The sequence below is a fragment of the Lathyrus oleraceus genome, chromosome 4 (assembly GCF_024323335.1).
Source record: "Lathyrus oleraceus cultivar Zhongwan6 chromosome 4, CAAS_Psat_ZW6_1.0, whole genome shotgun sequence".
Classification (NCBI taxonomy): domain Eukaryota; kingdom Viridiplantae; phylum Streptophyta; class Magnoliopsida; order Fabales; family Fabaceae; genus Lathyrus; species Lathyrus oleraceus.
Window position 1 is genome coordinate 124,642,672 of NC_066582.1, and position 144,179 is coordinate 124,786,850.

A 144,179-nucleotide genomic window follows, 5' to 3' on the forward strand; every position below is an offset into this window, starting at 1 on the left:
CTCTTTCAAGTCAATGTGGAGATTGTTGAAGTATATCTTAAAGCTTTCAGTGATCAATGAAGAGAAAGGAAGCATGTTTCGAAAATGCAAAAAACATAAATCAATCTTAAAGTTGATGGAGGCCAACGTCTGGTCAGGCCAGTATCACCGAGAGATTTGAGACTGTCTGATATCGAATCTAATCTAGATAGTTTTCGTGTGTAGAACTTGGTTATTTCAATTTGAAGATCAATTTATTAGTGGGTTATATTTTGGGTCCAATAAATACTCGTTGAGTTTGCGTATATTACATTTCAAGTGCACCATTAAAGTACACTAAAACAAATATTGAATTGCTCTCTTTTATATATATATATATATATATATATATATATATATTATTATATATATATATATATATATATATATATATATATATATATATATATATATATATATAAAGCAAAATAATTTCGATGTATATAATCTTCAATGGTAGATTCTAAATAATTAAAAGACATAGTTTCAACCACAAATTGAAGGAAAGCAAGGGTCAGCATAGAGTGATGACATATCCAATGAATTGCAAATATTGACAAATAAAAGTACAGCAAACAATTTGCAAGCAATAGCAATTCGACAAAAATAATCTCCTTCTTCACTTATTTTGAGGCTTCGATATCAACGAACTCTTCATATAGTTCCAATTTAGAATCAAAACTAATTCATTGAATTTTATTTTTTGGACTAAATTCATTGAAATTTAAACAAGGCACAGACATGGAAAATAAAGATGGCACCCCAAAAGAAGCAAAAGATTACTATTCTAGATCAATATGGTGGTCAGAAACATCACAAGCATTTGAGGATTACAAAAATTACAACAGAAATGGAACATATAGCTTCCAAGAAATTATGACACCAGAAATCTCTGAAACATTTGGTGACCTCAAAAGCTTAACAAGTAACAGAAACATAGCTAATGAAATAGTATCATACACGGGTAGCGATGAAAACGGTGAATTTGTTGTTCCTTATTCTATACAAATATTGTCAACAGAGATTGTCGAAATAGTTGAGGATGGGAAGAGTATAACAATCAGCAAAGATAGAAGAGTTGATGATCTTTATGTTGCTGTTGGAGAAGATGACTTAGATGTTGTGAAATGGGCTCTTGATCATGCTGTTTCTCCTGGTGCAAGGATTTTTCTTGTTCACGTCTCTCCTCCAATCACATTGATTCCTACGCCAGGTAACACTTGCCAATTTCCACCTTCCTTTTCAATCTTTTTTTATAGGAAGAGTGTTCCAAAAGTTTTGATCAGGATCGTCTTAAGTTTTGAGAGGCTATATATATAAGTTTCCTATAGTTTAAATGTGCCAAATCAAATACGTGCCCTAATTTTTCATGGCTTAACCGTGTCAATTATTTTATGAGACCCTTTTAAACATAGTTTAAACGTGTCATATGATTGTTGACAATGATAAATGTGATAGTTGGGATGTTTGAAAGAAACCAACTGACTCCACAACAAGTAAGACGTTACCTGAATGAAGTAAACAACAAGAGGAAAGATCTTTTGCAGACGTATATCCAGCTTAGTAATGAAGCCAAGGTAATTAATGGTTATCATGACATTGATATATATCTCATGTTTAGACCATAAAAAACCGTAGTCCAAAAATAAACCATATATTATTTTTCTCTTCTCACAGGTAACTGCAGAAACATTGATTCTTGAGAGCAAATACAAAGGAAAAGCCATTCTGGATCTCATCTCTATTCTTAACATAACCAACCTTGTATTAGGAATCAAAAAGCTACCCTGCAAACGGTATATATATCGACTATGATCAATGAATCACTAACACTAACACCGACACGTCTGACACCCGACATAATATGAGAAAAATGAACTTAATCACATATGTCAGTGGCAAATATTGCAAATGGCGTTGTTAGTTACTGATGTTAAATTATGTTTATGAATTAACAGGCGCAATGATAAGTTAAGTGAAGGAGAGTTTGTAAAGAAAAATGCACCAAAGACATGTGATGTTACGTTAATTTACAACAGCAACGTGTTTGTGTCCGACGCTTGTTTGGGTGAATTTCCATCCTACGATTTATTATCACAAAATAAAGATCACTCAAAACGGAGCTTCTTTCATCAGTGCATCTGCTTTTCAGGCAAGTCAAGTTATCTTCATTTTTTCATTATTAAAAAATCTTATGGGTGTGCTTTTTAATGTGATAATCTCTTATTACTCCACCCTTGTTCACAGGATGCGTGGGAGTAGACAAGGATAACTAGTTAACTATAGTTGTAGGTGTGCATTGAATTGTCAGATGTTCATGGATCCGGCTGATTGTAGTTTTACGACATGTTTGAAGCTTTTGGTTTTTAGTTCTTATAATTTGTTTTTTAAATTTATTTTAAAAAACTGTTTTTGAATAGAGAACGGTTGGAAAAAGAAAATGTTATAACGAGATTTTGTGAGGAGTTAAAAGGAGAGACTATTTAATAGAATGAAATTTATATTGCATGATAGGATATTTACCAGCTTGTTTGCTTACTTATAGTTGCGTGGTTTATTGGCTTTTACCAGTTTGGCTTACAAATAATAAAGGTCTATTTGAATTGATTTCTAAAAACGGTATATTTTAGTTATCAAAAATTATAAAACAAAAAATTTTGTTTGATAAGACTTTTATTTCACAGAGTTTTCATAATTAATTTTAGTAATCTGTTTAATTAAAAAGTGGAAATATTTTTTTGATGTTTTTCTTTTTTATTTGGTGTGTTGAAAATATATGAAAAATAATGATTTTTCAATAATGGCATTACTGTAAATATGTTTTTTTTTGCAAGTTTCTGAATTTTTTTAATATAACATCACGATAATAATGTTCCGTGTTTTTTAAATTTTATTTTAACATATTTATGAGTTTTTTTTCTGTATCATATTTTTTATCTATTTTTAATCGTATAAAAAAATTCACTTTAATATAGAACTCTCTCAATTAATTATTTTTAATCAAAAGTAAATTTATAAAAATATATTTAAATTGGTGAAGTTTATTTTTTAATATAGTCTATATTTGATGACTCATTAAAATTATTATATCTTTTATTTGGCATTATTTATTTAAACTCTTAATTATATTTAAATTTTATTTTAGATCCCTTAATTTTTATTGGTTCTATGTTGCTCCCTTATATTACAATACCAAATACTTTAGTACTTTAATTTTTATTTTGATATTTTATTTATTTTAAAAATTACTGTAGATCCTAAAATAAATAAAATAACATTGATTTGAATGTTATAAAAAAATTAAATTATAATAATAAATATATTATATATGAGTTTTGCTAAGATAGAGCCATTTAATTTTTCACGAGTATATATATATATATATATATATATATAATATATATATCTATATATATATTATATATATATATATATATATATATATATATATAGATATATATATATATATCTATATATCTATATATATATATATATATCTATATATATATATATTATATATATATAGATATATATATATCGTGTATAAATATATATTTTACACCGTCAATCAATGAGACCCGTGTATCCCGTCACATCACACTTTTATTTTTAAAATACTATTATGATTTGTATTAGAGTTATTTTACACGAAAATATTAATATATATATTCAAATGATTAATAAAATATTAAAATAGAAAATCTTAAATATTCATATTGTTTATTAACTTATCTTATCCTTGATAAAATTATAGATAACTTTGATTTGTATTAGATAAATTTACTATAAAACTTAAAAGATTAGATTTTAGGATCTTTAAAATATTCATTTTAAAAAAAAGTTAAAAATGATAACATGAAATAATATCACATTTTTGGACTTGATTTAAATAAATTATATTGTCATTTGATTCGATTTATTTTATATTATTCAATATTACTTGGTATTCTATTATTATTTATTTCAGGTGTCATTATTTAAAGCATGGGTGAAAAGGAAAGAAAAGGGGTGCAAAAAGAGGATTCTGTAGGAAAGCATCTCACTAAAGCCCAGCCCACGCCAACTACAAGGAAAATGGCTGTGACGAGCGTCACGCCCATCTACTTAGTGTCACGACCGTAACGCAAGGTGTCACGGACGTCACACACCCCACTCCTATTTTTTGGCTTTGACGTGCGTAACAGAAGGCAGTTCTCTCCTATTTTTCCTCTTGACTCGTTGACGCTTGAAAAACCCTACGGAAGATGCTTTTGAGGAAACAGTTACTTTATGGAGGCATATAAATAGACCTCAAAGGATCCAATTGACAACGTCGGACGCCGTGCAATATTTTTACAGCAATATATTTTCTTCAGCATTCTATTCTTTTAGCATTTTTATTTTCTTTTCTTCTCTAGTTAATTTCTAAGCATTCAATTTATTTTCTCAGAATAGTTTCTACACCGGAAACTATTGTGTAATTTTTACTGGATCTAACCTTACGTTAGATCATAGTATTTTATTTCCTTGTTTTTATTTACCTGTCTGCTCAAGAATTGTGAAGAACAAATCCAACCGACTTGTGGTGGAGTGTTCGAGCATCGAAGCTAGGAACAAAACCAAGATTTCTAGTAATTTTTAAGGTTCATTAATTAATTGATTTATTGTTTTAATTTACATATGCTATGTACTACCGTTTATATATATTATCTGTTTGATATGACCGTATTTATGCATGATTATTGTTTAGGCATGTTTAGCATGTCCGGCTAATCGATTTAGATATCGGTATGTAAAGTAAGCGGAATAAAGGAATCAAAACTGAGTTGGTTTAAATTTATTTCAAAATATAGTCACTCTTTTTCTGGTCTCAATTTACAGAGTTAATACCAAAGTTTTTGTACGAGAGTAAAAGACATAAAGAAGTTAAAATCAATAGAACGACGGTTTAAGCTTTTAACTGGACAGTGTAAATTGGACATTAACTTTAAATCAGGGCGAAAGCAATTTTTAAAGTTAATTAAATTCTAATCATTTTCAAAAATTATTTTTAAAGGTTAAATGTGAGGACGAGAGTTAAGCATTTAAGTTTAATCATATAGTCTAAGTCAACAGAGCGAGAGTTTGAGACGGGGGCGTTTAAACGGTTAGTATTTTCTTAAAAAGAGTTTCTATAGATTCTATTATTTTTAAAAAGTGATTTTAGATTTAACGAAATAGTGAGAGCGTACGTTGATATAAAGTCATAGTCTGATTCAACAGAGCGAGAGTTTGAGGAAATGACTTTTAATTAATAGTGTCTACTGAAAAGACTTATTTTAAAACTAAGAAAAAGGCCAACGAAGATTTGATTCACTAATTACGACGAACTACATACCGATATCCGTGTTATTTGATATTTAATCTAGATCCAATTTTAGTTTTACTTTTCCCCCTAATCATCAAAGTATCATCCGCCTTAGCTTTACGAAGTAACCCTAGAAAAACGGTATATCGATTCATTAAGTCCCTGTGGGATCGATATCTTTTAAAACTACGCGATTAGACTGTGCACTTGCAGTTAATACCCCAATAGACTCATAAAGTCGCGATCAAGTTTTTGGCGCCGCTGTCGGGGACTTTTATTTAGTCTATATCGTAACTCTTCTGTTACGCTGTAGAGACTAAGGCAATTTTTATTTCTCCCTTGTCTTTCATTGATTTGTATGCCACACACTCGCTCACAAGGCGAACCGTATTACTTACGAATCAACGATGTTGAACGATATCTCCGAGTCTTACGATGAATTCGAGAGTATCGTGCTACAAACAATCTTCCTCCAATCGAAATTCCTGATCTCAAAAATCTTCTTCCCTCGACGATACCAGAGATGGCAGAACCAGCTCGTGCTCTTCGAGATTACGCTGCTCCATCGCAAGATGAGCCGCATTCGAGTAGTGCTCCACCCGCAATCGAAGCGAACAACTTCGAACTTAAACCTTCGCTGTTGCAGGCAGTGCAACAGAACCAATTTTCTTGAAATCCTACCGAGGATCCAAACCTTCATTTATCCGTATTTGTCCAATACGCTAATACTGTTAAAGCTAATGGTGTCACTTCAGAGGAAATTCGACTTCGTCTCTTTCCTTTCTCGTTAAGAGATAAAGCGAGAAGATGGCTTCAGTCTCTTCCTTCCAACTCAGTCACCACATGGAATGAGTTGAAGAAAGTCTTTCTTGCCCGATATTTTCCTCCAAGCAAAACAGCTATGTTAAGAGCCCAGATAAATGGATTTAAGCAGAAAGATAACGAGTCTCTTTTCGAAGCATGGGAAAGATACAAAGACATGATGAGACTTTGTCCACACCATGGTTTAGAGGACTGGTTAGTAATTCATACCTTTTATAATGGTATCTTGTACAACACAAGGTTAACAATAGACGCCGCCGCAGGTGGTGCGCTTATGGATAAACCTTACACTGACGCTTATCAACTTATCGAAAGCATGGCCCAAAACCATTATCAGTGGGGAAGCGACCGGACAACGGTAGAAAAACCTCAAACGAAAACTGGCATGTACGAGATAAGTAGCCTTGATCATGTCAATGCAAAAGTGGATGCTCTTGCCCAGAAAATTGAAAGTTTAAATGTATCACCTCCAGCCACCGTGGTTGCCGTAACTCAAAATTGCGAAGTCTGTGGAATTCAAGGTCACACTCCTACAGATTGTCAACTCCTAACAGGCATCCAAGCAGAGCAGGTTAACTATGCTCAATGAAATCCTTACTCGCATACCTATAACTCAAACTGGAAGAACCATCCCAATTTTTCATATAAAAGTAACAACGCTTTATACGCACCAGGACAAGCTCCCAGTCAAGCCCCAGCTATACCTCCTGGATATCAAAAGCCGACCCCATCTACACCTAACAATAACGTTCCTAGAAAGTCCAATTTGGAAATCATGATGGAGAACTTCATAGCTTCTCAATAACAAACCAATAAAGAGTTCTTAAACCAGAATGTACACACTAACAAACAAATTAAACAACTAGCAAGTAAAGTAGATGCCCTGGCTACCCATAACAAAATGCTGGAAACACAAATCTCGCAAGTAGCTCAACAACAAGCGCCTACTGCTGCCCCAACTGGTACCTTTCCTGGACAGCCCCAGCCTAATCCGAAAGGCCACACTCATGCAATTATATTAAGAAGTGGAACAAAGGTAGAAGGACCGTCTGACCCAAGGATTGAGAACCAAAACTCTAAAAAGTCAACTGAGGAAGAAGGTAGACCTAAGGAAAAGGAAGAGTGTAATAAAGAAACCGTAGAAAACAAAGAACCTTATGTACCTTCGCCACCTTACAAACCACTTATCCCTTACCCTCAGAGGCTAATTAAAACCAAAGACGCGGGCCAATTTAAAAAATTTGTTGACCTACTGAAACAATTAAACGTCACCATTCCTTTTACAGAAGCTATTACACAGATGCCTTCATATGCTAAGTTCTTAAAAGAAATTCTATCTAATAAAAGGAAACTTGAAGATAGCGAAACCGTTACACTCACTGCTGAGTGTAGCGCAATAATTCAAAATATGCCTCCTAAACTTAAAGATCCTGGTAGTTTCTCTATACCCTGTCATATAGGAAAATTTGTCATAGATAAAGCTCTATGCGATTTAGGAGCCGGTATCAGTGTTATGCCCTTGTCCATATTCAAGAGACTTGAAATGGGAGAATTAAGACCAACTAAAATGTCTGTGCAATTAGCAGATCGTTCCGTTAGATATCCCGTAGGAATTCTTGAAAACGTTCCCGTGCGCATAGGTCAATTCTACATTCCCACCGATTTTATAATTATGGACATAAGAGAAGATGAAGTTACCCCCATTATATTGGGAAGACCCTTCTTAGCAACCGCCGGTGCTATCATAGACGTAAAACGAGGACGACTCACTTTCGAAGTAGGAGAAGAGAAAATTGAGTTTATTCTTTCCAAATTTTTGAAAGCACCTGCAATAGAAGACACATGTTACTTCATGGATATCATCGATGAATGTATAAAAGAAACAGAATTCGAAAATGACGATTTATCCAACTATCGTGTAGAAGACAAACTGAACCAATGTTTAGCAATAACATCAGACCCTACGCAATGCCTTAAGAAACCAACCCTCGACCTGAAAACACTTCCCAAAAATCTGAGATATGAATTCCTAGACCTAGAACTTGAACGACCAGTAATAGTCAATGCAGACCTAGGAAAACTCGAAACCGAAAAACTCCTACATATCTTAAGAAAATATCCAACCGCACTAGGATACAACATCACCGATCTTAAAGGGATAAGTCCTTCTATTTGTATGCACCGCATCATGCTAGAAGAAGACTGTAAAACTTCTAGGGAACATCAGAGGAGACTAAACCCGATCCTGAGTGAGGTAGTGAAGAAGGAAGTAACAAAGTTATTAGAGGCAGGTATCATATATCCTATATCCGATAGCAAATGGGTTAGTCCTGTACACGTAGTACCAAAGAAAGGAGGTATAACAGTGATCGAAAATGAAAAAGGAGAAACTATAACCAAACGAATTGAATCGGGATGGAGAATGTGCATTGATTATAGAAAGCTAAACAAAGCAACCCGAAAAGATCATTTTCCTTTACCATTCATAGACCAGATGTTAGAACGATTAGCCAAGCATTCTCATTTCTACTATCTAGACGATTACTCAGGCTTCTTTCAAATACCAATTCATCCTGATGACCAAGAAAAAACAACGTTCACATGTCCTTTTGGTACCTTCGCTTATCGACGAATGTCGTTTGGCTTGTGCAATGCTCCTGCAACCTTCCAAAGGTGCATGATGGCAATATTCGCCGATTTTCTCGAAAACATCATGGAAGTCTTTATGGATGACTTTTCCGTATGCGGACAAAATTTCAAGAATGTCTTGAAAACCTAGAAAGAGTTCTAGAACGATGTGTAAAAGTAAACCTAATACTTAATTGGGAAAAATGTCACTTTATGGTACAAGAAGGAATTGTTTTAGGACACATCATATCAAATAGAGGAATTGAAGTACACAAAGCCAAAATAGAAGTAATCGAAAACCTTCAACCTCCGAAAACTGTGAGAGAAATACGAAGCTTCTTAGGACATGTCGATTTTTACCGACGATTCATTAAAGATTTCTCTAAAATAACTAAACCTTTAACCGGATTATTAATGAAAGATGCTGAATTCATCTTCGACAATAAATGCTTAGTAGCATTTCAAACACTTAAACAAGCATTGATCTCCGCACCCATAATGCAGACCCCGGATTAGAATGAACCATTCGAAATAATGTGTGACGCAAGTGACTACGCCGTAGGCGCTGTTTTAGGACAACGAAAGGATAAAAAACTTCACGTCATATATTATGCGAGTAGAACTCTAGATGAAGCACAAATGAATTATGCCACGACCGAGAAAGAACTTTTAGCAGTAGTATTTGCAGTAGATAAATTTCGTTCCTACTTGGTCGGAGCTAAAATAATCGTTTACACTGATCACGCTGCCATTAAGTACCTCTTAACAAAAAAGGACGCTAAACCTAGACTCCTAAGGTGGATTTTGTTGCTACAAGAATTTGATTTGGAAATCATAGAGAAAAAAGGAACTGAAAACATAGTAGCAGATCACCTCTCTAGACTTGAAAGCCTGGAACCGGAAAGAACATCGATCAACGATGATTTCTCGTACGATAAACTTGTAGCTAATTTGGAAGAAAATAGAGCTGATGAACAGGTAGAGACCACCTTGGCTATATGCGTTACACCATGGTACGCTGATTTTGTCAATTATTTAGCCGCCGGAGTGGTTCCACTTGATTTATCATACCAACAAAAGAAACGATTCTTCCATGACATAAAACATTATTACTGGGACGACCCTTTACTTTTCAAAAAGAGGCCCCGATGGTATTTTCTGTCGCTGTATACCTGAAGAAGAGGTAGAAAGTATAGTCCAACATTGTCATTCCGCTCCTTATGGTGGACATGCAAGTACATCCAAAACCTGCTCTAAAATCCTACGAGCCGGTCTTTATTGGAAAAACATATGGAAGGATGTGCATGCTGCTGTCAAGAAATGTGATAGGTGTCAACGCACAGGAAACATATCTAGACGTGACGAGATGCCACAAAAAGGCATTTTGGAAGTAGAAATTTTCGATGTGTGGGGAATAGATTTCATGGGACCTTTCCCACCTTCTTTTGGTAACAAGTACATACTCGTAGCAGTTGACTACGTATCTAAATGGATTGAGGCTATAGCTTCTCCAACAAACGACACACGAGTAGTAATTAAACTCTTTAAGAATATAATCTTTCCAAGATTTGGTGTCCCAAGAATAGTAGTCAGTGACGGTGGATCGCATTTCATATCTAGGATACTCGAAAAATTATTGTTTAAGTATGGTGTAAAACATCGAGTAGCAACACCTTACCATCCTCAAACTAGAGGACAAGTGGAAGTGTCTAATAGAGAAATTAAACAGATATTGGAAAAAACTGTCGCTACATCAAGGAAAGACTGGTCATCAAAATTACCTGAAGCTTTATGGGCTTATCGAACCGCTTACAAAACTCCCATAGGAACAACCCCATTTAGGCTTATTTATGGTAAATCTTGCCACCTCCAGGTGGAGTTAGAACATAAGTCCTATTGGGCTATTAAAAATTTAAATTTAAACTATAAGGCCGCCGGTGAAAAGCGAATTCTTGATATAAACGAATTAGAGGAACTTAGACAAGACGCCTACGAAAATGCCAGAATCTACAAGGAAAGAACGAAAAAATGGCATGATAAACGTATATCAAGAAAAACTTTCAAACAAGACGATGTAGTCCTATTGTTTAACTCTAGACTTAAGTTATTCCCAGGAAAGCTACGATCTAGATGGTCGGGCCCTTTCCAAGTCACCAATGTCTTTCCCAGTGGAGCTGTAGAAATTAAAGGAAAATCTATTGAATCATTTATCGTAAACGGGCACCGTCTAAAACATTATCACTATGATGAAAACAATGAAGACTCGCAAGTTCTGCACTTAGACGTAATGTCTCCAAAATTAATAGATTAACATTTAATAGTTTTATGTCGAGCTTGCGACATTAAACAAAGCGCTTCGTGGGAGACAACCCACAAATTTTTATTATTTTTTTATTTGATTATTCTTTTTGATTTTATTCAGTTTTCATTCTTCGTATTCTCCATTTTCTTTTCCTTTTCTTTTGTTTTTTTTGAAACATTAGGGACAATGTTCCATTTAAGTGTAGGGGGAAAACTTTGTTTCAGTTATATTTATTTTCCTTTCAATATTTCACTTTCAAGTATGTTATTTCCCTTTCATATAAATTTTTTTATTTATTTTAAGTCAAGTCCCTAGTGTGAAAATTTTGTATTATCTATTCCCCTCAATTTTCTTGAGCCATAACAAAAATTTAACACACTCGATAAGTATAAAGGTTGCTCATTTTATAAAACTTGAGTAAAATCAAGACAACATTATTACCGCCCCAACGCTCTAAAAACCTCAACATGTTAGATCAGGATAAGTACCTATTATACCAATTCCTTGCAGTTTTAGTCTTATAGTAACCCCGAGTAGTTTATACGAGAAGTCGGCACCATCTTAATAGCAAACTACGTGGAGAGCCGATGAATATAAGTGAATGATTCCCAAAACAACATATTAAAAAGCAGGAAATGCACTAATTAAGTTAGGTGATCCTTACCCGATCATTTAATCCAAAGGTTGCGTACCCTACAAAAGCATAGTATGAACGATCCATTATGAGTTGGTTCAGCGGTTTCTGGTGCTGAACTTGGTAGGGCGAACTACGATCCGATCCCCCGCAATTTGCAATGGACTAAATAACAAAGTTATCCAACTTATGTACCAGAACTTCTAGCTAAAAAGGGATCAGAATCGCTAACCGGTTACTCCACTATGTGCGCGAAAAGATAAAGGGCTTAATGTGATTTCGCTAGAATGAAAACGGGTGAAATAAGAGTAAAGGAACTAGGCTAGTTATAATAGCATGACTCGAACTGGTTTGCATAAGGTGGGGTTATCTGATGTTGTGACGGTAATTGTTGATGTTAAGACTAAACTCAGGTTATTTCTAAACGAGATTTACTTGCAACCTAGTACGAATTGATGTGTGTTTGGAAATTTCATCTGGCTAATATTTTAAATCGATTTATACATTGTATCTTGCTTGAGGACAAGCAAAAGTCTAAGTATGGGGGAGTTTGATAACATGAAATAATATCACATTTTTGGACTTGATTTAATTAAATTATATTGTCATTTGATTCGATTTATTTTATATTATTCGATATTACTTGGTATTCTATTATTATTTATTTCAGGTGTCATTATTTAAAGCATGGGTGAAAAGGAAAGAAAAGGGGTGCAAAAAGAGGATTCTGTAGGAAAGCATCTCACTAAAGCCCAGCCCACGCCAACTACAAGGAAAATGGCTGTGACGACTGCCACACTCATGTGACGAGCGTCACGCTCCTCTACTTAGTGTCACGACCGTAACGCAAGGTGTCACGGACGTCACACACCCCACTCCTATTTTTTGGCTTTGACGTGCGTAATAGAAGGCGGTTCTCTCCTATTTTTCCTCTTGACTCGTTGACGCTTGAAAAACCCTACGGAAGATGCTTTTGAGGAAACAGTTACTTTATGGAGGCATATAAATAGACCTCAAATGATCCAATTGACAACGTCGGACGCCGTGCAATATTTTTACAGCAATATATTTTCTTCAGCATTCTATTCTTTTAGCATTTTTATTTTCTTTTCTTCTCTAGTTAATTTCTAAGCATTCAATTTATTTTCTCACAATAGTTTCTACACCGGAAACTATTGTGTAATTTTTACTGGATCTAACCTTACGTTAGATTATAGTATTTTATTTCCTTGTTTTTATTTACCTGTCTGCTCAAGAATTGAAAAGAACAAATCCAACCGACTTGTGGTGGAGTGTTCGAGCATCGAAGCTAGGAACAAAACCAAGATTTCTAGTAATTTTCCAGGTTCATTAATTAATTGATTTATTGTTTTAATTTACATATGCTCTGTACTACTGTTTATATATATTATCTGTTTGATATGACCGTATTTATGCATGATTATTGTTTAGGCATGTTTAGCATGTCCGGCTAATCGATTTAGATATCGGTATGTAAAGTAAGCGGAATAAAGGAATCAAAACTGAGTTGGTTTAAATTTATTTCAAAATATAGTCACTCTTTTTCTGGTCTCAATTTACAGAGTTAATACCAAAGTTTTTGTACGAGAGTAAAAGACATAAAGAAGTTAAAATCAATAGAACGACGGTTTGAGCTTTTAACTGGACAGTGTAAATTGGACATTAACTTTAAATTAGAGCGAAAGCAATTTTTAAAGTTAATTAAATTCTAATCATTTTCAAAAATTATTTTTAAAGGTTAAATGTGAGGACGAGAGTTAAGCATTTAAGTTTAATCATATAGTCTAAGTCAACAGAGCGAGAGTTTGAGACGAGGGCGTTTAAACGGTTAGTATTTTCTTAAAAAGAGTTTCTATAGATTTTATTGTTTTCAAAAAGTGATTTTAGATTTAACGAAATAGTGAGAGCGTACGTTAATATAAAGTCATAGTCTGATTCAACAAAGCGAGAGTTTGAGGAAAGGACTTTTAATTAATAGTGTCTACTGAAAAGACTTATTTTAAAACTAAGAAAAAGGCCAACGAAGATTTGATTCCCTAATAACGACGAACTACATACCGATATCCGTGTTATTTGATATTTAATCTAGATCCAATTTTAGTTTTACTTTTCCCCCTAATCATCAAAGTATCATCCGCCTTAGCTTTACGAAGTAACCCTAGAAAAACGGTATATCGATTCATTAAGCCCCTGTGGGATCGATATCGTTTAAAACTACGCGATTAGACTGTGCACTTGCAGTTAATAGCCCAATAGACTCATAAAGTCGCGATCAAAAAACCAAAAACAATTTCTCTAAACAAGTTTTTAAATTTTTTATTTTTAAAACGGTTTTTAAAAACAGAGCTACCAAACAGATTTTATTCCATTAGTTTTTTCAAAAACTATTCTTTAAAACTGATTTATAAAATATTTTTAAAAATAGAAAATCAAAACTCAATTAAAGGAGTCCTAAGTTATCCCTACTTATATGATTTAAGCGAGAGCTCTAGGAATATCTATAAATTATTTTAGATATTTTATGAGATAGAGTTCTATACATTTCTCTTTACTTCATAAATTTATTATTATGTTTCTTTCTCTCTCTTAATCTTATTCTCTTTCTAAATTGTATTTTTGTTTTTTTAAAAACGATGATTAAGATTGAAATTAAGAAAAAGATAGAGAGTGAGGAGAAGGGAGGAAAGAATATATATATATATATTAATATATATAATATTATATATATATATATATATATATATATATATATATATATATATATAATATATATATATATATATTATATATATATATATATATATAAAATGTTCAGGAACCAGAAATAAGAAGGTGAATGGCGGTGATAGTAGATTGATACTTCTAACACGGTGGAGTGGGAGGATATGTAAGGTGAACACTCAACATTCAAGTCAGTATGTGAGTAAGAAGATTTAATTTGAATTGTGTGTGAAACTTGTTAGCTGATGGCCTCATTTCTATATATAATAGAGAGGGAATAACTAATTTGCTATTAGATAGGAGTGACTTGCGAAGAGTCATTAAATGTTTTCTAGTTGTGATCTTTGATATCACTAGCATAATAATCTCAATGTATTAGGAAGATTCTGAAAGAAGCGATGCCTTTATCTAGTTGTTGGTCGGGATCATTAAGGCAGAAAGAAATCCATTCAGGATCAGTCTAACCAACCCAAAATAGTTTTCCTCCAAGCCATTACCATTGTGTAGGAATGTAGGAACTTGATATTTACAACCCCAAATATCTGTCAACCCTTGATTATTTATTAATTAGAAGACTAAGAATCATTTCAGTTCTTTGAAGGAACCCTTGATATTACAACCCCAAATATTTGTCAACCCTGCTTCAAAATATATTTTCATAGATATCATCATTACGGTTTTTTGGAACCGAAACTTCTATGAGTATTCCATGTGAGTATTGAGATGTGTTTGGTGACTCCTTTCTATCTTGCTTTCCTTCTTTGACATATTCGTATAGTCGGGCCCGTTTATTAGCTCTTCGATGACATCTTTCAACTAGATGGATTCATCAGTATTGTGGATGTGACTTCTATAAAAGCGAAAATATTTTGATTTATCCATTTAAAATATCTCTTTGACATGGTATAAGGGTCAGATTTCTACTTTCCGAAATTCAGTATTTTTGCAGTATTGATAAATCTTCTCACAAGAGAGCGTTAGAGGAGTATGTGGATCTATGTGCTTGCAGACAATGAATTAGATCACCACTGAAGGTTTTGATGAAAACATTGCATGACAATAACTTTTTAATACCAATGAGAACCAAAGCATCTTATGAATCATCAACAAAGGACTCAAGATCAAGTGCATATACAATCAGATACTATCTAGCAAAATTCTTGAAGCTTCTTTGAAGAAAGATATGAAAGCTCGCCTAGTCTTGTTAGTCTGTCTGTCAAAGTGAACAAAGTATTGTAAAAGTAAGGCAATAACTTAAGATTACTATCACACATACACACACACACACACACACACACACATACACACACACACACACACACACACACACACACACACACACACACACAACCTCTCTCTCTCTCTCACACACACACAATTATTTTCTAGCAATACCTTTAAGAGATTGAGTTTGGTTCTTGAGATTAACTTTTATAAAATATTTGTTCTTTGTTTATTAAGCTTTACAATAACAAACTTTGTTTTGGTTATAGAGATCAATCATATATCTCTAAAAGGTTCAATAGCTTATCCTGGGTTAAAAGTTGTCATTTGGTTGGGTATAAGCCTGTTAAAAAATCAAGATCAGGTTGTATTGAGGTTCATGGGCATAACCTTCAAAAGCTAAAATTTTATATTGAAACTCTTAAGAAGATCTCTTGGGGACAAAACTAGGCTAACGTTCGACCAAACCAGTATAAATCTCTTATAAAATATTTCTAACCATATCCTTTTAATTTTTGCAATTTACTTTCAGTATTCAATTTTTGCTGCAATTACTCACCTAAAAATTTCTAATACGATCTTAAACAAGAAAATGTTAAAATTAATCACGAATTTTGAATACCACTATTCACCTTCCCTTTTGTGCTTGAAGTCATTTGTCCAATAGAGTATACTTGTTTTACGTTCCTAGCATTCCCCCGGTAAGGATCGTCTCGACGTCAGTGGGGCTCTTTCCCAACCGGACGAATGGAGTGAGACTCGACACTGGTCGGATTATCAAAATGCATAGATAGCTTCTCTTCCAAGATCATGTAAGACTAGGCCATGGTTAATATTTATTGAACGAATTTTACCTTCCTCTTTCCTAACTTCTACCTGAAACGTTGGTTCATCAGAAGTCCATTCTCGAAGGTTCGACACTAAATACCTTCTTGAGATCCTTCTACCTCAAAAAAGATTCGGGTAAATCAGTTTATATATGATCGTAAACTTTCTCTCTTCACATGCATGATCATGCTTAAGGCAACTTCAATTATATGTCATTGCTTACATGCAGTGAATTACGCCAAAAATATTTTACCAAATTCCATCTAAGAATCAATACACCCGTTGGATAGGAAATTGAACCATAATCGATTTTTCCCTATCAGTGTTAGTGCAAACAACTTTCACTTGGATGCATCATCAGCGTTAAAGTAACTCAGTCAATCATCCACAAGTTGCATATGCTCGTTTAGAACCCATTTCTTGTCGTAATCGCTCAATTTCGGCAGTTTCTACATTGACTTTTGGATCTTGATCCTTAGTATCGTTACGGATAGTGGGTTCTTCAATTGCACCTTTCCTGAATGAGTATTTGCCTAGAACCAGAGAAGGAGCATGACTTCTCTAATCTCCATCTTTGTTGGGAGTAGGAGTTTGTTCCTCCTTACTCTTATTCTGGTCTTTTAGCCGAGAAGCCTCGTTTGTCTTTGTTCCACTAGTTCTGGGACATCGACACACGTTTTTCTTGAAGCTACTTCTTGAATTATATTTTCTCGGGAATTAGCGTTATGAAGAATTTCTTCTAAGAATTGAAGCCTTAATTCAATGGTGCTTGAATTTTACTGTCGAATGATGCTAACCATTTTGTTTAAGAGTTTGTTAGAACCTTGCACTCTGAGGTTCGTCTAGAGAGTTTGCAAGCTAGAAAAGTATACAAGTTACGTAATTGGAAGTGTAACAACAGACTCTATTGGATTTTCAAGAACAGATCTAGCTAATTGCAAAGCATGCATCAAATTTGGATGAAACTAGACGACAGTTATAGGTTCTATGAAGTTTTGTAATTGTAGAAGTTGAGGTTGGTTTCTTGCTGCTAGAGTAGCAATGCTTGCTTCTCGCATAATGGCGGATCCAATAGCCTTTGATCCAGCCATCACCGATGAAAATAAGAACTTCAAATTTAGAGATATGAGGAAAGGAGATTGAGATAGTGCTGAATCAAAACCAAACAAGATAGATTCTTGCGTTTGGATGCAAGTACTTTCTTTGTGGAAATTGTAAGAATCAGTAGTCAATTCTCATGTACGACACCACTGTTATGTTTAGGAACTAGAAATGAGAAGGTGAATGAAGGTAATGGCATATCGCTGCTTCTAACACGGTGGATTGGGGGGGGGGGGGGTCTACAAGGTTATCACTCAAACACTCTAGTTAGTATATGAGTAAGAAGAGTGAATTCAAATTTTGTTTGAAACTTGTTACTTGATTTTAGAACCTTCTCTATATATAGTAGAAAGGGAATAACTAACTTACTATTCGTTAGGAGTGAACCGTAGAGAGCCTTTGGATGCTTTCTAGTTGATATCATTGATGTCACTTGCAAAATAATCTCAGTGTATTAGGAAGATTCTAAAAGGAGCGAGACCTTTTTCTAGTTGTTGGTCAGGATTGGTAAGGCCAATAGAAATCCATCCAGGGTTGGTCTGACCAGCTTAGAATAGTTTCCATTCAATCCCTTTCCATCACGTAGGAAGGTGGAGGCTTGATATTTACAACCCTATGTGTCATCCAACCCTTGATTATTTATTAGGTAGAAGATTGATAACCAGTTCAATTCTTCCAGGGAACCATGCATTTATTTCAACCTTCTTCAAAATGTCTTTTCATAGATATCATCATTATAGATTTTGGAAACCGAAACTTTTTTGAGTGTTGCTTGTGAGAGATTAGACGTGTTTGGTTACTCCTTTCTTTTATCGCTTTTCTCTTTACACGTTTTCAACTAGCTGACCCTTCTTTATCAGCACTTCGATGGCATTTCTCACTGAACGCAATCATTAATATTATGGTTGTAGCTTCTATGGAAGTGACAAAATTTTGATTTATCTTTTAGAAATGTCTCTCTGACAGGATATGTGGGTCATATTCCTGCTTTTCGAAATTCAGTATTTATGCAGTCTTGAAAAATATTCTCATTGTATAGCATTAGAGGACTGTACTGGTTGTATTTTCCTAGCACTCCTCAGACAGGATCGTCTCGACATCAAAGGGAATCCTTCCCAACCAAATGGATGGAATGAGAATTGAAGGTGTTGGTTCTATGTGTTGGCATCAATTTTGGTAAAACTTAGAGTTTTCACAAGTTGTCACAAGTGTTGTCTTGACATGAGATAACAGGTTCCTGCAGGGTGTTTAAAATATGGTTGTGCAGGATTTAGCTGAGATGTCAGACCCGATGTCAAGACATCTGTTTACAGAACATTCAGTATGAATGTTATGTATTTTGTGATTGTGCTTTTTATGCTAATCTATGTGTGATTGATGTGAAGATTGAACGCACCATTCAATCAGTAATTAAAACCAGGTTGATTTATTTTCCAACAAGATATGATCAGCTGTCATAAAAAGATACGAATGGAAAATAGTTTTAGGGTTTTATGATGTCCAAGCGCAGTCAAACACTTCTATATAAAGGGCATGGAAAACTTGGTTTTATACACAAGTAATAACGAACGAAATAGTGAGAGAGAATAAGGGTTCCAGTCTTATGTGAGCGTGTGTATTGTGAGCCATTCATTCATCCATTGATGATTGAATTGGACTGACTTTTGAGTTGTAATTTGTCCACTCTAAGCTTTGAAGCATGAGTGTAAGTTTACTTGGTTGAAGCTTTTAAGCAAGATCAAGTATGTGTTCTTGAAGAGTGTCTTCTTTCATTGTAATATTTGTTTTTACATCACTGCTGTGATTGAGGGGGAGTGAGTAGGATATCTTATCTAAGAGTTCTTAGATAGAAGTCACACGGGTAGAGATTAGGTGAAAAGACTGTAACTTAAAGTTGTTTACTGAGAGTCATTGAACTAATTTTTTTTAATGGATTTCCTTCCTAGCTTGGTAGCCCCCAGACGTAGGTGAGTTTGCACCGAACTGGGTTAACAATTGCTTGTATCACTTGTACTACTGTTCTTTATCTTTTATCCTATTTATATTGTTCAGATATTAATGTCGTGACATTACCTTCGACATCTCATATCTGATACCAGAATTTCAATTGGTATCAGAGCAGGCATCCTGCTCTGGTTCTGGGTGAGATCTTGGGACGTTACTTTCTGGTACTATGGATAGAGACGGAGGATCTGTTCATAGACCACCAATTCTGGATGGATCTAACTATGACTACTGGAAACCTCGAATGGTAGCCTTCCTGAAATATTTGGATAATAAGGCTTGGAAGGTTGTTCTAACAGGCTGGGAACATCCAATTATAACTAAGGAAGGAGAAGTTACAACTGATAAGAAGGCTGAGGAACAGTGGACCAAGGAGGAGGATGAACTAGCCCATGGAAACTCTAAAGCATTGAATGCTATATTCAATGGGGTTGATAAGAACATCTTCAGACTGGTGAACAACTGTGAGGTGGCTAAAGATGCTTGGAATATTCTCAAAACCACTCATGAAGGTACCTCTAGAGTAAAGATGTCTAGATTGCAGCTGCTTACTACCAAGTTTGAAAATTTGAGGATGAAATAAGATGAAAATATTCATGACTTTCATATGAATATCCTTGAAATTGCTAATGCCTCAGGAGCCCTGGGTGAGAAGATGTCAGATGAAAAACTAGTGAGGAAAATTCTCAGGTCACTTTCCAAGAGATTTTCCATGAAAGTGACAACCATAGAAGAATTTCAAGACATCTGCAATATGAGAGTGGATGAGCTAATTGGATCCCTCCAAACATTTGAGTTGGGAATGAGTGATGGATCTGAAAAGAAAGTCAAAAGCATAGCCTTCATGTCAAACACTGAAGAGAAAGAGGAAGAAAGTGGTCAAGATACTGATGAAGATCTGGCAAATGATGTAGCATTGCTGGGGAGACAGTTCAACAAACTCCTAAAAAAGATGGATGTAAGGTCTAAGTCTAATGTCAAGAACAACTCATTTGACATTAGTAGCTCCAATGATGCTGGAAGAAGAACAAGATCTGATGAAAAGTTCAAATAAGGAAAAGGAGTTCAGTGCCATGAATGTGATGGGTATGGACACATTAAAGCTAAATGTGGGACCTACCTCAAGAAACAGAAGAAGAGTCTTGCTGCTACTTGGTCTGATGAAAGTGAAACAAAAGGAGAGTCTACCAATCTGGTGATTGCCTTGACTGGAAGATGGGGTTCTGATGAAGATTCAAGTGATGATGAAGTAACCTTTGATGAGTTAGCCACTACCTATAGAAAGTTGTGTTACAGAAGTGAAGAAGTGTGTCAACAAGTGGAAAATCAGAAGAAATTGATAACACAACTGGAGGATGAGAAGACATAACACTTGGAAACCATCTCTAAGTTGAAGATTGAAGCAGTGTTCTTGAACTCCAAACTGGATGAGATGATAAAGTATGTCAGAATGCTAAACAATGGATCTGACACCTTATACAAAATCCTCCGGACTGGAAAAATGGCAGGAGACAAGTCTGGCATTGGGTTCAATGAATCCAAACCTGAGTGTAGTCACACTGGTAGCAAACCAAAGATGTCACATCATGTGTCACAACATCATAAGGAAAGACAACATAAAGGAAAACACCAAAGATGGAGATGTCATTACTGTGGAAAATTTGGCCACAAAAAACCATTCTGCTTTAAGTTGTATGGCTATCCTAGTCCTTCTCATCATCAACCTAGACCCAAACACCACATCCCTGTCAACAGAAAATAATGGGTTCCTAGGACTGGTGCTACTAACTTGATAGCTCACACTTCCTTCAGAGTTTCAGCCAAAGAAGACTGGTATTTTGATAGTGGATGCTCCAGACACATGACTGGAAGCAAAAACCTACTAATTGACCTTCATCCTCATGCCACCAGCTATGTAACCTTTGGTGATGGAGAAAAGGGTGAAATCAAGGGGATTGGAAAGCTAAACTACCCTGGAGTCCCTAACCTTAACAATGTGCTACTTGTTAAAGGACTGACTGCTAACCTAATCAACATCAGTCAACTGTGTGACCAAGGTCTAAATGTAAACTTCACAAAAACTGAATGTCTGATTACTAATAAAGAAAATGAAGTGATCATGAAAGAAGTTAGGTCTAAGGACAACTGCTATATGTGGAGTTCTCAAGAAACTGGTTATTCATCAATCTGTACTCTAGCCAAAGAAGAAGAAGTGAAGTTATGGCATCAAAAATTAGGCCATCTGCATCTTAAAGGAATGAAGAGGATTATATCTGTTGAAGCTGTCAGAGGAATCCCAAACTTAAAGATTGATGAAGGAAGAGTTTGTAGGGAGTGTCAGATTGGAAAACAGACAAAGATGTCACATCAGAAGCTCATACATAACACTACTTCCAGAGTGCTGGAACTTCTCCACATGGACTTGATGAGACCTATGCAGGTGGAAAGTCTTGGTGGGAAAAAGTATGCTTATGTGGTGGTGGATGACTTCTTCAGATACACCTGGGTCAATTTTATAAGGGAAAAATCTGATGTATTTGAGGTATTCAAAGATCTTTGTCTAAGACTTCAAAGAGAAAAAGAAAGTCAGGTTATCAGAATCAGAAGTGATCATGGGAAAGAATTTTAGAACAGTAAATTTGCTGGATTTTGTTCATCTGAAGGAATTAGTCATGAGTTCTCATCTCCCATTACCCCTCAGCAAAATGGTGTGGTAGAAAGGAAAAATAGAACTCTCCAAGAATCTGCCAGAGCTATGATTCATGCTAAGAAATTGCCCTACCACTTATGGGCTGAAGCTATGAACACAACCTTCTATGTTCACAACATAGTAACCTTGAAGAAAGGAACTCCTACTACTTTATATGAAGTCTGGAAAGGAAGAAGACCTATTGTCAAATACTTCCATGTGTTTGGTAGTAAATGTTATATCCTGACTGATCGTGAACAAAAAAGGAAGATGGATCCCAAGAGTGACGAAGGAATATTTCTGGGGTACTCAACAAACAGTAGAGCATTTAGAGTCTTTAATTCCAGAATAAAAGTAATGATGGAATCTATCAATGTTGTGGTTGATGATCAACAGACTGATGTCACAGACGATGTTGAGACATCTCTAAATGATGCCCCAACTGATTTCCCAGACAAAAGTAATGAGAGTGAACTCACTAAAGTTGAACTTGAAGCTGACAAAATTAATAAGGGGCCCTCTATCATAATTCAGAAGGACCATCCTAAAGATATCATTATAGGAGACCCAAATAAAAGGGTCACAACTAGATCAAGGGAAGTGATCTCGCATGGCTGTTTTGTGTCAAAGGTTGAGCCCATGAATGTCAAAGAAGCCTTAACTGATTAATTCTGGATCAATGCCATGCAGGAAGAGTTAGGCCAATTCAAGAGAAATGAAGTATGGGAACTGGTTCCAAGACCTGAAGGAATAAATGTTACTGGAACAAAGTGGGTTTACAAGAATAAATCTGATGAACAAGGGGTGGCTACTAAAAATAAAGCAAGATTGGTAGCACAAGGATACACTAAAGTTGAAGGAGTTGACTTTGATGAAACATTTGCCCCTGTAGCTCGCCTTGAGTCCATTAGACTATTGCTTGGAGTGACATGTATTCTGAAGTTTAAACTGTTCCAAATGGATGTAAAAAGTGCCTTCTTGAATGGTTACTTAAATGAGGAAGTGTATGTTGAACAACCTACAGGGTTTACAGATCCATATCTTGCAAAGCATGTGTATAAGTTGAGGAAAGCCCTCTATGGTATGATAGACTCACAGTGTTTCTCATTGATAATGGATACAGGAAGGGAGGCATTGATAAGACCTTATTTGTTAAAAATGAAGGAGGAAAACTCATGGTGGCTCAGATATATGTGGATGATATTGTGTTTGGGTGGATGTCAAATAAGATGGTTGAACATTTTGTTAAACAAATGCAGTCTGAATTTGAAATGAGCCTTGTTGGAGAGCTAACCTATTTTCTTGGGCTACAAGTCAAGCAGATGGAAGATTCTATCTTTCTATCTCAAAGAAAATATTCTAAAAACATTGTTAAGAAGTTTGGCATGGAGAATGCAAGTCATAAAAGGACACCTGCTCCTACTCATCTGAAAGTATCTAAAGATGAAAATGGTGTTAGTGTAGATCAAAGTCTCTACAAAAGCATGATAGGGAGTCTGCTATATCTCACAGCAAGCAGACCTGACATTGCTTTTGCTGTAGGTGTTTGTGCTAGATATCAAGCTGAACCAAAAGTCAGTCACATAAACCAAGTGAAAAGGATACTGAAATATGTCAATGACTCCAGTGACTATGGGATGCTGTACACTCATGGATCTGGATCTGTGCTGACTGGATACTGTGATGCTGATTGGGTTGGAAGTGCTGATGATAGGAAAAGCACATCAGGAGGATGCTTCTTCTTAGGGAACAACTTAATATCATGGTTTAGTAAGAAAAAAAATTGTGTGTCTCTGTCCACTGCTGAAGCTGAATACATAGAAGCTGGAAGTAGTTGTTCTCAACTGGTTTGGATGAAACAGATGCTGACTGAATACAATGTCATGCAAGATGTCATGACATTGTACTGTGATAACCTGAGTGCTATAAATATTTCTAAGAATCCTATTCATCACAGCAGGACAAAACATATTGATATTCTTCATCATTTTATTAGAGAACTAGTGGAAGATAAAATCATAGTCCTAGAGCATGTTGTTACTAAAATGAAGTTAGATGATATCTTTACAAAAGCCTTGGATGCAAATCAATTTGAATTTCTAAGAGGGAAATTAGGGATTTGTATTTATGAGAATTTGTAGCAATTAATTTGGAGTGGAAAAGGTAATAAAATTATTGTCTGCCTACTTAAAATAAAGTGCCCCATTTATGGTAAATCATCACCTAGTATTGGAAATTCCATCTATTACCTTTTCACACGCAACCTCTACTCAAACATTTCCAACTTCCTACATCTTCATCAAACTTCTCTGCTAGGGCAACTAAAACCTTTCCACAAAAACAACAAGATGTCACAACATCCAACACCATCTGGTTCTAAAACTACCAAACCTACACACAAGGATAGAACACCTTCTATGGACTTTCTTGATGAAGATATTTTAGACGTGATTCCCCTGTCTGTCATTCCAGGCGAAGCTCCTGACTCCAACCATCCCATGGATGTTTCAGCCACTGCATGTCCTACTCAAGGTAACAGTTCTAATATCCCTTCCAACTCTACTCATACCCCTAGTTCTAAGAATGACATGCATCACACTGATCGTGTCATAAGAAACCTAGTCACTAGGATTATCAATGAAGGACATTTTGTAAAGGGAGTTTCTACTCCTATATCAATAAGGGGCCCCTATCCTGAGGTTGGACCTCATAATGAGAAGGACGATGATTCCTCTAGGTCTGAAAAGGATATGGCTGCTGAAGGTTTATGCTCTTTAGGGCAAACTATGTCTAGTAAGAAGTCTGTGGCATCACCTACTGCCAATGCTTCACAATCTAAGAAGCATGATTCTGCAAAGAAGGTGATTGACCTAGAAGTTGATAGTTTGGATGATCAAGATGATAGCTTGCTTCATCACTTGAAGCCTAGTGTGGCTAAGAGGATGAAAACTAGAAAGGGTAGGTTTGTGGCTGAAATAATGTCAGCCAAAACTGCTAAGAAGACTACTGGTGTAGGCCCCTCAAAATCTTGGAGAAAAGTTGAGGTGAAGAAGAGGAAAGTGAGAGAAATTTCTGAGTCAGATGAAGATGTTGAAGAAGATGTCCCTGACATCTCCCCTGTCAAGAGGACAACTGTTAGGAAGTCCCCTATAAAAGTTGTTGTTGTACATATGGACAATATTTCTTTCCATCTTGAAGATGGAGCAGCAAAATAGAAGTTTGTAATCCAAAGAAGGGTGGCGGTGGAGAGAGAATTAGGCAAGGATGCTGTGGAGGTCAAAGAGGTCACGGACCTAATTAAAACTATTGGATTAATGAAAACTGTTGCTGGGTTATCTCAATGTTATGAAGGACTGGTTACAGAATTTATGGTCAACACTCTTGAAGACATTACTGATAAAAACAACAAGGAATTTTGTAAAGTGTTTATAAGAGGGAAATGTATCACATTTTCTCCAACTGTGATTAACAAGTTTCTAGGGAGAGGAATTGCGGGTGCATGTGAACTAGAAGCCACATACAATGAGGTCTGTAGGGAAATCACAGCTAGACAGGTGAAGGAATGGCCTAGTAAGAAGCATCTCCCTACTGGGAAGTTGACTGTGAAATATGCTATATTGCACAAGATAGGGTCAGCAAATTGGGTGCCTACCAACCACATCTCTACAATTTCAAATGCCCTTAGAAGGTTCATCTTTGCTGTTGGAACCAAGCTGAAATTTGATTATGACAGATTTATGTTTGAACAAATTGTCAAACATGCTTCTACAAATGCAGTAAAACTGCCCATAGCTTTTCCCTTAATGATTTGTGGGATTATCCTGAGCCAGCACCCTGGAATTCTGAGCACAAATGATCTTCCTAGTAGAAGAAAACCTCCTCTATCAGTTCACTACAAATTGTTTGAAGGCAGTCATGTCGAAGACATTGTCATGACATCTGCTGTGAAAAAGTCAACCTCAAAATATGGCCTTATTTCTGAGCTGAAAGAAACCTGTAAAGAATTGGATACTGGGATAAGGGTAGCAACAACCAGGAAAGAAGCTTTGGAGGCTCTGATTGAAAGCTTGGAGCAAGCTGATAGAGACAATGTTGGACAGGCCAAGGAAGCAGAAGCCCAAACCTCTAGTGAGAGGTTTGAAACTAAAGATGAAACAAGTGGCAGTTCTGGTTCTGATGAAGATGCAAGCTCATCTGACTAGTTTTGTTGACGTTGTTCCCCACTCTTTTGATGGTGTGTTGTGATGGATGTTCTGGTGTTTCTTTTGGTAGTCATGTTCTGCTACCTTGATGTATTTTTTTCTGGGTTCTTTTTGGATTTTCTGGATTTCATCTCAGCTTGTATAAAGTTGTGTTTGTTCCTGGATCTGTAACACGTAACAATCTGCTTTGACATTTTGTTTGACTAATAGACATTTATTTTGTCTCTTTGGTATCTTTTGGCTAAAAAGGGGGAGAAGTAGCTAAAGTAGCTATGCTATATACAGATGATGTTACATATGTATGTTTACTACAAGTGATGTTGAAGGTGATGTTAGATGGGGAGGTGTATGTTAAAGGTGATGTTAGAGAGGAGAAGTGTTTTGTCTGTGTTGAGCAGACTAGTGCTAGCTAGAGGGGGAGGTGGAGCACAAGTGTATGTGTGTTTAATATGTGTTTACTAGTTGCTATCATAGCTAGTAATGTATGTATTATTACTTCTGTTTCTAAACTGATACTGTGATTATTCTCTTGTGAAACAAATGATCTGATGTATGTTTTAGCCAAAATTTACCAAAGGGGGAGTTTGTTGGTTCTATGTGTTGGCATCAATTTTGGTAAAACCTAGAATTTTTACAAGTTGTCACAAGTGTTATCTTGACATGAGATAACAGGTTCTTGCAGGGTGTTCAAAATATGGTTGTGCAGGATTTAGTTGAGATGTCAGACCCGATGTCAAGACATTTGTTTACAGAACATTCAGTCTGAAGGATATGTATTTTTTGATTGCGCTTTTTATGCTAATCTATGTGTGATTGATGTGAAGATTGGACACGCCATTCAATCAGTAATTAAAACCAAATTGATTTATTTTCCAACAAGATATGATCAGCTGTCATAAGAAGATACAAATGGAAAATAGTTTTAGGGTTTTATGATGTCCAAGCCCAGTCAAACACTTCTATATAAAGGGCATGGAAAACCTGGTTTTATACACAAGTAATAACAAACGAAATAGTGAGAGAGAATAAGGGTTTCAGTCTTGTGTGAGCGTATCTATTGTGAGCCATTCATTCATCCATTGATGATTGAATTGGACTGACTTTTGAGTTGTAATTTGTCCACTCTAAGATTTGAAGCATGAGTCTGTGTTTACTTGGTTGAAGCTTTTAAGCAAGATCAAGTATGTGTTCTTGAAGAGTGTCTTCTTTCATTGTAATATTTGTTTTTACATCACTATTGTGATTGAGGGGGAGTGAGTAGGATCTCTTATCTAAGAGTTTTTAGATAGAAGTCAAACGGGTAGAGATTAGGTGAAAAGACTGTAACTTGAAGTTGTTTACTGAGAGTCTTTGAACTAATTCTGTTTAGTGGATTTCCTTCCTGGCTTGGTAGCCCCTAGACGTAGGTGAGTTTGCACCGAACTGGGTTAACAATTGCTTGTGTCACTTGTACTACTGTTCTTTATCTTTTATCCTATTTATATTGTTTAGATATTAGTGTCGTGAGATTACCTTCGACATCTCATATCTGATACCAGAATTTCAAACGGAGACAGGATTATAAAAACACATAGATAACTTTACTTCTAAGATCTTGTAAGGCTCGACCATAGTTAACATTTCTTGAACGAATTTTAACTTCCTCTTTCTTAACTATTGCCTTAAAGGATTGTCTATCAGAAGTCCGTTCTCGAAGATCCTACATTGAATACCTTTCTAAACTCCTTCTTCCTAAATAGAGATTTGTGTGAATCGATCTATATATGACCGCAAACATTCTCTTTTCACCCGCATGATTACACTTAGGGCAACTTCAGTTACATGTCATTGCTTCCATGTAGTGAATTAGTTTATGAAATTTCGTCCAAGAATCAATACACTCGTTGGGTAGGATATTGAACCATAATCGAGTTAGACCTACCAATATTAGTGCAAACAGCTTACACTTAGATGCGTCATTAGCGCTAAAGTAACTCATTCGCTCATCCATAAGTTGCATATGCCTGTAAGGATCCCCTTTCCCATTGTAATTGCTTAATTAAGGTGGTTTCTCCATAGACCTTGGGATTTTGTTGTCTAGTATCCTTACCATCAGAGGGTGCTTCAGTTGCACCTTTCATCGATGACTCTATTTACCAATGTTTTTGGTAAACAATCACTAGTTTGAAAGTTTGTGAGATTAACTAGAAAAATGTCCAAAGCAATTTGTGCAAATAATTCGTGTGAACACACGTGCATGTGAGTTGAATGAAACATAAAAAAAAGAATTTAAATGAAGTCAGGTTGTGATGAATGATAAGGTAAAATGCATTAAATGACATTAAACAAAACAAAGGTAAAAGTACATGTTCTATTTAAGGAAGCAAAAAGACTAAAAAAGAATGGACGTGGACATATACATGTTTCTCGCTCAACTATGTCGCTCTTTGACTTGGGTACTCCAGTGGTATGGAGAGTATGTATGAAATTTTTAAACTATGATACCATGCATGAGTTTGCTATTTATTCTATTTACAAACAACTGCCGATGATGATTATGATCACTGCGGAACTACTGCGTTACTCCACGTTCAAATTCCCACTAGTGTGCTTACATGTCTTCCAAGACAATCCCTGTTCAAAACCCATGTTAAGTGGTAACTACTTCCCATTTCTTCATCAACCCTATATGGTAACCGCTCCAATTTGATGTCAACGCTACCTATCAAGGACCGAAGACTTATAAATTTACTTCTATTATATCACATGGTTTAGTTGATTGGCCCTCTTGAAGGAATAAAGGCATATGTCAACTAAATTTTTCGAGCAATCTAGATCACGGGGATTTATCTTTGAGAGTCCTCAAACCACGTCTCACTGTTTCGAAAGCTTGGTCAACCCTTCATCGATGTCTGTCGATAACTTATCATTAATGCTATTTTAAATATATTTCATTAATTCTTTCTCATAGTAATTTTTTTTCATTGACATTCTTTGTTGACTTTCTAGTAGCTGAAAATCAGAGTGTAATAGATTCCCCCCCCCCCCAAAAAAAGATGTCACTGTTGACCCATATCTCAAGGGAGAAAGGTGGAATTGCTTGTAACTACTTTGTCACTGCTCACATATTGGGCCACGTCACCTCAATCATGTTTGTTGTCAGTTATTATGGCTAACGTTTCTACCAAACATTATGTCTTTAAACATGCCAACATCAGTCCATCATTACCACGAATTCCAAGGCCATTAAATAGACACAAACCCAATATTTAAGATTTTAATTTTAAACTTATTAATCATAGTTTTTCCTGGCTTTGAGACTGCTCATTGGCTCCAGAAAACTCCATTTGTCCATGTTCCTTGGAGAAACGCTTCGCCACTTTTCTATTTAAACCTGTTTTCTTCCTCACTCCTTCTTTCTCACGGATATACTAGAAGACACAAAAGGCAAGCATTATCTCTAGTATTTCTATTACCATTTCAACTTTCCTTGCTTTACACAATCAATGGCACCTAACCGCTATGGCTCAAGCCACACTCGTCTTTCCGCTCAAATTGACGGGCCTATCCTGGTTGGCCATCAAACTTACGCCCCATAGCTTCCTCTGACAGAAACCACTAGGAGGTTGTGGTATTCTACTTCCTTTATCCCTTACTCAAACTCAGACAATATCTTTTGCTTTATGGGTCCCCTTCCTAGGCTCACAAAGAAACCCGACTTCTTGGAAAAGATCTCCCCCGGCTATCATGGGTGGGCCGTGGTTTATAGTGACCAATGTTTTTATTTTCATTTTCTAGAAAACCATGTATATTTTCCTCCCCCACTTGAGGCACATGACTCATCCTATATAAACGAGTTAAATAGGGCATAAAGGAGGAGAAAAGCTCTATGGAATTACTTGGGTATTTTTGACCTCAGTAAGATTTAAAGGGTGCACCTCAAATATAACTCGACCATGTTACTTGCCGCTACGTGCTTTTAGGAGTCGCCTACCAACACTTTTCACCTCCCTTGAGGGATGCTGAACCTTACTCTTTTCGACCTTGCTGCCATAGCTGGTCTTTGACCAACTAGGGACGCTTACCCTAACCAATCCAACCTTCGATTTCTTCAACGGGAGTTTCGATGCTTTTATCAGGGCTTATTGTGGTTCGACTTGATATGTCGACGCGTACAAGCATATAATTTTCTTAACTTATTGGTTAAACCACTATGTTTTCCCCCCTGGGGTCAAATTCTAAAGATGTTTGTGCCTTTTTCCATTCAACTCCACGAACAACGCAAGGTTGGCCTTAGTAAACTGATAGTATGTGGCCTTTGCGAGTCACTTGGGACTCTTCTTGTCAGATTATCGAGAGACCTTACTTTAATAGTATACCAATAACAGGTCTCATTTGGTTATTACAAATGTGGCTCAACTCCACTTTCGTGCCTACCTCGCGCTCCGACACTCCCTCTGGTATGGAAGTGGGTGCTGAAGGCGTCCGACTTGCGTGTATCACTCATGAGGATGTCGAGTTTATTTTGCAAGAAACGCTTTAGAAGTACGTCTCTATGTTTTACAAAAGTAAAACATTTGTCTCCACCATGGCGGTCTGACGTGGTTTCGTGAACCTTTCCCTAGTCATACTATTGAGGGGAAAAATATATCCATGGTGTCCTGATGGAGTGTTTTCGTCCTACTCCTCTATGGACGAGGCTCACCATTGGACCAAGAAGTATAAGAATAGATGCATACCAACATAACCTGGTAGCCATACAATTTGGTCTAAGTCTCTTATTCCCTCGAAAGACTGTATGGTTATCTCCATGGATGACGCTTCTAAGGAAAGCTTGGCCAAATGCCTCAAATTTCTCAGGAACAAATTGTTCTATCTGCCCTCTTATAGTTTTTCTCTCTCTTTCTATTGTATGAAAGAGTTGGAGGACTTATGGCGATCTTACTACCTGTCAGCGGTGGAACCTAACCTTATGGCACAATGCATCTCCGACGCATTTGCTTTTTCTAGGGAAGCAGGTATATGGCTTACAAGTGTATATTGTTGGCATCCTTTCCAGTATTAATAAGTTTCTAAACACTACATTATTGTTTGTCGTAGGTTAGTCCGACCAGGGGGAATCTGATATTTTTCATGAATATGAAGTCTCTGGCCCTCCCCGACCTTTCCATCCTAAGTGAGGGATCCCTAGGGAAATACATTCGGCACTGCCTAAAGTGGGGGAATGTTCAACAACTCTCGAGGTCGTGCCACCCGATAACTCTAGGTATCTGGAGGAAAAGAGTATGGTGAGGTTCAGGGTTGATCATATCCTTACCTTCGATGCAGATGACATGGTAGAAGTTGAAGGTACCTCCTTACAGAGGAAAAAAAAAAGCTTGAATAACTCTACTCCTGGGCATGGGCTTGTCTCTTTTGGTCGAAGTCTGAATGCTACAGATGTAATTCTAACTGCATTTGTTTCTTATATATTCTGGTTCTTAACCCCTATCACACCTTTGTTGTGCAGATTCCTCCTAACCCACCAGTGTCCCCAACTCTTGAAGATGGGCCAAAACATGCTCTTTCAACACTTGATCCTAGTCCACAACCTGGGATCCTGGAGAAATTAGTAGGCGAAACGACTACTCCTATTTGAACATCATCTCCCAACTCATATGGCTTGAAGAGGAAGCAACATTAGGCGTCAATAACACTTTTTAGCAATCTTGTCGACCTTTTATGATGTTTTCTTGGATCCTAGTCTTGAAGATCTATTTGGGAAGTTGAATTCGAAAGTAGATGGATTGCACCTCTTAGGAGTTGTTAACAATGATCTTCTTGTCCTTGCTAAACCTAGAGGACTAGTGTCTATACTTGTGCGTCCAGAGACTCCAGCTGCTATTTCTACTTTTGCACTTGATTTTGAGCTCCTCCTAGATCAAGCAGTCTTAGTCACTGATAACACTGAAATCTATAACATTTTTTGACTCGATACACATGCATTTCTATCCATTTTTACATTCATTTTATGTTTGTATGTAGTGTTATGTTGTTGTTTTGATTGTGTTATAGATATTTCCCATTTGGAGTTGGCATGAGATAAAGTGGAGTAAAATTGGCCCAAAAGTGGAGAAAAGAGCACATAAGCATGAATCATTTCAAGAGGTGGCGTTTTCAGCGTGTATCATTCTCCACAGGGGCATGGCGCTCATGGCTCTCTCACTTGCCACGTCACCCACATTGAACTCATGGTGAACACCATGGACTTCATGCCCAGATTTTTAGCAGCTGCATGACTGAGTTTTTCCCACTCATCCTATTTTCCTCAACATATTTCTACATGAATTCTTCATCACTTAAGCATTTACAACACTATATATAAGTTTAGTTTTTATCTTTTTGACATCCAAGTTTCCTAGTTTTAAGTAGGTAGATAAATTCAGTTTGTAAAAGTGCTTAATTGTTCATTTCGGACAGTTAGTACATCATAGTTTTCAGAGTTTTGAGCTTGTACTTGGATCAATTATTATTTAAGCATTTCCGTCAATTCAATTTCAGCAGATTTTTATTCAAGTTTTCCCGCTTTAATTTCCCCCATTATATTTATTTCCCGTAAATATTTTCTTCTTAAATTTTCTGCACTTATTTACTTCAAGTTTTAATATTGTTTTTCTGTCTTTAATTGTTTAATCCTTTCTAATTGTTACAGTTTTTGTCTCTAGGTTTTACCTATCATCATAACTTGTTAGTATCACTTTATATATATATATATATATATATATATAATATATATATATATATATATATATATATATATATAATATATTATATATATATATATATATATATATATATATATTATATTATGATAGTTTGTAGTACTACCTTGAATAAATATCAATTTATCTAATTTGCATGCATAATAATAATAATAGTAATAGTTTTGTTTCAATTATGTTCGGTTAAGATTCCTAGAGTCCGGATTTGAGGACCTTCATTCCGACGGGACTCATTAAATCAATTTGGCGAATAATTTCAATATTAATTTATTTTTCTGGTTCTGATTTTTAGTTTTTTAAAGTCAAAAAAGTTTTGGGCGAAAGCGAAAACACTCAAGTACTGGTCAACAACACGACATCGTGAGACTGGTCACCCGAAAGTAAAAATTGGATTTAATTTCTAAAAACAGCGACAACGCTTTAGTCTTTAATTAGAATTTATTAGTTTTCAAAAATCGTTTCGAAATTTTAATTTGTGGAGCAACAACATGTCTTTTACGGTTTCAAAACATAACGAGGCTTGCGCGAAAGTGAGTAATGTTTTTAAGTTAATAATTTCTTCCAAAAGAATATTTTAAAAACTAAACTAAATGTCTAAGATTTATTGAATCCTAGAGGAGTGATTGGAAATTACATGCCTGTCTCGATTTTAATTGTTTTCAGAAACAAGCTTTAATTTTATTCCCCTTCTCAAACAAAAATCCATCAGCCTTAAAAGGCTTTGTGAGTTCAACATCTTTTATATTACTTTGATAAAGTCAGTGCACTTACGAATAAGCTACCACACGAGCGAGCACATCATGTTTTTGGCGCCATTGTCGAGGATTTTTATTAGTCAACATCGTAACTCAATTGTTGTGTCGTATAGATTAATGCATTCTATTTTATTTTTTAACCGATTGTATACCCAACACTCGCTCTAATGTAGAGGAGTTAGAATAACCGATCCATGAAGTCGAACATTATATTTATATTAAGTGATGAATACGTGAACTTATAGCCATATTTGAACCCATTGCTGAAGCTGATAATCGTCCACTCAAGGGCTATACGGTTCCCTCTCCAGACAAACCGCACGTAAGCATTGTTCCACCTGCAATCCAGGCGAGCACTTTTGAACTGAAATCGTCTCTAGTGCAAATTGTGCAATAGAACTAGTTCTCTAGAAATCCCACCGAGGACCCAAATCTTCATTTATCAGTGTTTCTACAGTATGCAGACACATTATAAAGTAGTAGTGCAAATCTAGAAGCCATTAGACTACATTTATTTCCATTTTCCTTGAGATAAATCCAGAGCATGCTTTTCATATCCTAATTTTTAACCCTAAGATCCCACATACCATTAGCATCCTTGCACACAAACAAGGTCACATCTTGATCCCCCCTTATTCATCTTTGGGTTTTGTTTTTGCAGGGATCACCAAGTACCTTTTTATTGGTTTGTTTTATCTTTGTGTTTATATAATGAATTTCTTATATAACAACTAATAAAAATAGAAAAAATATGTCTTGTTTCCCTTAAGTTTATTATACAAGGTAAGGGCTTTTCAATCAAGAGTATCTCAAAAATTTGTTGATTACGTCTCAAAGAAAGTCAAAGGTTCATGTGTCCATTTCCATGTCTTCTTCAACAAGAAACTTCAAGCCTTGAGAAATTTAATCAAGAGGCAATCAAAGATACCTTATTTTGAGTTAATACGATCACCCATGTGCTTTTAAATGCAAGGAAAGTTCAAGTACACAAGCTTGTTCCAAGTGGTTTGACCAAAAGTCAACATTTTGAAGTCAAAGTTCCAAGGATCACAACTCCTTCAATTCTTAACATTTTTAATGCTTCTTTTTGCATATGACTCTTCTCAACATTCTCTATAAATTCTCTTCACATGATAAGAGCTAATTATGCTTGGAGGATCATCAAAAGTTTGAAGACATTATAGGTTATTTGTGGACTTTGTGAAATTTGACTTATTTTGAAGTGACTTTTTCTCAACTTTCAAAGATCATAACTTCTTCAATTTTCAATATTTGAGCCTGGTTCCTTTTTCACAAGGTCATTTTTAATACCCTCTACAAGATTTCTTCAATGATCAAGGCGAAAAAAATGCTTGGAAGGCCATGGAATTCATTGAGACATTACAGGTCCTTTTCAGTCATGGAGCACTCAAATTTTTCTAAGTTATGTGATCAGTTTTTCATTCCAACTTTAACATGACATAAATTTATGCTCAAACATAAAAATGTAACCTTTATTGGCACATTTTAATCTTTTCCATAATGTCAAAACATTGCAAAAATAATGGGATCAAAAAGCCTCATAAGTAGGATGTCCCATTGGGTTGAACATGGTGACTTGTAACTGAAGAAATTGCCATTGCCCGAATTATGAATTTCACTAATATCAATTCTAATCCAAATTTGCATGTGTTTTGGACCTAAACATGTTTAGCCAACTCTCCAGAAGTTAATTGATCCTTGAAACACATGATTTGGATGAGTTTTGATGGATTGCAAGTCAAAATTTTCTCACATTCTGATCAAATTCGTTTTACACGAATTCAACATCATTCCACATGTATTTGGATCCAAACACATTCCCTATAAATAAAGGAAGCTACTTCATTCATTTTCAGGCTTTTGAGAGCCAAGAAATCCCCGCAACAACATGGAATTTTCTAAAAAAATTCAACTATCGTGTTTTGAGTTTCAGCCTGTTTCAATCCAATTTCTTGATTCCATTAGCATCTTCGGCATCCTCTGAAACTTTTGCAACAATTCCCAAGCTCTGAGACCTTCTGAAGTTCTCTAACCAGATCGAGTGTCATCAACTTCTGATCACCATCTGGACAAGGTAGTTCCGAGTATCATTTGAATTCAAATAAGTTAGCATAATTTAGTCGTTCATTCTCTAAGGCTTTCCCCTAACTTATCTGGTGTTGATTGATCATGTTCATCATTTAATTTAATTTTTCGCGGCTTGCTTGCTTCTGAAATTTCTTTGAAATTCCTTTTTCTCAATTTAGATAAATGAATTTAGAGCACAAGGTTAAATTCGGGATGAGAAGAGGATCACAATGGTGGTGGTCTCGTGTTCTGAATTACCAAACGATGAAACTCCGGTGAGAGCTCACAGGAGAAGATGGCCAGAGTGTTTCAGGTCGTGTGAGTTTGGCCAGACATGTTGGATATTTGAAATATTCTGATTTGTTGGATTTGAATTGGATTATGTGTGTTGCTTGAAACGCGTTCCATCGTGCATCCTAACCTAAGGAGTGTTGGATTTGTCACGTCAATTAATGAGGCGTGATCCAACGCTCTGTTTTTTTTTATTTTATAATTTTTAATTGCTTTTCCTTTTAAAATTTATAGTAATTCCATTTTTTATCCAAAATAATTTCTAAAATTCTCTTTTATATTTCTCATCTGATTTTTATTTTCCATATTTATTTCATTGATTTTCTATTTTTTTTATGAATTTTCTCTTTTCTCCTTTATTTTAATTGGTTTAAAAATAATTTTCTGCATTTTTAAAATCTGAAAAAATTAATACATGTTTCTTATTTTATTTTCAACCTTCCATAATCTTCTTGGCCATTTATTTGGTGTTTTGAAGGACTTTATGGATTTTTCATTTTATTTCCATTTTAAAATTCATTTAAAAAAACTTTTGGTGCATTTTTATTTCATTTAATTGCATTTTATATTTGTGTGACCTTTGTGAACTTTTGTTGGCCTTGGATCATAATGGTTTAGGTCATTAGTCTCATCAAACTCAATGGATCTTGGGTGTTGATGGGGTGAAAATCCTAATCCACCAAAATGGATGATTGATTTTGAAGATGACTTGATCAAACTTTTGGAACAATTTGGGTGTGACCTCTTTTGTCATCTTCTTCTGCATCTATTTATTTTCCCTTTGATCAATTAGATGGTTTGTGTTCATCTTGTTCATGATGTATGGATTGGTACTTGATGAAATTTCATCATTTCAAATCTACCTCCTAATTGATCATGGATCATTTAAGGTACTTTGGATTGATGCATAAGTTTGTCCTAAGTGTCATGAAGTATGGATTGAAATAATGGACCATCCTCCTAGCCTTTATACTTGATCGTTCCTTTTTTTTTTGTGGCATGACTTTAGGAGGATGATTTACATATCATTTCTCTAGCATGTATTAACACTAAGATTATTATTGACCGGTCTCAGATAGTTGTGATTTCTACATAAGTCCAATTACGAATGCTTAACATAGCGCTAAATTTGACCAAAAAACAAAGACATTTTTATAAGGAAAATTGTAAGTCTCCTACTCCTCATGGTATTGTGTGAAAATATTGCTCCCTTTTTCATTTATGAGAGCTAGTGGCATACTTGTTGATTTTATCCAAGTTAGAGCCCTTCTCATAATGATGTGTAGGTTCATGTTTTCATGCTTGTGGGTGAATAGTTGAATGTTCTCCAAAAAATGATCAAACCATCTTTCATTTTGATTACTAACATTTTAACTTTACTTTAATGTCATCTATCTTATGCTCTTTATTTCTTGCTATTTACTCTATTCTTTTTATTTTAGCATCTCATATCATATTTTCCCTTTGTTCACTTGGACCTTTGTTTATGTTTATGCTCTTTTTCCTTGGTCCATTTGGACTTCTTTTTCTCTTGAAGACACTAATAAAATAAAAAATCCATACAAAAAAATTTGTTATCTTGATTTTATGGACTTGTGGTTACTATCCTTAACAATGTTGTGGAGTTATGGACTTAGAATTAGGATCTTGGCCTTTGCTCTGGGACTTGTGATGTGAGACATTGGGATTCATCTGATACCTTTGACTTTGGACTTCCTTTGGAGACTTGGTTGAGTTACTTTAGTTTCAACTGAACATGGATTATTACTTGCTTATTTGGCTTGCTTGAGGCTTAATCTAAAGGAGGGAATTCTTACTTGACTTATGTCATAAAGCTTGATATTTTTTGTTTAGATAATTCCTCCATAGATTTTACTTTATGATCTAGGATAGTCTCTTCTTCTCCTCACCCTTTCTTTAATTTTCAAAATCTTCTCCCTCTTTTCAAAAATCTTCTTGTCTTCAAACTTGAACCACTTTTTAAATAAACCTTGACTTTTGTCAAGTGATTTTCAAAGCCTTTTCCTAATAAATGCTAATTCATCTTAAGTATATCTAGGTCAATTTCAAAAGACTTAAAAGATGCATAACTCATTGTAGCGGGGTATTCGTTACCATTGGATATATTGACTAAATCCAAGGTAAATCATACAAGTCGAGTCGCCACCGCACTTCTATTTATCCAAAGGAATGGTTAGAAAGCGAACAAAAACCTAAAAGTTTTAACAAAAACTAGTAAAAGAAACAGAGATCTGGGTAAGGGGGTTGGTTATGTAATGGGAAGGTGTTAGGCACCCAAAACATCCTAGGTACTCCTAGGGAGCCCTTTTCATACTTGTTGCAAAGGTTGTTTGTTTTGTGAAATTTTGTTTTGTGCAAACATGATTGAAGAGATGAGAAGAGAATGTATAAGTTATTTACATTTTGTGTTTGAATGGATAAACCCATTGCCTAGTACCATCTTATAAAAAGATTAGGATCAAAACCTCGTAGTTCGGGGTAAAAATCTCAAAATAAATGAGTGGATTGATTGGTCCAAAAGCCTTAAGATCTTTTGTTATCAAAGGGAGAAAACTCAACCTAAAACCACAAGTCCACCATGTGAGGATAACTTCAACATGCTAATGAGGGGTTAACCCTATAATAAGCATGGAAGGCTCATTGTCCATCACTAAGGACACATGTGAGTATTACATCTACCACAAAGATAACTCAAACCTAATAGCTAAAGGTTATGGAAAATTTTGATTAAGAAAGTGGCCATTGGAACCAGAAAAGGGAAATTTGAATGGGTTATATTTATCAATTAGAAGTATATACAAAAGTAGAGGGGTCAAAAAAGCCCTAAATGATAAAGCCCTAACAATTAGGCCCCTATTTGGCCCCATTTTTTTAGGCCCCCTACTAAATTAATAACTCTTTGGCCCCTATTTTTAAGCCCCCTCATATTTTTGTTTTTTAAAGGGCCTAAATGAGGGGCTCAAAATATAATTTATTTGAAACAACATGTTTTATTTTTTTAAATAAATATTTTTGAAAACTACTTTTTTTCGAAAAAAAACCTTATTTTTTCAAAATAAAAAAAAACATTTTTTTTTAAAATAAACATAATCGATTTTTTTAAAGTATTAAAATTTTTAGTTTTTTTTAAAAAAATTGATATTTTTGAAAAAAAAAATCAAAAAAAAAATATCGTAAAAAAAACTGATTAATTTTTTAAAATGAGAATGGCGGTTTTTCTTTAAAAATAAAAAATCAATTTTTTTCGAAAAAAAAGTCAATTCTTTTTTAAAAGAAAAAAATATTTTTTTCGAAAAAGAATATCAATTTTATTTTGAAAATAAACAATCGATTTTTTTCGAGAAAAAAGACGATTTTTCCTGAAAGTAAAAAATATGATTTTTTTTGAAAAAAAAAATCAATTTTTTTTATATATAAAAAAAGTCGATTTTTTTGAAAAAAAAAAAGTGATTTGTTTTTGAAAAAAACCCGAATTTTTTCAAAAATAAAAAAAAACTTACTTTTTTCGGAAATAGGAAAAAAAAAGTCAAAGTTTTTTCTAAAATAAAAAAAATCGATTTTTCCAAAAAATTAAATCGATTTTTTTAAATAAAAAAGTTTAATTTAATTTGAAACAAAATCAAAATTTTCCTAAAATAAAAAAGTTGATATTTTTTGAAAAAAATGATTTTTATGAAAATAAAATAATAAAATTTTTAAAAAAAAAAAAACAAGTCAATTTTTTTCTTTAAAAAGTGAACATTAGAAAATGATGGGGCCTTAAGACTTTATTTGAATTTTATGGGCCTTTCGTTTAGGGGGCCTATATATTTTGGGGCTCATTTATTTTTAGAATTTTGGGCCCCCTATATTTTTGGGGCCTTAAAAGTTAGGCCCCGACCCCTTAAATTGACGGCTCTATACAAAAGTAGTCAAAGTTAACTTAAAGATTCAATTCAAAATGAGTGTTATGAAAAGAAAGTTTGAAAATCAAAAGCATAAGGCTTAGGTTTCTAATGTTGAAAACAAAGGTTAAATGTTTGCACAAAAAGGGTTTTGGCTTGGGTTAGAGTGGAGCGATGAAGAAGGAGGGCTAAATCCTAAGTGAAACAAAAAGGTGAGGGATAAGAAGATGAAACCACACTAGGAGTTCCTCTCTTGAGATCATATTGATGATCCAAGTAGCTCCCATCCTTTGGAATAAGCAAGCACAAAGTATAAGCAATCAAACAAGTCTCATAAGAGATCCTCAATGTATCTTGTATCTTCCACTTGGATGAACATGGTAATGATCCTCCAATTAAGCTCAAATGGAAACTCCTAGTTCAAGAGCACACACATCAAAAGTTCCATGGGGTAAAACACTCTCCTAACCAGAGACCAGGGAAACAACAAACTAATAGGGAGATTAAGACTCGAGCCTAATAGTTGTCATGAAATCAACATCCCTAAGTTGAGGTCTCTAACAAGAACTTAACTCACAAGTAAACAAACATCACACACTATATCCATACAAGAGGCTCAAACAATGGGTGGGCTTTAGTCAAGAGGGGTCATGTCAACCTCGACAAACAAGCCAAACTGTAAAAGGTAATCTGTAGCTCTTAACCACTAACATTGAACGTTAGGGTGAAGCTGATCAAATCGGTAATGAGGATGAGACCTCATGCTCTTAACCCTGACCAGGGTGAGCTCATGACAAAGAAAGCTTGGGGATCCAGAAAGTGGGATCCTTTTCCACTTGACAGACTCTGGACAAAGATCTGGGGCACATGTTCAGAAGCATCAGCACGTAGTGCGAGCATAAAGAACGACACACTGAATAACAGGGGATTGGCTACTAATCCCTTTTATCTGTCAATTGCCTCTTCTCTTGGAGGTCTTATCAAATAACACATGCCTCTTCTTGGAGGTCTTTGAGCATAATTTTAAACAAACACAAACAGAGCCTCTGAAGGAGGACTTTCCAGCAAAATGCCTGCCAAAAAGGTGACAGGACTTCAGACTACATGAAGTAAGAAGCTAACTACTTGAGTGGTGTGTCAACCATAATCCAAAGCTTAAGCAAGAGCTAAAGCAAGCAAGCAACTAAGGTACCTGTACAAAGACTAAACAGTCAGTACTTCAGTCATAAAACCAGCAGACAAACAGTGAAACCCTCTAACAGTTACACAATTCAGTGCATAAGTGCCCTTGCACTCAAATGAGCTCATGAGCTCACCACATCGATTAAAACCCTGCAAAATAACAATAGGTCAGTACTTAATGTATTTGCATCTCACGAAGTGAGAACAAACCCAATTACCAATGCTAAGTATCCAATCCTGAAACAAAACAACAAAGTTAGCTTATGTACATCCAATCAACACAACAAAGCATAAACAACCAATGGCATGAGATGAATCAAATCACAAGCCCCAAACAGAACCATTTGAACCCCTAAACACCAATCACCATGGCCAAAGATCCACCATACTCCAAATATCATTCAAATGCTTCAAAAAAGCCTAAAAAATATGCACAAAATGAGCTTCCAACTTAGAAAATTCATACCAAATCAGAAATGCATGCAATGACTTTGAGATTTTTTGTATAAGTTTCTCATGCCATGAGTATTCAACATGCAAAAAATCAAGTCCAGAATGATGCAAATGCTAAGTGAACAAAAATGCACCAATTCAATGTCAAAAATGTGACACAAATTGTCACACTTTTCTCTATGTGTCAAAAATGATGATAACCTGTGAGAAAAATTCCAAACCAGTGACCAAAAATTCATATTATGTATGAATGTCATGTATGCAAAAAATTGGATCAGAAGGTTCAACATAGAGAATTTCACAACACATTGAATGCACTAGGTCAATTTGGCACCACATGGATTCAAAAATCTCCTTATAAAAATCCAGACATCCAAAATTCATGAAATCAGCACCATAAAAAAGTAGACATAAATACAAAACTATGAAAAAAAATTGGGACTCATATGGACTATTTTTGTATTTTTTATGAATTTTACAAAGTGAACAAAATAATTGAAATAACATGGAAAATGGAGGGAAACAATTAATTCAAATAAAACTCAGAAAAATAACACGCCCTTGGATCTGGCGCGCGCTAAGATCAATGGTCCACATTTGAATCCATGAAGCGCTGCGTTTCATTAAACACAGTCACACGCTCAGTCATCAGTCCACGCTTGCATGGCTCTAGTCAAAGCCCTCTCATCCAATCAATCTTCCATGCAACAGCACACATGGAACACACGTCACCAAAACCCTAAGATTAAATAGACGCTGGAGCTCTGCTCCGGTCGTCTTCTCCGGCGAGCCACACGGTGCCGCCTCCACAAAATTTTCCAGAATTTCACGAGTCCTATACCGTTCGACTCGTCTTCTCACGCTAGTTCCAAATGTCCTATTGGATCATCCTAATTCTCCCTATGTTTTGCAAATCGAAGCGAAGAAGTTTCCAGATCCAAAATTCCAGTCAACATAACATTCTCAATTCTCACTTAATTTCAATTCTAAACATATATCCATAACCTACGCAATGAGATCTACAGTCCTATGTCCGAAAAACAACAAAAGGAGAGATCGAAAATTAAGTCACCTTGAATTGGAGCTTTCTGAAAACGTGATCTCTCAAGCTTTGCTGCTCCAGATCATCTCCTATGAGCTTCCTTTGAAGCTTTATGCAAAAATGAAAAGTTAAAACCTCTTGAATATGCTTCAATTTCCAACTTCCATTGCCATGAGAATGCTCTTGATCTGCTCGAATTCTGGATGAATTGCTCCAAACAGTGGATGATTCTTGCTCAGTGAAGCATGAGGATCAAGAATATGCAAGAATATTTGAGGTTTGTGTGGAGAAAATGGAAATTCGAAGAGAGAGAAAATTGAGAGAGTTATTGAATTTTGATCTGAAATTGTTTGTTCTTGCAGTTATGATTAGGGTTTGGCTATTTATATCCCTTGCTAATGACACTGATAATCATCTTTTCCATTTGCTAATCATGATTAGTGAGATATGAAGCAATTTTCAAAAATGCAAAATGAGCTCACATGCCCATAATCCACGTGTTCATCCTCATGTTATGGTCTTAATCCACTCAAGAACAACCAAGGGTCGTGATTTGAAGATTGTTTTGCTTACATCTCAAGCCAAGAATGAATGGTGAAGATTTACTTCAAAATGAACATGTGTGAAATAATGAGCATACACACTTTTCCCATGCATGGCAAAGCTCATTTTGATATGTCTTGAACATGAGAAGCATTTTGCCAAAAGAATGGACCAATTTGGAGCATTGTATCAAAAGTTATGCCATTTTGAATTTCCATGCACACTTTGTGATCAAATGACCATAACTTCTAAACCAATCATCATATGGGCATGAATTAGGACTTTTTGGAAAAGGGAGACAAAAATCTACAACTTTCATGTTCACCAAAAATCCATTTGAAACTTATTTGACATTGACAAGTCAAGTTGAAAGTGGACCAAAACTTGCCAAATTTGGAAACTTTGAATTATAGGTCATTTTCCACTTTTAGTAACTTTTGCCATGACCTTTGAATTTTCAAGATGGATGTTTAGAATGATGAATAGACCCCATTTGAACATGATTGAGGTGTCTCAACTCATTTCCCCACCTCATAGCCCTTAATTGACTGCACAGTTGACTTTTGGTCCTCAGATGACCTTGAAATGTCTTGATTAACTTGAGCCTCTACCACTTGGTGAAATTGCTTCAAAATTAAACCCTAGCTCATGTAAGCTCCTTATAATAATCATGTGATCCTCATCCCAAGAAAATACCTCATCTCTTGCACAAAGGATCTTCTTGAAGCTCTTGACCTAGTGATTGCTTAGGCTACAAACAAAAGATGTTAGTGACATATTTTTGTGCTTTTGGTTAGTAAATAAAACAAGAAAAGCAATGATATACAATTCAAGCATGCTTGGTGATCTCAAACCACTCACAAGAGATCCCCACCCAAAGGGAAAGGGAGCCAAGATGCTCAATGATCTTTGAGGCTATGCAATGCAATGTTATGATGCCATGAGGGATCTTAGGGACAAAATTGGGGTCTTATAGATGCCCCTATTTAAGGTCATTCTAGCCGGAGAAGTGAAGGTTAAAATCTTCGTCTCGACGAGGTAGAATGGGCTTAAATAAAAACAAAGATACGAATTTTGGTCCCTAAGAGACCTCATGATGCAGACGTATGTATGCAAAAAAAGTAAAACCCTGTGGGGAATGTGTCCACAATGGTAAAGATTAAGAGGAAATTGACGACTCCCATGAATAATTCATTCTATGGGGCAGAGACTCTACTGGGGAGTAAAGGACTGAAATCGCGTGAGCAGGTCACGACTCAAAGCCGGGGAAAAGAGTTTCCAAAAGGAATAAATCCATTGGAAAGACTCGAGCTGACTCAAAGATGCATGTATTGGGGAATATGTCAATACAACAAAACTATCCGCAATGGATACTTCGGATAAAAAATCGGACAAAAACAATCCACTAAGGGACTTCGCTGGGGATGTCTAAAAAGACACTCCTGGGGAAGTAGAGAAATAAGGTATTACCGGTTACTGGGTAATAAGCTCAAAGAGACATGTGATCCGAACACCGGTATAAGGGTGAGAGATACAACATGCTCAGGAAGAAATGAATATCTAAGACCGGTATAAGGGTGAGAGATATCAAAACTTTAAAACATCTGAGGAAGACCTAAAAAGGTATATTTCAACTCAGGAACTCTGACTCCATAGGGGACAAAAGTCATAATAGGGAGCAGAAAGGAAGGAACACCAGGGATACCGGTTACTGGGCATATAATAGGTGACCAACCAAGGCGTGAATTGGGGAATATTTCCAAGACACTCATCATCCAAAAGAGGGCTAAAAGCAAACTCGATTATAGGATGGATATTCGATTCCGCAAAGGGAATACGAATCTTACTCGACTGGGGAACAACAAAAGGCTTCAACCAAAGAGTGCATGAGATATACTATCTATTATCGTCAGAACGTAGATAATATACTCGCATGGAAGATTATCCAAAACCGGTTACTGGGTTAATAAAGGATAAATCGACCGAAAAGAAAAGGCATCGGGATACCGAAACTAGGTATATAATGATGACCAATTCAGAAGAGAATCAATCGTTACCAACAACAGGGTAGACGAGAGATAACTTGCTGGGGGATAAATTGCGTAACCAGGGCAACTATCCAAGAAAAAAGAGGGAATATCAACACCGAATATTGGATGAAGATAACCGCCAAGGAGGGGATTACACCTACCGGATACTGGGTAGGAAACCACAGAAGAGTAACCGTCATCGATTATGATGAACAAAAGGTTAACGCTGCAAAGGGGAGAAAATAGGATTTACAACTACCAGTATAAGGGTAGAAAACCACAGATTCCGTCGGGGATAAAATGAATGATCACTAATTACTGAGCAATTATTCATTTATACCACGGGGAAGCCAAGGAAACAGTCACAAGAGCCAATTTAGGATCGAACCAAAGAGGCAAACTGAATCAAGACTCGTCCTAATGAGGATATAACTCAATAGGGAAACCCATCCCAATATATGTGTTGGGAGGAAACGGAAACAACCATCATCCACAAGGATATATCTCAGTGGGGAATATGGAAGAAAGGATAAACGCTTTCTGCTTATGGGGCTGACTCTATATGGAGAGATCAGACACACACAATTTGCTTAGGGAGATATATATCACCAAATAGCAGGAGACAACAAACAATGATATATGGCAAAGAATGCAACATGAATATCTGAATGTTATAATTATGCATGTATATGCGTGATTTATGTTTGATGAATGCTGACAAACAGACATATCTAACACACACAGGTCCAGGAATCAACCACCCGGTACTACATCCCAAGGGAAAAGGCCAGGATCAACGGAGAGTATCCAATCTGTCGGGATCAGAGATACCAGGAAACAACAATATCTCTGCAGGGGATGAATCATCACAGATAAAGTCCACCATACCAACAACTCTACTGGGGATTTATCTGAGGAAAAGAAGGAATACTGGGGATCAACCACCAAATACCGAACCTTCCAAAGAGAACACATCTGTTGAGGAGGAAAGATCACTGCTCTGCTGAAGGGAGGGGAGGTGAATAACCTCAACAAGCACTCCACTCGGTGGGCTAAGCCACAATAATATTCTGGAGAACGAGGATACAGTCATGCCAGGAATATGAACAAATGTCTTACCCTATCGGAGATCATACTACCCTTGGGAGAGCACCGAGGATCTCTTAAGTATCCTTTCGTCTTTGTGAATGTTCACTTTGTTTAAAAACAATTTGTGAAAAATTTGTTTTTTTAAAACAATGATATTTTCTCAATTAAAACATGCAAAACATTTGTTGAATAGAAACAAATAAGAGTGCAAATAATTGGATAAAGGCTCAAATTCGTTTGATGGAATGGTAGCCTGCAAATGGCAAGACTCCATAGATCTTTATAAATTTGAAATTGGTGATATATATTGGAAAAGGGCTACATTGAACATAATGACCATTTCTCCACCAATTCCGAATCCGATGTATTTGAAGCTTCAGTTGATGATGACTGAGCGAGAATCTCTGACGGATGACAGTTGTAGAACAAAAGTCTTGTCAGGATGCAGTTACTTGCCAAATCCCTAATTTTTGCCTAGATTGCCCCAGGATGAGGTACTCAATCTAGCGGGATACATATATATTTTTTATGTCTCTTACTTTTTCCTGGATCGCCCTTTCGGGTTTTCAATCCACCGAGATGCTCATTTTTGCCTAAGCCGCCCTTTCGGGTTTTCAACTTAGCGAGCTATTCTGTTTTTATTTTTAGGCGAAGTATTTCTTGACTGCATCTGAATTCACAGGACGAGTGAAATCCTCCCCATCCATAGTTGTAAGCATCAAAGCACCGCCTGAAAAGGCTCTCTTAACAACATATGGACCTTCATAGTTTGGAGTCCACTTGCCCCTGGAATCGGGCGCGAAAGACAAGACTTTCTTGAGCACAAGGTCACCTTCTCGGAACACACGAGGCTTGACCTTCTTATCAAAATCCTTCTTCATTCTCTGCTGATATAACTGGCCATGGCACATGGCAGTCAATCTCTTCTCTTCAATCAAATTCAGTTGGTCATAACGACTCTGAACCCATTCAGCATCAGTCAACTTGGCTTCCATCAAGACTCTCATTGACGGGATCTCCACCTCTATTGGGAGCACATCCTCCATGCCATAAACAAGGGAGAAAGGGGTTGCCCCTGTTGAAGTGCGGACAGATGTACGGTATCCATGCAAAGCAAATGGAGGCATCTCATGCCAATCTTTGTACGTGACAACCATCTTTTGGATAATTTTCTTGATATTCTTATTAGCAGCTTCAACAGCCCCATTCATCTTGGGTCGATAAGGAGAAGAATTATGATGTGCTATCTTGAATTCGCTACACAGCTCTTTCATCATCTTGTTGTTCAAGTTAGATCCATTATCAGTAATGATCTTATCTGGAACACCATAACGGCATATGAGTTGATTCTTGATAAACTTCACGACCACCTGCCTGGTCACATTTGCATATGATGCAACTTCAACCCACTTGGTGAAGTAATCAATTGCTACGAGAATAAATCTGTGTCCATTGGACGCTTTTGGCTATATCATGCAAATCATGTCAATTCCCCACATGGAGAAAGGCCATGGTGATGAAATCACATTCAGAAGTGTCAGAGGAATATGAATCTTATCCGCATAAATTTGACACTTGTGGCATTTCTTCACATATTTGTAGCAGTCAGACTCCATTGTCAGCCAATAGTAGCCTGCTCTCAACATCTTTCTAGCCATGGCATGTCCATTGGAATGAGTACCGAATGAACCCTCATGGACCTCAGTCATTAACAGGTCTTCTTCGTGTCTATCCACGCATCTGAGCAGAACCATGTCAAAATTTCTCTTATAAATCACATTACCATTGAGGTAGAAACTGCCTGACAATCTCCTCAAAGTTTTCCTATCTTTCATAGATGCCTCATGCGGGTAAATCTGGCTCTGAAGTAAACACTTGATATCATAATACCAAGGCTTATCATCTTTCACTTCTTCAACTGCAAATACATGAGCTGGTCTGTCCAAGCCCATCACAGTAATATTGGGAACTTCATTCCACAGTTTAACCACAATCATTGAAGCAAGTGTAGCAAGAGCATCTGTCATCTGATTCTCATCTCGAGGAATATGATGGAAGTCAACCTCAGTAAAGAACGTTGAAAATCCTCCTCGCATAATCTCTATATGGAATGAGACCAGGTTGATTCGTTTCCCATTCACCCTTAATCTGATTAACAACAAGGACCGAATCACCATAAACATCAAGATGCTTGATCCTAAGATCAATGCATTCCTCCAATCCCATAATACATGCCTCGTACTCAGTCATATTATTCGTGCATTTGAAATTTAGCCTTGCTGTAAAAGGAATATGTGTGCCCTGAGGAGTAATGATTACTGCCCCAATACCATTTCCATACTGATTTACAGCGCCATCAAATACCATACTCCATCTGGAACCAGGCTCTGGCCCTTCATCAAGTGTAGGCTCCTCACAATCTTTCATTTTCAAATACAGAATCTCCCCATCCGGGAAATCATACTGAACTGACTGATAATCCTCGATCGGCCGATGTGCCAAGTGGTCAGCCAAGATACTACCTTTGATAGCTTTCTGAGCTCGATACTCAATATCATACTCAGACAACAACATCCGCCAATGGGCGATCCTCCCAGTTAAAGCAGGCTTCTCAAATATGTACTTGATTGGATCCATTCTGGATATCAACCAAGTTGTATGATTTATCATATACTGGCGTAAGCGCTTAGCAGCCCAAGCCAAAGCACAACATGTGTTTCTCAAGCATTGAGTATCGAGACTCACAATCAGTGAACTTCTTACTTAAGTAGTAGATGGCATACTCTTTCTTCCCTGATTCATCTTGCTGACCAAGGACACAACCCATTGAATCTTCCAGAACAGTCAGATACATAATCAATGGTCTCCCTTCCACAGGCGGGGACAGAATCGGAGGCTCGGACAAATACTCTTTAATACTGTCAAAGGCTTTCTGGAAATCCTCGGTCCAATCATGAGACTGATCTTTCCGGAGGAGCTTGAATATTGGCGCACATGTGGCAGTCATGTGGGATATGAATCTGGAAATGTAATTCAAGCGACCAAGAAAACCTCGGACTTGCTTCTCAGTTTTGGGCGCAGGCATCTCTTGTATTGCTTTGACCTTTGCAGGATCAACCTCAATACCTCTCTCACTGACGATAAAGCCCAATAACTTGCCAGAACAGACTCCAAATGTACACTTGTTGGGATTCAGACGAAGCTTAAACTTCCTCAAACGCTGAAAAAGCTCCAACAAGTGCTTTACATGTTCAACTTCCGTTCTTGACTTAGCAATCATATCATCAACATATACCTCAATCTCCTTGTGCATCATATCATGGAACAAGGTAGTCATAGCTCGTTGATACGTGGCTCCGGCGTTCTTCAAACCGAAGGGCATCACTCGATAACAGAATGTTCCCCAAGGTGTGATGAATGTTGTCTTCTCCATATCCTCGGGTGCCATCTTAATCTGATTATATCCGGAAAATCCGTCCATAAACGAGAAGACTTTGAATTTAGCTGTATTATCTACCAACATATCAATATGTGATAGAGGGAAATCATCTTTCGGACTAGCTTTATTCAAGTGTCTATAGTCCACACACATTCAGACTTTTCCATATTTATTAGGCACGGGCACAATATTGGCCACCCATTGAGGATATGTAGAAGTCACCAGAAACCCCGCATCAATTTGCTTCTGAACTTCCTCTTTGATCTTCACTGCCATATCAGGATGAGTTCTTCTGAGCTTCTGTTTCACAGGCACACACTCAGGCTTCAAAGGCAGGAAATGTTGCACGATATCAGTATCTAGACCAGGCATGTCTTCATATGACCAGGCAAAGATGTCAACATATTCTCGTAGCAATTCGATCAACCCCTTCTTAACAGATTCTTCCAGGAGTGCCCCAATCTTAACCTCTCGCACACAATCTTCAGACCCCAAGTTGACTGTTTCCAGATTCTCAAGATGCGGCTGAATGAACTTCTCTTCATGCTCAAGTAGACGGGTGATCTCATCAGGAATCTCTTCAACATCATCTTCCTCTGCCTCAAGTACAGGGAACTCAAAATTGGGAGATGGCGTTGGGTCATTATGTTCAATGGGTCTAGAAATTAACCTGCATAATGATTTTGGATATGAAAAGCTTTAGAATTCAAACAAGGCAAATCATTATGCAGATGAAAAGATTGATTTTATTCTATTTTAGGGTTTTATGTGATCACCAATTTCATGCAAAAAGCAAAAAGGGAAAATAATTGGAAAAACAAACATTTAACATGAATTTATTGAATAAAAATATCATTGTATTTATGTTGCCAACAATGTCATCACTCCTCCTTTTGGCATGGGAGAAGGGTTTTTAAACAAAATGATTATTACGTTGACTTGTGGATAACTGTAGGAACATCCACAGCGACCCAATTGTTGCAGATCCCTCCAGGGATGACAAAATTGCCATAGTCCTCTGCATCCTCTTCCAAGACAGCTGCAGCTTCCTCCTCCTGACCGGTGTGGATAAAACCTCCACTCTTGAACAGCCCTTGTGCGTTGAAGACCCCAGAAGAAAAGCCAATTCCAGCCCGGGATTTATTGTCTTCTAGCTCAATCATTTTTCCTAAACCAGCAGTTGCACCACATTCGATGGCCAACTTTGCATCTTTATAGGAAGCAAATGAAGGAGTTATCTTCTCAACCGGCTCAGCAATAGATAAAGCTTGGAAAGGGGTTCCAACTTCATCCTCAGCATTAATGTATGAGAAGGAAGACAAATGGCTAACCAGGAGAGCCTTTTTTCCCCCTACCACTACCAGTTGCTTATTTTTTACAAATCTCAGCTTCTGGTGTAGGGTGGATGTCACGGCGCCAGCCTCGTGAATCCATGGTCTGCCCAAGAGACAGCTGTAGGATGGGTGGATATCCATAACCTGGAAGGTAATTTGGAAATCACTTGGTCCAATCTTGATTGGGAGATCAACTTCCCCAATCACAGTCTTACGTGACCCATCAAAAGCTTTCACAACAACTCCACTCTGCCTCATGGGAGGCCCTTGATATGACAGTCTCGAGAGAGTGGATTTTGGCAATACATTTAAGGATGACCCAGTGTCCACCAGCACATTGGACATGGCGTCGGAGAAGACTGGCTCTGGGCCGCCAGGAATGATTCCATTAGGGCAGTCAATCTGGCTACTTCTTCCTTGAGTTCACGGTTCTCTTGCTCTAGATGATCCATCAGTCTTGCAGAGTTGGCTCGAGTGTAGTACCGGTGAGTCAGCTTGTCTTCAAAATAAATGAAGAGCATAGAGTTAGACCACAGGACCAGAAGCCGGGAACAAAACCTGCTTATGCATATGATGCATGCAATGCTTGTGCATATGATTTGTTTTTATATTTCAAAGGAACTTTAGGGTTTTATTTGTAAATTTTGGAAATATTAAGCCTTTTATCGCATATGGAAATATCTCATAAAATAATATCAGGGAAAAGAAGTACATCATTGTCAATCGTATACAAGAGGAAAGGAAAATAATCATCCTATGGATCCCTAGAAACAATCATCTACAGCTCGGGACACAGGAAGATAAGATGCACGGAGCCTCTTCACCTCCTTCTCATAGGCTGCCTCCATATCTGCCTTCTCTTTGGTGAGTCGATCGTACTTCCTCTTCCAAAACCGGGAAGACTGAGGAAGTAGAGAAGTCCATGCATCATCAGGGTCATCAATGACCTGATGCTCAAGGAACTCAATCAGAGTATCCTTCTCCTTGATCTGTTGAAGCAACTATTCACGTTCATGGATCCAAGCACGTGAACGGTCTTCGTCTCTCAACTCCTCTACTCCTTGATTAGGGAGGGTTGAAGGCCCAGCCATAATCATAGGTGTAGGTCTTGGATATTCGTAAGGCATGAGATACTCAGACGCTCTCTTCCTCACCCAACCAGTGTAAGGCTCCAAAGCGATGCAATTCTTAGAACCCAACTCCTTCCTTCCTTTCTTATGAATCTTGCGCCAAGCGCGGACCATCCTAGCTTTCAGGCCTTGGGGATTTTTACCCTCCTGAAATAACACACCTTCTAACAAAATGTTATTAGGTTTATCCTTTAGGGGGAACCCAAGCTGACGACGTGCCAAAACAGGGTTGTAGTTAATCCCACCACATGTACCAAGAAGAGGCACATTGGAGAATTCACCACAAGAGTCGATAATCTGCACACCATCATACACACGGTTGTACCAAGAGATATCATCATTAGTGAGAGACATAAGTCTCGTGGACCACCGTAGACATCCCTTGTTCTCCTTGAAAGCGACCGTCTGAGGTAAGTGAGAAATAAACCACTTATACAACAGAGGCAAACATCACACAATAGCGCCACCACCCTTTGCATTCCTCATATGCAAATAGAAATAAGTATCACCTAACAGAGTCGAAACGGGATTAAGAGCAGAGAAGATCCTAATAGCGTTCACATCCACAAACTTGTCGATGTTGGGGAATAAGACCAACCCATAGATGAGAAGTACAAATATGGACTCAAAGGCGTCCTCACTCATGGCCTTCCCATACATAGTAGCTTGAGCAATGAGGAACTCAGAAGGGAGACCTTGAATTCCACCTTTGGTAGTCATATGAGCACCAACCAGAGATTCGTCTATGTGCAACATGTCTGCTATCTCTTGAGAAGTAGGAATACTCTCCAAGCCACTGAACGGCAACTGATCCAGAATAGGTATGCCCACAAGATAAGCATACTCCTCAAGGGTAGGCAAAAGCTGGAAATCCGGAAAAGTGAAGCAACGATACAATGGATCATAAAACTGCACCAACACACTCATCAGTCCTTCATCCACCTGAGTAGTCAGAAGAGGAAGAAGCTTCCCAAAGCGAGCCTTGAAACCCGAGGGATCTAGTACATAGGATGTCAGATTCCTTAACTCTTTCAAATCTGGTTGTCTGAAACTGTACTTCTTTGTATTCCTTCTTTGTCTTTCCATGTCTGAAAATTTTGCAAATAAACCCCTTTAGTTCCTTGAAAATTTCCTTATTATTTTAATGATATGGATGCAAATGGGTGCATGAATGCATGAATGCAACAATCACACTCAAGGATCAAGCAAAGCACACCAAACAAAGGTCATGGGATGGATCATATCATCCTTAATATCAATCATCCATTTTGGTGGATTATGGTTTACACCTTATCAACACCCAAGTTCCATTGATATTAAGGATATATGAACGGATCAACCATGAATCAAGGGTTTGTTGCAAGTCACGAGCATGGGGTCTTGGTTAAGAACCACCCAAAGGGAATGTACTAGGGTTTAAACCTGCCAAACATGTTTTACAAGAGGTTCCCATAGTCATCATCCCATCTTTCGGATATTATCGGAGAAACGAATACTCGTATTCCAAAAATATTCTCAAGAGAGACTCTTATGAGTGTAGTATCACGTAACAATCATATCAAATCTTACATTTGAACGACCTTCGCACTACATCCTAAGAATAGGCCAAGATGGGCTTGGTAAACTAAGGTCCTTGGCTTCTAAGGTCTATATTGGAAAGAGTAATGTCTAACCACAACTTACTTGTGTGACATTATTGATCCCAACATGACCTCCACCAAGTGAATGGACTTGCAAGTCAACTTGCTAAGGAACAACTCCACACAAGTCAACCAGACTATGCCATTCTCCTATCCTAAGTGCACTCGAGTTCGGGTACAGAACTCATCTCACAAAGGTCACAAAGCATACAAAGAAATGCTTGGAAGGCCATGGAATTCATTGAGACATTACAGGTCCTTTTCAGTCATGGAGCACTCAAATTTTTCTAAGTTATGTGATCAGTTTTTCATTCCAACTTTAACATGACATAAATTTATGCTCAAACATACAAATGTAACCTTTATTGGCACATTTTAATCTTTTCCATAATGTCAAAACATTGCAAAAATAATGGGATCAAAAAGCCTCATAAGTAGGATGCTCCATTGGGTTAAACATGGTGACTTGTAATTGAAGAAATTGCCATTGTCCGAATTATGAATTTCACTAATATCAATTCTAATCCAAATTTGCATGTGTTTTGGACCTAAACATGTTTAGACAACTCTCCAGAAGTTAATTGATCCTTGAAACACATGATTTGGATGAGTTTTGATGGATTTGTAAGTCAAAATTTTCTCACATTCTGATCAAATTCGTTTTACACGAATTCAACATCATTCCACATGTATTTGGATCCAAACACATTTCCTATAAATAAAGGAAGCTACTTCATTCATTTCCAGGCTTTTGAGAGCCAAGAAATCCCCGCAACAACATGGAATTTTCTAAAAAAATTCAACTATCGTGTTTTGAGTTTCAGCCTGTTTCAATCCAATTTCTTGATTCCATTAGCATCTTCGGCATCCTCTGAAACTTTTGCAACAATTCCCAAGCTCAGAGACCTACTGAAGTTCTCTAACCAGATCGAGTGTCATCAACTTCTGATCACCATCTAGACAAGGTAGTTCCGAGCATCATTTGAACTCAAATAAGTTACCATAATTTAGTCTTTCATTCTCTAAGGCTTTCCCCTAACTTATCTGGTGTTGATTGATCATGTTCATCATTTAATTTAATTTTTCGTGGCTTGCTTGCTTCTGAAATTTCTCTGAAATTCCTTTTTCTCAATTTAGATAAATGAATTTAGAGCATAAGGTTAAATTCGGGATGAGAAGAGGATCACAATGGTGGTGGTCTCGTGTTCTGAATTACCAAACGATGAAACTCCGGTGAGAGCTCACAGGAGAAGATGGCCAGAGTGTTTCAGGTCGTGTGAGTTTGGCCAGACATGTTGGATATTTGAAATGTTCTGATTTGTTGGATTTGAATTGGATTATGTGTGTTGCTTGTAACGCGTTCCATCGTGCATCCTAACCTGAGGAGTGTTGGATTTGTCACGTCAATTAATGAGGCGTGATCCAACGCTCTGTTTTTTTTATTTTATAATTTTTAATTGCTTTTCCTTTTAAAATTTATAGTAATTCCATTTTTTATCCAAAATAATTTCTAAAATTCTCTTTTATATTTCTTCATCTGATTTTTATTTTCCATATTTATTTCATTGATTTTCTATTTTTTTTATGAATTTTCTCTTTTCTCCTTTATTTTAATTGGTTTAAAAATAATTTTCTGCATTTTTAAAATCTGAAAAAATTAATACATGCTTCTTATTTTATTTTCAACCTTCCATAATTTTCTTGGCCATTTATTTGGTGTTTTGAAGGACTTTATGGATTTTTCATTTTATTTTCATTTTAAAATTCATTTAAAAAAACTTTTGGTGCATTTTTATTTCATTTAATTGCATTTTATATTTGTGTGACCTTTGTGAACTTTTGTTGGCCTTGGATCATAATGGTTTAGGTCATTAGTCTCATCAAACTCAATGGATCTTGGGTGTTGATGGGGTGAAAATCCTAATCCACCAAAATGGATGATTGATTTTGAAGATGACTTGATCAAACTTTTGGAACAATTTGGGTGTGACCTCTTTTGTCATCTTCTTCTGCATCTATTTATTTTCCCTTTGATCAATTAGATGGTTTGTGTTCATCTTGTTCATGATGTATGGATTGGTACTTGATGAACTTTCATCATTTCAAATCTACCTCCTAATTGATCATGGATCATTTAAGGTACTTTGGATTGATGCATAAGTTTGTCCTAAGTGTCATGAAGTATGGATTGAAATAATGGACCATCCTCCTAGCCTTTATACTTGATCGTCCCTTTTTTTTGTGGCATGACTTTAGGAGGATGATTTACATTTCATTTCTCTAGCATGTATTAACACTAAGATTATTATTGACCGGCCTCAGATAGTTGTGATTTCTACATAAGTCCAATTACGAATGTTTAACATAACGCTAAATTTGACCAAAAAACAAAGACATTTTTATAAGGGAGATTGTAAGTCTCCTACTCCTCATGGTATTGTGTGAAAATATTGCTCCCTTTTTCATTTGTGAGAGCTAGTGGCATACTTGTTGATTTTATCCAAGTTGGAGCCCTTCTCATAATGATGTGTAGATTCATGTTTTCATGCTTGTGGGTGAATAGTTGAATGTTCTCCAAAAAATGATCAAACCATATTTCATTTTGATTACTAACATTGTTTACTAACATTTTAACTTTACTTTAATGTCATCTATCTTATGCTCTTTATTTCTTGCTATTTACTCTATTCTTTTTATTTTAGCATCTCATATCATATTTTCCCTTTGTTCACTTGGACCTTTGTTTATGTTTATGCTCTTTTTCCTTGGTCCATTTGGACTTCTTTTTCTCTTGAAGACACTAATAAAATAAAAAATCCATACAAAAAAATTGGTTATCTTGATTTCATGGACTTGTGGTTACTATCCTTAACAATGTTGTGGAATTATGGACTTAGAATTAGGATCTTGGCCTTTGCTCTGGGACTTGTGATGTGAGACCTTGGGATTCATCTGATACCTTTGACTTTGGACTTCCTTTAGAGACTTGGTTGAGTTACTTTGGTTTCAACTGAACATGGATTATTACTTGCTTATTTGGCTTGCTTGAGGCTTAATCTAAAGGAGGGAATTCTTACTTGACTTATGTCATAAAGCTTGGTATTTTTTGTTTAGATAATTCCTCCATAGATTTTACTTTATGATCTAGGATAGTCTCTTCTTCTCCTCACCCTTTCTTTAATTTTCAAAATCTTCTCCCTCTTTTCAAAAATCTTCTTGTCTTCAAACTTGAACCACTTTTTAAATAAACCTTGACTTTTGTCAAGTGATTTTCAAAGCCTTTTCCTAATAAATGCTAATTTATCTTAAGTATATCTAGGTCAATTTCAAAAGACTTAAAAGATGCATAACTCATTGTAGCGGGGTATTCGTTACCTTTGGAGATATTGACTAAATCCAAGGTAAATCATACAAGTCGAGTCGCCACTGCACTTCTATTTATCCAAAGGAATGGTTAGAAAGCGAACAAAAACCTAAAAGTTTTAACAAAAACTAGTAAAAGAAACAGAGATCTGGGTAAGGGGGTTGGTTATGTAATGGGAAGGTGTTAGGCACCCAAAACATCCTAGGTACTCCTAGGGAGCCCTTTTCATACTTGTTGCAAAGGTTGTTTGTTTTGTGAAATTTTGTTTTGTGCAAACATGATTGAAGAGATGAGAAGAGAATGTACAAGTTATTTACATTTTGTGTTTGAATGGATAAACCCATTGCCTACGTACCATCTTATAAAAAGATTAGGATCAAAACCTCGTAGTTCGGGGTAAAAATCTCAAAATAAATGAGTGGATTGATTGGTCCAAAAGTCTTAAGGTCTTTTGTTATCAAAGGGAGAAAACTCAACCTAAAACCACAAGTCCACCATGTGAGGATAACTTCAACATGCTAGTGAGGGGTTAACCCTATAATAAGCATGGAAGGCTCATTGTCCATCACTATGGACAAAGGTGAGTATTACATCTACCACAAAGATAACTCAAACCTAATAGCTAAAGGTTATGGAAAATTTTGATTAAGAAAGTGGCCATTGGAACCACAAAAGGGAAATTTGAATGGGTTATATTTATCAATTAGAAGTATATACAAAAGTAGTCAAAGTTTACTTAAAGATTCAATTCAAAATGAGTGTTATGAAAAGAAAGTTTGAAAATCAAAAGCATAAGGCTTAGGTTTCTAATGTTGAAAACAAAGGTTAAATGTTTGCACAAAAAGGGTTTTGGCTTGGGTTAGAGTGGAACGATGAAGAAGGAGGGCTAAATCCTAAGTGAAACAAAAAGGTGAGGGATAAGAAGATGAAACCACACTAAGATTTCCTCTCTTGAGATCATATTGATGATCCAAGTAGCTCCCATACTTTGGAATAAGCAAGCATAAAGTATAAGCAATCAAACAAGTCTCATAAGAGATCCTCAATGTATCTTGTATCTTCCACTTGGATGAACATGGTAATGATCCTCCAATTAAGCTCAAATGGAAACTCCTAGTTCAAGAGCACACACATCAAAAGTTCCATGGGGTAAAACACTCTCCTAACCAGAGACCAGGGAAACAACAAACTAATAGGGAGATTAAGACTCGAGCCTAATAGTTGTCATGAAATCAACATCCCTAAGTTGAGGTCTCTAACAAGAACTTAACTCACAAGTAAACAAACATCACACACTATATCCATACAAGAGGCTCAAACAATGGGTGGGCTTTAGTCAAGAGGGGTCTTGTCAACCTCGACAAACAAGCCAAACTGTAAAAGGTAATCTGTAGCTCTTAACCACTAACATTGAACGTTAGGGTGAAGCTGATCAAATCGGTAATGAGGATGAGACCTCATGCTCTTAACCCTGGCCAGGGTGAGCTCATGACAAAGAAAGCTTGGGGATCCAGAAAGTGGGATCCTTTTCCACTTGACAGACTCTGGACAAAGATCTGGGGCACATGTTCAGAAGCATCAGCACGTAGTGCGAGCATAAAGAACAACACACTGAATAACACGGGATTGGCTACTAATCCATTTTATCTGTCAATTGCCTCTTCGCTTGGAGGTCTTATCAAATAACACATGCCTCTTCTTGGAGGTCTTTGAGCACAATTTTAAACAAACACAAACAGAGCCTCTGAAGGAGGACTTGTCAGCAAAATGCCTGCCAAAAAGGTGACAGGACTTCAGACTACATGAAGTAGGAAGCTAACTACCTGAGTGGTGTGTCAACCATAATCCAAAGCTTAAGCAAGAGCTAAAGCAAGCAAGCAACTAAGGTACCTGTACAAAGACTAAACAGTCAGTACTTCAGTCATAAAACCAGCAGACAAACAGTGAAACCCTCTAACAGTTACACAATTCAGTGCATAAGTGCCCTTGCACTCAAATGAGCTCATGAGCTCACCACATCGATTAAAACCCTACAAAACAACAATAGGTCAGTACTCAATGTATTTGCATCTCACAAAGTGAGAACAAACCCAATTACCAATGCTAAGTATCCAATCCTGAAACAAAACAACAAAGTTAGCTTATGTACATCCAATCAACACAACAAAGCATAAACAACCAATGGCATGAGATGAATCAAATCACAAGCCCCAAACAGAACCATATGAACCCCTAAACACGAATCACCATGGCCAAAGATCCACCATACTCCAAATATCATTCAAATGCTTCAAAAAAGCCTCAAAAATATGCACAAAATGAGCTTCCAACTTAGAAAATTCATACCAAATCAGAAATGCATGCAATGACTTTGAGATTTTTTGTATAAGTTTCTCATGCCATGAGTGTTCAACATGCAAAAAATCAAGTCCAGAATGATGCAAATGCTATGTGAACAAAAATGCACCAATTCAATGTCAAAAATGTGACACAAATTGTCACACTTTTCTCTATGTGTCAAAAATGATGATAACATGTGAGAAAAATTCCAAACCAGTGACCAAAAATTCATATTATGTATGAATGTCATGTATGCAAAAAATTGGATCAGAAGGTTCAACATAGAGAATTTCACAACACATTGAATGCACTAGGTCAATTTGGCACCACATGGATTCAAAAATCTCCTTATAAAAATCCAGACATCCAAAATTCATGAAATCAGCACCATAAAAAAGTAGACATAAATACAAAACTATGAAAAAAAATTGGGACTCATATGGACTATTTTTGTATTTTTTATGAATTTTACAAAGTGAACAAAATAATTGAAATAACATGGAAAATGGAGGGAAACAATTAATTCAAATAAAACTCTGAAAAATCACACGCCCTTGGATCTGGCGCGCGCTAAGATCAATGGTCCACATTTGAATCCATGAAGCGCTGCGTTTCATTAAACACAGTCACACGCTCAGTCATCAGTCCACGCTTGCATGGCTCCAGTCAAAGCCCTCTCATTTAAACAATCTTCCATGCAACAACACACATGGAACACACGTCACCAAAACCCTAAGATTACACAGACGCCGGAGCTCTGCTCCGGTCATCTTCTCCAGCGAGCCACACGGTGGCGCCTCCACAAAAATTTCCAGAATTTCACGAGTCCTATACCGTTTGACTCGTCTTCTCGCGCTGGTTCCAAATATCCTATTGGATCATCCTAATTCTCCCTATGTTTTGCAAATCGAAGCGAAGAAGTTTCCAGATCCAAAATTCCAGTCAACATAACATTCTCAATTCTCACTCAATTTCAATTCTAAACATATATCCATAACCTACGCAATGAGATCTAATGTCCTATGTCCGAAAAACAGCAAAAGGAGAGATCGAAAATTAAGTCACCTTGAATTGGAGCTTTCTGAAAACGTGATCTCTCAAGCTCTGCTGCTCCATATCATCTCCTATGAGCTTCCTTTGAAGCTTTATGCAAAAATGAACAGTTAAAACCTCTTGAATATGCTTCAATTTCCAACTTCCATTGCCATGAGAATGCTCTTGATCTGCTCGAATTCTGGCTGAATTGCTCCAAACAGTGGATGATTCTTGCTCAGTGAAGCATGAGGATCAAGAATATGCAAGAATATTTGAGGTTGTATGGAAAAAATGGAAATTTGAAGAGAGAGAAAATTGAGAGAGTTCTTGAATTTTGATCTGAAATTGTTTGTTCTTGCAGTTATGATTAGGGTTTGGCTATTTATATCCCTTGCTAATGACACTGATAATCATCTTTTCCATTTGCTAATCATGATTAGTGAGATATTAAGCAATTTGCAAAAATGCAAAATGAGCTCACATGCCCATAATCCACGTGTTCATCCTCATGTTATGGTCTTAATCCACTCAAGAACAACCAAGGGTCGTGATTTGAAGATTGTTTTGCTTACACTCAAGCCAAGAATGAATGGTGAAGATTTACTTCAAAATGAACATGTGTGAAATAATGAGCATACACACTTTTCCCATGCATGGAAAAGCTCATTTTGAGATGTCTTGAACATGAGAAGCATTTTGCCAAAAAATGGACCAATTTGGAGCATTGTATCAAAAGTTATGCCATTTTGAATTTCCATGCACACTTTGTGATCAAATGACCATAACTTCTCAACCAATCATCATATGGGCATGTATTAGGACTTTTTGGAAAGGGGAGACAAAAATCTACAACTTTCATGTTCACCAAAAATCCATTTGAAACTTCTTTGACATTGACAAGTCAAGTTGAAAGTGGACCAAAACTTGCCAAATTTGGAAACTTTGAATTATAGGTCATTTTCCATTTTTAGTAACTTTTGCCATGAACTTTGAATTTTCAAGATGGATGTTTAGAATGATGAATAGACCCCATTTGAACATGATTGAGGTGTCTCAACTCATTTCCCCACCTCATAGCCCTCAGTTGACTGCACAGTTGACTTTTGGTCCTTAGATGACCTTGAAATGTCTTGATTAACTTGAGCCTCTACCACTTGGTGAAATTGCTTCAAAATGAAACCCTAGCTCATGTAAGTTACTTATAATAATCATGTGATCCTCATCCCAATAAAATACCTCATCTCTTGCACAAAGGATCTTCTTGAAGCTCTTGACCTGGTGATTGCTTAGGCTACAAACAAAAGATGTTAGTGACATATTTTTGTGCTTTTGGTTAGTAAATAAAACAAGAAAAGCAATGATATAAAATTCAAGCATGCTTGGTGATATCAAACTACTCACAAGAGATCCCTACCCAAAGGGAAAGGGATCCAAGATGCTCAATGATCCTTGAGGCTATGCAATGCAATGTTATGATGCCATGAGGGATCTTAGGGACAAAATTGGGGTTTTACACTCATGTAAACCATTTTGTGCCCTTTGTGCACTCTTTTCCTTTTAAAACTTTTCTCAAAGTTTAGACATGAGTCATTTCAATAGTTGAGATATAATTCTCCTATCCTCATGGTATCAATTATTTTCCATCTGTGAGAGATAGTGGCATACTTGTTGATCCATATCCAAGTTAGAGTCCTTCTCATGATGATGCAAAGATCTGATACTTGTGGATGATTAGTTGAGTATTCTCCTTAAAATGACAAAATGTATTTTCATAAAAAAAAATGAATCAAGGTAAACACCTTTGTTATTTTGACTACGAACTACGAGGTTTTGATCCTTCATTGCACTTTGTTGGTACGTATGCATGAGACTTCAAAAGGTCTTGGAAAACACCAAAAATCATAAATAAAAAATTATTTTCCCATCTCTCCAATATTTTGCAAACAACACCCTTTTCAAACTAAAATGTACACATTTTCAAAGAGGTTCCCATGGAGTATCATGGATGTTTAGGGTGCTAATACCTTCCCTTTTCATAAATAACCCACGAACCCTTATCTCTTTTATTAGTTTTGTTTTAAAACTTCTTCGGGTTTTGTTCGTACTTTTTTCCTTTTCCTTTGGAAATAATAAAAGTGTGGTGGCGGCTCTTGCTTTATGAGTTAAGTTAATCAATAACTTAATCTCAAATTTTTTAACCCTACAGAAAAATTGCGACTTTGATGGGGAGTAGTCCCTAGTGGGTTGAGCCCATCTTTATTTTTGTGTATATATTATGTTTGTTATTATTTGTTCTGTCTGATGCTTGGTGATCTCTATATGGTGAGATAAGTCATATACCCGAACTTGAGAGCTCTTATGATAGGAGGGTGGTATAGTCATGTTTGTCTTACATGGAGTTAATCTGTAATAAGCTGACTTGAGATCCCCCATTCAGCGGAGACCCATTTGGGATTACTGATGTCACACGAGTAGTCATGGTTGGTATTACGTTTTCCGGCATGGGAGCCCGAGAAGTAGAAGACCTTAGAACCCTTAACCCGTCTTATCCTTTTAAGATGTAGTGTGGTGGCTATTCAGCTCTAGACTTGAATTAGTTGTTATGTCATACTACACTCTGACAAGTTTCTCTTCAGAATATTATTGGTTGACGAGTAGTCGTTTAAGCCGGTAATATCCAAAAGATGGAATTACAACTCTGGGAACTTTTAATAACCTTGTTCTATAGGTGATTATACCCTTAGTCCATACATTGTGGGTTGGTTCTTACCCTTGGCTCCATGCTCGTGACTTCGAACCTTTGGACCTTGCTTGTGTGCCTTGTGCGATCTTATTTGTAGTTGTTACATCAAGAACTCATTGCATTCATACGATTTTTTTTTATCAATTTTCAAGGAACTTAGACACTATCTGTGAAAATATCGCAGATATTTTTATCATAGATATTGGAAGGAGAAACACTCAGAAATACAGTTTCAGATGTTCTGATCTCATGGAATTAAGGAAGCTAGCATCTTTTGTGGATGATCCTAAGGGTTTCAGAGACCGTCTTGGAAGACTTTTATCTATTCTATCTACTGATGTTGATGAAGATCTTTTTATACTTTGGTTCAGTTCTATGATCATGTTTACTGGTGCTTCACTTTCCCTGATTATCAGTTGTTACCAACCATAGAGCAGTATGCTTATCTTTTGGGTATGCCAGTTTCTGACGGAGTTCCTTTTAGTGGGGTGGAAGGAATTCTCAAGTCTCGATTTATTACTGAAGCCATTCACCTAAGGAAGTTTGAGATAAATGTTAATCTCACTGTCAAAGGAGGTATCAGAGGGTTGAATTTGAAATTTTTGATTGAGAAAGCTTTCTCTTTTTCTAATGCTAATAGCATGGTGGCCTTTGAAACTATTATTCCCTTACTCATATATGGTTTGGTCTTGTTTCCCAACATTGACAATTATGTTGATGTTAATGCTCTAAGGATCTTCTTGATTAGGAATCTGGTTCTAACTTTTATCGGTGACACGTATTTCTCCATTCATCATAGGACCTCTAAAGGAGGTGGAACTATTGTCTGTTGTGCGCCTTTACTGTACAAGTGGTTTATTTCGCACTTGGCGCAGTCTCTTATCTTCAAGGAAAACAAGGATTGTTTAAGGTGGTCGCAAAGACTTATGTATCTCACCAATGATGACATAGCTTGGTATTCTTATGTTTATGACGATGTTAAGATTATTGATAGTTGTGGGGAGTTCTCTAATGTGCCTTTTCTCGTAAGATGTCGACTCAGACTAACAACCATCAATTGTTAATCCACTACTTTCAAGACAGTTTGACTGGTGCCGCTTTGAAATTGTACATGGGACTCGATAGCACTCAGATCCGAACCTTTAATGACCTAGGTGAGGCGTCTGTTCGTCAGTACAAGTATAATTTCGACATGGAACTGGGAAGAGATTAACTCCATGCTATGTCCCGAAAGGATAAAGAAACTTTCAAGGAGTACCCGCAAAGATGGTGTGAGATTGTTGCACAGGTTAGTCCTCTGTTGGAAAAAAAGGAAATGACAAAGTTGTTCTTGAAGATGTTGAGTCCATTTTATTATGACAGGATGGTTGTAAGTGCGCCTAGTGATTTTACTGAGATGGTGAATATGGGTTTGAGATTAGAAGAAGGTATTCGTGAGGGACGATTGAAAGAAGGTGGTTCATCTAATAGTTCCAGAAAGTATGGGAATGGGTTACCAAAGAAGAAGGAACATGATGCTAACGCTATCTTGCAAGAGAAACGTAGGATATTTCTGAGGAACAGTCAACTCCATCAGCATGTGGCGTCAGTTACTCCAGTTATTAATTTTGCTCCGGTTGTTCAAGTAGTACCGAGTTACCAACCACGTTTTCAATAACGTACCAATCAACAGAGTTGTTCCCAGAGGCCCGCATCATTTGATCCAATTCCAATAAGCTGTACATAACTATTTCTTGCTTTAATAAAGAAGAATTCGGTACAAACAAGAACTCCACCAGCTGTTCCGAAAGAGATCCCGTGGTGGTATAAACCTGATCAGGATTATGCATTCCACCAAGGAGCACCCAATCATGATATCGAAAACTGTTTTGCTTTGAAAGTTGAGGTGAGAACGTTAATACAAAGTGGTGTTTTGTCTTTTGAAGACTCTAGTCCCAATGTACAAGCTAATCCATTTCCCAAACATGGAGGTACAACTATGAATATGGTCAAAGGGTGTCCAGGAAAATACCGAGTTTTTACGTCAATCTGATCAGGAGATCCTTGGTTGAAATGCACGCAACTTTATGCGAGTTGAGATATAATGAGCATGACCATGCTTCTTGCCGTATTTGTTTCAGATATCCTCGAGGGTGTGCTGTAGTGAAAAGAGACTTACAAGAGATGTTGGATAAAAATCTTATTCAGATTACGAGGAACATAAATGAAGATGAGCATGAGGGGAACGTCATAGTCCCCCGTTTCAATCTCCCATAAGCAATTGTGATTTCATATGATGGTCAGAAGCCTGTCGTTTCTCTGTTGGTTATTCATTTGGCGGGTCCTACGCCTTACGAGTCTGATAAAGTTGTGCCTTACAAGTATAATGATACTATGGTGGAAGGCGGTAAAGATATGCATATTCCTACTTTCTCGTCTGCTGTAAACATTGTCTATGTAAGTGGTGTGACCCGAAGTGGTCGAGTATTTACTGCTGCAGCTCCTAAGAGAACCGAAGATGTTGTGATAGAGAAATCAACTCAAGCAAAAACTCTTGTTATGCAAGCCGGTCAATCCAGTAGTGTGAATCAGAGTTTTGACCAAGATGAAGTGTTGAAATTGATTAAGAAGAGTGATTTCAATATGATGTACTAGTTGTTGCACACTCTGTCCAAGATATATGTATCATCTCTACTGATGAGTTCAAAAGCTCAGCGAGAGGCTTTGCAGAAGGTCCTGGAGAAAGCCTATGTGGACCATGACATAACAATTGATCAATTTGATGGTATTGTGGCCATTATTACTGCATATAACAATCTGAGCTTCAGTGATGAAAAGTTGCCCGGACAGGGGAGGAATCACAATTTGGTTATGCATATCTCAATGAACTGTTAGGAAGACGCCATGTCCAATATGTTGGTGGACATTGGTTCTTCTTTGAATGTTTTTCCCAAGACCACTCTGCCCAAGATTTCTTATCAAGATGCTCCGATGAGATCCAGTGGGGTTATTGTGAAGGCCTTCGATGGCTCAAGGAAGATTGTAATTGGGGAGGTTGATCTCCCAATGAAGATAGGTCCGTGCTTATTTCAGATCACTTTTCAAGTGATGGATATTCATCCCGCCTACAGTTCTCTCTTAGGACGTCCTTGGGTTCATGAGGCTGGAGCAATGACATTGACTCACCATCAGAAGCTGAAATTTGTGAAGAATGGGAAGTTAGTGATCATGGGTGGCGAGCAGGCCATGTTAGTGAGTCATCTCTCTTCATTTTCATACATTGATGCCGACGAAGCTGAGGGAACATTGTTTCAAGCTCTTCCTATTGATAATGTTGTTGTTAAGAAGAACTAGGAATCCATGGCATCTTTGAAAGATTCCCAACATGTGGTGAAGAATAGTCAATCTGCTAAGTGGGGACAAGTTGTTAAGCTTATCGAGAACAAGAACAGGGCTGGTTTGGGATTTTCACTTGGCTCAACCCAAAGAGATCTGAAGCGAATTCAGGAAGTGTTTCACAGTGCTGACTTTATTCATTCTGAGGATCAGTCTGCTGCCGCAATCCTAGAAGATGATGAAGAGTAGGAATCACTGAACTTTGTGATGCATGGATCGATATGCCAAAATTGGATTGTTGTTGGTGTTCCTTCTATTATTCACTTGCCGAAGTAATATGTTTTTTTTCTTATTTTCAAAAATCCTTTCACTATGCCCAAAGTGAAAGTGAATCTATGTGGGCTTTGTTTAAGATTTTTATCATCATTAATAAAATGTTATTTCGTTTAACCATATTGTGTTTTCTCTTTTTTTCTTTTTCTGAAAAAATGGTAACATAAAAAACCAAGATGATAATCACTTTTATATCTGCATCACAGTGTGCGTTTATCTATTCATTTTCTAAAATCAAACAGAAAATCATTGTGCACATTAATTGTTAAACCCATTGAAAACAATGACCCTATGCCCTTTCCCAACTTTGAATTCCCTGTGTTCGAAATGTAAGAAGAGGATGTTGAAGAGATTCCTTATAATATTTCTAGATTGCTTGAGCATGAAGAGAAGATCATTCAACCTCATAAAGATTCGTTGGAAGTGATTAATCTGGGTTCCAAAGAGAACAAGAAAGAAGTCAAGATTGGGGCATTGCTTTGTCCAGATGTTAAGAAGAGGATGGTAGAGCTTCTTAGAGAATATGTGGATGTGTTTTCTTGGTCTTATCAAGATATGTCGGGTCTTGATATTGATATTATAAAGCATCGATTACCATTAAAGCCAGAATGTCTACCGATTAAACAAACGTTGAAAAGAACTCACCCTGATATGGCTGTCAAGATTAAAGAGGAGGTGCAGAAGAAGATTGATGACATGTTCCTTATTACTTCTGAGTATCCTCAATGGGTGGCCAACATTGTGCATGTTTCGAAGAAAGATGGTAAAGTTCGAATATGTGTTGATTATAGAGACTTGAACAAAGATAGTCTGAAAGATGTTTTTCCTCTGCCACACATTGATATGTTGGTGGATAATACAACTAAGTCCAATGTATTCTCCTTTATGGATGGGTTCTCCGGTTATAATCAGATTAAGATGGCATCCGGGGACATGGAAAAGACAACATTTATTACACCCTGAGGAACATTCTGCTATAGATGCCTTTTGGTTTAAAGAATGCTGGTGCAACGTACCAAAGAGCCATTACTACTCTTTTCCATGACATGATGCACAAAGAGATAAAAGTATATGTTGATGATATGATTGATAAGTCGAAGACTGAAGAAGATCATGTTGAGTATTTGTTGAAGTTATTTCAGCGGTTGAGAAATTTTAAACTCCGATTGAATCCTAATAAATGTACTTTTGGTGTCCGTTTGGGAAAGCTGTTGGGTTTGATTATCAGACACAAAGGTATTAAAGTAGATCCTGATAAAGTCAGAGCTATTCAAGAAATACCTGCTTCAAAGACAGAAAAGTAAGTCAGAAAGTTCCGCGGGCGCCTGAATTACATATCCAAATTTATTTCTCACATGAATGCCACGTGTGGTCCAATGTTCAAACTTCTCCATAAAGATCAAGGTTGTGTTTGGATAAAAGATTTCCATAAAGATTTTGACAACATCAAAGAGTATATGCTTGAACCTCTTATTTTGTCTCATCCATTGGAAGGAAGACCGCTAATTATGTATTTGACTGTGTTAGAAGAGTCCATGGGTTGTGTGCTTGGGCAACAAGATGAAACAGGTAGAAAGGAGCATGCCATCTACTATCTGAGTAAGAAGTTTACAGATTATGAGTCTTGGTACTCCATGCTTGAAAAGACTTATTGTGCTTTAGCCTGGGCGGCCAAACATTTACGCCAATATATGATCAATCATGCCACTTGGTTGATATCTAAAATGGATTCAATCAAGTATATTTTTGAAAAGACTGCTTTGATTGGAAGGATTGCTCATTGGTAGATGCTATTGTCTGAATATGATATTGAGTACCATGCTCAGAAGGCGATTAAAGGAAATATTCTTGCATATCATTTATCTCACCATCCGATTGATGATTATCAATCCATTAGGTTTGACTTCCTGTTGCACCCCAAAATTTGCCCTCTATCTTTAACTCTAACCAATTTTTTGTTTCACATTCATTTGCATCATCTTCATAGCATAACATTTTTTTCTGTCTTAATATTAGCCGGATTAATTTCTCGGAATTTACAAACGGACTGGTCAAATTAACTTTTTAACTGTGCCTAAAATTAGTCAACAAAAAAATGTCAAGTTTAAGTTTGCAAATGTCGGTAACATTAATCTGCGGTTCACGTGGTTTAAATTGACATGCTAAAAATATTTTTACGACTATTTTTGGTCATATGTTGATCAGTCTGAGCAGTTTAAACGGTCATAATTTTTATTTCAAAATCCGACCAAACGCTGTATTTTTCCGAGTCATTTATTTCGCGCTGATTATTTTGACGTGTTCATTTTATTTTTTCGAGCATTTTGGTGCCCGACTTTTATTTTTTTTTGAGTCTATTTATTTTTATATTGGGTCTAGAATAAATAAATAGGTTAATTAGTTTTTATTTTAATTTTAACTATTTTAATTATTTAACTTTATTCAGTTTTTAATTTAATATTGGGTTTCAAAATAAACTTAGGCCCATTATCATTAACCTAATTTGTTCCTATATATATTTACTAGCATGACTGATAGAAGGAGGCAAAGGCCAAAAGACAGAACAAAAAAGAGAAACTGAGAGTGGCTGATCTATACTATCGTACACACAGTTTGATAATAGTTTATATATGATATATACTTTATCTATTTTGTTGATATATTTGTTACTGTGTTTCAAATACATGTTCATATGTGTGACTGTGTTATGTATTCCAGATACATGCGGTTTGGTTAAATATATATATATTTCTATTTTATGTTATAATTTGATTATGTTTTCGGATCGGATCGTGTCAATACGCCGTTTTCACATATACGTGTATGAGGCGTGACATTTGTGTTATCCGATCCAGTTGCGATGATCGCAATTTTGCGCTAGCAACGCCGTTGTTTTTTTTTAATTCATATTTTTTTTATATACATATATTTAGATCTGCACATTTTTTTCATAACTAACTACCCTGATTTTTCCTAAACCCTGCCAATTTCGCCACAAACTCTAAATTTCAAACCTAAAACTTTAACCGTGTTGTTTCCTCTAAACCATAAACCTTTTCTTAAACCTTAACAAACCTTATTATTATTTCCTATTTTCGCTCATATTTATGTTATTCATACACTGTAACTGCTTCGCCCTTGTAATATTTTAAGTTTTAACTTGTAATATTTTCAGTTTTACTTTTCGCCATCTTTATTATGTAACTGCACCAAAGCGTTGTAATAATTAGGATTTTATTTTCAGCCATTTATTTTCTGCCATTTTATTTTTCTGCCATTTATTTTTCTGCCATTTAAATTCCTGCCATTGATCCTATATTAACTGCGTGGTTTAGTAATGTAGGGCGTGAAAACCTACTAAATTAATTATTTAATATTTTTCTATAACCTTTATATTTTTTTTTGTAAATAAATAATAAATACTAACTATTTTAATAACTTTTTTTATTACTTACTTATAATAATAAATCATTATATATTTTGTAAATAAAATCTAATTGACCATTTTTCTAATTGAATAATAATAATAAACCTATTAATCTAATAATTTGATATTTTCTATAATCTTTATTTATTTTGTAAATAACTAACTTAATATTTTTCATATAACTCTTTTATTTTATAATTTGTACATTAATGTATTTTAAATTCTTTTATTATTACTAATTTATTTTAAACTCATATTTTTCTAATAACTTCTAAAAAAATCTAACTTGTTTAACCTAAAATAATTTCTTTTAAAATTCTAACCTTTATTATTATTGTTATTTTATTATTGCTTTATTACCATTGTTTATTTTTATTTTTATTATTATTTGCTTTTACCTATTCTATTTTTGCTTCATTATTTTCCTTATTTTAATTTTGTTTTATAATATTAGGAACAAATGTATAGGTTGTAAATTTATTCTTTCTCGCCTGATTATTATGTATCTGTCCCATAGCCATGTAATAGTTTAGGAATTCATTTTTCTTGCTTTTATTTTTGTAAATATTTATTGCGTGGTTAGTAATTTAGGGAGTGCAAAAAACTAACTGTAAATAATTGAACTTAGAAAATTAAATTCAAGACAAATATCTGAAAAAATAACACTCACACACGTAAGTCGATCTTTGATCGCCATCTGTACTTCCTAGGGTATTCCTCTTGGTTGCCTTCTTTAAATGGTCAAGTCCCTCGAAAATAGGGGTGTCTTAAGCAAAGTCCCTTCAAACAGAAAAATCATCAAGTCCCTATAAACTTAAAAGATCAAGTCCCTACGAGGTTGCCTACGATATAATGATCTTGTCCCTTCGGTAAATATGATGATAGTCCCTACGAGTTGCTAAAGACACCCCTTATATTGCCTTCATTGACCATACGATGACCCTACGCCCGTCCCTTAAACACATCCAAGGTAATGACTACCTATTCCTTAATAATAGGGACAGTCTTACCATTGAAAGAATATACGAGAACACGAAAGACTTAATCTAGGGTAGGTATCTCATAGTTACTTGCTCACACTTTTCGAAATTACTTTTACACCTCACAATTTCTAAACTAGGCTTTGTATACACCCATACGAGGGTCATTACAAAGTACTTAAAGAAATTTTTCTAATCACACACTACACTCTTGCAAACAAACAAAGTGAGCTAAGTAACTAAGAGCCCATGGATAACCATGGATATAAAGGGTGCTAATACCTTCCCTTTGTATAACCTACCCCCCGAACTCAAAATCTTTTTAAGGTCTTTCCTGTTCTTTTATGTCCTTTCCTTTTGGATAAAATAAAAGTCGGTGGCGACTCTTGCTATCCGCAACATTTAACTAAAGTCAGTTCTCCCACCGTGTTACACTTCCCTGATGAAGACATTATGTACTTAAAAGCTAAAGATTGTGATGAGCCATTTCCTGAAGAAGGACCAGAGCCTGGATCCCGGTAGGGTTTAATGTTTGATGAAGTTGTTAATGCTTATGGTAATGGAATTGGGGCAATCATTATTACTCCTAAGGATTCTCATATCCCTTTTACTGCAAGATTGATGTTTGATTGTACGAATAATATGGCAGAATATGAAACTTGTTTGAGAATTAAAATCCTTGATGTATATGGGGATTCAACCTTGTTGGTTAATCAGATTAAAGGAGAACGAGAGACTCTTCACCCTGACTTAATTCCTTACAAGGATTATGCAAGGAGGTTGTCAACTTTCTTCAATAAAATAGAGTTTCATCATATACCTTGTGAAGAGAATCATATGGAAGACGCTCTGGTGACTTTGTCTTCTATTATAAAGTAAATCGTTGCAATGACGCACCTAGTATCACAATTATGTGCCTTGATAGGCAGACTCACGTGTTTGCAGTAGAAGAAGTTATAAATGATAAGCCTTCACATCATGATATTAAGTGTTTCCTCCAAAGTCAGGAGTACCCACTTGGGGCATCCAACAAAGATAAGGATACTTTGAGAAGACGGATTGACAATTTCTTTCTAAATAAAGAGGTATTGTACAAGAGAAACTTCAAGATGGTCTTGCTCAGATGCGTGGATAGATACGAAGCAGACGTGTTAATGCAAGAAGTTCATGAAGGATCCTTTGGTACTCATGCCAATGGACACACAATGGCTAAAAAGATGTTAAGGGTAGGCTACTATTGGATGACAATGTAATATGATTGCTATAAATATGTGAATAAGTGCCATAAATGTCAAATTTATATGGATAATATTCATGTGCCTCTGACACTTCTCAATGTTATTTCATCTCCATGACCTTTCTCTATGTGGGGAATTGATATGATTGGCATGATTGAACCCAAAGCTTCAAATGGACATCGTTTCATCCTGGTAGTTATTGATTACTTCACCAAATGGGTTGAAGCAACATCATTTGCTAATGTGACCAAGCAGGCCATGGTTAGATTTATCAAGAATCGGATTATTTGCCGATATGGTGTTCCAAGTAAGGTCATTGTTGATAATGGGTCGAACTTGAATAAAAAGATGATGAAAGAGCTTTGTGATTACTTTAATATTGAATGTCATAACTCTTCTCCTTATAGACCCAAGATGAATAGGGTTGTTGAAGTTATGAATAAGAACATTAAGAAGATTATCCATAAGATGGTCGTGAGGTATAAAGATTGGGATGAGACCCTCCCGTTTTCTTTGCATGGATATCGTACATCCGTACGAACTTCAACAGGGGAAACCACTTTCTCTCTTGTGTATGGTATGGAATCAGTGCTCCCAGTAGAGGTGGATATCCCATAAATGTGAGTCTTGATGGAAGCCAATTTGTCTGAGGATGAATGATGTTAAAGCATATATGATCAGTTGAATTTAGTTGAAGAAAAAAAGATGACGACTTTGTGTCATGGACAATTATATAAAAATAGAATGAAGAAAGCATTTGACAAGAAGGTTTGACCTCGTGTGTTCAGAGAAGGTGACCTCGTGCTCAAGAAGATCTTATTTTTCAACACTGATTCTAGGGGCAAGTGGACTCTTAATTATAAAGGCTCGTATGTTGTTAAGAGAGCTTTCTCCGGTGGTGAATTGATTCTTAAAACTATGGATGGTGATGAGCTCCCTCATCCTATGAATGCCGATGCAGTCAAGAAATACTTTGCCTAAAAAATAAAAGAACAACTCGATAAGTTGAAAACCCAAAAGGGCGTCTTAGGCAAAAATGAGCATCTGATGGATTGAAAACCCGAAAGGGAGATCCATGAAAAAATTAGAGACATAAATAGAAAGTAATCATCATGGTAGATTGAATCCGAAAGGACAATCTAGGCAAAAGTTAGGGATTATGGCAAGTAAATGCATTAGGCCAGACTTGACCGTTTGAAGCAACAATGTCTATCAAAGGTTCCTATTCAGTCATCCTTGTCCGAATTTCAGAACATAACAGAATTCAAAGTTGTTAGGGATAATAGTGGTCATTGTATTCCAATGTAGCCCTTTCCATGTATTTACCATTTTTTCAACTTTGTAACGATCCATGGAGTCACGCCATTTCCAGACTACCATTCTATCAATAAAATTTAAGCCTTTTGCCCATTTGTTTGTTATTCTTTTTTTTTCCAGTTCACGAAATTTCATTTATTTTTTATGATAATTTTTGACACAAAAGATATCTAAACAATCATGTTTTGGAAATTTACAAAAAACATATATTCTTCCTCGACTTGTGAATACGAAAGAGGAATGTTAATAGAAATCTCAAGGATGGTAAGATCCTGAAGAATGGAATTCAATGACTTCCCCATATAGGATTTCCCTTTGTTATATGTGTTCAAGAATAACAGTTTCCCCAGTATAAGATCGCAGGAATTGTAGAATCCCTAGCAAGATCTCCGCCAGCATCTCCGCCTTGTTGAGATTAGTCGAGTATCTGGTTGTACCGTGTTATCAGTCTAACTCCCTTTGCATTTGTTTTGTCAGCATATTCATACACATATGCATAGCGTCATGGTGTTTGCGCCTTTTTGGAATTTCTTGATCCCCCACCACTGATTGGTGTTTTCACTCCCCTGTAGAGTGTGTGCATCCTCTCTCCAATAAAATGTCGACCTTAAGCAGAAAATGCTTATCCTTTCTAAATTCCCCACCAGAGCTTGATCCTCGAGGGAAATTTTGTTTCAGTTTTCCTTTCCAGTTCATTACTTGGATGGAATTAATCTCCAATTGAGTTCATGTCCTCAATGGATTGGGTCTTCTTTGACCGTTTCTCTCCAATTAGTTCCTGGGTTGAATTTTGGTCCCCTTCGAGCTTATTACCTTTGCTAAGCTATCACTCAGCTGATAGTAGGTAATAGTCCATTTTACCTTTTGATTGGTTACATTTGTTAAGTTACTACTTGCCTGGTAATTGGTAATCATTTTGTTTGAGCTTATTACCTTTGTTAAGCTATCACTTGGCTGATAGTAGGTAATAGTTCCTTTTACCTTTTGATTAGTTACCTTTGTTAAGTTACCACTTGGATGGTAATTGGTAATCATTTTGTTTGAGGTTATTACCTTTGTTAAGCTATCACTCGGTTGATAGTAGGTAATAGTTCCTTTCACCCTTTGATTGGTTACCTTTGTTAAGTTACCACTTGGATGGTAATTGGTAATCATTTTGTTTAAGCTTATTACCTTTTTTAATCTATCACTTGGTTGATAGTAGGTAATAGTTATTTTCACCCTTTGATAGGTTACCTTTGTTAAGTTACCACTTGGCTGGTAATTGGTAATCATTTTGTTTGAGCTTATTACCTTTGTTAAGCCATCACTCGGCTGATAGTAGGTAATAGTTCCTTTCACCCTTTGATTGGTTACCTTTGTTAAGTTACCACTTGGCTGGTAATTGGTAATCATTTTGTTTAAGATTATTACTTTTATTAAGCTATCACTCGACTGATAGTAGGTAATAGTTCCTTTTACCTTTGATTGGTTGCCTTTGTTAAGCTGCCACTTGGCTGGTAATTGGTAATCATTCTATTTGGGCTTATTACCTTTTGTTAAGTTATCACTTTGCTTAGATTAGTTAATATTCCTCCCCTAGTGGAGTTGGGTCTTCCCCCCTTTGATGATTTCCTTTCCCCGGTGGAGCCTTGCCTTGTTAAGTCTTCCTCGTTGGGTCTTTGTGGTCATTCTCTACTTATAGATTGGTTTCTTTCCAAATGATGGTTATTCTCAAGTCTTTTATTTTTCCCTGTGGAAACTGTTTTTCCCCACAGAGATCCTTGTTTGCATCCATATCATATCATAAGCATTTTCTAAGTTATGTGACAGGTTTTTCATGCCAACTCCAACATGACATAACTTTATGCTCAAACATCCAAATACAACCTTTCTTGGCACATTGTAATATTTTCCGTAATGTCAACACATTGCAAAAATAATAGGATCAAACAGCCTCATGAGTAGGATGCCCCATTGGGTTGAACATGGTGACTTATAACTGAAGAAATGGTCATTGCCCGAATTATGAACTTCACTAATCTCATATCCAAGCCAAATTAGCATGTGTTTTTGACCTAAACATGTTTAGCCAAGTCTCAAAAAGTTAATTGACCCTTGAAACGCATGATTTGGCTGAGTTTTGATGAACTCCAAGTCACCGTTTTCTCACATTCAGATCAAATTCTATTTGCACAAATTCAGCATCATTCCATACGTATTTGGATCCAAACACATTTCCTATAAATATAGGAAGCTACTGCATTCATTTCCAAGCTTTTGAGAGCCAAGAAATATGTGCTGCAACTTAAAATTTTCCAGAAAAATTCAACTATTGGGTTTTGAGTTTCATCCTATTTCAATTTAATTTCTTGATTCCATTAGCACCTTCGACATTCTCTGAAACTTTTGCAACAATTCCCAAGCTCTAAGATCTTCTGAAGTGCTCTAACCAGATCGAGCTTCATCAACTTCTGATCACCATCTGGACAAGGTGTCGCATTACACGAAAAACCGGCGGGAAAAAGACACAGAGCCGCAACCGTGCGTTATTTATCCCAAAGGAGGGAAAGGAAAGGCTCGAAGTAAACCTGGAAAGGAAATGGTCTCGCGACCAGAGATGCAAGGATCGGGAGTCGGTTATGCGAAGGGAAGGTATTAGCACCCCTACGCATCTGTCGTACTCGACTGGATCCACGCTCAAAAAGAATAGAAGGAAGGTTGCTAGAGATACTGCTCAAAACTGCACAAACTGGAATAAAACACAGATGAAAGACGGAAGAAGGACTCAGCAGGATGTCGCATCCTGGGCCTACGTAGTCTGTCAAACACAGACATCAGAGTCGACGTAGTTCGGGGACAGGGGAAACGTGCTCGCTAGGATGTCGCATCCTATGCATACGTATCTTCTCTAACTAGAGAAGAATCAGAGCACTTGTAGCTCGACTAACGCACGCCAAACAAAACACAAACACAGGAAACCGACTGCCAATCGCTGGACTTATGTCAGACTCCAACAAACAAACAAGACACAGGAAACCGACTGCCAATCGCTGGACTTATGTCAGACTCCAACAAACAAACACACACAGAAGGGTCTCGATTGCAACTAGGGCAAGAGAAAGGGGAGGTCTCAATCGCAACGAGGGCGAGAGAAAAGAGTTAGTGTTAGTTGTTAGTCAAACTCGACAAGACATCGTATCTTGTGCCTACGTATCTCATCTGGACATGAGAATCAGAGTTTCCGTAGTTCGGCTAAACTATTCTTGTTGGTTTGTGTTTTTTAAGTGGACAACGTCACTACGCAATCTACCGGATGTTCGACCTTTGGAGACTTACTCGCCTGTAGTAGAAGGAGTTAACGTGTCCTTAAGAGGGGATAATGTTTGTTTGTGTTTTAGGAAAGCTCACACAAGAAAGGAAGTCCTAGACGAAGGAACCGTGCTACCTTAATTGACATGCAAACGAGACTACGCGGAGTCTAGCAAACCTAGGGGATACAATCACACCACACAAACATATACAGCATGAAGTAAACACACCAACAAGGGGCTCAAACATCAAGGCTAGGCTTTAGTCAAGGGGTCATATCAACCTCGACAAACAAGCCAACTGGAAAAGGGTGTTGTTAGCTCTTAACCCTAACATTGAGAGTTAGGGTGAAGCAGATGATATGGGAATGAGGGGTGTGCCTCATAGCTCTTATCCCTGGCCTGGGAGAGCTTTAATCAATAGAAAGTGTGGGAGTTCAGAATGAAGGAACTCTTCTCCACAATGACATGACTCTATGTACAAGATTTTTGGTTTTTATTCAAGTTGCATCAACACATGGTGTGAGCAAGATGAATGACACAACAGAATAGCAGGGGATGAATTACACATCCATTTTATCTGCCAATTGCCTCTTAAGAGGACTTAACCTGCTTGGCACAAAATTAAACAAGCAAAAACATGGCCTCTTAAGGAGGGCTTCAGACAGGTGCCTGCCAAAGTAACATGACAGGTCTTCCAGACTACATGAAGATCAAGGAATTATACCTAAGTGGTATGCCAACCACAAGCAAAAGCAAAGCAAAGTTCAAATGAACTTAAAGCAACTTAGGTACCTGTGGAAACAACTAAACCAATCAGTACAGAATTCAGACAAACAGACAACAGTCAATATCAAATAGGCAATCCCAATGTACAACAAATAAACGATAAGGCAAACTCAAGTGAGTTATCATCAACCTACAAAACAGCAAATGTTAGTAATCAATAGAAAATATCAACATTTAAATGAGGAAGTATCATCAACCATGGAGATTAAGTGCTTGATCCTGAAATTCAAAGCTCACATGTAAGTACATACCACTAAGTCAAAGCCTAGGGTCAAAGGTGAAGAAAAAATTCAAAACAGGAGCTGAAATTCAACACAATGCAACTTCAAACACATATTAACAAGTCCTAAAAAGGACCACATCAAAATCATCAAGCAAAAGCATTTTATGTGCAAAGGAAGTCAAAGACAATTTCAAAGCATTCAAATGGACATTGAGAATGAAAAATTCAAATCAAAACAGAAATGATTCAAATAATTATGGAAACAGTCATGAGCATTCAACACATCCAACATGATCAACATACAAAAAATCAGAAGCATCAAAGGCCATTTGGCATGGAAATCAAATTGTACAAGTTAGACATCCAAAGGTGTGACACAAATTGTCACACCATGCAAAGACATGCATAAAACAGAAATGGTAAATAGGAAAAAAACCAACCCAAGCCTAAAACATCCATCAATGTGTCTAGAATCAACATGTAAAATTTCAAGTCCATTGGATTAAAATCAAGCATTTCACAATAAGATGAATGGCGCAAGGTCACAAATGCACCTATAATAAAAGATTATAGCACAAACAAAAATCCAGCCATGCACAATTTCAGCAATTATCATGATAAAAAACTAGACAAGCATAGGATCATTTTGCAAAAAATTGGGAGTGAATTGATGCATTTTTCAATTTGTTATGGATTTTAGAAGTTAGCATGAAAATGAAAGATGAACATGGCATGGCAAGTGGAGGGAAAACATGAAAATGCTGAACAATTTGAATATGTGCGCTCGCCAGGAATCGAAGTATGTTAACATTCAAACATGTGCGCGCTGTACACAATGAAACGCACCGTTTCATTAGTGACTGGACTGTACAGTCATCAGTCAAGCGCACAATTGGCACGGTCAAAACAGTTAGATCCAATGGAAATGCAAGCAAGGCAAAACGTGGAAGCTGCGTGGACGAATGAGGACAAAACCCTAAGGCCAACGTGTAAAAAACCAGGTCCGACGCTAATCACATGAATCCGTCGCTACTACATGAACCTTCATCTTCTTCATGAGGAAGACGATGAAGATGATGAATGTTCATACTCCAATTTCCAGATTTTTCCAGAAATGTCCAGAAATCAAAAACAAGAACATCAACATGAAGCATTTTTAATGGAGATCATAGATCAAGTAACATTTAAACACAAATCATCAAGAATAGAGAGAATCGAGCAAAATCGTTTATGGATGCAAAACTTTATTCACACATATCTCATGCTATAGTGCATCATTTCACACGATTTTTCCATCAGAATCATCAGGAACACAAGATCTACAAGAATATGTGCATGAATTGCAAAATTAAAAGGTTCGAAAATTGACCTCTTGAAGAGCAGAATCTTTGAAATGCACGATCCACAACTTTAAAGTATCCAAATCCACTTTACAATGCTTGAAATGATGTTTGATGGAGAAAAGAAAGCTTGAACACGTGTAGATCTAGCTTAATTCTGGATTTCCATCTTCAACTTCATGAGCTTCAACTGCTTGATTCTTGCACGAATTCAACAAACCAACACTTGATTCACACTCTATCCAACTCACTAATCATGAATCTTCAACAAAAACAAGGTGTTATGTTGAAGAAATTTGAATTGTAGTTTGAAGAAAATTTTGGAGGGAGAAAATTCTTAGATCTAGAAATGGTGAATTGTGATTAACCTCTAAAATTCTGTTAGGGTTTGGTATTTATATGAAGTCCTAATCACCTTGCTAATCCAATAATTAGTTTGGTTAATGAAAATAAGGTGTTTTGCAAAAAATCAAAAATGCATGGTGCATGTAGTAAACCCACGTGAACAGTACCATTTGCTTGATCATTTTCACTTAAAATCACTTTCTAAACACAATGGCAATGGTAGAAAGTTCCCATGATGCACCATTTTTGAATTTTGCAATTTCCCTCCAAAAAAGGCATGAAATAACAAATGATTATGTGATGAGATTTTATGTAATGTGATGCATGATTTGAAAATTAGAGGTCAAGAGAATAATATTGCAAGAAGAGCCACTCATTTTGGAGCTTTGGTTCAAAAGATATGGTCATTTGAAATCCCATGCACACTTGGCAATGATTTGAGCACATCTCCTCAACCATACATCAGATGATCAAGATCTTGGATATTTTGGAAATGGGAGAGAAAGATCTACAACTTTTATGTTCAAAAAAATTTCATTTGAAGCTTTTTAGATGATGTAATATTGAGTTGAAGTTGGTCTAAAACCCTTCCATTTTTGGAAACTTCAAATTATGGGTCACTTTCCATTTTTGGAAATTTTTGACTGGACCTCAAATCCTTCAATGTGGGTGTTTGAAATGTCAAATGAGACTTGTATGAACATGAATGAAGTATTTCTAATCACTTCCCACCTCCAAGTCCATAATTGACTTTGCAGTTGACTTTCTGGGTCTTCAGATGACCTGAAAATGTACTGATGACTTCTGAGCCTCTAGCCTTTGGTCAAGTTGCTTCAAAATGATCCTTGGGTTCACATAAGCTCTCTAGATCAACCATAGAGCCTTTATCTCATGGAAATGCTTGGCTCCTTTGCACAAATGAATCCTCTTGATACCAGTCTGTTGAATGTGATGCAATGCACTATGCCATGTTAATGTAATGTCAATGTAATGTCAATGACCTAAAAATGAAATGAATGCATGAATAGGGGGTGCAAATTTGAGGTGCTACAGCTGCCCCTATTCAATCAACTAAGAACCTGAACGGATGAGAGCAACGGATGTCAGACTTTCAAGGTAATCAGGGATTGAATACCAAAAGAACCTGGAATTTGCACTCTGCGGGAGATGAACAAGATCTTTACAACAGGAACCAGACAAGACGTTTACCAACAACTCTACTGGGGATTTTTATTTTTATCAAAGAAAGGATACACAACCAGATGCCAACGGACGAATGGGAGAAACTCGACGTTTATCGACACCAACGTAGGGGTGATTAGACATCAACGGATGACTGGAAAAAAATACTCAACCAGACGTCAACGGACGAATAGGAAGACTCAACCAGACATCAACGGATGAATGGGAGAAAGAAACCACGACCAGACATCGAAAGACGATGAATGGGAAGAGAAACCACGACTAGACGTCAAAGGACGAATAGGAAGACTCAACCAGACATCAACGGATGAATGGGAGAAAGAAACCACGACCAGACATCGAAAGACGATGAATGGGAAGCGAAACCACGACTAGACGTCAACGGACGAATAGGACTCAACCAGACATCAACGGATGAATGGGAGAAAGAAACCACGACCAGACATCGAAAGACAATGAATGGGAAGCGAAACCACGACTAGACGTTAACGGACGAATAGGAAGGACTCAACCAGACATCAACGGATGAATGGGAGAAAGAAACCACGACTAGACATTGAAAGACGATGAATAGGAATAAAGAAACCACGACTAGACGCCAACGGACGAATAGGAAGGACTCAACCAGACATCAACGGATGAAAGGGAGAAAGAAACCACGACTAGACATCGAAAGATGATGAATAGGAATAAAGAAACCACGACTAGACGCCAACGAACGAATAGGAAGGACTCAACCAGACTTCAACGGATGAAAGGGAGAAAGAAACCACGACTAGACATCGAAAGACGATGAATAGGAATAAAGAAACCACGACTAGACGCCAACGGACGAATAGGAAGGACTCAACCAGACATCAACGGATGAAAGGGAGAAAGAGAAACCACGACTAGACATCGAAAGACGATGAATAGAATAAAGAAACCACGACTAGACGCCAACTGACGAATAGGAAGGACTCAATCAGACATCAACGGATGAATGGGAGAAAGAAACCACGACTAGACATCGAAAGACGATGAATAGGAATAACCCGATGTTACGGACATCGAACGATGATGTCTACAGACACCAAAAAAGAAGGACCCACGCGGGGAGTCAACCAAGCTGTCCTTTCGCGGATGGGTGAGGAAATAAACCTCTTTGGGGATTATCAATCCTGAATGCTGTCAGGAGTAACTGCTGCAAATGTGCCGCACAAATGTTGAAAAATGATCCGCCTCTGCTAGGGATACGATCCAACTTGGTTCAACACATGTATGCATATGTTTGAATTTTTCTATGGCGTAATGCTCCATGCTGAATGGAAATGCTACGCAATTTGAGGATGCAATGATTGCTACATGCAAGATGCAAAGGGAGGAGAACTCCTGCTGGGAAAGCACACGATCACTTCCGAGCGAAAAATTCTGATTTGATCTTCCAACTCCGTGGGGAAAACAATCAATGCTAACCTCCGCTGGGGATAACTACCAACCCACGGGCAGAGTTAACTCTACTGGGGATAATTTCCACCGAACTTGATCCGCTTGGGGACTTCACCAGGGAAACCCTCAACGCAAACCTCTGCTGGGGAGACTTGCTAGGGGAAAACGATCAACCCTGCTGGGGATTACAGTACTTCAGACCCGGCTGCTAAGGAACAGGTTACCCACAGACACCTCCGCTGGGGAAATAGCAACCTTCAGACTCAGTGGGGACTAACGGTCTTCAGACCTGCTGGGGAAAGGTCACCTGCAGACCTGGTTGGAAAACAGCATCCTCAACCCTGCTGGGGATTGTAGTCAACTTCGGGCCCGACTGCCGAGGAAACACTGGTCTCGGACTTGCTGGGGAGACAAGCTCTGAACTTGCTTCGGACAACCCAACTTCACACTACTAGACAGTGGAACACCTTTGAACAAACTGCGGTTCATCTGCTTTAGCCAGCAATCAAAGATAGTAATCTGCAAAACAGCAAGACATACATGCCTCAGGGGATTGTACGGACAAAATACACCCAAGTGTACTCAACATTCAAAATGATTTTCAAATGTTTATCTTTCTGCACATTATTGTCTAGCCTTCATGTTTTTATATGCAATGTTTATCAAAAATTCGGACGTTTTTGCAAACAAAGCAGTAAAAATAAAAACAAGAGAGCAAATTGACTGAATAACGACTTTTATTGATTGAAAAATGGCCTATAAAGGCAAATACATTAGGAAGCAATTCCTAGAAAGAGGTAATTGCGCACAAAAGGAAATAAACTATCCTATTGGCAATGTGAACACGGCATCCACTATTTTCCAATTCTGTTATGACTCACAGATCATCAATTTCCCCAAGTTCCTTGCTTTCTGAGAAGAATGATTAGACCGGTCATATCCTTCAAGATGGTAGATACTGAAGCGCGATGAAGTACAGATAACTTAGACTGTAGTCTTTCGCTCTAATCCCTCTTTTGTCTGGATCGCCTTTTCAGGTTTTCAATCCACCGGGATACCCATTTTTGCCTAAGCCGCCCTTGCGGGTTTTCGACTTACCGGGTGTACATATTCTTTTCATTTTTTATCCCTAACTTTTGCCCGAACCTTTTTCTTTTTTTTTTGTTTCGCCGGGATGCCCTTTTTTGCCTGGACTCTTTTATTCTTTTCGTCCAGCGGGTCAATTTATGCGAAGTATTTTTTGACTACATCTGAGTTCACAGGGGACGGAAAATCTTCACCATCCAAAGTTGTAAGCATCAAGGCTCCACCAGAGAAAACCTTCTTAACAGCATATGGACCTTCATAGTTCGGAGTCCACTTGCCCCTGTTATCTGTACCGGGAGGAAGGATCCTCTTCAAAACCAAATCACCTCTCTGATAGCTTCGAGGACGCACTTTCTGATCAAAGGCTTTCTTCATCCTTCTCTGATACAGTTGCCCATGGCACACAGCTGCCAACCGTTTCTCCTCGATAAGGCCCAACTCATTAAACCTCGTACGGGTCCACTCAGCTTCGTCTAGCTTGACATCCAACAGGACTCTCAGAGAAGGAATCTCCACTTCAATAGGTAGGACTGCTTCCATACCATACACAAGGGAGTAAGGGGTTGCCCCGGTCGATGTACGTACTGAGGTACGATACCCATGCAAAGCGAAAGGCAACATCTCATGCCAATCCTTGTACGTAACGACCATTTTCTGCACAATCTTCTTAATATTCTTGTTTTCCACCTCTACATCACCATTCATCTTTGGTCTGTAAGGAGAAGAATTGTGGTGTTCGATCTTAAAATCTCTACAGAGCTCTTTCATCATCTTGTTATTGAGATTCGAACCATTGTCAGTAATGATTCTCTCAGGAACCCCATAACGACAGATAATCTCCTTTTTAATAAACCGGGCAACCACTTGCTTGGTAACACTGGCATAGGAAGCTGCTTCCACCCACTTGGTGAAATAATCATTCGCGACCAGGATGAAGCGATGACCATTAGAAGCAGTAGGTTCAATCTTCCCAATCATATCTATGCCCCACATGGAGAACGGCCAAGGCGAATTCATGACATTCAGAGGGCTTGGTGGCACATGCACCTTATCTGCATAAATCTGACATTTATGGCACTTCCGAGCGTACTTGAAACAATCGGATTCCATAGTCATCCAGTAATAACCGGCTCTCAACAACTTCTTGGCCATTGCATGTCCACCAACATGGGTACCGAAAGATCCCTCATGTACTTCCTGCATTAACATGTCTGCTTCGTGTCTATCCACGCATCTGAGCAGCACCATGCCAAAGTTCCTCTTGTACAACACATCATCCTGATTCAAATAAAAGCTTCCAGCTAGCCTTCTCAGGGTCTTCTTGTCATTCTTCGACGCTCCCTCAGGATACTCCTGATTCTTGAGGAAATTCTTAATATCATAGTACCACGGCTTTTCATCCACAACAGACTCGGCTGCAAACACATACGCAGGCCTCTCGAGTCGATTCACAGCAACGAGTGGCACATGATTCCACCAATGAACTTTGATCATAGAAGACAAAATAGCCAAGGCATCAACCATCTGATTTTCATCTCGGGGGACATGATACAACTTCACTGTCTTGAAGAAAGTCAATATCCTTCTGGTGTAATCTCGATAAGGAATCAAATGCGGCTGGTGAGTATTCCAATCTCCATTGACTTGATTAATCACTAGAGCGGAATCTCCATAGATGTCCAGAGTTTTGATTCTTAGATCGATGGCTTCTTCAATCCCCATGATATAAGCCTCATACTCAGCTTCGTTGTTGGTTACGTCAAAAGTCAGTCTGGCAGAAAAAGGTATATGAGCACCTTTGGGATTAATGAGTACTGCCCCAACACCATTGCCATTCACATTCACAGCCCCATCAAACATCAGTGTCCACTTGTCATCAGGATCCGGTCCTTCCTCGACAAGAGGCTCTTCACAATCTTTCATCTTTAGATACATGATGTCTTCATCGGGGAATTCAAACATCATCGGCTGATAATCATCAATCGGTTGCTCGGCAAGGTAGTCAGACAGAATACTACCTTTGATGGCCTTCTACGACGTGTACTGGATATCATACTCAGTTAAAATCATCTGCCAACGAGCAACACGTCCGGTGAGAGCCGGCTTCTCAAAGATATATTTCACTGGATCCATCTTAGAAATCAACAAGGTAGTATGGTTCAGCATATACTGTCTCAGTCGGCGAGCAGCCCAGGCCAAAGCACAACAAGTTTTCTCGAGCAGTGAATATCTTGTTTCACAGTCGTCATGCTGTCCCAATACACACCCCATCGAATTCTCAGTCACTGACAGGTACTTTATCAGAGGCCTCCCAAGAACTGGAGGTATAAGGATTAGAGGTTTCTGCAAATACTCCTTTATCTTATCAAAAGCTTTTTGACAGTCATCATTCCACCTGATTGCTTGATCTTTTCTTAGCAATTTGAATATCGGTTCACACGTGGCCGTTAGGTGAGATATGAACCGTGCAATATAGTTCAATCTCCCTAAAAACCCACGGACCTGCTTTTCCGTTTTTGGTTCAGGCATTTCTTGAATAGCTTTGACTTTCGCTGGATCAACCTCAATCCCTTTCTCACTGACAATGAAACCTAACAACTTCCCGGATCTCACCCCAAACGTACACTTGTTTGGATTCAGCCTCATTTTGAACTTTCTCAGCCTTTCAAACAACTTCTGCAAGTTTACCAGGTGCTCCTCTTCTGTCTGCGACTTCACAATCATATCATCCACGTACACTTCAATTTCTTTGTGCATCATGTAATGAAAGAGAGTTGTCATAGCCCTCTGATAGGTAGCACCGGCATTCTTCAGCCCAAATGGCATAACCTTATAGCAGAACGTGCCCCAAGGTGTAATGAATGTCGTCTTTTCCATGTCTTCTGGCGCCATCTTAATCTGATTATAGCCAGAAAATCCATCCATGAAAGAGAAAACCGAAGATTGAGCAGCATTATCAACCAATACATCAATGTGAGGTAATGGGAAGTCATCTTTCGGACTGGCTCTGTTTAGATCTCGGTAATCGACACACATCCTGACTTTGCCATCCTTCTTCGGCACGGGAACGATGTTGGCCACCCACGGGGGATAACTGGTAACTGCCAGAAAACCCGCATCCCACTGCTTCTGAACCTCTTCTTTGATTTTAACAGCCATATCAGGACTAGTTCTGCGAAGCTTCTTCTTTACAGAAGGACAATCTTCTCTGAGAGGTAGCATGTGCACCACAATATCCGTATTCAAACCAGGCATATCTTGATATGACCATGCGAATATCTCCACATATTCTCTCAGCATCTCAATCATCCCTCTCTTGACAGATTCTTCTAAAGCAGCCCCAATCTTGATCTCTTTCTTGGCGTCCTCAGTACCAAGGTTAATAATCTTCAACTCTTCTTGATGAGGTTGGATGACTCTTTCCTCCTGCTTCAATAATCTGACCAATTCTTTAGGGAGTTCACAATCTTCCTCACTCTCCTCTTCGGCTTGGTAAATGGGATTATCGAAATCATACTGAGCCATAACAGAATTGTTTTTAATGGAGTCCGCGAGATCAATTCTGCATGTTTAATGCTTTATTTTAGAAAAGAGTTCAAGAAAGTCACAAAAACAAAAAAACATTGCCATTTTTATTATTTTGAAAGTGAAAATAAAAAGCAGAAAGACAGTGAGCACAAATTTGATTGCAAAACGTCCTTTATTAATGATAATCATTTCAAACATGATGTGGCCCTACAATGAACCACTACGCCTCGGGCAAAGCGTAGGGTTTTTATGCAGAATGTAAAACAAAAGAAAATTACTCTGTCAGAAGAGTAACTTGGACTATTTCTTCGGCTGTCCAATTGTTCACCATCTCCCCTGGAGCCTGTGGGCGCACCCAGTTGTCCACATCATAATCACTGTCGCCATCTTCACTACCGGTCGCAAAGACGTCACCATGATTCATCAACCCAGCGCTGGTGAAGGTACTCGGCCCTTTCTGCTCACCCTGCTCTACTTCAAGAGGTTGGTAGCCAATACCGAATTTGTCTTCTTTCACGGGCAGGTCAACCATCTTGCCCCTGCCTTCTGCATTGCCTGAGTTGACAACTTCCACAGCTTGCTTGTAAGACGCGATTGAAGCACCTGACTTCTTATGCTCAGCAAAAGCTACCTTCTCAATAGCAATGGTCTCGAACGCTTGGCATAGAGTTTCATGGATCTCACCATCCACCTCCACATACTTGAAAGAGGATAAATGACTCACAAGAATGTCCTCCTCGCCGTAAACAGTGACAACCTGACCGTTCCACACATATTTCAGCTTCTGATGGAGAGTTGACGACACTGCCCCAGCCCCATGTATCCAGGGACGCCCCAATAAACAACTATATGCTGGTTGGATATCCATCACATAGAAGATAATGTCAAACACCTCCGGGCCTATCTTCACTGGCAATGTGACTTCACCAAAGACTGATCGCTTGGATCCATCAAAAGCACAGACGATGAGATCACTTGGAGTGAGAACAACCCCTTCAACATCAATCTTGCTCAAAATCTTCTTGGGCAACACATTTAAAGACGAGCCAGTATCCACCAACACATGTGACAACACTGCGCCTTTACACTCCATTGTGATATGCAGGGCTTTGTTGTGATTACGACCTTCAGGTGTCAAATCCAAGTCTGTGAACCCCAAGCCATGCCTTGTACTGACATTAGCAATAACACCCTCAAGTTGATTGACAGAAATCTCTTGAGGCACGTAATCCAGATTCAACATTTTTAGCAAGGCGTTACGGTGTGCCTCAGAACACAACAACAGTGAAAGGATAGAGATTTTGGACGGAGTTTGATTCAGTTTATCCACAATCTTATAGTCACTTTTCTTGATGATCTTCATGAACTCCTCCACATCTTTCTCAAATGAACCCTCAGGCGCCTCCTTCTGTACAGGTTCTTCCTCAACCATAGCTTGTTTCCCCTTTGCTTTGGCAAGAGCCTCAGCATCATTGTCTCTCAAAGCTTATGGTGCAAACAGGCGACCTCTCCTAGTAAATCCTCCAGGTCCTCCCACATTGTCCACAACCTGACCAACAATTACTGGAGTTTTACTTGACACACCAATTATCACCGGAGCCTGATTCACTGGCCTTGCCTGACTTTCTGCCCTTCTGTTGTTACGGTAAGCATTATCATACTTCCACGGAACGGCCCTACTATTCTCAACAGACTTTCTATTAGAAGCAACAATAGTAGTAGGAGCACCCACAGTTATTGGCGCAGATATGATCACTGGAGTACCAACAGTTACTGGTGCACTAACAGTTCTCTGGCCACGTCCAAGACCCTCAGACGGTTTGAAATAAATGGTGACAGTTGACACCTCCCCACGATCTTTTAGAGCCCGAGTAAACTGCAGGCAACCCTCATCAATCAGACCCTGGATACCATTCCTCAGTTTATCACAACCATTCTTTTGATCAGCACAATCTGGACAGCCTTCATCGCAACCTGGGAACACTCCCCCTTTCAGCAAACGTTCCTTTACCACAAGCAACGATGTCTGTACCTCATCAACATCAACTACCGAATCCACAGCTTCTCCATCTTCCACATTGTTCACCCTGGGCCCACCATGTTGAGGCATAGGGTTGTTCATAACATTCGGGACAGGAGCAAAATTGATTGTTTTGGCGTCAATCAAATCCTGGACCTTATGATGGAAAGCCCTACAATTCTCAATATGATGCCCCGGAGCACCGGAATGGAAGTCACAACGGACGTTGGCATCATACCCAGCAGGAATTCTTGTCAACGGAGCCATGGTGCGAAGCTCAACAAATTTCAATTTGAGCAGTTCGGGAAGCAACTCAGCATACGTCATGGGCAATGGATCAAAATGACGCTCGGGCATTCTCTGCCTTGGTTGAAACGGGCGTTGTTGTTGTTGTTGTTGTTGTGGTGCTCTTTGTTGTTGCTGTTGTCGTGGTTGAGGTGTTGGGATGGTCATAGCGGAAACCTGGCGATACTGTCCTCTGTTTGTGTTCCTTCTGTGTTGCACGACATTAGTTTCACCCTCTCTCCTTCGGGGTGCCCCAGAAAATGGCTTTTTTGAACTCGAAGACGAGGAACCAGAATCCTGAATCTTCCCTGCTTTAATAAGGCTCTCGGTCCTCTCTCCACAAATAACCACATCAGAAAAGCTGCCAAACGGGCAACTTCCCATCCGGTCCATAAACACTCCTTGTAACGTCCCAATAAACATGTCCGTCAGCTCTCTCTCCAACATAGGAGGTTGCACTCTTGCAGCCAACTCACGCCACCTCTGGGCGTACTCTTTGAAGCTTTCACCAGATTTTTGGAACAGACTCTGCAGTTGGGTTCTGCTCGGAGCCATATCCATATTGTGCTTATACTGCCTCATAAAGGCTTCCCCCAGATCTTTCCAGCTTCTAACAGACTCTCTTTTCAACTCCATGTACCAGTCCAAGGAAGCTCCAGACAAGTTGTCCTGGAAAAAGTACATCCACATCTTCTCATCATCTGTGTATGCGGAGATTTTTCTGTAATAAGCCTGCACATGGGTGCGAGGATAAGAAGTGCCATTATATTTGTCAAAGGCGCCTTGAATTTGTAAGGAATTCTCAGCTCATCAACCAAACCCATATTAGTTACATCAAAACCCAAAGAGTTCTGACATTCCATAGCACGAATTTTCTCAGTTAGGGCATCAACCTTCCTATCCCTTTCGTCAGTTCTTCCCGCAACTTCATCATCCTCACTAAGGAGAGTAAACATATCCTCCTGCCTATCAACCAACGGAGCAGGATGGCGCACCGGAGCACGGGTTGCTCTAACATTAACATTCTCTTGAGCAATAGGCTGTCCATTGATTCGGATACCCCTCAGTTCATCACCCACAACATAGTTGTTGACGGGGATAGTAGCAGCAGCAACGTTGTCATTAACAGGGACCCCCTCTGGTGAAGCACGGTTAACAGGTGGAACCACAATTTCCTGTCTCTGAACCAAGGCTCGAAGCTCCTCCTGACCTTGCGCGACCCCTTGCATCATATTCATGAATTTGGCCATGTTAGCCCTCATCTCAGCCAACTCAGCTTGAACTTGATCCATACTTCTCCGTTGATTCAGTCTTGTCGCGTAGCGGTGCGGACGACGATCAACAATCATGCCTAAGACAGGAACCAGAGTGAGAAGTCTTGTTCAAGAACACCTGTAATGCAAGAATGATATGTGTATGATGCGTGCGATGTGTATGATGCGTGCGATGCGTATGCATGTTAACTTTTCTTTTTCTATGCATTATTTTTTTTTTGAAAATAAACATGCTATGATGCAAAATGATGAAGCCATGACAGGTTGGCTGAGTATCTCTTGGCACAGGATCAAAACTTCGGCATCAGAACCAACAGTCATCATCTGAGCAAGTCATCATCTGAGCCAGTCATCTGAGCAAGTCAACATCACAGAACCCTCTGATAAATACCCTCAAATTCAGCCCAGGGATCCGAAATAAACGGAACCCTCTGATCAATATCACAGTCAAACCTCCGGCGTCTCAAAAATAAAGATCCATAAATCCGACTTAACCAAGGTCACCAACACAGCATCACTGGCAGAAACTGCATCTGCAAGGATCAAACCCTCCCCTCACAGGTGAATTCTAACAAGGTCATCCTAAGGCGGATAATGGTCTCGACAATCGGGCAAAGATACTCAACGGGTTTGCCCTTTCGGGTGTGCCGTTGCAGCTCTCTTAAGATCATCTAAACCAAAGATCCGAGAAAGAACGGTCACCGAAGTTAATAGCTCAGATGAGATAACCCAACCTGAGTGGAATACTCCAAACGGAAGGACTCTCTCAAATAAACCTCGTCCGACTGTGGTATGTCACGTCGCAACAACATGCTGATACATCAAGTGAGGAAACGCGAGACCACGCTAATCCTAGGTGTATACTCGGGCCTGGGTTTTAGCCCCACTCAGAACACCCACCCCAAATCAGAGGAACAACCTACATAGGATCCAGATCAATGATAATATGATGCATGCAAACATATATGCAACCAATCACATCATAATAATAATAAATGCAATAAATAAAACAGCACAAGCAACCAAACCCTATCCTAAAGAGCGCTAGGATTGACTCGCTTAGGGAAGATGGACCAGCAAGAGGTCAACTTCTCTCATGTCCCCAGCAGAGTCGCCAGATGTCGCATTACGCGAAAAACCGGCGGGAAAAAGACATAGAGCCGCCACCGTGCGTTATTTATCCCAAATGAGGGAAAGGAAACGCTCGAAGTAAACCTGGAAAGGAAATGGTCTCGCGACCAGAGATGCAAGGATCGGGAGTCGGTTATGCGAAGGGAAGGTATTAGCACCCCTACGCATCCGTCGTACTCGACGGGATCCACGCTCAGAAAGAATAGAAGGAAGGTTGCTAGAGATACTGCTCAAAACTGCACAAACTGGAATAAAACACAGATGAAAGACGGAAGAAGGACTCGGCAGGATGTCGCATCCTGGGCTACGTAGTCTGTCAGACACAGACATCAGAGTCGACGTAGTTCGGGAATAGGGGAAACGTGCTCGCTAGGATGTCGCATCCTATGCATACGTATCTTCTCTAACCAGAGAAGAATCAGAGCACTCGTAGCTCGACTAACGCACGCCAAACAAAACACAAACACAGGAAACCGACTGCTAATCGCTGGACTTATGTCAGACTCCAACAAACAAACAAGACACAGGAAACCGACTGCCAATTGCTGGACTTATGTCAGACTCCAACAAACAAACACACACAGAAGGGTCTCGATTGCAACTAGGGCAAGAGAAAGGGGAGGTCTCAATCGCAACGAGGGTGAGAGAAAAGAGTTAGTGTTAGTTGTTAGTCAAACTCGACAAGACATCGCATCTCGTGCCTACGTATCTCATCTGGACATGAGAATCAGCGTTGCCGTAGTTCGGCTAAACTATTCTTGTTGGTTTGTGTTTTTTAAGTGGACATCGTCACTACGCAATCTACCGGGTGCTCAACCTTTGGAGACTTACTCGCCTGTAGTAGAAGTAGTTAACGTGTCCTTAAGAGGGGATAATGTTTGTTTGTGTTTTAGGAAAGCTCACGCAAGAAAGGAAGTCCTAGACGAAGGAACCGTGCTACCTTAATTGACATGCAAACGAGACTACGCGGAGTCTAGCAAACCTAGGGGATACAATCACACCACACAAACATATACAGCATGAAGTAAACACACCAACAAGGGGCTCAAACATCAAGGCTAGGCTTTAGTCAAGGGGTCATATCAACCTCGACAAACAAGCCAACTGGAAAAGGGTGTTGTTAGCTCTTAACCCTAACATTAAGAGTTAGGGTGAAGCAGATGATATGGGAATGAGGGGTGTGCCTCATAGCTCTTATCCCTGGCCTGGGAGAGCTTTAATCAATAGAAAGTGTGGGAGTTCAGAATGAGGGAACTCTTCTCCACAATGATATGACTCTATGTACAAGATTTTTGGTTTTTATTCAAGTTGCATCAACACATGGTGTGAGCAAGATGAATGACACAACAAAATAGTAGGGGATGGATTACACATCCCTTTTATCTGCCAATTGCCTCTTAAGAGGACTTAACCTGCTTGGCACAAAATTAAACAAGCAAAAACATGGCCTCTTAAGGAGGGCTTCAGACAGGTGTCTGCCAAAGTAACATGACAGGTCTTCCAGACTACATGAAGATCAAGGAATTATACCTAAGTGGTATGCCAACCACAAGCAAAAGCAAAGCAAAGTTCAAATGAACTTAAAGCAACTTAGGTACCTGTGGAAACAACTAAACCAATCAGTACAGAATTCAGACAAACAGACAACAGTAAATATCAAACAGGCAATCCCAATGTACAACAAATAAACCATAAGGCAAACTCAAGTGAGTTATCATCAACCTACAAAACATAAAATGTTAGCAATCAATAGCAAATATCAACATTTAAATGAGGAAGTATCATCAACCATGGAGATTAAGTGCTTGATCCTGAAATTCAAAGCTCACATGTAAGTACATACCACTAGGTCAAAGCCTAGGGTCATAGGTGAAGAAAAAATTCAAAACAGGAGCTGAAATTCAACACAATGCAACTTCAAACACATATTAACATGTCCTAAAAAGGACCACATCAAAATCATCAAGAAAAAGCATTTTATGTGCAAAGGAAGTCAAAGACAATTTCAAAGCATTCAAATGGACATTGAGAATGAAAAATTCAAATCAAAACAGAAATGATTCAAATAATTCTGGAAAAATTCATGAGCATTCAACACATCCAACATGATCAACATACAAAACATCAGAAGCATCAAAGGCCATTTGGCATGGAAATCAAATTGTATAAGTTAGACATCCAAAGGTGTGACACAAATTGTCACACCATGCAAAGACATGCATAAAACAGAAATGGTAAATAGGAAAAAAACCAACCCAAGCCTAAAACATCCATCAATGTGTCTAGAATCAACATGTAAAATTTCAAGTCCATTGGATTAAAATCAAGCATTTCACAATAAGATGAATGGCGCAAGGTCACAAATGCACCTATAATAAAAGATTATAGCACAAACAAAAATCCAGCCATGCACAATTTCAGCAATTATCATGATAAAAAACTAGACAAGCATAGGATCATTTTGCAAAAAATTGGGAGTGAATTGATGCATTTTTCAATTTGTTATGGCTTTTAGAAGTTAGCATGAAAATGAAAGATGAACATGGCATGGCAAGTGGAGGGAAAACATGAAAATGCTGAACAATTTGAATATGTGCGCTCGCCAGGAATCGAAGTATGTTAACATTCAAACATGCGCGCGCTGTACACAATGAAACGCACCGTTTCATTAATGACTGGACTGTACAGTCATCAGTCAAGCGCACAATTGGCACGGTCAAAACAGTCAGAGCCAATGGAAATGCAAGCAAGGCAAAACGTGGAAGCTGCGTGGACGAATGAGGACAAAACCCTAAGGCCAACGTGTAAAAAACCAGGTCCGACGCTAATCACATGAATCCGTCGCTACTACATGAACCTTCATCTTCTTCATGAGGAAGACGATGAAGATGATGAATGTTCATACTCCAATTTCCAGATTTTTCCAGAAATGTCCAGAAATAAAAAACAAGAACATCAACATGAAGCATTTTTAATGGAGATCATAGATCAAGTAACATTTAAACACAAATCATCAAGAATAGAGAGAATCGAGCAAAATCGTTTATGGATGCAAAACTTTATTCACACATATCTCATGCTATAGTGCATCATTTCACACGATTTTTCCACCAGAATCATCAGGAACACAAGATCTACAAGAATATGTGCATGAATTGCAAAATTAAAAGGTTCGAAAATTGACCTCTTGAAGAGCAGAATCTTTGAAATGCACGATCCACAGCTTTAAAGTATCCAAATCCACTCTACAATGCTTGAAATGATGTTTGATGGAGAAAAGAAAGCTTGAACACGTGTAGATCTAACTTAATTCTGGATTTCCATCTTCAACTTCATGAGCTTCAACTGCTTGATTCTTGCACGAATTCAACAAACCAACACTTGATTCACACTCTATCCAACTCATTGATCATGAATCTTCAACAAAAACAAGATGTTATGTTGAAGAAATTTGAATTGTAGTTTGAAGAAAATTTTGGAGGGAGAAAATTCTTAGATCTAGAAATGGTGAATTGTGATTAACCTCTCAAATTCTGTTAGGGTTTGGTATTTATATGAAGTCCTAATCACCTTGCTAATCCAATAATTAGTTTGGTTAATGAAAATAAGGTGTTTTGCAAAAAATCAAAAATGCATGGTGCATGTAGTAAACCCATGTGAACAGTACCATTTGCTTGATCATTTTCACTTAAAATCACTTTCTAAACACAATGGCAATGGTAGAAAGTTCCCATGATGCACCAATTTTGAATTTTGCAATTTCCCTCCAAAAAAGGCATGAAATAACAAATGATTATGTGATGAGATTTTATGTAATGTGATGCATGATTTGAAAATTAGAGGTCAAGAGAAGAATATTGCAAGAAGAGCCACTCATTTTGGAGCTTTGGTTCAAAAGATATGGTCATTTGAAATCCTATGCACACTTGGCAATGATTTGAGCACATCTCCTCAACCATACATCAGATGATCAAGATCTTGGACATTTTGGAAATGGGAGAGAAAGATATACAACTTTTATGTTCAAAAAAATTTCATTTGAAGCTTTTTAGATGATGTAATATTGAGTTGAAGTTGGTCCAAAACCCTTCCATTTTTGGAAACTTCAAATTATGGGTCACTTTCCATTTTTGGAAATTTTTGACTGGACCTCAAATCCTTCAATGTGGGTGTTTGAAATGTCAAATGAGACTTGTTTGAACATGAATGAAGTATTTCTAATCACTTCCCACCTCCAAGTCCACAGTTGACTTTGCAGTTGACTTTCTGGGTCTTCAGATGACCTGAAAATGTACTGATGACTTTTGAGCCTCTAGCCTTTGGTCAAGTTGCTTCAAAATGATCCTTGGGTTCACATAAGCTCTCTAGAACAACCATAGAGCCTTTATCTCATGGAAATGCTTGGCTCCTTTGCACAGATGAATCCTCTTGATACCAGTCTGTTGAATGTGATGCAATGCACTATGCCATGTTAATGTAATGTCAATGACCTAAAAATGAAATGAATGCATGAATAGGGGGTGCAAATTTGAGGTGCTACACAAGGTAGTTCGGAGCAGGATTTGAACTCAAACATGTTACCACAATGTGGTCATTAACTCTTTGATGCTTTCCCCTAACTTATTTGGTGTTGATTGATCACGTTCATCATTTAATTTAATATTTCGTGGCTTGCTTGCTTTTGAAACTTATCTGAAATTCCCCTTGCTCAATTTAGTAAATGAATTTGGAGCATAAGGTTGAATAAGGGATAAGAAGAGGATCACAATGATGGTGGACTCGTGTTCTGAATTTACCAAACAATGAAACTCTGGTGAGAGATCACCAGAGAAGATGGTCGGAGTGTTCCAGGTCGTCTGAGTTTTGCCAAACACATTGGACATTTGAAATGTTCTAATTGGTTGGATTCGAATTGGATTTTGTGTGTTACTTATAACATGCTCCATCGTGCATCCTAACCTAAAAAGTGTTGGATCTACCACGTCAATTAATGAGGTGTGATCCAACGCTCCGTGTTTTTTCTGATTTTAATTATTTTTATTTTATTACTTTTAATTTCTTTTTCTTTTAAAATTCATAGTAATTCCATTTTTTATCCAAAAAATCCCAAAATAATTTCTAAAATCCTCTTTTATTTTTCTTCATCTGATTTTTATTTTTCCACATTTTATTTCACTGATTTTCTATTTTTTATGAATTTTATCTTTTCTCCTTTGTTTTAATTGGTTCAAAAATACTTTTCTGCATTTTTAAATTCTGAAAAAAATTATTACATACTTCTTATTTTATTTCCAACTTTCGTACCTTAAAAAATGAGAACGACATCACGAAGCGCAATCGCACGCTCGCAGGATAGACTTAAGAGAGTCGCCTTCGATCTTTATTTATTCCCATAGAGGAAAATGGAAAATTTTGAATAAAACCCCTAAAGAAGGACAAGGATAAGGTCACCGCAACCAATATCAGGCTAAAAAAGTTTGTTTGTTGGTCAATTTTAGAAAAATTTATCTTGTATTAATCGACGGAAAACACTATTTTACCTAAAAGAGATGAGAAGCGGATGTTTGCACCACATTGAATGGATTTACAAATCGCATTCCCGCCACTTATCTCAACTCTACAGTTGTGGATGAAACATTGTTTTGTATCATCTTACAACAAAATAACATTCATTTTTGAAAAGGTTTTTTAGGTTGTGCCAAAAGGCAAAAAAAGTTTGAATGAGTTTGATGTATTTTGGCGAGGACATGAGCTTGGATTAGCGAGATGTCCATCTAGAATCCTAGTCTCAGGAGGTTGTGGTATTCACCCTGTTCCATTTCCATCTTTATAAAAAAAGTGTTTTTAATATTTTTATGTATTTTGAAGTTTTATTGGGACAATGCACTCGATGTTGATCGAGGTTTGTTTATGGTTATAAAAAAAGTTGAAGTGGTTTTAGGGTTTAAAAATGATTTGAATGTGGATGGTTGATAAATCGAGATAGTGAGAATGGTTTGAATAGAAACGTTTCAAATGGGTTGGTTTTGAGATGATTTTAAAAATAGCTTCACGTTGGATCAAGCTTTTGACTTGCCTTGCAAAATAGTTTTGAAAATGATTTTGGGTAAGTGACTAGAAATAAATTGAAATCGATGGTTAAAGACGACGGATAAGATTAATAACACGGAGGGTGCGAATTGGATCACGAAGGGGTGCAAGTTCAAGTGTAGCGACAAAAGAATCGAATGTACATACAAGCATTCAACAATGATAAAAATATTTACATCACACATCTACAAAAAGTGATTCGGAAAAAATAAAGTGAAAAGAAAAATGCACGGATTAAAATCATGACGCGAATCAAAATCGCATACGTGAAGACGTGCGAAGGCTATCACAAGAAATTAAATCTGATCTAAACATAATGATGTTTGATCGTTGTTCTTAGTACAAATCGAAACATGCAAATTGCTAATGCATGAGTGGTCATTGCAAGTCGAATCAAGAAAAATAATATATTAAAAATATCAAATTAAAGTACAAAGTTGTAGATCGAAACGCGAATTGGTAAGCGCGCAAAAAGCGGATCGCCGCTATGCTAAACCATCAGACACATGTACAAAATCGAAACACAATGATAATCAATTAAAAGTATCACACATAAACTGATAAAGTCAACCAATAGCTTGCTACACTTAACGTGATCATTGCAATATGGATCAAAATCGTACGCACCTAAATTCATCAAAAAGAAACACAAAGAAAAAATGAAATAAAAAGTGTTAAAAAAAAATAACAATGTTGTTAACGCAAGACTGCGATCATCGCAACCATATCGAACTAACACAAATGTCACGCACCATACATACATGTATGCAAACAGTGTATCGACATAATTCGATCTGAACAACATAACCAAAATAAAAATAAAAATCATATTAACATATTACATATATATATTATATATATATATATATATATATAATATATATATATTATATATTATATATATATATAATATATATTATATATATAATATATATATATATAATCCTCTGTAGTGAACAATCATAACATTATTAGAAATATTATAAAAGAATGAACAACAACTGATACCTAATGTCAGTTACCACGTGAGGATATGAAAATTGAGAAACCGCAACGGATAAATAAGCAATATGCACTGCCGGTAAAGTCCTCCAAAATTTACTCAGTGATACTTTTCAGAAAAAAACCAAAAGTGAGGGTCGTTTGGTGCTATTGACTTCCACAAATGTCCTTGGTGTTTATTTTAGAAACAAAATTAAATAGTATTAATGAAAACTAAATAAAATTAAATACTAAAAAATAACTAAAATAAAAAAATAATAAAAACACCAATAATTCTATTTAATTTTTCTTGATACTCTGAAAAAAAAAATACAAAAATAAAAGCCTCTAAATAAAAAAAGTATGGTGCAAAAATGTCCGAAAAAATAAATTGACTACATCAAAATAATCAGCGTAAAATAAACTTCTCGGAAATATATATCGTTTGATTTAATTTTGAAATAAATTTTTATCGATTAACGTGCCCAGACTGATCAAAATACGGCCAAAACAAGTCAAAAAAATAAAACGAGCACGTCAGGTTAAACTACGTGAAACGTAGATTAATATAATTGACGTCTGCAAGCTCAATTTTGAAATTTTTCGTCCACTGATTTTACGCACAGTTGAGATTCAGTTTGACCGATCTGCCTATAAATCTGAGAAATTACTCTGACTGACAATTTGGACATTATGCATGTTATGTTATGTATATGATGTTAATGATTCGATGAATGCATTGATTCGGCGATTCTGTGTCAAAATTGGGGTATGACAGTTGCCCCTTTTTAAATCGCTTTGCCAAATGGTATGAGCGATGCAATCCTCATAGTATCTTGGTGAAAGATATTTAAATATAGAAGACTCAAATTTTGTCCCTAAATTCCGATGACAAGATATGGCATGTTATGCATGCATGAATGGTTTTTTTTCTTCGCTGGGGTTATGATGTGAGATGAACCTTAACATGATTTTTTTATGATGGATGATGGACATATATGTGGGGAATGATGGAGATACAATGGTGGTGATTCACAGGGAATGTCAAAGACAACGGGTGAGGACTCACTGGGGATGAAAATTTGCTGGGAAAAGGATACTAGGGAATATTCAAAGTATGTTTTATCAGCAAGTTCAGACATGACCTGACACTTTAGGATATATCTGACAGTTCTGGATATTTCTCATAATAAATTCATCCAATCGGAGATTTTGGAGATTCCTAACAGGGAATTTATCCAATACGAGAATAAATTGGAGTCTTCTCACTAGAAAATCACCCAAACAACAGACGTTGGAATTTTCTTACTAGAAAATCATCTGTATAAAACATTGGAATTTACTTATCAAGAAATCATCCATACAAACAAGATTAAGAGTCTTCTTGCGAGAAGATCATCCATATAAAAGGTTAAGACGGTCTTTTATGAAGAAATCAATTAAGACAAACATCATTTGAGTTTTTTTCTAACTAGGATAACATCCAAGCTTTTGGGAATTCCTCAATGGCCCTTACTTTCTCCTCCACTTCATTATTTGTGGGACCAAAAGCATTGTATTGGGAGGCAGCCCTATGGCTGAAGAAAGCATCGTGTTGATCATCTACCTCGACGACAGGGGGATGGAGGTTGAATGGTGGGACACCATCGGGTGCGCCTATATGGACCAGAGGGTCAACTTAAGGAGGAGGAATGAGAGTCTCGAATACTGGAGGAATGAGAGGATTAGCAGTGTTAGCACGTTGATTCATGTCATTTTGTATCTTTGCCATGATCTCTTGGCCCCTAGCGACCGCTTGGATCATATCCATTAGTTTCCCCATCTGGGACCTCACTTGAGATACTTCCTCTTGGAGTGTGGCTTGGTTTTGCTGGAGTTTCTCCATGACGACTTATTGATGTTTTCATGTATTGTACCAGAAAGTCAGCTTTAGAGTGTTGTTCTGATCAAGAAAAGGGTGGATGGATGAGTTTTTTTTGTTTTTATGTTTTTTTTTAAGATGCAAATGATGCATGATTTTTTTTGGTTTTTATGTTAATGCAAAGCTCTTTGGTTAAACGTGTTTGTTTATTGCAAGAAATACTTAACGATTTACGCTTGTAATCAAAGATAAAGGAAAGCACACTAGAGTGAATCACGAAAGATTTATTCATCCTTTGAAGGGAAATCATACATGTTACAAAATACATGGAAATTGTAAAGTACAAGTAGTTGAGACAAATAAACTAACTAGATGTCAACCCTAAAAGTGACCCCTTGAGACTTATGGAGAGCCTCAATGTCGGTGATGAGATCGGCCATCGTCTTCTTGCAGAATTTGACGAAATGGTAGACCTCCTCATGGGTATTATCTGGGCACATAATCAGATCAACCTCCTTCAACTTGTCGAGAAAGTCTTAGAGAGTGAAGTTTGTTAGCACCGCCATGTTGGCGTATTTGTCCCTTCACTCATTTTAAAGGGTTTGGGGGTTGTGGATGATTTCATCCCTTTGAGAAATGACAACTTCAGCTCCATGGAATTGCTCCTCTCAATATCTACAGTTTTTTTGCAACTCAATATACGCTTGATCATGAATTCCCATCTTCATATTTTTGATTTGCTCGTAAGCTCGTCCAAGGTTGAACTGCTTACGCAAGAACCTTCAGTGAATTTTCTCTCTCTTTAGTTGTTCCTTAGCCAAGAGATCCTTACACTTCTTCAAAGTGGTCCTAAGCTCGAGGATTTTAGCTTCGTAGTCCTCCCTAGTTTCATTCTTCATAGCATTAGACCTCTCAACGGTGTTCTCAAGGTCCTTCATAGTTCAGTACGCTTGATCCGACTTGTCGTTGTGGAAGTCTAGCTCAAAATTAGCTCCTTGTAGAGCTCCACCAACCCAAACTCGTTGGCCCTCGACTACTCGGAGTCTCTTCTTGCTATCCTCGAACTTCTCACAGACTTGCTTACCCTTGTCTTCCAAGACGTGGTTACGTTCCTTGGCACGATTGAGTTGGACTCGTAATTGAGTGTTCTCCAACTCAAGCTCTTTGATTTAGTTGGTAAGCATGTCCATGTCCTCTTGTAGGATAAGATTGGGCTCGGGTATTAACGGGAATGAAGAAGCGTCAAATAGGAATGATATCTTAATAACCATTGCCTTCTCTTTTATCCATACAAAATAGGGTTCCTTGGCTAGGATGTTCTTCTTGCCCCATTCTTGGTCAATTTGGACTATGTTTGTCCAAGCTCTTCGCATTCTCTTCACGTTTAGATCGACCGAATCTACGGTATTAGCGATGAAAGGAATGAAGTCTCTTTCCCCATGAGGACTCAACATGGCGTACCCTAATTTGTCTTTTGAGTAAAGTGGGTTGTAGTTAATACAACCTTGTGTTCCTATTAAGGATACGTTTGGGAACCCTCCACGTCTTGCAATTACTTCTTTGGTATCCAATTCTCTCTTGTACCATAGAATTGAACTGGTGGAGAGAGATGCGAAATTTTAAGGCCATGTTAGATTGCTTTGAGAAAAAGGTCCACGTTGAGGCATGCGAGCCCTCATCCACAAGTGCAACAAGGGAGCACAACAGAGGAAGGTACCTTATTTCTTCCCATGCCTTGTATGGAAGGTATGGTAGAAGTCAGCAAGTAGAAAAGGTATCGGGTTCTTTGTTAGAAAGACTTCAATCGACAAGTGATCCACGAACTTGTCTATATTTGGGAATAGAATAATTCCATGAATCAGAAGTGCTAAGGTTGCACTACATAAGTCAGGCCTTTCTTCCTTTAACATCTCCCAAGCATGGGCTTTAAGTAATTGTTTTTTCAAACTCTTGACGGAACCTTTAGTGCCCTAATTGGCCACTAGCTTGTTGGCATTGATACCCAAAACAATTGAGAGCTCAGTCAAGAAGAAACCTTCTTCCAATTTGGGAAAGAGGTTGTATTCCTTTATTGATCGGTTGATAAGTCTCTCAAGGTCTTCCAAGGTTGGAGAGATTTGAAAATTAGGAAAGGTGAAGCATCTCAGAGGGACGTCGTAGTATTGGGCCGTTATAGTGATAGCACCATAGTCAACTTTCTAGGTTAGAAGATCTATGATGTTCCCAAAATTATATCTGAAATTGTTGTCCTTAAGGGCTGTTACTTTTGAGAAAAACACCTTCAATGAGATGATGTCAGGACTCTTGAATCTGAAGGTAGAAGTGTTTTTCCTTGTTGAGGAATCCATGATTGTGTCGGTAAAAAGTCTTGTAATTCTGCGTTTGAACAAACAAAAATCTTAAGAGCTTTACTTATTAGTTTGATGATGAATGAATTTATGTATGAATGATTGGTTTTTATTAATTTCCACGGATCTTAGGCATGGGTTCAAGGTTTCGAACCATCGTGACGAAGCATGAGGTTTAGTAATAGTTGTTTTGTAAACCAAGGTTCTCGCTTTGCATGATCTAGGGATTTTGAGAAATTGGGTGTAAGACACTGCCCCTAGAGTCATGGACTCCCTCGACTGTCATTCGCTTATGTCAATTTACTTGCCAGGCGACTGCTCCATCAACGTTATCTACTCTACGTGAGATCTTCATATCGAACCCTTCGAGGAAGGCACCTCGGGGACCTATACTACGCGACCATCGGTCTAGGCTGGCCATAGTTAAATGTTCTAAAAGAGGGTCTTAGGGTCACGAACTCTAATAAAGGAAAGGAAGCTTACGCTGAAAGCACGATGGTCATCCCTTAAGAGAGTCTACCACTAAGTGAGGTTCTTGTACGACCCTTATGGGGAAGGCACCTCGGGGACCAATACTACTCAACCTCTCCTATCTCAAGCAAGCTCTCAGACTCAGGTGGAGATTCTTTCACACAAGGTTACCTTTGCAATCATTATTGCCTCCAAATTTTTCGTCACGAAGCCATGGTTACGGACCAACAAACAAACAAATAAAATATACACAGGTTAGCAACAAAAGTAATATATACATAAAAAATAAATAACAGATAAATCCCCACATACATAAAGGAAAAATAACCCAAACTAGGCTAGACTTGCTTAGGGAAAACCGAGTCCCCAACAGAGTCGCCAGTTGTCGCTACCGGGGTTTCGGAGCGAGGAAATTGGACAGACTGAATAAAAGAATCTCCAAAGAGAAGGCAAAATCAGAAGAGTCACCACCGAATTTTATTTATGTGTCTCTATAGGAGAGGTGAGGGGAAATAGTCGATAAAACCCTCAAAAAAGATACGTGCACAGAAAGGGCTAAAAAAGGATAAAGAATCGGTCTCGCAACCGAGATTTTGGTTCGGAAGTTGATTACGCAAGGGGGAGGTGTTAACACCCCTCACGTCTATGGTACTCTATGGGAACCATTTGGGTTGTTTACGTATGTGGGGATTTATCTCATTATTGTTTTTATTTTCTAAAAGAATGTGTACGAAAGAGAGAGGTTTTGATTTTTACATTATGGTGCTCGCCAAGGATTGTGGCCCTTATGCCTATGTATCACTCATCGGGGATGAGGAATCAGAGCTCCATAGTTCGGAGTAGGAAAATGTTTGTGTGTTGGTTGATTTTACCTTTGAGAAAAAGGGTTTTCGGGATGGATGCCCTGAGGCACAAAAATTAGATTTGATGGGTTGTGTTGATTTTACCTTAAACAAGGGTTTATGAAAATAATGTTTGTAGTTAGATTGTACTAAAGTCTAGGCACAGAGGTGAATATTTTAGACAACAAGCCAAGCATCTTACATCCAAAATAATCAGAGTGAGGGTAAGAATACTCCATTCTCACTCATTTTATTATTTTTGATGGGTGTGTTGACCTTCCCTCTGTGTAACCAACCCCCTTACCTAAAATCTATGGAATTTTATTAGTTTTGATTTGTAAACTTCTTATCTTTTTGGGTTTTTTTCGTACTTTTCCCTTTTCCCTTGGAAACAATAAAAGCGCGGTGGCGACTCTGGTTTTATTGACGTCTAGCTTATCCATAGCTTGATGGTCATGAATTTACCGCTACAGAAATTAAGTGGAGACTCTGCTGGGGAGTAGTCTCCAGTGGGTTTAGCCTAATTTTGTGTGTGTATATATTTGTATATTTGATGTATGTATATTTGTTTGTGTGTTATAATCTGTTTGTTGTGCTAGGTGATCTCTGAGTGGTGAGATAAGTTCTAACCCAAACTTGAGTGCAATTAAGATAGGAGGATGGTATAGTCATGTTATACTTGTGTGGATTAGTCCTTAACAAGTTGGCTTGAGTCCCATCTACTCAGCGGAGACCCTTTTGGAGTTGAGAATGTCACACAAGTTATTTGTGGTTAGGCACTAGTATCTCTGATTTGGGGTCCGAGAAGCTGAGGACCGTAGAACATTTAACCCCTCTTGGTCTATTTAGGATGTAGTGCGGAGACTGCTCAAGTGTAGACTTGATAACAATTGTTACGCGATACTACACTCAGACGAGTTTCTCTTGAGAATATTATGGGTTGATGAGTCAGTCATCCTAACCTGTAATATCTGATAGATGGAATTAAGACTCTGGGAACTTTTTAGAACATGATCTACAAGTTTTATCCTTAGTTCACTCCTTTGGGATGATTCTTACCCAGACTCCATGCTCGTGACTCACAACAAACCCTTGATTCTCGGTTAATCCAATCAAGTCTTGTCAATATCAATGGAACTTGGTGTTGATAAGGTGTAAACCATAATCCACCAAAATGGATGATTAATCTTGATAATGACTTGATTCATCCCTTGACCTTTGTTTGTTTGCCTTGTGTGTGATCCCTTATTTGTGATTGTTTCATTCATGCATTTACGCGCATTATGACATTCATCACACAAAAATTTCAAGGAACTAAGGTATTATTTGCAAATATTTTCAGACCATGGATTATGGACGAAGGAATACTAAGAAGTGCAGTTTCAGATGACCCGACTTGAAAGAGTTAAGGAAGCTAACATCTTTTGTATTAGATCCCTTGGACTTCAAACAACGCCATGGGAAGCTTCTGTCTATCTTGTCTACTGATGTGGTTGAAGGACTTCTGAGTGTGCTAGTTCAGTTTTATGACCCTCTCTACCGTTGCTTCACTTTTCCGGATTATCATCTTGTGCCTACGTTGGAGGAGTATGCCCATCTTTTGGGAATACCTGTTTCTAACAAAGTTCCCTTTAGTGGATTACAGGAGATTCCCAGATCTCATATTATAGTTAAAGCTCTTCATCTTGAGAAGTCTGAGATAGAGGCTCATTGGGTGAAGAAATGAGGGTTGTTTGGATTAACTTCTGAGTTCCTCATCAAGGAATCTACTGCCTTTGCTCAAGCCGGTAGTGTGGATGCTTTTGAAGCTATCTTTGTGTTGCTTATCTATGGATTAGCTTTGTTCCCTAACATTGATGGTATTGTTGATGTTAACGCCATTAGAATCTTCTTAATTGGGAATCTTGTGCCTACTCTGTTAGGTGATATGCACTTCTCTTTGCATTAAAGGAATTCTAAGGGTTGTGGAACTATTGTCTGTTGCATTCCTCTTCTGTACAAGTGGTTTATTTCGCACTTGCCTCAAACACCTGCTTTTGTGGAGAACAAACAATATCTAAGGTGGTCTTAGAGACTCATGTCTCTCACTAATGATGATATAGTTTGGTATGATCCTTCTTTGAGTGGTTTGGAGATTATTGATTATTGTGGTGAATTCTCTAATGTGCCTCTCATTGGTACACAAGGAGGAATTAACTACAACCCTACTTTGGCTCGTCGTCAACTTGGGTTCCCCTTGAGAGACAAACCTAATAACACTTTGTCAGAAGGTCTTTTATATCAAGAGGGTAAAGATCCCCAACATTTGAAGCAGAAGATTGTGCATGCTTGACATAATGTGTATAGGAAAGGAAGATCCAAGCTTGGTCCGCACAATTGTGTAGCTTTGGAAGCTTACACTGTTTGGGTGGAGAAGAGAGCTTTGGAGTTGAAGATGACGTATGCTTGTGAAAGACCTATATTTGGGGTTGTGGCTGAGCCATTAACTCTCCCTAACCAAGATATAGAGGAGTTGGAAGACGCACTCACCAAGATGAAACAAGAGAAGGATATGTGGGAAGAGTGTTTCCATGCTTTGAGCAGAAAGCATGAGGAGTCGCAACTTGAGTCTAAGGACAAGGATGCACTTATTGAGCTACTTAAAGATCGAGTGACGAAGAGACAGAAAGAGCTAGAGGTTTCATCTTCCTCTAGTATGCCTCAGCCTTCCGTTGCTTGGAAGAAGATTGTTGATCAGCTTGTCCTCGAGAAGACTCAGATGAAGGCTTCTTTTGAGACCGAGATCCGATGCATTCGAAGGAAGTACGCGCTTGCATCTAGATCTTCTGACATCGTTGTTAGGGATCCTTAGGATGACTAGTCTCCTTTTCTCTTATATTGTTCATTTGGTTTCTAAAATTGTACTCAGTATAATCCTTCCAATGATATAAATTAAAGAGATTTTTTATGGTCATATCAGATTGTTACACTTATTGTTAAATATACATGTATTTGAAAATAATATAGTAAGTTCCTTAAAAATAAAAATAACAATCAAGCATTGCATTTCATGCATCATTCACATAAGCAGGTTTCTCTTTTGCCAGATGTCTCATTGATGTTTCTTCTGTGCTTCAGCCAAGCTGACCCATCGATACAATACATGTGCCAATCACTCAAGTATTATGGAGCATCTTGAACAAGAAAACATAGACCTGAAGGACGAGATTGCCCGTCTGACTGCCATGATGGAGTCATTCCTAGCTGCTCAGAGCCAGTCTTCTCCAATGCCCGCAACTCCTCTTCCTCAGAGGACTGTTATTTCCGAGGTGGCTACCTCTACCATTCCTCCAACTGCTTCTCACTTTGCACCCAACATGCCTGTCGGATTCCCGTGGGGAGTGCCTCCGAATTTTGTGCCTAAAGGCTTTGTGACTACCTTTGCTTCCATCCCGGCATCTAGCCCGGTCATGTCTGTGCCGCCACCAGTTGTGCATACTCTACCCCGTGTAGAAGACACCATATATCATTCTGAGCCGTCTGAGGGCCCTGATGTGTGTGAGAAGATGGAAGAGATGAAGGACCAGTTCTATAAGCTGCATAAGGAATTGAAAACTTTGAGAGGTAAGGATCTATTTGGGAAGAGTGCTATGGAACTTTGTTTGGTTCCAAATGTCAAGATTCCGGTGAAGTTCAAAGTGTCCGACTTTGAAAAATACAAGGGGAATACCTATTCGCTCAGTCATTTGGTGATGTACGCCAAAAAGATGTCTACACAAACCGATAATGATCAACTTTTGATCTATTATTTTCAAGACAGTCTGACCGGTGCCGCTCTGAGGTGGTATATGGGATTGGATAGTGCAAGCATCCGCATGTTCAATGATTTGGGTGAAGCATTCGTGAAGCAGTACAAGTATAATGTTGATATGGCTCCAGACAGAGACCAGTTGAGATCATTGTCTCAGAAGGATAAAGAGACATTCAAGGAGTATGCACAAATATGGAGAGAGCTTGCCACTCAGATTACCTCTCCTTTGGAAGAAAAAGAGATGACCAAGATATTGCTCAAGACCCTGAGCTCATTTTATTATGAGAGGATGATCGCCAGTTCCCCCAGTAATTTTACCGAGATGGTGAACATCGAGATGAGGTTCGAAGAAGGTGTCTGAGAGGGACGGTTATCTAGAGAGAAGGTGTCATCCAGCAAGAGGTATGGCAACAATTTCAGTAAGAAGAAGGAGAGTGAAGCTAATGCAGTTTCAGTTGGGAGGCAAAGGAGGCCTCACGTTAGAGGAAATCAACCATCCCGTCAACATCATCATCAAGTATCATCAGTAATCCCAGTATTTTCAGCTAATTAGTCAACACCAGTTCAACAACAACAACATCAACAACAACAACCATTGCAATGAACAAACACCTATAACAACAGCAATACCAATAATCATCAGCAACCTAATTTTGAGAGGAAGAATGTCTCTTTTGACCCAATTTCGATGACACATGCAGAGTTATATCCGTCTTTGGTTCTCAAGAACCTGTTACAACCAAGAAATCCTCCACAAATCCCTAAACCACTTCCATGGTGGTACAAATCCGAACTCCGTTGTGCTTTTCATCAAGGAGCCCCCAGACATGATATAGATAATTGCTACCCCCTCAAGTATGAAGTTCAAAAATTGGTCAAAAGTGGGATGGTGTCCTTTGAGGACCGTGCGCCGAATGTCAAAGCTAACCCACTACCTGCTCATGGTAACCCTTTTGTTAATATGGTAGATGGCTTTCCTGGGGAGTTCAAAGTATATGATGTCCGTTTCATTAGAAGGTCCTTGGTGATAATGCACAAGGATATTTGCTTGGTTAGAGATTGTGAGCATGACCATGATGGTTGTGCTATCTGTAGTGTCAATCCTAGAGGTTGTATGGTTGTGAAGAGGGACATCCAGCGGTTGATGGATGAAGGCTTGATTCAGATTGTTCAATCCTGTCATATAGATGACGATGTCAATGTTATAGTCCATGTCTTCAAAACTCCTGAGAGAGTGGTTATTCAGTATAATAGCAGCAGCAGTAATAGTGTCAGCAACAGATCAGAATCGTTGTTGGTTATACGGTTAGCGGGTCCAGTCCCATATGCATCCGATAATGTTGTTCCGTATTAGTATAATGCTACTATGTTGAAGAATGGTCAAGAGGTTCCTTTGCCTACGACCAGTTCTGTTGTAAGCATTGCTGATGTTACCAAGGTGACCCGCAGTGGTCGTGTGTTTGGGCCGGTGTTCCCAAAGAATGTGGAGGATATATCTGTTAATAAGAAGGTGGAAGCGCCTGTAGTAGATCCTACTAGCGCTCCAAAGTTTCAGTTTGGTGAGTCCAGTAGCTTGAAGCCTAGTGATGATGATGAGGTACTCAGACTGATTAAGAAGAGCGAATTCAACATGGTGGAGCAGTTGCTCCAAACCCCCTCGAAGATCTTAGTATTGTCTTTGTTAATGAACTCAGAAGCGCATAGAGAAGCACTGCAGAAAGTTCTTGAGCAAGCGTATATGGAACATGATGTTATAGTGGATCAGTTCGATCATATTGGGGCTAACATCACGTCCTGCAATAATCTCAGTTTCTATGATGAAGAACTCCCCGAGGAGGGAAGGAATCATAATTTGGCTATGCATATCTCGATAAATTGCAAAGATGATGCTTTGTCAAATGTGTTAGTAGACACCGGGTCTTCATTGAATGTACTTCCAAAGTCGACTTTGTCCAAGTTATCATATCAAGGAGCATCTATGAGATATAGTGGCGTGATCGTCAAGGCTTTTAACGGTTCACGCAAGACTGTGATTGGAGAGGTGGACCTTCCTGTGAAGATAGGTCCGAGTGACTTCCAAATTACTTTTCAAGTAATGGATATCCACCCGGCCGACAGTTGTTTATTGGGAAGGCCATGGATTCATGAGGCAGGAGCTGTTACTTCAACGTTGCACTAGAAGCTGAAGTTTGTCAAGAATGGGAAGCCTGTTATTGTTGGCGGGGAGAAGGTGTTGTTGGTCAGCCACCTGTCATCTTTCTCTTATGTTGAAGCTGAGGATGAGGTTGGAACTTCATTCCAAGCCTTATCTATTGCTGAAGAAAAGAGAGTTGGGGCATCCATGTCCTCATTCAAAGATGCATTGAAGACTGTTGAAGAGGGTCAGTCAGATCGGTGGGGGAAAATGGTAGAGGTCTCTGATAACAAGAGCAGAGCCGGATTGGGTTTCCAACGAGGTTCAGCAGTGGTTAGATCTGAAGATGTACAACTCAGTTTCCGTAGCGGAGGGTTCATTCATGGTAATGAACAACACTTAGTTGTTGTGCTAGAAGATGATGAAGAGGAAGATTGCACCAATTTTATGACGCCTGGAAAGGCTTTCAACAATTGGACCGTTGTTGATATTCCTATTATTATGCATCGATCTAAGTAATTACTTTTTTTTTAAATCCTTCTCCTATGCCTAAGGGAGAAGTGGACATTGTTGGGCATTTTCAATTCGACCATCAATAAAATAAAATTCTATTCATCCACATCTATGATGTTTTGTTTTTACTTTTTGCTTTACTCTGAAAATGGTAATCACAAAAAACATAAATAAATAATATAATTGTCCATCTGTATAATATTTGGTCACAAATTCACTTCTCTAAAATCAAAATATCAAATCATTATGTAGGTTGGTTTATAACCCCATTGAATACAATGATCCTTCTCCTTCTCCAAATTTTGAATTCCCTGTGTTTGAGGCTGAGGAGGAAAGTGATGAAGAAGTAAGTAATGAATTATCTCGTCTTCTTGAGCATGAAGGAAAATCCATTCATCTGTTCGAAGAGCAAATTGAGCTAGTCAACTTGGGTTCCGAGGATGACGTGAAGGAGGTCAAGATTGGGTCTCGACTGTGTCCTGATGTTAAGAATGGGTTGATTGATCTTCTTCGAGAGTATTCAGATGTGTTTGCTTGGTCCTACCAAGACATGCCTGGGTTGGATTCTGAGATTGTGGAGCATAGATTGTCGTTGAAGCCAGAATGCCCACCGGTCAAGAAGAAGTTGAGAAGAACTCATCTTGATATGGCAGTGAAGATCAAATAAGAATTGCAAAAGCAGATTGATGTTGGTTTCCTTGTAACTGTTGAGTATCCGCAGTGGGTGGCCAATATTGTACATGTGCTGAAGAAGGATGGAAAAGTCCGTATGTGCGTTGATTATAGAGATTTGAACAAAGCTAGTCCGAAAGATGATTTCCCCATGCCACACATTGATATGTTGGTAGACAATACAACTAAATTCGAAGTCTTTTCATTTATGGACGTATTTTCCGGATATAATCAGATTAAGATGGCACCCGAAGATATGGAGAAGACCACATTCATTACACCCTGGGGAACATTCTGTTATAGAGTGATGCCTTTCGGTTTAAAGAATGCTGGTGCAACCTACCAGAAAGTAATGACTACTCTTTTTCATGATATGATGCATAAAGAGATTGAAGTCTATGTTGATGATATGATTACTAAATCCATTGATGAAGAGGAACATGTTAAGCATTTGTTGAAGTTATTCCAGCGTTTGAGGAAGTACAAACTCCGCTTGAATCCCAATAAGTGTACTTTTGGTGTTCGTTCTGGTAAGTTGTTGGGCTTTATTGTCAGCGAGAAGGGTATTGAAGTTGATCCTGCCAAGGGATGCTTGTGCGTAAAACTAAGAAGCAAGTCAGAGGTTTTCTCGATCACTTGAATTATATCTCAAAATTCATTTCACACATGACTGCCACATGTGCACCTATATTCAAGCTTCTTCAGAAAGATCAGTCTTGTGATTGGACCGAAGACTGCCAGAAAGCTTTTGATAGTATCAAAGAGTATCTACTTGAGCCTCCAATTCTGTCTCCGCCTGTTGAAGGAAGACCTTTGATCATGTATTTGACTGTACTTGAAGATAATATGGGTTGTGTTCTTGGTCAGCAAGACGATATTGGAAAGAAAGAATATGCTATTTACTACCTCATTAAGAAATTCACTGACTGTGAGACTCGGTATTCTATGCTTGAGAAGACTTGTTGTGCATTGGCTTGGACTCCTAAGCGTCTGCGTCAGTATATGTTGAATCATACCACTTGGTTGATATCCAAAATGGATCCAATCAAGTATATGTTTGAGAAGCCTGCTTTAACTGGGAGGATTGCCCATTGGAAGATGTTGTTATCAGAGTATGATATTAAATACTGATCTCAAAAAGCGATCAAAGGTAGTGTTTTGGCTGACCATTTGGCTCACCAACCAATTGAAGATTACTAGTCAGTGCAGTATGATTTCCCTGACAAAGAGATCTTGTACTTGAAAATGAAAGATTGTGATGAACTATTGCTTGAAGAAGGGCCAGAACCTGGTTCCTGTTGGGGCATGGTATTTGATGCAGCTGTTAATCAATATGGTAATGGCATTGGGGCAGTGATTATTACTCCTCAAGGCACTCATTTTCCGTTCACAGCTAGATTGACTTTCAAGTGTACAAACAATATGGCTGATTATGAAGCTTGCATTATAGGGCTTGAAGAGGCCATTGATATCATAATCAAGTATTTAGATGTCTATGGAGATTCATCTTTGGTTGTGAATCAAATCAAAGGTGAATGGGAGATGAATCATCCCGGTTTGATACCATATAGAGATTATGCGAGGAGGATTTCAATCTTCTTTACAAAGGTTGAGTTTCATCATATCCCTCGAGATGAGAACCAGATGGCAGATGCTCTTGCGACATTGGCTTCAATGATCGTGGTAAAATATTGGAATGAGGTTCCCAATTTGACTGTGACGCGTCTTGATAGGCCAACTCATGTATTCGCTGTTGAAGAGATCAAGTGTTTTCTCCAAAGTCAGATTTACCCGTCTAGGGCATCCTTAAAAGATAAGAAGACTTTGAGAAGATTAGCCGGCAATTCCTATCTGAGTGGTGATGTGTTATACAAGAGAAACTTCGATATGGTTCTGCTCAGATGTGTGGATAGACACTAAGAAGACCTGTAAGACCCCGATTTTGACCCTAAGATCTGTCATGTAATTCCATCATAAGCATAGGCATTGGGATCACACCTTGGCATCCTCGTTACCCCTCTTCCATTGGGTTTGTTTTGGGAGAGATCACCAAGCACTTTGTGATTATATCATACTTGTATTTTATCATTTCACTAACCAAAATACCAAAAATATGTCTTTGTATTTTTTCTAACTCTTTTGTAGGTAGGGCATGATCTCATTGATTCATTGATCACATCTAGGGTTTTGAGACCCTCATGAACAAAGAGCACAACCAAGAATTGATTCAAGAATGGTTATGAACATCATATATGAGTCCCAATGATCTCTACATGTTATATTGGTCAAGTTTTCTTCAAGAACTTGAGGGTGATTTTCCTTAGAAACCCTAGTTTTACTAGGTATCTTAAGTAACTTCTCCAACAAGCTATCTCACCAATTGATCAAATTTCTTAAGGGGTACATCAAATTTCATCATATTATGCATATATGATCTACCATGAGCTAATAAAGTCAAGAGAATTGGAAGTTAGCAAGTTGGTTGATGGCGGTTGGCCAGATGAATTCATCTTATCAAAACTGGGTCTCCCTAGACCCTATCTCCTACAATTTTCATCATATGAAAATGATTCCAAGATAAAAATTACTCTAAATAACATTATAAAAAACTTTCATGTTGATACCTAGAGCTAGTTTTTCTTGGAAAATTATTTTCTATGTTGAAACATTATAGGTCGTTTTGTCTAAACCCTAATTTGAAAGTCAACTTCCCAAGGCCATAACTTTCTCAATTTTTATGAGATGAAATATTTCCAAGTTGAAAAATTAAATTCAATGTGTATAATTAAACTTTTATGTTTGGAGTGGGAGCTAATTCAACTTCTTTAAACATGTGATATGAGGCTACATTATAGGTCACTTTTGACCTATGCCATTGATCAAGTGATTTTTCCAAACTTCAAAAATGCATAACTCTATCATTTCAAATCCAAATGAAATGAAATTGGTGACTATTTTGAAGGTATTTAAGAGATATGAAACTTTGATGAAGACACTTTTCTCATTTGAAGCTCCCACAAAACGTTAAGTAAGGTGGAATATTGAGACATATGGCTTGACACTTAGAAAATTTTGAGATTTGTCAAATTTTTCCAAACTTCCACCTCAAATATCTCCAAGTTCCAAGCTCCAAATGAAAAAGTGTTCAACATAAAACTTGTTCCTCTTGATCTCACCTTTCCAAAGAGCTCAAATGCATTCATTTTGGATGAGAAATGCATAGGTTGTGCATGGCTTAAACAGACTGATATCATTTGGCATGGATCAATCTTCAAGTGACAATGCACATGTACCTTGCAATCCAATCCATCTTCAAAGCATTTGATAATTCATTTGGACTTTCAAAACATCAATCCATGGGCCTATGCGCGCCCATGCAGCATGGCATCATCATTTTACCAAATTTGGAAAGTGGAGAGAGTGTGCAAATATCATTTGATTTCCCTATAAATTGAGGCCCTTATGCTCAGAATTAACACACACACATTGCACCAGCTTTGAATCTTCATTGAAAACCCTTCACTCTCAAAGGATAACCCTGATAAATTCATTTGAATTTGAGCTTGAATCTCCACTATTTTGGAATTCAATTCTCCAGGAGTCAATTGCTTCTAAACCTTTCCATTCCTCTTCTGCAAGCAAGTGAAGTGAAGCAAAGCACGATTTAGATCAAGATCTAGCAAGCTCAGACCTCCATTGAAGGTAATATGCAGAAAATTTAAACTCTTCGATTCTCTTAATTTATTACTCAATTCCATTGATTCTTGAGTTGTCTGAAGTCCTACCAATGTAGGCAAGGATATTGAGTTGCTTTGAGGCCAAATCGAAGCAACTCAGATCATGAACCTCATTTTCAATTCCACATATCTCTTAATATATTTGGAATTGGAGGAATTGGAGATCATATTCGTGCTCAGTGATGTTTTCTCTTTAAAATCATGTCCCTGTTTTGAATTTTAGTGATGGTTCATCTAGACCTGTCCGATGGAGCTCACCGGGGAAGATGACCGGAGCTCTGGCTCCGGCGATGATGTGGCTTGCATCTGGACCATGAGATCTAATTCTCATGTTTTAATCTTGACCGTGCCTTGTGATTACTCATGTTACAGCGTGTTTGACTATGACATTGGTAGAACCCGCATTCTGGATCATCAGATTTGCCACCTCAATTAATGAGTGAGATCTGGTGGTCCACGTATTTTTGAATATTCTGAATTTTATTTTAATTCCATTTTATTCAATAATTCATAATAAATTTAATATTGATCCAAAAAATATGGGACTTTCACCAAAAAATTTCAAATATTTTTCTCTTTTATATTCTGAATTAAAATTATTTTTTGGATCATTATTAATCTTTTTCATGAATTAATTGATTTTGCATTTGTTTTTAATTGTTTAAAAATATTTTTAAGTGTCCAAAAATTATGAAATTTTTTCTCTAAGGTCCTTTGACCTTGTTTGACCTATGATAAATCTCATGGCCATTTATTTGGTGTTTTGATGAGATTTTAGGATTTGGACAAAACATATTTAAATTTAATGCATTATTTTACTATTTTTAATTGAATAAATGTCATTTTAATTGTGTTGACCATTTGTATTGACTAATTGAGTTTTCTTATTTGTTGTTGGGCCTTGGTCAAGGTTGATTTGACTTTGTCAAGTTAATATTATTGGATTTAGGGGATTGATGGAATGTACATTCCATCTCCCAAAATGAATGAATAATATTAATTTGGTAAAAGTCCTCCTTTGACCAATTTGTGATCTCATTCATCCCTTTCCCTCTTCATCTAATTCCCCTTCTTCATCCATTAATTTCCATTTGGCCAATGACATCTCAAAATCCTAATGCTAGTTGATTGAAAGATTAACATGAGTATGGATGAGATTAGGTCACACCTTTTGCATATTTTTGTTTGTGGTATGTTTAATGAGCATAGTTCTTAATAATATGTCTCCAACATACATTAACACCAAAAGTTTATTGCCCGGCCTCAAATAGTTGTGACTTCTACATAAGTCCAATTACGATTGCTTAACATAGCGCTAAATTTGTGACACAAAAGGCATAAGCATTCTAGTTAGTGAGATTGTAAGTCTCCCCCCTTCCATGGTATTGTGTGGAAACTTGGCCTTCTTTCCTTCCTTTGAAAGATGTTTTGGTTCAAGGATCCATGCTTGTGGCAAGTGGGTTGAGTGTTCTCCAAAGAATATCTTGAAATCAAAAGCAAAACAAAACTAACTACTAACTTACTAACTATTAACTTTTAAGTTCAAGTCTTTACTTTAATGCAATTTACTTTTAGTATTCTATTATCATTTGCCATTATACATATCATTCTAATTGTTTATGTTAATTTAATTTTCACTTTGTCCACTTGGACCATATTGTGTGATATTATTTTGTTTGTGAATACCTTGTTTGCTTGTGTCGTCTTTGACCATTAATGTACATAATAATAACAAAAACCCTAAAAGACTTTTGAGTGGACTGTTGGTTTGATCTTGCCCAATTGGACTTAGAATTTAGGCAACATTCCTTTGCTAATGGACTTGGCCAATGCCAACTTGTTAAAGAACCAAGTACTTGCAATTTGAATTCATCTGATACATCTTTGAAGATCTTTCCAGTTCATTTGCAACATTGATCATTGTCAAACTGTTATGTTGAACTTGTAACTTGTGGAATTCATCTGCTACATGGGCTATTTTGAAGAAGATCATGAAGTGGATAAGCTTGGATGAGGCCATCTTTATTTGATGCCTTTGCTCTTCAATATTGATATAGTTGTGCATTGGTATGTTGCTTGATTCTGAAAGTCCAAGGGAATTATGGGTTTCTATTGACATACTTGTCTATTGGATTGCTACCCACTTGGTCAAATCTTTTAAACTTTAAACTTTTAATTTTTGTATATAGGATAGTCTCTTCATCTTCTACCCATTTCTTTAATTTCAAAATCTCTCCCTTCATTTTAAAAAATCTTCTTTGTGTGAACTCTATATATTCTAAACTTTGACCACTTTGCAAAAGATAGAAACTTTGGCCTTATGCCATTGTATTTTCAAACTTCTTTTCTTTAATCAAATTTGTAAATAAACTTAATCATACTTGACTTAAAACTTTCAAAAAAAGCCAAAAAGAACTAACTCATTAAAACCATTTTAGGAATTTGTGCCTTTCAAACTTAAATTTTGTTAAAACCAACACACTCATTTTGAAATTTCTAGCATGAACTATGAGGTTTTGATCCCTCATTTTTATGTCGGTACGTAGGCACAAGTCCGAAGGTCTTGTCAAACACAAAAATATAATTAATGAATTCATTTCTCATCCCCCCATTTTATGTGTTTGTAAACATCATTTTGTATAAAATACATATGCACACAAAAAGGGCTCCCTAGGAGTACCTAGGACACTTTGGGTGCTAACACCTTCCCTCTGTGTAACCAAACCCCATACCTATTGTAACACCTCGAAATTTGCCCTCCTCTTCTTGGGACTAGTTTAGCATATTGCATTTCATGTTTTAGGACATTAGGCATTTGCATATTGCATATCATGTGGAAATAATGAAGTCATCCTCCAAAGTCTTTTCAGAGATGGAGAAGTGAAGAGATTCAAGCCTGAGGGTCTTATTGAATTGATGATCAACCATCTGAGGGTTTGTGCTTCAATTAGGGTTTTCTTAATCCTTCAAAGGTTGAGCATTATCTTGGTTGCAAGGATATGTCACCATCATCATGGTTCTATCATCACCAAGGGCTTCATGATTCATGATTAGTTCCTTTGGATTAGGGTTTTGACCTCTGGTCAACCCTAATCAGTGACTTCTATTCCAAGCACATCAAGCTCAAGAACATGAAGATGGAAGTTGCCAATTGATCAAGATCAAAGCATTTCCAAGCTTCAATTCATACATAAAGCTTCAAGTCATCAATATAGGAGTGGATCTGGATCGTTTGAGCACTTGAATTGCTTATTTCCTCATTCTGCTCTTCAAGAGTTGCTTTAGCTCATTTCTTGAGCTTTTCTTTGCTTGTGGTTGGCATACCACTTAGGTAACCTCTCTAACTCCATGTAGTCTGGAAGCCCTGTCGTTTTCTTTTGGCAGGCATTTGGCTGAAGTCCTCCTTAAGAGGCAATGACTGTGTTTGTTTACTTTTGTGCTAAAGACCTCCTTGTTGAGGCATTGTTACATGTTAAGACCTCCTAAGTGAAGAGGCATTAGCAGATAGAAGGGATTTAAAATCAATCCCCTGCTATTCAGTTGAGTCTTTCATTACGCTCGCACTACGTGCTGATGCTTCTGAATAAACACCCAAAATCTTGTATAGTCAGTCAGGTGGAATAGGGTCCCTCATTCTGGACCCCCACACCTTCTTTGTCTTGAGCTCACCCAGGCTCGGGTTAAGAGCTATGAGGTCTAACCCTCATTACCTTTCATCTGCTCACTCTGACGGTCAATGTCAGTGGTTAAGAGCCTCAGACACCCCTTCCAGTGTTGGCTTGTTTGTCGAGGTTGATATGACTGAAGGTGAGAAAAACAAGAAAGGGGGGGTTTGAATTGTTTGAAAAATAAGCGCTTTTCCAAAATGAAAATCACACAATGATTTTATACTGGTTCGCTTATAACACAAAGCTACTCCAGTCCACCCGGCCAAGGTGATTTCGCCTTCAACAAGGACTTAATCCACTAATCTTGAAAGATTACAAACAACCCCTAAGAGAGAAGAAAATCTCTTAGTCCTCTCAAGTCTACAGACTACAAATAGTCACTTGAGGAAATCAAACAAATAAAAGATACAAGATATGTAATCTAGAGTGCTTCTAGTAAAGCAAGTATTACAAACTTAAGAACAGATTTTTCACTTAATAAGCAAAAGCTTAGTGAAATTCTTTGAGAGCAAAGATGATTTTCTTGAGCGTGAAATAATTCAGTATAGTTTTGGCTAGTTGATTTCTTACTTACTGAAAGTTGATTTCTTCTCTATTTATATAGGAGTTGAAGTAGTGTTGAAATAGAGTTGAAGTAGAGTTAAATCTGCTGGATAATGAGATGTAATTACGCCATTCCATAAATAGCTTCTGCAGGAGACTTTTTCTTTTAGAAGTGACTACTTACCACAAGTAGTATCTTCTCTCTTGGAAGAGGAGATTAACGTCTCTTTCTAATTGAGGAAATCCATTTGCAGAACTTTAACTTGGCTTAAACGTTACTTCATCATGATTAACAAATCTGATTAGAGTCTTCGTGTATCTGGAGAATCTTGGGATCTGGCTTCTGATGTTATTTCTTGAGAGTTCAGATAGCGCTGATAAATTTCAGAGTTTACAGATGTCATTTGTTCAGAGTCAGAGCTTCTAGACTTTACTTCATGTTCAGATGCTTCTGATACTTTGCAGTTTTGTTCAGAGTCAGAGCTTCTTGAAACGAGATTCCACTTTAGATGCTTCTGATACTTGATAATTTGTATCTGATCTTGTTGTGCATCTGATGACATCATCAGATTTATTTCTTCTTTCTTTAGAACCCTGCACACTTAGAAACTTTTCGTTAGGGTGCCATTTTTGGTTTCATCCTTTGTTATCATCAAAATCAAGGAATCTGTTGTAGAACAATTTTTGTTCTTACAATGACCCCTTGACTAAAGCCCAGCCTTGTATGAGCCGCTTGTTTGCATATAGTGTGTGATACCTATTCACCTATGATGTTTACTTGCTATTTATTTGCTGTTTCAACTTGCTTCCTGTGCGAGTTAGGATCTGTTTAGATACCTCAACCTAGGACTATTGTGGATTGTATGACAACTATTAGGCTCGAGTCAGTCTCCCTTTTAGTTTGTTATTCCCCGGTCTCTGGTTAGGAGAAAATTTCTCCCCTGTTAAGGGGAACTACGTCGCCCTGATCCTCATACCAGATGAGGTACGTAGGCAGGAGATCGTGCAAGATCTCTCCGGGCGCCCTTTTTTCTTTTTGTGTGTGTTTTGCTTGACAACTATTAGGTCCGAGTTCCCGACTCCCTAGTAGTTTGTGTGTTCAATCTTGTTTGTTTCTTCTGACGTCTCAACATCTTCTTGGTGTTTGCTTGACAGCTATTAGGCTCGAGTGCCAGACTCCCTGTTAGCTTGTCTGTTTGATAACCTTTTTGCGTGTGTTTGGAGTCGGATGTAAGACCAGCCATTGGCATTCCGTTTCCTTATTTGTGTTTGTTGTTCGGAGTCGGACGTAAGACCAGACATTGGCAGTCTGTTTCCTTTGTGTGTTTATTTTGACGTCTCAGCGTCTTTGTGTTGTGTTTTGTTTCGGCATGCGTTAGCCGAACTACGAGTGTTCTGATTCTTCTCTGGATAGAGAAGATACGTAGGCATAGGATGCAATGTCCTAGAGAGCCGTTCCCATTTCCCCGAACTACGTCGACTCTGATGTTTGTTTCTGACAAACTACGTAGGCCCAGGATGCGACATCCTGCCGAGTCCGCTTCCTCCGTCTTCTTCCATCTGTGTTTTATTCCAGTGTGTGTGCATTCTTTTGAGCAGTTATTCAGCAACCCTATCCTATTCTTTTGAGCGTGGATCCCGTCGAGTACGACGGACGTGAGGGGTGATAATACCTTCCCCTTGCATAACCGACTCCCGTACCTTGTAATCTCCGGTCGTAAGACCATTCCTTTCCAGGTTTACTTCAAGCATTTCCCTTCCCTCCTTTGGATAAATAACGCACGGTGGCGGCTCTGTTTGTTTTGTGCTTTTCCCGCCGGTTGTTTTCGCGTTGCGACACCTGTGATCTCTGAGTTTTATTAGTTTTTATTTGAAAACTTCTTACTTATTGGGATTTGTTCGTACTTTTTCCCTTTTCCCTTGGAAACAATAAAAGCACGGTGGCGACTCTTGTTAATTGATCTCTAGCTTGTCAATAGCTTGATGATCATGAATTTCCCGCTACAGAAATTAAGTGGTGACTCTGCTGGGGAGTAGTCTCCAGTGGGTTTAACCTACTTTTGATGTGAATATATTTGTATATATGTGATGTTTGTATATATGTATGCGTGATATAATCTGCTTGTTGTGCTTGGTGATCTCTAAGTGGTGAGATAAGTTCTAACCCGAACTTGACTGAAATTAAGATAGGATGATGGTATAGTCATATTCGACTTGTGTGGAGTAGTCCTTAAAAAGTTGGCTTGAGATCCATCTACTCAATGGAGACTCATTTGGATTTGGGAATGTCACACAAGTATTTATGGTTAGGCATTACTATTTCTAATTGGGTCTGAGAAGCTGAGGACCTTAGAACACCTAACCTATCTTGGCCTATTTAGGACGTAGTGCAGAAACTGTTCAGGTGTAGACTTGATAACAGTTGTTACGTGATACTACACTCAAACGAGTTTCTCTTAAGAGTATTACGGGTCGGTGAGTCAGTTATCTTAACCTGTAATATTCAATAGATGGAATTAAGACTCTGGGAACTTTTTAGAACATGATCTACATGTTGTTATCCTTAGTTCACTCCTTTGGGATGGTTCTTACCCAGACTCCATGCTCGTGACTTACAACAAACCCTTTGATTCTTGGTTGATCCAATCAAGTCTTGTCAATATAAATTGAACTTGGGTGTTGATAAGGTGTAAACCATAATCCACCAATGACTCTGTTCCAGTGTGTCCTTACAGATGCAGGATCATCACTGATTTCAGAGTTTGTGACTAGAGAATCTATCTTTTGAGCTGAAGCCTCTGCAATCATAAAGATGGCTTCCTTAAGGGTAGGTTTAGAAAGCTCAGGTTCAGGTTCTGGTTCAGAGGTATGAGGTGGAGAGTTTTGAGGGCTGAGATTTAGAGTTTGAGGTTCAGATTCTGACTCAGGTTGGGGTTCAGAATCTGCTTCTGGTTGAAGACTGGGGGATGAAGCATAAAGTGGGTTTAAATCTAAAGGTTCGGATTCTGGTTCTGGGACAGCGGGAAGGATTGGTGGAATGATATTAGAGGTGAAAGGAGCAGATGGTTGAATTACAGAGGGTATGGTGGTTGTTTGTTGTAGTGGTGAAGTTATTTCAGGTTCTGTGGTTTGTGTTCGTTGTGAAGTAAGTCTATGGGCATAGAGTGTTGCTATGGTTGGGGAGTTTGGGTCAGAGTGTTCTTGGTCAGAGGACTCTTGGTCAGAAGAAGGGGAAAGGTAAGGAGGTGATTCATATTCAGAGGATGAAGAAGAAGAAGTGCTTTGGTGGGTTTGTATAGGTTGAGAGGGAGGAATGAAGGTTCTAGCTATGTTTAGAACTGGTGTAGGTTGGGAGGTTCTGGTGATTGAGGGTGGTATTTCAGAGGTGGTATATATTGGTTGTGAAGAGAGAGGGTTAGAGGAAGCCATTTTAAATTCAGAGGAGACAGGAGGAATAGACTTACCAGAAGAGACATTCAGAGGTGCTGAAGTTTTGCTTCCAGAAGTTTCTCCAAGTCTGGCTTTCTTTGCTCTCCTTGCCTCAGCAGCTATCAGTTTCTCAGAGACACCTCTCTTGTATCTGACCAGATCTTCTACTGAATCCAGACAGTCGTCGAGACTGAAATCAGAAATATCAACGCCTTCATCCAGACGATCCTGAAGGTAGATAGCAATGGCACTCTTGGGTTCATTCTTGAAGAACCTGGCAAGGCCATGAGGCATCTTCCTCTGATCTTTTAGAGATTCCCAGGATACATCCAGAGTGGGCTTGACTCTGATCTCTTTGATGATTCCCATGCTCTTGAGGTTTTTGGCATTTAAAGCTCTCCCTACATCAATTGCCAGATCATCCATACATCTGGTCTTTTCCAGATCATCTACCAATCCATGCTCAATGAAGATGTCAGAGAGCAATCTCCCCAGAGGGATGTAAGACCTTGGCTTCATGTTGTTTCTGGTTTCTCTGACAGAATCCCTCAGATATCTGAAGAGAAGAACAGGGAGGTTGATCTGGATACCCTTCTGAATACAATATAAAATGCATTTCTGGTCTGCATTTATGTAATCTGAAGAATTTGAAGCTGGACGGTGGTGGATTGTTCCCAGGATGATTTTCAGCCACACTCGGAGGTTCTGGTGTAGCTCTTTGTTCTTAGAGGGGTTACCTTCAACATTTGGTTTGAAAATCGTTGGGTTGATAACTTCAGTGATGCGTTTAGACCTAGGAGTAATATTGTAAATCCTCTTACCTCCAGTTTTCTCCATGTTCAGCAAGGAAGCAATTGATGCTTCAGTGATAACGATTTTTACCCCTAGAACAAACGAGACAATGAATTGGTCATCTGCATCAGCATGTCTCCAGAACTCCTTGACTAGAAGAGGGTAGATTGGACCATAAAGCCTGTCGAAGTAGGTTTCCCATCCTTGTTGACGAAGTTCCCTAGTGAGATCAACGCCATTTCTTCTTAGGTTGTCAAAATCAACCAAGGATTCACACAAAACATCCAAACCTTCAAAGGGAGTTGAAAGGTTTATGTGGCTTTCTCGGTCAAGAATGTGGGTTCTTGATAAACAGGGGTTATGGTGACGCCTGTAACAGTGGGTGTTTGAGTGTTTGAGGTTTGGGGATTAGAAGCGGATTCCATCTGTTGGGAGAAGTTAAAAACTTCTTGCTGTTGAGCATCCATGAAGAAGATTGAAGAAGAAGATGAAGAACTTGCAGAGAACTTGCAGAGAAGGGTTTAGAGTTTTAGAGTGAGTGAGAGTGATAAGTGTGTGAAATGTGAGAAAAGTGTTTATATACCTAAGTAAAAACGCATGCAAAACGACACACATACCAGCGTTAGCACAAAACCAAAATAGCACGTTTGGGGGAAAAATGATTACAGCTAATAAATGAATGTCTAATCCCACAGTTTGCACACTGCTCGAGGAAAACTCAAACGTCTGCCTTTTGAATTTCTTGACAGCTGTCTAGAAGTTCTAAGGTTTGACGCTCAGAGCTCCACGTGTTTAATGTATCTGATCTTCAGGAATACCAAGAGATTGGTTCTGAAGATTTCTAACTCAGATATCTTCTTAACAATGTAGAAGTATCAGAGTCAGAGGCAGAATCATATTTGTTTTTATCAGAATCTTATTTTATATTTTTCAGAGCCATACTTCATTCAGGACAATTTTTAATGTTCAGATTTTCTAAGATGAAAAGAAATCTATCTTCAGCTAGAGGCTTAGTAAAGATATCTGCCCATTGATGTTCTGTATCAATGAACTTCAGCGTTACTATCCCTTTCTGAACATAGTCTCTAATAAAATGATGTTTAATTTCTATGTGTTTGGCTCTGGAATGTAAAATAGGATTCTTACTCAAACAAATAGCAGCAGTATTATCACAAAGGATAAGAATGTTACTCTCAAATATCTGAAGATCTTCTAGCTGATGCTTCATCCAGAGCATCTGAGTTGTGCACAGTGATGCTGAGATATACTCTGCTTCTGCAGTTGATAGAGCGATAGTTGACTGTCTTTTGCTAGCCCAGGAGATTAGATTGTTTCCCAGAAGCTGGCAATTTCCAGATGTGCTTTTTCGTTCTATTCTATCTCCTGCATAATCTGCATCACAATAACCAGAAAGCCTATACTCTGATGTTTTCTCATACATCAGGCCCAGGTTAGGAGTTCCTTTCAGATACTTAAGAATTCTCTTAACAGCTGTTAAATGAGATTCTCTAGGATCTGATTGGAATCTGGCACAAAGACAGACGCTAAAGAGAATATCAGGACGAGTAGCAGTCAGATAGAGAAGAGAGCCTATCATACCTCGATAGAGCTTCTGACAAACCTTGTTGCTTACCTCTTCCTTTTCCAGAATGCAAGTTGGGTGCATAGGAGTTTTTGCAGAGTTGCATTCAGACATATCAAACTTCTTCAGAACGTCTTTAATGTACTTGCTTTGATGAATGTATGTGACTTCTGGAGTTTGATTGATTTGAATTCCCAGAAAGAACTTTAATTCTTGCATTAAACTCATTTCAAATTCTGCCTGCATTAACTTGGAAAATTCTTGGCAAACAGAGATATTAGCAGAACCAAAAATAATGTCATCAACATAAATCTGGCATATCATGAGATCATTTTTATGGTTTTTACAGAAGAGTGTAGAATCAACTTTCCCTCTGATAAAATTTTGTTCCAGAAGAAAATTGCTTAGACGTTCATACCAAGCTCTGGGGGCTTGTTTTAGTCCATATAAAGATTTTTTAAGTTTGAAAACATGTTCTGGAAAGTTTGAATTTTCAAAACCTGGAGGTTGATTTACATACACTTCTTCTAAAATATAACCATTTAGAAATGCACTCTTGACATCCATTTGATATAGTTTAATAGAATGATTAATAGCAAAAGATACAAGAAGACGAATAGATTCTAACCTCGCGACTGGAGCAAAAGTTTCATTATAATCAATACCTTCTTGTTGACTATAACCTTGAGCTACCAGTCGAGCCTTGTTTCTGACAACTTCTCCTTTCTCGTTCAGCTTGTTTCTGAAAACCCATCTGGTTCCAATGACATGAGTGCCTCTGGGTTTAGGAACGAGATCCCAGACATCATTCTTGGAGAATTGATCTAACTCTTCTTGCATAGCTGCCACCCAATCGTTATCTTGAAGAGCTTCATCACAGGACGTAGGCTCAATCAGAGACACTAGTCCCAGAGGAATATCTTCAGAAGTTCTGAAGGTAGATCTGGTTCTAACAGGTTCATCTTTGTTTCCCAAAATCAAATCTTCAGATACGTTAATACGACTTTTAACTTTCCTTGGAATTTCTGGAGATTTAATTTCTTCAGAGTCTGGAGTGACAGTTGCTTCTGGAGTTTTCTCAGATTCTACCAGAGTGATCTCTAAATCTGCAAACTTTTCAACTAGCTTTGACTTTTCAGGGTCAAGCTTATCATCAAATCTAACATGAATTGATTCCTCCACAATTTTGGTTTCTGTGTTGTATACTCTATAGCCTTTAGAACGTTCTGAGTATCCTAACATAATACCTTTCTGTGCTTTGGAATCAAACTTGTTCAGATGTTCTTTAGTATTTAATATAAAACAAATGCATCCAAAAGGATGAAAATATGAAATGTTGGGTTTTCTTCCCTTACACAGTTCATAGGGAGTCTTTTCCAGAATAGGTCTAATAGAGATTCTATTCTGAATATAACACGCTGTATTTACAGCTTCTGCCCAAAAGTGCTTTGCTACATTTGTTTCATTGATCATGGTTCTGGCCATTTCTTGGAGTGTCCTATTCTTCCTCTCTACAACTCCATTTTGTTGTGGAGTTCTAGGGCAGGAGAAATCATGGGATATTCCATTAGAATCAAATAATTCTTCAAAATCTTTATTTTCAAATTCTCCACCATGATCACTTCTGACTCTAACAATTTTAGAGTCAAATTCTTTTTGCACTTTAGAACAGAAACTGGTGAATACAGAGTGAGACTCACTCTTGTGCTTTAGGAATTTTACCCATGTCCAGCGGCTGTAATCATCAACGATTACTAGTCCATACTTCTTTCCATTGACTGATGCTGTTTTCACAGGACCAAATAAGTCAATGTGAAGAAGCTCCAGAGGCTTAGAGGTAGAAACAACATTTTTCTTTTTAAAAGATGTTTTTGAAAACTTTCCTTTCTGACAAGCTTCACACAGAGCATCTGAAGAAAACTTCAGTTTAGGCAGGCCTCTGACTAACTCAAGTTTAGTTAGCTGAGAAAGTTTTCTCATGCTAATGTGGCCTAAGCGTCTATGCCATACCCATTGCTCTTCGTGAACTGACATTAAACATTTAACATTTTGATCTTTTAAATCAGAAAGATTTATTTTATAAATGTTGTTTTTCCTCTTGCCTGTGAAAAGGACAGAGCCATCGTTCTGATTAATGGCTTTACAAGTTTTTTGATTAAAGATTACATCATAACCGTTATCACTTAATTGACTTATGGATAACAAGTTATGCATTAATCCTTCTACATAAAGAACATCAGATATAGAGGGAAGAGTACCATTACCAATAGTTCCGGAGCCTCTGATCCTTCCTTTCTGATCTCCTCCGAAGCCTACAAATCCAGCGTCTTTAAGTTCCAGGCTTTGGAACATAGACTTTCTTCCCGTCATATGTCGCGAGCATCCAGAGTCCAGGTACCATGACTGGTGTCTGAACTTTGCTGCATAGGATATCTGCAACATAGATAATCTTATCTTTCGGTACCCCGAATCTCTTGGGTCCTTTTAGATTAGTCTTCCCAGAGTTTCTTATAACTTTGGGTCTTCTAGCATTCTTAAATTTTTGTTCTTGTGTGTGTGTAATGATATGAAAACGGAGATTTAAGCTGGTTACTGGTAGAGGTTTTATTTTCCTCAGAATCATACCCAATTCCCCTTTTATTATTCTGACTTACTCCATAAATCATGGATGCCATAATACTCCTATCTATCCCATTCTTCAGAAATTGTTGAAAGGCTTCTTCATATTTAGAAATAATTTCATTTGAAGTTTGTGGTGCTTGAGACAACGTTTCTTCTAATTCTAAGCTTTTTGTTTTAGCTCCATCTCTTTCTATCGTTAGAGATCTGATAGTATCATCTCGTGCTAGAATTGTTGTCTCAAGTCTACTACATACTTCAGATTTTGCTTTAAGAAGGCCTTTAATGTCTTTAACTTTTTGTTTTAATTTCTGAAGAGAGATAAGAGTTTCTGATAAACATGATTCTAAGTCAGATCTAGAAAGTTCAGAAAATACCTCTTCAGATTCTTCATCTGAGCTGCTGGATGTGGTAGCCATAAGAGCTACGTTGGCCTGTTCATCAGAGTCAGATTCTGATGATTCGGATTCACTATCGTCCCAGGTGGCCATTAATCCCTTCTTTGTTCTGAAGGTATTTTTCTTGAAGCTTTCTTTCTTAGAGTTATCTTTCTTCAGCTTGGGGCATTCATTTCTGTAATGACCTGTTTCTTTACATTCAAAACAGGTAATATCTTTGTTAGGTTTACCTTTTGAAGTTGACTCTGATCGATCCCCTCTGGGTCTTGATCTTCTGAAGTTGTTGTTGTTCCTCCTTTTCCAGAGTTGCTTAACTCTTCTGGTTAGTAGGGACAATTCTTCTTCATCATCAGAGTCTTCAGATTCAGAGTCATCAGTGTCTGCAGTTTCTGCTTGAAGGGCTTTGGTTCTGTCTGACTTCCGTCTTTCAGGTCTGGACTTCAGCGCCACTGACTTGTTCCTTTTCTGAGGCTCATCCTCCTCTAGTTCTATCTCATGGCTTCTGAGAGAACTAACAAGTTCTTCAAGGCTGATATTGTTCAGATCCTTTGATAACTTCAGAGCAGTAACCATTGGTCTCCATTTCTTTGGCAGACTTCTGACAATCTTCTTAACATGATCTGCAGTCGTGTATCCTTTGTCTAGCACTTTAAGACCTGCAATAAGAGTTTGGAATCTGGAAAACATAGCTTCTATAGCTTCGTCATCTTCCATCTTGAAGGCTTCATATTTCTGGATCAGCGCCAGAGCCTTCGTCTCCTTGACTTGGGAATTTCCTTCATGGGTCATCTTCAGAGAGTCAAGTATATCTTTGGCAGTCTCTCTGTTGGTGATCTTTTCATATTCATTGTATGATATAGCATTTAGAAGTATTGTTCGTGCCTTGTGGTGATTTTTGAAAATACGTTTCTGATCTTCTGACATTTTGCTTCTGGGAACTTCAGCTCCATTTGAGACTGGAGGTTTGTATCCATCTGTGACAATGTCCCAGAGGTCAGCATCATAACCCAGAAAGAAACTTTCGATTCTGTCTTTCCAGTAATCAAATTTTTCTCCATCAAAAACAGGAGGTTTAGCATTGTAAGAATCTCTTTCATTTGAGTGAGCCATTTGTTTTTCTCGCACTGGATCTCTCTACACGGTTAAGTGTTTGATTTGAAAATCAATAACAGAGCCGGAGCTCTGATACCAATTGAAGGTGAGAAAAACAAGAAATGGGGGGTTTGAATTGTTTGAAAAATAAGCGCTTTTCCAAAATGAAAATCACACAATGATTTTATACTGGTTCGCTTATAACACAAAGCTACTCCAGTCCACCCGGCCAAGGTGATTTCGCCTTCAACAAGGACTTAATCCACTAATCTTGAAAGATTACAAACAACCCCTAAGAGAGAAGAAAATCTCTTAGTCCTCTCAAGTCTACAGACTACAAATAGTCACTTGAGGAAATCAAACAAATAAAAGATACAAGATATGTAATCTAGAGTGCTTCTAGTAAAGCAAGTATTACAAACTTAAGAACAGATTTTTCACTTAATAAGCAAAAGCTTAGTGAAATTCTTTGAGAGCAAAGATGATTTTCTTGAGCGTGAAATAATTCAGTATAGTTTTGGCTAGTTGATTTCTTACTTACTGAAAGTTGATTTCTTCTCTATTTATATAGGAGTTGAAGTAGTGTTGAAATAGAGTTGAAGTAGAGTTAAATCTGCTGGATAATGAGATGTAATTACGCCATTCCATAAATAGCTTCTGCAGGAGACTTTTTCTTTTAGAAGTGACTACTTACCACAAGTAGTATCTTCTCTCTTGGAAGAGGAGATTAACGTCTCTTTCTAATTGAGGAAATCCATTTGCAGAACTTTAACTTGGCTTAAACGTTACTTCATCATGATTAACAAATCTGATTAGAGTCTTCGTGTATCTGGAGAATCTTGGGATCTGGCTTCTGATGTTATTTCTTGAGAGTTCAGATAGCGCTGATAAATTTCAGAGTTTACAGATGTCATTTGTTCAGAGTCAGAGCTTCTAGACTTTACTTCATGTTCAGATGCTTTTGATACTTTGCAGTTTTGTCCAGAGTCAGAGCTTCTTGAAACGAGATTCCACTTTAGATGCTTCTGATACTTGATAATTTGTATCTGATCTTGTTGTGCATCTGATGACATCATCAGATTTATTTCTTCTTTCTTTAGAACCCTGCACACTTAGAAACTTTTCGTTAGGGTGCCATTTTTGGTTTCATCCTTTGTTATCATCAAAATCAAGGAATCTGTTGTAGAACAATTTTTGTTCTTACAATGACCCCTTGACTAAAGCCCAGCCTTGTATGAGCCGCTTGTTTGCATATAGTGTGTGATACCTATTCACCTATGATGTTTACTTGCTATTTATTTGTTGTTTCAACTTGCTTCCTGTGCGAGTTAGGATCTGTTTAGATACCTCAACCTAGGACTATTGTGGATTGTATGACAACTATTAGGCTCGAGTCAGTCTCCCTTTTAGTTTGTTATTCCCCGGTCTCTGGTTAGGAGAAAATTTCTCCCCTGTTAAGGGGAACTACGTCGCCCTGATCCTCATACCAGATGAGGTACGTAGGCAGGAGATCGTGCAAGATCTCTCCGGGCGCCCTTTTTTCTTTTTTGTGTGGTTTTGCTTGACAACTATTAGGTCCGAGTTCCCGACTCCCTAGTAGTTTGTGTGTTCAATCTTGTTTGTTTCTTCTGACGTCTCAACATCTTCTTGGTGTTTGCTTGACAGCTATTAGGCTCGAGTGCCAGACTCCCTGTTAGCTTGTCTGTTTGATAACCTTTTTGCGTGTGTTTGGAGTCGGATGTAAGACCAGCCATTGGCATTCCGTTTCCTTATTTGTGTTTGTTGTTCGGAGTCGGACGTAAGACCAGCCATTGGCAGTCTGTTTCCTTTGTGTGTTTATTTTGACGTCTCAGCGTCTTTGTGTTGTGTTTTGTTTCGGCATGCGTTAGCCGAACTACGAGTGTTCTGATTCTTCTCTGGATAGAGAAGATACGTAGGCATAGGATGCAATGTCCTAGAGAGCCGTTCCCCATTTCCCCGAACTACGTCGACTCTGATGTTTGTTTCTGACAAACTACGTAGGCCCAGGATGCGACATCCTGCCGAGTCCGCTTCCTCCGTCTTCTTCCATCTGTGTTTTATTCCAGTGTGTGTGCATTCTTTTGAGCAGTTATTCAGCAACCCTATCCTATTCTTTTGAGCGTGGATCCCGTCGAGTACGACGGACGTGAGGGGTGATAATACCTTCCCCTTGCATAACCGACTCCCGTACCTTGTAATCTCCGGTCGTAAGACCATTCCTTTCCAGGTTTACTTCAAGCATTTCCCTTCCCTCCTTTGGATAAATAACGCACGGTGGCGGCTCTGTTTGTTTTGTGCTTTTCCCGCCGGTTGTTTTCGCGTTGCGACACCTGTGATCTCTGAGTTTTATTAGTTTTTATTTGAAAACTTCTTACTTATTGGGATTTGTTCGTACTTTTTCCCTTTTCCCTTGGAAACAATAAAAGCACGGTGGCGACTCTTGTTAATTGATCTCTAGCTTGTCAATAGCTTGATGATCATGAATTTCCCGCTACAGAAATTAAGTGGTGACTCTGCTGGGGAGTAGTCTCCAGTGGGTTTAACCTACTTTTGATGTGAATATATTTGTATATATGTGATGTTTGTATATATGTATGCGTGATATAATCTGCTTGTTGTGCTTGGTGATCTCTAAGTGGTGAGATAAGTTCTAACCCGAACTTGACTGAAATTAAGATAGGATGATGGTATAGTCATATTCGACTTGTGTGGAGTAGTCCTTAAAAAGTTGGCTTGAGATCCATCTACTCAATGGAGACTCATTTGGATTTGGGAATGTCACACAAGTATTTATGGTTAGGCATTACTATTTCTAATTGGGTCTGAGAAGCTGAGGACCTTAGAACACCTAACCTATCTTGGCCTATTTAGGACGTAGTGCAGAAACTGTTCAGGTGTAGACTTGATAACAGTTGTTACGTGATACTACACTCAAACGAGTTTCTCTTAAGAGTATTACGGGTCGGTGAGTCAGTTATCTTAACCTGTAATATTCAATAGATGGAATTAAGACTCTGGGAACTTTTTAGAACATGATCTACATGTTGTTATCCTTAGTTCACTCCTTTGGGATGGTTCTTACCCAGACTCCATGCTCGTGACTTACAACAAACCCTTTGATTCTTGGTTGATCCAATCAAGTCTTGTCAATATAAATTGAACTTGGGTGTTGATAAGGTGTAAACCATAATCCACCAAAATGGATGATTGATCTTGACAATGATTTGATTCATCCCTTGACCTTTGTTTGCCTTGTGTGTGATCCCTTACTTGTGATTGTTGCATTCATGCATTTCATGCGCATCATAACATTCATCACACGAAAATTTCAAGGAACTAAGGTATCATTTGCAAATATTTTCAGACCATGGATTGTGGACGAAGGAACACTAAGAAGTACAATTTCAGATGTTTCGACTTGAAAGAGTTAAGGAAGCTAGCATCTTTTGTATTAGATCCCATGGACTTCAAACAACGTCATGGGAAGCTTCTGTCCATCTTGTCTACTGATGTAGTTGAAGGACTCTTGAGTGTATTGGTGCAGTTCTATGATCCTCTCTACCATTGTTTCACTTTCCCGGATTTTCAGCTTGTGCCTACCTTGGAGGAGTATTCTCATCTTTTGGGGATACCTGTTTCTAGTAGAGTGCCTTTTAGATGATTGGAGGAGATTCCCCAATCTAATATTATTGCTGAAGCTCTTCACTTAAAGAAGTCTGAGATAGAGGCTCATTGGGTGAAGAAAGGAGGATTATTTGGGTTGCCATCTGTTTTCCTCATCAAGGAAGCTACCACTTTTGCTCAAGCCGGTAGTATGGACGCTTTTGAAGCTATCTTTGTGTTGCTCATCTATGGATTAGCTTTGTTCCCTAACATTGACGATTTTGTTGATGTCAACGCCATTAGACTTTTCTTGATTGGGAATCATGTGCCTACTTTGTTGAGTGATATGTATTTCTCTTTGCATCTAAGGGATTCTAAAGGTGGTGGAACGATTGTTTGTTGCATTCCTCTTCTGTACAAGTGGTTTATTTCGCACTTGCCTCAGACGCCTGCTTTTGTGGAGAACAGACAATGTCTAAGGTGGTCTTAGAGGCTTATGTCTCTCACTAATGATGATATAGTTTGGTATGATCCGTCCTTAAGCAGTTTGGAGATTATTGATAGTTGTGGTAAATTCTCTAATGTGCCTCTCATTGGTACACAAGGAGGAATTAGCTACAACCCTGCTTTGGCTCGTTGTCAACTTGGGTTCCTCTTGAGAGACAAACCTAATAACACTCTCTTAGAAGGTCTTTTCTATCAAGAGGGTAAAAATCCCCAACATTTGAAGTAGAAGATTGTGCATGCTTGGCATAATGTGCATAGGAAAGGAAGATCCGAGCTTGGTATGCGCAATTGTGTAGCTTTGGAAGCTTACACTCTTTGGGTGAAGAAGAGAGCTATGGAGTTGAAGATGTCTTATCCTTGTGAAAGACCTATGTCTATGGTTGTGGTTGAGCCATTAACTCTCCCTAACCAAGATGTAGAGGAGTTGGAAGATGCGCTCATCAAGATTAAGCAAGAGAAGGATATGTGGGAAGAGTGTTTCCATGCTTTGAGCAAGAAGCATGAAGAGTTGCAGTTGGAGTCTAAGGACAAGGATGCACTGATTGAGCTACTTGAAAATCGAGTGATGAAGAGACAGAGAGAGCCAGAGGTTTCATCTTCTAGCATGCCTCAGTCTTTCGTTGCTTGGAAGAAGATTGTTGACCAGCTTGTCCTCGAGAAGACTCAGATGAAGGCTTCTTTTGAGACCGAGATTCGTCGCATTCGAAGGAAGTACCCGCCTTCAGCCAGATCTTCTGACACTGTTGTTAGGGATCCTTAGGATGACTAGTCTCCTTTTCTCTTGTATCTTTTATTTTGGTTTCTGAAAATTGTACTCAGTGTAATCCTTCCAATTTATATAAATAAAAATAGATTTTTAGTCATATCAAATTGTTACAATTGCCATTTCAATATTATATATTTGCAAATAATATAGTAAGTTCATTGGAAATAAAAATAATCAAGCATTACATTTCATGCATCATTTGCATAAGCAGGTTTTTTCCAGGTGTCTGATTGGTGTTCTTCTGTGCTTTAGCCAAGCTGACTCACCGGTACAACACCAGAGCTAATCATTCAAAGATCATGGAACACCTTGAGCAAGCGAACCGAGATTTGAAAGAGGAGATTGTCCGACTGACTTCCATGATGGAGTTAGTTCTTGCTGCCCAGTGCCAAGCTTCTCATACGCCTGTAGCTCCTCCCGCGAGGACTGTCATTTCTGAAGTGGTTACCTCTATTGTGCCTACTGCCACCGCCCACTTCACTCCCAATCTGCCTGTTGGATTCCCGTGGGGAATGCCACCCAATTTTGTGCTAGAAGGTTTCGTTCCCACTTTTGCTTCCATGCCGGCATCTAGCCCGGTCATGTCTGTGCCACCTCCCGTTGTGCATACTTTGCCTCGTGTAGAGGACACCATCTATCATTCCGAGCCGTATGAGGGCCCGGATGTCTATGAGAAGATGGATGAGATGAAGGACCAATTTCTTGAGTTGCGCAAGGAATTGAAAACGCTGAGAGGCAAAGATCTGTTTGGAAGGAGTGTCGTTGAACTGCGCTTAGTACCCAATGTGAAAATCCCAGTGAAATTTAAAGTGCATGACTTTGAGAAATACAAGGGGAATTCTTGTCCACTCAGTCATATTGTGATGTATGTCCGCAAGATGTCAACTCAAACAGATAATGACCAGTTGCTGATTCACTATTTCCAAGATAGCCTGATAGGTGTTGCACTCCGTTGGTATATGGGGTTAGATAGTGCAAGCATCCGCACTTTCAACGACCTAGGTGAGGCTTTTGTGAAGTAGTACAAATACAACTTAGATATGGCGCCAGATAGAGACCAGTTGAGGTCCATGTCTCAGAAAGATAAGGAGACATTCAAGGAGTATGCCCAGTGTTGGAGGGAGTTGGCTGCCCATATCACTCCTCCTTTCGAGGAGAAAGAAATGACAAAAATCTTTCTGGAAACCCTGAGTTCATTTTATTATGAACGCATGATCGCTGGTGCCCCCAGTGATTTTACCAAAATGGTAAACATGGGGATGAGACTTGAAGAGGGGGTCCGTGAAGGACGATTGTCAAAAGAGGAGACGTCAACTAGCAAGAAATATGGGAGTAGTTTCAGCAAGAGGAAGGATAATGAGACCAATGCAATTTCTAGTGGTAGGCAGAGGAGGCCTCAAGTAAGAAGAAATCCACCACCCCGTCAACATCATCATCATCAAGTATCTTCCGTCATCCCAGTATTTTCAAATCAGCAAACAACACCAATTCAACAACATCATTATCAAAATCAACGTCAACAACAACAACCGCAACAAAGAACAAACACCTACAAAAAAACAATTCCAACAACAATCATCACCAGCAATAGAACTTCAAAAGGAAGAAGGTCTTTTTTGACCCGATTCCTATGTCATATGCAGAATTGTATCCATCCCTGGTCCTCAAAATTTTGATTCAACTGAGAAACCCACTGCAGATCCCAGAACCACTTCCTTGGTGATATAAACCTGAGCTTCGTTGTGCTTTTCACCAGGGTGCACCTGGGCACAATATTGAGAATTGTTATCTGTTGAAATATGAGGTGCAAAAGCTTATGAAGAGTGGCATGGTGTCTTTTGAAGACCGCGCGCCTAATGTGAAAGCTAATCCTTTGCCCGCTCATGGGAATTCTTCAGTGAACATGGTGGGCGGCTGTCCCGGTGAATTCAAGGTTTTTGATGTTCGGTTTATCCGAAGATCTTTGGTGCAAATGCATAAAGATATCTATTTGGTGAGTGACTATGAACATGATCACGATGGTTGTGATATTTATAGTGTGAACCCAAGGGGGTGTATTGTAGTGAAAAGGGACATCCAGCGTCTGATGGATGAAGGCATGATCCAGATTGTTCAATCCCATCATGTAGATGACGACGTCAATGTCATAGTACCCGTTTTCAAGCAACCAGAGCGGTTGGTGATTCAGTATGATAGCAGTAGTAACAAGAATGTCAACAATAGATCAGTTTCGCCGTTGGTAATACGGTTAGCAGGCCCAATCCCGTATGCATCTGATAAGGTTGTACTGTATCAATATAATGCTACGATGATAGATAAAGGTCAAGAGGTCCCGTTACCTACGACCAGTTCAGTGGTGAGCATTGCAGATGTTACGAAGGTGACCCGCAGTGGTCGAATTTTTGGACCGGTGTTCCCGGAGAATAAAGAAGAGTCGATTGTTGGTAAGAAGGCGTAGGTGCCTAGTGTAGATCCTGTTGGTTGTTTAAAGGATAAGTCTGGTGAATCCAGCAATTTGAAAGCCAATGGTGATGATGATGAGGTACTCCGACTGATCAAGAGGAGTGAATTTAATGTGGTTGAGCAGTTGCTCCAGACCCCCTCAAAGATTTCGGTGTTGTCTCTGCTTTTGAATCCTGAAGTGCACAGAGAAGCACTCCATAGAGTTCTTGAACAGGCATACATGGAGCAAGATGTTACTATGGATCAATTTGATCACATTGTGGCTAACATCACTTCATGCAATAATTTGAGCTTTTACAATGAAGAACTCCCTAAGGAGGGAAGAAATCACAATCTGGCTTTGCACATTTCTATGAATTGCAAAGAAGATGCTTTGTCAAATGTGCTAGTTGACACTAGGTCGTCACTCAATATGCTTCCAAAGTCAACATTGTCAAAGTTATCTTACCAAGGAGCTCCCATGAGGTATAGTGGAGTAATTGTCAAAGCCTTTGATGGTTCCCGCAAGACATTTATTGGAGAAGTGGACCTTCCAGTCAAGATAGGTCCAAGTGATTTTTAGATTACTTTCCAGGTAATGGATATTCACCCGGCCTACAGTTGTTTATTGGGAAGGCCATGGATTCATGAGGCAGGGGTTGTTACTTCCACTCTGCATCAGAAGCTCAAATTTGTCAAGAATGGCAAGTTGGTGATTATGGGAGGTGAGAAAGCGTTGTTGGTTAGCCATCTGTCATCTTTCTCATATGTGGAAGCTGAGGATGAGGTTGGAACTCTGTTCCCAGCCTTGTCTATTACTGCTGAGAAGAGAGTTGGGGTACCTATGTTCTCTCCGAAAGATGTGTAGAGAATCGTTGAAGAAGGTCATGTTGATCAGTGGGGGCGCGTGGTAAAGGTTGCCGAGAACAAAGAAAGAACTGGTTTGGGGTTCCAGAAGGGCTCGTCAACCGTTAGATCTGAAGAGATGCAACTCAGCTTTCATAGTGGAGGGTTCATTCATGGGAATGAACAACACTTAGCTGTTGTGCTAGAGGACAACGAAAAGGAAGACTGCACCAACTTTGTGACGCATGGAAAGACATGCAACAATTGGACTGTTGTTGATATTCCTGTTATTTTGCATCGATCTAAGTAATTTATTTTATATTTTAAAATCCTTCTCCTATTCCTAAGGGAGAAGTGAACATTGTTTGGGCATTTTAAATTGATCATCAATTAATTCTATTCATCCACATCTTTGATGTTTTGCTTTTACTTTTTGCTTTATTCTGAAAATGGTAATCACAAAAAACATAAATAAACAATATAATTGTCCATCTGCATAATATTTGATCACAAATTCACTTCTCTAAAATTAAAATATCAAATCATTATGCAGGTTGGTTCCTAACCCCATTGAATACAATAATCCTTCTCCTTCTCCAAATTTTGAATTCCCTGTGTTTGAAGCCGAGGAGGAAAGTGATGTAGAAGTAAGTGAGGAATTGTCTCAACTTCTTGAGCAAGATGAAAAGATTATTCAGCCATTTGAAGAGCAGATTGAGTTGGTCAACATGGGTTTCGAAGATGATGTGAAGGAAGTCAAGATTGGGTCTCGAATGTGTCCAGATGCTAAGAAGGGGTTGATTGATCTTCTTCAAGAGTATTCAGATGTGTTTGCTTGGTCCTATCAAGACATGCCTGGTTTGGATTCTGAGATTGTGGAGCCTAGATTGTCGTTGAAGCCAGAATGCCCGCCAGTCAAGTAGAAGTTGAGAAGAATGCATCCTGATATGGCTGTGAAGATCAAAGAGGAAGTTCAGAAGCAAATTGATGTCAGTTTTCTTGTAAATGCTGAGTATCCGCAATGGGTGGCCAATATTGTGCATGTACCAAAGAAAGATGGAAAAGTCCACATGTGTGTTGACTATAGAGATTTGAATAAAGCCAGTCCTAAAGATGATTTCCCTCTGCCACACATTAATATGTTGGTAGACAATACTGCTAAATTCAAAGTCTTTTCGTTTATGGATGGATTTTCCGGATGTAACCAGATTAAGATGGAACCCGAGGATATGGAGAAGACCACATTCATTACACCCTGGGGAACATTCTGCTATAGAGTGATGCCTTTCGGTCTAAAGAACGCTAGTGCAACTTACCAAAGAGCAATGACTACTCTTTTTCATGATATGATTCATAAAGAGATTGAAGTTTATGTCGATGACATGATTGCTAAGTCGATTGATGAAGAGGAACATGTTGAGAATTTGTTGGAGTTATTCCAGCGTTTAAGGAAGTATGAAATCCGCTTGAATACCAATAAATGCACTTTTCGTGTTTGTTCTGGTAAGTTGTTGGGCTTTATTGTCAGCGAGAAGGGTATTGAAGTTGATCCTGCCAACGTCAAAGCAATACAAGAGATGCCTGCGCCCAAAACTGAGAAGCAAGTCAGAGGTTTTCTCGGCCGCTTGAATTATATTTCCAGATTCATTTCCCACATGACTGCCACATGTGCGCCTATATTCAAGCTTCTTCGAAAAGATCAATCTTGTGATTGGACCGAAGACTTCCACAAAGCATTTGATGGTATCAAGGAATATCTTCTTGAACCTTCAATTTTGTCTCCACCTGTTGAAGGAAGACCGTTGATCATGTATTTGACTGTGTTAGAAGATAGTATGGGCTGTGTTCTTGGTCAACAAGATGATACTGGAAAGAAAGAATTTTCGATTTACTAGCTCAGTAAGAAGTTCATTAACTGTGAGACTCGGTATTCAATGCTTGAGAAGACTTGTTACGCATTGGCTTGGGCTGCTAAGCGTCTGCGCCAGTATATGTTGAATCATACGTTGATATCCAAAATGGATCCAATCAAGTATATATTTGATAAGCCTGCTTTAACTGGGAGAATTACCCATTAGCATATGTTGTTATCAATCAAAGGTAGTGTCTTGGCTGACCGGTTCTCAGAAAGCAATCAAAGGTAGTGTCTTGGCTGACCATTTGGCTCACCAACCAATTGAAGATTATCAGTCAGTGCAGTATGATTTTCCTGATGAAGAGATTTTGTACTTGAAAATGAAAGATTGTGATGAACCATTGCTAGAAGAAGGGCCAGAACCTGGTTCCTGTTGGGGCATGGTATTTGATGGAGCTGTTAATTAATATGGAAATGGCATTGGGGCAGTGATTATTACTCCTCAAGGCACGCATCTACCATTTACAGCTAGATTGACTTTCAAGTGTACAAACAACATGGCAGAGTATGAAGCTTGCATTATGGGGCTTGAAGAGGCCATGAGTCTCAAAATCAAACATTTGGATGTCTTCGGTGACTCGGCTTTGGTTGTGAATCAAATCAAAGGAGAATGGGAGACAAATCAACCCGGTTTGGTACCATATAGAGATTATGCGAGGACGATTTCAACTTTCTTTACAAAGGTTGAATTTCATCATATCCCTCGAGATGAGAACTAGATGGCAGATGCTCTTGCAATGTTGGCATCAATAATTATGGTGAAGTATTGGAATGAGGTTCCCAATTTATCTGTGATGCATCTTAATAGGCTAGATCATGTGTTTGCTGTTGAAGAGATCAAAGACGAAAAGCCGTGGTATTACGACATCAAATGTTTCCTTCAAAGTCAGATTTACCCGCCTGGGGCATCCTTGAAAGATAAGAAGACTTTGAGGAGATTAGCCTTTAATTTCTACTTGAATGGTGATATACTATACAAGAGAAACTTCGACATGGTTTTGCTCAGATGCGTGGATAGACATGAAGCAGACTTGTTGATGATCGAAGTGCATGAAGGTTCCTTTGGTACTCATTCCAATGGACAGGCAATGGCGAAGAAGATGTTGCGAGCAGGTTACTATTGGTTGACAATGGAATCTGACTGTTGCAAGTTTGTGAAGAAATGCCACAAGTGTCAAATTTATGCTGATAAGATTCATGTTCCTCCTACACTATTGAATGTTATCTCTTCCACATGGCCCTTCTCCATGTGGGGATTTGATATGATTGGGATGATTGAGCCCAAAGCTTCGAATGGACATCGTTTCATTTTGGTGGCAATTGATTACTTCATAAAATGGGTTGAAGCAGCATCGTATGCAAATGTAACTAAGCAAGTTATTGTAAGGTTTATCAAGAATCAAATCATATGCCATTATGGTGTGCCGAGTAACATCATTACTGATAATGGATCGAACTTGAATAATAATATGGTGGAAGCTCTTTGCAAAGACTTCAAGATTGCACATCATAATTCTTCTCCTTACAGACCCAAGATGAATGGGGTTGTTGAAACTACGAATAAGAATATCAAGAAGATTATCCAGAAGATGGTTGTCACGTACAAGGATTGGCATGAGATGCTCCCATTTGCTTTACATGGGTATCATACATCCGTCCGCACTTCAACAGGGGCAACCCCTTTCTCTCTTGTTTATGGTATGGAAGTAGTACTCCCCGTAGAGGTTGAGACTCCTTCGTTGTGTGTGCTCATGGAAGCCAAGTTGACTGAAGCTGAATGGTGTCAGACCAGGTTTGACCAGTTGAATTTGATTGAAGAGAAGAGATTGACTGCCATGTGTCATGGTCAGTTGTATCAGCATAGAATGAAGAAAGCTTTTGATAAGAAGGTCAAGCCTCAGGTGTTCAGAGAAGGTGACCTTGTGCTCAAGAAGATTTTATCGTTCAAGCCAGATTCCAAAGGAAAATGGACTCCTAATTATGAAGGCCCATACGTTGTTAAGAGAGCCTTTTTAGGTGGTGCATTGATTCTTACAACTATGGATGGTGAAGAGTTCACTCGTCCTGTGAACGCAGATGCAATTAAGAAATAATTCGCCTAAAAAAGAAAAGAATCGCTCGCTAACTTGAAAATCCGAAAGGGCGACTTAGGCAAAAATGAGCATCTCGGTGGATTGAAAACCCGAAAGGGCGATCCAGGAAAAAATTAGAGACATAAAAAACAGAAAGTTTCTCGATAAGTTAAGTACCCCACCTTGGGGCAACTTATGCAAAAATTAGGAACTATGACAAGTAATTGCATTCTGCTGATCTTCAGTGATGTTGAAGACTTGTTTGAGCACAAGGGTTGACATTAGTTCATCTCCAGCAGCGGTCAAAAACATAGTGGATATTAAGGTTTTGTAGAAGGATTAAGGATCATTTGTATTCAATGTACCCCCTTTTCCATGTAAATTACCATTTTCAACTTTGTAAAAGCTATGGAGTCTTGTCATTTACAGACTACCATTCCAATAAATAAAGTTGAGCTTTTGTCCAATTGTTTCTACTCTTATTTACTTCATCCAATAGTTTTAAATTTTATTGTGATCATTTGAAATTAAATTTTTAAATCAAAATCAAGTTTTTAAGATATATAAGCAAGAACTTTTCCAAAGCAAGTAAAAAGAATATCAACAGCATTTCAGTAAGGAGCAAGTTCTTAAGTGCGAAGCATCTGAGGTTCCCCAAGCAGTTAACTCTTCGGGTATCCCTAAACGTTTGTGTTGATTCAGTTCCTCAGCGGAATGTTTGATCCCCATTGGAGATTATTTCTTTTCCCCAACTGAGTTGGTTACAGTGTTGTCCTTGTTCCCAACAGGTGGATCGTCTTCAGGAATGTTTCCCCAGTAGATCATTGTGGTTTCCCCACCAATCGCCATTTATCCTTACTCCCCAATCAGAGTTTCCTCCTGGTTCCTGAGCAACTTTTGACTTATTCTTCAGTAGGGTTGTCTCCCATTTTTATGGTGTTAACCTAAAATTCCCTACAGTTTGGATATTTTATCCTCAGCAGATCTCCTCCCCCAGCCAGGTTTCAGCCTTTGGGATGTTGATCTCCCTGTTCTCCAGCAGTTTGTCTCCATGATTTGTGGATTGACCGAGGATTGTACCAGTGATTCAATTTCTTTGCGACACCTTTGTATCCTTCGTGATCATTTTGTCAGCATAATCATCATATATACATACGCATATACATTCATATAAATTCATGATTTGCATATCTTGCATCTTCATATTTGATTTGTTTGAGATTTTCATTCTCTGTTAAGGCGGTACTTTATCCCCACACTAAATCTTATGTCTGTCCTCTTTCAATTGTAGAGTGTCAGCCCCTAAGCAGAAAAGACTTTAACCTTTCTCTGTCTCCCCACTGAGTTTATTTCCTCGTGGATGATTGTTATTTCAGTTTCCTCTCCAGTAAATTTTCTGGATGGAATTACTCCCTTTGAGTTATATCCTCATTAGGTTGAGTCTTGATTGACCGTTTTCTTTCTAGCTCTTACCTAGATAGATATCTTGGTCCCCTAAGAGTCTATTGCCCAGTAATTGGTAATATTCTTCTTAGTTTGCAGTTTGTTACTTCTTGCCCAATACCCGGCAAAAGTACCCCTTTTTTTTCTCCTCAGCAGAATCCCTAGTGGATCTATTCCTTGAAAAGTATATCCTTGATATGTTCATCCTAACCGGTGACGGATATCTTTTCTTCCCCCGTAGAGTCTATCCTTGATATATTCATCCTAACCAGTGACGGATTTTTCTCCTCGGTGGTATTATATCCAATAACTGATAGATGTAATCCCTAATTTTATTCCCCATTTCAGAGTATATCCTTGATATGTTCACTTTAACTGGTGACCGATTTTCTCTTTGATTAGTCTTCTACCCAATAACCGGTAGTTGTAAATCCTGCTTTATTCCCTCGCAGAGATAATCCTTGATATGTTCATCCTAACTGGTGACGGATTTTTCTCTTCGACGATTTTCTATCCAGTTTTTAATAGATGTAATTCCTCCTCTTTTAAGTTGGTATATCCTTGATATGTTCATCTTAACCGATGACGGGTATCCTCCTTAAAATCTCCAGACAAGTTTATCCTCGATATGTTCATCTTAACCGGTGACGAATTTTCTTCCCTGTTGAGTTTATCCTTGATATGTTCATCCTAACCGATGACGGATACTCTCACCCTTGGTCTTCTTCCCAGTAACTGGTAGTTGTAAATCCTATTTTCTGCAGTTTCCCCAGCGAGGCTATTCTTA

The 144,179-nt window shown here is 38.0% G+C and overlaps 1 non-coding gene across 1 annotated transcript; it reads right to left on the reverse strand.

Annotated features, from left to right (window-relative positions):
* Nucleotides 1–6,245: 6,245 nt before the first annotated feature.
* On the reverse strand, nt 6,246–6,352 carry LOC127076961 (small nucleolar RNA R71). Its single transcript, XR_007786966.1, has one exon. It is a non-coding gene; the product is annotated as a small nucleolar RNA R71 (small nucleolar RNA).
* Nucleotides 6,353–144,179: the final 137,827 nt, after the last annotated feature.